Source organism: Oryctolagus cuniculus, chromosome 13, assembly GCF_964237555.1.
Source record: "Oryctolagus cuniculus chromosome 13, mOryCun1.1, whole genome shotgun sequence".
Taxonomy (NCBI): Eukaryota; Metazoa; Chordata; class Mammalia; order Lagomorpha; family Leporidae; genus Oryctolagus; species Oryctolagus cuniculus.
The window spans coordinates 74,613,457-74,757,635 of NC_091444.1; the positions used below are offsets into that span (position 1 = coordinate 74,613,457).

The 144,179-nt window shown below is 40.7% G+C and overlaps 3 long non-coding RNA genes across 5 annotated transcripts in view; 1 reads left to right on the forward strand and 2 right to left on the reverse strand.

Annotated features, from left to right (window-relative positions):
* Positions 1 to 21,415: 21,415 nt before the first annotated feature.
* On the reverse strand, positions 21,416 to 55,670 carry LOC127483582 (uncharacterized). The gene is made up of 3 exons (XR_007910007.2): positions 55,631 to 55,670; positions 50,305 to 50,407; positions 21,416 to 21,588 (listed from the first exon to the last, which is right to left on the reverse strand). It is a non-coding gene; the product is annotated as an uncharacterized lncRNA (long non-coding RNA).
* On the forward strand, positions 49,504 to 96,795 carry LOC127483581 (uncharacterized). Of its 2 annotated transcripts, XR_007910006.1 has the most exons (5): positions 49,504 to 49,612; positions 79,833 to 79,887; positions 82,250 to 82,581; positions 85,566 to 85,712; positions 95,237 to 96,795. It is a non-coding gene; the product is annotated as an uncharacterized lncRNA (long non-coding RNA). The 2 variants fall into 2 exon arrangements; XR_007910005.1 differs by lacking the exon at positions 95,237 to 96,795 and having other exon boundaries at positions 85,566 to 90,979.
* Positions 96,796 to 132,190: 35,395 nt separating this feature from the next.
* Positions 132,191 to 144,179, reverse strand: part of LOC127483583 (uncharacterized) — a 12,611-nt gene continuing 622 nt past the window's right edge. Inside the window, exons 2-3 of one of the 2 annotated variants that reach the window (XR_007910011.2) lie at positions 143,015 to 143,154; positions 132,191 to 133,367 (exon numbers count right to left, since the gene is read on the reverse strand). This is a non-coding gene — a long non-coding RNA (uncharacterized lncRNA). Of the gene's footprint in view, positions 133,368 to 143,014; positions 143,158 to 144,179 lie in introns of both variants that reach the window. The other variant, XR_007910008.2, reaches the window with a different exon arrangement.

A 144,179-nucleotide genomic window follows, 5' to 3' on the forward strand; every position in this document is an offset into this window, starting at 1 on the left:
GGATCCTCTAAGTACAGAATCATATCGTCTGCAAAGAGGGATAGTTTGACTTCTTCCTTCTTGATTTGTATTCCTTTGATTTCTTTTTCTTGTCTGATGGCTCTGGCTAAAACTTCCAGAACTATGTTAAATAGCAGTGGTGAGAGTGGGCATCCCTGCCTGGTGCCAGATTTCAGTGGAAATGCTTCCAACTTTTCCCCATTCAATAGGATGCTGGCTGTGGGTTTTTTATAAATTGCTTTGATTATATTGAGGAATGTTCCTTCTATACCCAATTTGCTTAGAGTTTTCATCATGAAAGGGTGTTGAATTTTATCAAATGCTTTCTCTGCATCAATTGAGATAATCATATGGTTTTTCTTCTGCAGTCTGTTAATGTGGTGAATCACATTGATTGATTTGCGAATGTTGAACCATCCCTGCATACCAGGGATGAATCCCACTTGGTCTGGGTGGATGATTTTCCTGATGTGTTGTTGTATTCTATTGGCCAGAATTTTATTGAGGATTTTTGCGTCTATGTTCATCAGGGATATTGGTCTGTAATTTTCTTTCAGTGCTGCATCTTTCTCTGGCTTAGGGATTAAGGTGATGCTGGCTTCATAGAAAGAATTTGGGAGGATTCCCTCTTTTTCGATTGTTCTGAATAGTTTGAGAAGAAATGGGATTAGTTCTTCTTTAAATGTCTGGTAGAATTCAGCAGTGAATCCATCTGGTCCTGGGCTTTTCTTTGTTGGGAGGGCCTTTATTACTGTTTCAATTTCTGTTTCAGTTATGGGTCTATTTAGGTTTTCGATGTCTTCATGGTTCAATTTTGGTAGATTGCATGTGTCCAGGAATCTATCCATTTCTGATAGGTTTTCCTGTTTGCTGGCATACAGGTCCTTGTAGTAATTTCTGATGATTCTTTTTATTTCTGTGGTGTCTGTTGTTACGTTTCCTTTTTCATCTCTGATTTTATTGATTTGGGTCTTTTCTCTTCTTTTTTTAGTTAGTTGGGCCAATGGGGTGTCAATTTTGTTTATTTTTTCAAAAAACCAGCTTCTCGCTTGGCTGATTTTTTGTAATGTTTTTTTGGATTCAATCCTGTTAATTTCTTCTCTGGTTTTAATTATTTCTCTTCTCCTACTAGATTTGGGTTTGGTTTGCTGCAGTTTTTCTAGGTCCTTGAGGTGCGCTGAAAGCTCATTTATTTGGTACCTTTCCAATTTCTTGGTATAGGCACCTATTGCTATAAATTTGCCTCTCAATACTGCTTTTGCTGTATCCCATAAGTTTTGATATGTTGTGTTGTTGTCTTCATTTACTTCCAGAAAGTTTTTGATTTCTCTTTTGATTTCTTGAATGACCCAATGTTCATTCAGGAGCATGTTGTTCAGTCTCCATGTGTTTGCATACTTTCTGGGGTTTCCTGAGTTGCTAATTTCCAGCTTCATCCCGCTGTGGTCTGAGAAGCTGCATGGTATGATTCTAATTCTTTTAAATTTGCTGAGACTTGCTTTATGGCCTAGTATGTGGTCAATCCTAGAGAAGGTTCCATGCGCTGCTGAGAAGAATGTGAAGTCTGTAGATGTAGGGTTGAAAGTTCTGTAGATATCTGTTAGATCCATTTGGGCAATAGTGTCAATTAAATCTGCTGTTTCCTTGTTGATCTTCTGTCCGGATGATCTGTCTATTTCTGAGAGTGGAGTATTGAAGTCCCCCAGTACTATTGTATTGGAATCTAAATCTCCCTTTAAGTCCCTTAACATATCTTTTAAATAGACCGGTGCCCTGTAATTAGGTGCATATACATTTATAATAGTTACATCTTCCTGTTGAATTGAACCCTTAATCATTATATAGTGTCCCTCTTTGTCTCTCTTAACAGTTTTTGTATTAAAGTTTATTTTGTCTGATATTAATATGGCTACACCTGCTTTTTTTTGGTTTCTGTTGGCATGGAATATCTTTTTCCAACCTTTCACTTTCAGTCTGCATGCCTCTTTGTTAGAGAGATGTGTTTCTTGTAGGCAACAAATAGTTGGGTTGTGTTCTGTGAGCCAGTCAGCTAAACGGTGTCTTTTAACTGAAGAATTCAGACCATTAATGTTCAATGTGACTATTGATACGTAGTGACTTTGCCCTGCCATTTTCCCGGAAATATTTTCTAGTATATGCTTTGAGCTTCCCATGCTCTTTTACTGGTAGGTGTTCTTTCTTTCCCTTCTTTCATATTGATGGCCGTGTTTCTGTGTTTCTGAGTGTAGCACATCTTTAAGTATATTTTGTAGGGCCGGACGAGTGGCCACAAAGTCTTTCAATTTCTGTTTGCTATGAAAGGTCTTTATTTCACCTTCATTCACAAATGAGAGCTTGGCAGGATATAATATTCTGGGCTGGCAATTTTTCTCTCTTAGCACCTGTGCTATGTCTCGCCATTCCCTCCTAGCTTGTAGGGTTTCTGATGAGAAGTCAGCTGTGAGTCTGATTGGAGATCCTCTGAGAGTAATCTGACGTTTCTCTCTTGCACATTTTAGGATCTTTTCTTTATGTTTCACTGTGGTAAGTTTAATTACCACGTGTCGTGGTGAGGATCTCTTTTGGTCATGTTTATTGGGGGTTCTATGAGCTTCCTGTACTAGGATATCTCTGTCCTTCTCCAAACCTGGAAAGTTCTCTGCTAGTATCTCACTAAAAAGGCCTTCCAATCCTTTCTCTCTCTCCATGCCTTCAGGAACTCCTAGAACTCGAATGTTGGTTTTTTTAATAGTATCCTGTAGATTCCCAACAATATTTTTTAGGTTTCTAATTTCCTCTTCTTTTCTTTGGTTTGACTGTATGTTTTCCTGTGCTCTATCTTCTAAGTCCGATATTCTCTCTTCTGCTTCACCCATTCTGTTTTTAAGGCTTTCTAATGTGTTTGTCATTTGATCTATTGAGCTCTTCATTTCATTTTGATTTCTCTTCACTATAACACTTTCCTGTTCTACTAGTTTCTGAGTTTCATTTTGACTCTTCCTTAAAATTTCGTTTTCACGAGAGAGATTTTCAATCTTGTCCATTAAGGATTTCTGTAGTTCAAGGATTTGCTTTTGAAAACTTCTAAATGTTCTTATCATAAATTTTTTGAAATCCGTATCTTGCATTTCTTCTATCTCATCATCTTCATACTCTTGGCTTAGGGTGTTTTGCTTATTTGGAGGCATCATAGTGTCATCGTTGATCTTGCTCCCTCTATTTCTGTGTTTGTTACTCGGCATAGTTAATTCTTCTTGCGTCACTGTGCGTTTTTTTTTTTTTTTTTTTTTATACTGTGTCCGTGTTAAGTGGACTGCCTGCTGTTGGAGGAGCCTTGGAGGCTTGAGATGGGTGCGGCCTGAGAGCTCTGCCTGGTTCTTCCAGGTTAAGGGTGTGCAAAGGTGACACCCTCAGGTTATGCGTGGTAAATCTCTCTCTTTTTATTTATTTATTTATTTTATTTATTCAGGGGGTAAGTAACACCGCAGGGCACGGCTGTGCAGAATTGATGGTATTTAGCTTCCAGTCTTTGGCTCCGCTGGACTCCCACTGGGTTGCCTAGGCTACTGAATTGTAGTGACTCAGTTCCTTAGCTCTCCCCCATTGATATGTAAATCCAGAGAGCAGGCCTGCTCTTTGTCTCTTGGGAATTCTTCTAGCCTCCCAGTCTTGTAACCTTTGCTAGGTTAGGGGGAAGAGAAACCCCGAAGCTTTTTTTTCCTTCTTTCCGGTAGTGAGTTTGCTGCACTTTCTGGCCCCCCTCTAGATTCTGACCCCCGTTTCCCCACCAATGTCTCGGGTTATTGAGCTCACCTCCCCTTCCAGCGCCGATGTGTGGACTCGGAGCCCTGAGCGTCCCAAGTCTCCCCGCTGTTGTCTGTGTGGCATGCACTCCCCTTGGAGCACTGGGGCTTCTGCGGCTCGGTCCCACGACTTGTCTTCCGCGCGGTGGGCGACCTTGTTCTCCCAGTAGGTCCTCCGATTCACGATTCCCGTGCAATTTTTTCCTGGTTCTTTTTTCTGCGGCTACCGTAACTCCCCTTTTATTAAACTAAATTTTCCCGGACTATCGGTGCGCGCCCTCACTATTCCGCCATCTTGGCTCCGCCCCCCAATTGTGTATGGATCTTAATTTTTAAATATGTCCTTAATTACCCTTCTTTGTGTTGCTTTGAAAAAGATTTTTTAGTACCAAGACCTAATGAATAGTCCCCTGAGTATTTGAGCTATGGAGGATTTACAAGTATTGCATAGATATACCTTGTTTCTCTCTCTCTCTCTCTCTCTCTCTCACACACACACGCACACACACACACTCACACTCATACACATACCAGACACACACACACATTCTCTCTATCGTTGTCTAATGATTGCCTTCAAGAAAATCTCCTACCCATAAGCCAGTGGCATTGTGTAAGATAGAACTCAAATGTTCATCAACAGAGCTGTGTTGCCTCCAGAATTCCTATTTTTTAAAAGATAGTCTTTGTGATGATGTGCAGATTCAGTAAGTGATATCTGGAAAATGTGAGATAGCCTCCTCAAAACAGCCCTTTGGAATAAACTGGTTTTTTTTTTCCAGCTACGAAAATCCAAATGATGTTGTGACTTAAACTTAAATTGAGAAGGGCGCTTTTGTACTTGATCCAAGTAGGGCTGTTAACCTGAAAGTTTGAGTTGCTGAATAAGATGATTTGGTCTAGAAAGGTTGAACAATTGAAATAGAATGGAAGCCACATGTTAGCTTTAACGTTTTAAATTGGTGGCTAGTGTTATGAAGCAGTGGGTTAAGCTGCTGACTACAATGCCAGCATTCCATATGAGCACCAGCCCCAGTTCTGGCTGCTCTATTTCCAATCCAGCTACTTGCTAATGTGCCTGGCAAAGCAGTAGAAAATATCCAAGTGCTTGGGCCCCTGCAACCCACATGTGAGACCTGGATGGAGTCTCAGGCTCCTGGCTTTGGGCTGGTCCAGCCATAGCCATTGCACCCATCTGGGGAAAAATCAGAAGATGGAAGATCTTTTCTCTCTCTCTCTCTCTCTCTCTCCCTGTGTGTGTGTGTATGTGTGTGTGTGTATCTGTCTCTTCCTCTCTCTGTAACTCTGACTCTCAAATAAATATATAAATTTTTTAAAAATATTTTCTACTAGCCACACTTAAGAATAAAAAAGAAATAAGTAGTATTAGTTTTAATAATATTTTATTTAATATAACGTATCTATGCCTTTATCATTTCCACGTGCACTAAGCAAAAGTATTGAGCTATCTGACCTGTAAACTCCATGAACTCTTACAACACATGTCAAATTAGACTAGTCACATTTCAAGTGTTCAATAGTCACCTGAGGCTGATAGACACTATATTGGGCAGCCCAGGTGTACAGTTTATCTTGCTATCCTTGTAAGTAGCAGCAAAGAAAAACATTCTCAGGGCCAGCACTGTGGCACAGCAAGCTAAGCCATTGGCTGTAGTGCCTGCATCACATATGGATGCCAGTTCAAGTCCTGGCTCTGCTTCCAATCCCTACTATGGCCTGGGAAAGCTGTAGAAGATGGCCCAAGTCCTAGGGCCCCTGCAGTTCTATGGGAAACCCACAAGAAGTTCCTGGCTCCTGGATTTGGATCAGCCCAGCTCTGGCTATTGTGACCATTTGAGGAGTGAACCAGCAGATGGAAGATCTCTCTGTCCCTCTCTCTACTTCTACCTCTCTGTAATTCTGACTTTCAAATAAATAAAATAAATCTTAAAAAAAAAAAAAAAAACAGAAAGCATTCTCCTAAGTAAGACTCATGCTATTTAATTTGTCAACAGTTCCCATCACAAAGAGATTCCTAGGCTTACATCAATCAGAGAGCAGCTTCAATAGCAAATCAAAGAGAAAACGAATTCTAATCTCAGTTTTGTTCTAATAATAAGATTTAATCTAACTTGTTAGGCAAAATACTTAGCTGAAATCATAGCCAATAAGTCACTAGTTCCATCCTTTTCTCCCCTCTCCAGCAAGCAAAACGACAGTAGCAAAATCTCTTCATGGTCTCATAACCATGACCTTGATGTCTCCATTGTGTCATGGAGATGCATGTCAAAAAGTTGAATGGCAGCCACACAGGAGTAGCAGGGAAGAGTGCAGCATGATTCAGCAAGCTCAGATCCCAAGAGCAGAGACTAAAAACACCTGCTGTGAACCAACACAGAAATCTAAGTGGGAAGGTTGATTGGATTCATTGTACTTAGCATGTCTACTTTCCATACTTTCTTCTCACACAGAAGCATCACTCCCAAAATGCATCTCTGTATGCAGTACAATACTCTTGGAGGCAAAAAATACTTCCTGATTTCATGCGCCACAGCAAGAAGATTGATAAGCCTGGAATTTTACCCAAAGCAGAGCAACTACAAATGTTCTTCTTTTTCATGTGTAAATATTTGAATCCTGTTGGAAACATGCTGTGCTACAAGCCGGACTAACACCTTACCATCAGCAGCCCACAGGTTAGGTACAAATTGTTAAAAAAAAAAAAAAAAAAAAAAAACAGGACCAAAGCAGCCAGTTCATTAGGTTATGGACATAAGATCTTGTCAAGGGAAAAAAAAAAAAAAGGTATTCTGTGCTCCTAAGCCAGGAGATAAAGGAAAAATTAAAAATAAAGGTGTTTGGAGGTTGCAATTCAACATAGATTCATGGAATGTACAGTGTTCATGTAAGTGTGTGGTTCTATCTGATTTGAGTTAATGTAGTAGCCATGTAATGCATCTTCATTCATTTCTAAATGTATAAGAAAAAGGAAAGAGGTGCAAGAAGAAATATTTGCCAATTGAAATAAAAATTTAGGGAGTTAATTAAAATGATACATAGAATTTGGTTTGTTCTTTTTTTTCTTTTCTTTTGACAGGCAGAGTGGACAGTGAGAGAGAGAGACAGAGAGAAAGGTCTTCCTTTGCCGTTGGTTCACTCTCCAATGGCCGCCGCGGCCGGCGCGCTGTGGCCAGAGCACCGCGCTGATCTGTAGGCAGGAGCCAGGTACTTCTCCTGGTCTCCCATGGGGTTCAGGGCCCAAGTACTTGGGCCATCCTCCACTGCACTCCCTGGCCACAGCAGAGAGCTGGCCTGGAAGAGGGGCAACCGGGACAGAATCCGGAAATTCACATTTCCATATACATGAAACTAAATATGAGGTGTAAAAATATACAGCTTACGATAGTGTTAATAACATGAAATCTACCAAAATGAATTTGACAAAATGTGTGAAAATTCTCACTGGAAACTTAAAGTAACTGTTGAGAAAAATTAAAGACCTAAATACATAGAGGGACATATCAGAAAACTGTAAAAAAGTCAACTCTTTTGTTGAATTCTAATCAAATCACACAGAGAGTCAAGGAGAGACAGAGAAAGGATGGAGACAGAGAAAGATTGTAAATAAATTATAAAAATAAAGGAAAAATCAAGAAAGAATTATTTGAAGAAGGAACAGATGAAAGGACTTGCTCTAATTAACATCACGGTATGCTTATAAAGTGCAATTAAGATAGCCCAGTATTGTTACAAGGAGGTACAAATTGACTAGAATAGAGAACTCTTGTCTTTGACAATGTTAAACTACAATGCAGTGGAGGAAAAGGAATTTTTTTTTTTTTTTTTTTGATAGGCAGAGTGGACAGTGAGAGAGAGAGAGACAGAGAGAAAGGTCTTCCTTTGCCGTTGGTTCACCCTCCAGTGGCGGCTGGCGCGCTGCGGCCACTGATCTGATGGCAGGAGCCAGGTACTTCTCCTGGTCTCCCATGGGGTTCAGGGCCCAAGCACTTGGGCCATCCTCCACTGCACTCCCTGGCCACAGCAGAGAGCTGGCCTGGAAGAGGGGCAATGGGGACAGAATCCGGCGCCCCGACCAGGACTAGAACCTGGTGTGCCGGTGCCGCAAGGCAGAGGATTAGCCTAGTGAGCCGCGGCGCCGGCCAGAATTTGATTTGTTCTTGCTCCTTCATGCACTCTTATTGTCCTTGAAATATGGACCATTAGGTACTCTGCTAATGCCAGTTCCTCAAATAGTAATACAACTTGTTTCTCACTTATTTGATGAAGTGGGGGAAATGTGGACTCAGATTTTAATATTAAAAAGTAATTCTAATGAATCTATACTTTCATAAACAATAGATGTAACATATCATGTTTAATTGGAATCTTGGGTGATTTTAATTATCCCTTTCATCCTAAATGCAAGAGATGGAAACAAAAGCCAACTTGCTTAAGAAAAGATGTCTTGAAGAGTTCAACCTCAGAATCAAGACATTGGTTTTATAACAGACAGTTTCTGGATTAGAAATGTATTTTCTGGAAAACAGAATTAAAATTATGATTGTCCAAAATATAATAGCAGCAAATACATGAAGAGCACATGTGTTGGGGGTCTCAAGCCCGATGCTAGCCCCTGACCAGCAGCAGCAGCACAAGCATTCCCCCAACAAAGGCGAACGGGAAAGGTAAAGTCGACGGGTCAAGAGCACAGCACAAGCACCCGTGAGTTCTGTCGAAGCAGGAATTGCTTTATTGAAGAAGTGTGCAGGCTTATAAAGCTTACAAAAGACATGCACAGTAGGGGAGCCAATCAGTGAAAAGGTCATGCAGGCGTGGATGGATCATGCACAGGGGCATCTTAAGCAAAGTATAGGGATCACACACTGTCCACGTGTCTGGAACTAAAGCGGCCCTATCCTTGCCAGTGGTCTGATCGTAGGTAGCTTAACCGCAGCAGCCGCAGACACGCCCCTGGAACATCCACCAGGCACCATATCGTAATGGAGATTTTAGGCAATGCCCAACACACATGCATCCAGCATCTCATTCTAGGTGCTTGCTTTATAATAGCTCTACTTCTCCCAACAGCTCTCTCCTATAGATACCATTTTGCTTTTGCTTTTGCTTTTTTAGGCTAGGAAACTTAGGCACAAAAATGTTAAATAGCTTGTTCAAGGTCATCCAGTTTGTAATCTGGAGCTAGGATTCCAAATGCAGGCCAACTAGAACCAGAGGATGACCCTCAACTGCCTTTGTGCTCTGTGCTCCTCACACTCATAGGTGGACCGAATAGCATTTCTACAAAGTCCTGAGGTTCAGAGTCATATTTGATATGCCCCAGATTTCTACTGTGGAGTCCCCCCTTCTAATAAGCCATGTCCAAAGAGGATATCATTAAGTGTAAATACTCACAAATGCATCAAACCCATTACAGTAGCACAAAACATTTGCAACTTATTTTGTGACTTTTTTTTTTTTTTTTTTTTTTTTTTTTTGCTAAAAAGGTTAGAATACCAAGGAAATGGAATCCAGGACAGATGCATTTATCTGATCAGGAGACCAGAGTCAGAAAAAATGGAATCAGAAAAGGATAAATAAGAATAATAAGAAAAGCAGGTAAAAAAAAATAAGGATAATACTGTTGTCCGTACAGGTGAACACTGCCAAAGGTGAACTCTATTCAAAGCCCAGCAAAGCCTTAAAAACTGAGACTCAAGACCAGCATTGTGGCATAGTGGACTAAGCCTCTGCCTGTGGCGACAGCATCCCATATGGACAACAGTTCTAGTCCCGGCTGCTCCTCTTCCAATCTAGCTCTCTGCTATGGTCTGGGAAAGGAGTAAAAGATGGCTCAAGTCCTTGGGCCCCTGCAACCACGTGGGAGACCTAGAAGAAGCACTAGGCTCCTGACTTTGGATCAGCACAGCTCCTGCTATTGTGGCCATCTGGGGAATGAACCACCAGATAGAAGACCTCTCTCTCCCTCTCTCTCTCCCTCCCTCTCTCTGTCTATAACTCTACCTCACAACTAAATAAATAAATCTTTAAGAAAAAAAACTGAGACCCAATGAAGATTAAGCCAAAGAATGGAGGATAAATGTTCATCTAAGCATCCCACTTGCATATTGCACAAATTTTTATTCAAGAGATATGATAATATTAGTCATCCAGACATAATTAACTTCATAGGAATTAGGCTCTGTTCTAAACGTTTTGCTTAATTTCATTGAATGCTCACATAAAATCATACAAAAGGAGGAATGATTGTTCTCATGTTAAGGAAGAAAACACTGGAGTACTTAATTTTTATCATATCCTAAATTCTATAGGATATGCAAGACATTTTTTCTTAAGGTGAAGCTTAGTAGATTCAGCTAAAAATAATGGAAAAACTTTAAGAGATTATTAAGGGGGCTAGCACTGTGGAGTAGTGGGTAAAGCCTCCACCTGAAGCGCTGGCATCCCATATGGATGCCAGTTCAAGTCCCAGATGCTCCACTTCCAATCTAGCTCTCTACTATGGCCTGGGAAAGCAGTGGAAGATGGCCCAAGTGCTTGGGCTCCTGCACCCACATGGGAGATCCAGAAGAAGCTCCTGGCTCCCAGCTTCAGTTCAGTGCAGCTCTGGCCATTGTGACTATCTGGGGGGTGAACCAGCAGGTGGAAGACCTCTCTCTACTCTCTACCTCTCTTTCTCTCTGCCTCTGCCTCTCTGTAACCCTGCCTTTCAAATAAATAAACAAATCTTGAGAGAGAGAGAGAGAGAGAGAGAGAGAGAGAGAGAGATAAAGATTATTAAGGTCCCCAATCTCTCTTCCACATCCCCCTGAGATTTGATCCCTTTCCAAAAGAGCCAATAACCTGCCATTTTTGATTATAACATTATTTTTAAAATAAAGAATCCTAATATCAGACAGTTTTATAGCCCATAGACGGGTGTAGGAATTTTAAAGTGTTATGTCTTTCTGCTCTGCACTTTGTATTTTTCCATCCCTAAAAACTGAATATAAGAATGCATTTAGAAATTTATACTTTGAAATCGAGTGTCAGAGTTAATTACAACTAAACACCCTGAAACTGATTCATGTGAATGATCACAGAACCTAACTCAGAGATGGGCGGCCCCTTAGGCACTGAGGGACTGGGGTCATCTTGGAGTTCTTCCGAAAATAAGAGTTCTCCTGAGGAGAAAAGAACTTCGCTTTTAAGTTTAGCTCTTATGGAAATTAACTTTGAGTCCCCTGGAAAAATACTACTATTTCATCAAGGGATTAATTTTTTATAGTCCCATGTGTTGAGCCATTACTTCAATGATTCTTCATCATTTTGTTACACACTTCGTAGAGAAACTCGCACAATCTAAGAAAGATCACCTCCAAAAAATACCCATACACCAAATTTCATCCAACCACAGGAATTTCATAGATGCACTGAAGCCTATTAATACATGCTGTGCCCTCTGCCAGAGTTCATATACACAGATTAAAAGCAGCCAAGGTCAATGCAAAGGTTAAGAGATACGAGATGTCAGGGGCAATGTATCTTTGAAACATCTAAATTCACGTACTAAGGGCATTCCCAGCTCTTAGCTGGATGTCGGATTATATCATAAGGAACATGAAAAACCTCACAGAACAAAAGAGGTGAATTATCTTTCATGCATTTCACCATTGACCCCTTCTTTATTTTGCAATGATGTGTCCTTTTGCGGTGAGTCTCTCTCAGGAATATAGACACGAGAATGAATCATGTTCACCTGTATCATAAGGGGAAAAGGATGTTGCTAATTAAGAGCAGGGCAATTCAAACTTCTTCTGAGCCCTGGGGAGGAATACCCAGGTGTGCTGAGACAGATATGCTTCGAAATAGAAAAGAGATGCTCTACAGTCAAGCACACAGCACTATGCCTTCTTTCGTGAGTTGATTTTCCCACTGGGTGACATCCTTGCAATTTCCGTTACCCAACCAATGATATAGCTAAGTAGATGAAGCTGAAAGCTGGGTCAGATAAAAAAAAAAAAAAAGAATGTTTAATCTAACAAAAGCAGCCTCAGTCTTTGCCGCAAAGGGAAGCTGATTTAACAGGCAGGAGCAGATTAAATAGGAAGCTGAAACAGGGAGAAAAATCATATTAAACCATTAAAAAATGAAGATAGAAGAATGTCACAATGCCAATTATTTGGGGAAAAAGCACAACATTAACATAGGACATTCAACAATAAGATGTATGATATCTGTTTTAGATGTACAAAAATAGGTCTTTTGTTCTCAGTATATATTTTAAATTAAATGCTATTGTCTAATTAATAGACTGTAACTTTATGCATTAAAGAAAAGTATAAAGTCATATGACTATTTTAAGCTACAAAGTTACTTCTGAATCTCAGAAACAGGAACAGACAATGCATCTAAAGCATGGAATATAAACCACCTATATTGGAATTATCTGGGGGATTTTTAAAATTCAGATTCTGAGGCCCTACTGATCTGTTAAATCAAAAGCTTTAAGGGTAAAGTTAATAATATTCATTTAACAATACTCTAGGTAATCAACTTTCTAAAATATGAAAACTAACTTGTATCTTCACATGGAAGTTTCCAGAAAACACCATTGTAAGAAAGTGACTTTCCCCTCTCCCTGCCATTGCAACGGAATGAGCTGCTCGTTCATTCATTCATTCTTCCTCCTAACTCAAGTACTGTTTGAGAGAACCCACAGCATTCCATTCTTTGCCCTGTTGACAGCCCCAAATCTTTGCTATAGGGCAGGAGAAAAAGGGAGGAGAGGGAAGTCACTCTTCATTCTCTCTCCCCTTTTATCTCCCCTTTGCTACTTCCTCTTATTTAGATGTTCCTCTTCCATCCACTTCATCCCAGTTCTCACATTCCCAATGAGTAACACTATCCTATCTCCAATTATCAAAAACTTGGTTAGATGATTCTGAAATAAAAGAAATTTTACTTCTGTCTTTTTTATGTTCATCTCTCATCCAAACTATCTCTCTTTTGCCTACTAGGTCTACGTGAAAAAAAAAAAAACAATAAGAAGAGATGGGGAAGGGTTGTGGAAATGCATTAAAAAATTCCTTTCTGGCTCATGATTATTAAGGCTATAGTCAAATTTCCAAAGGAAGGAAAGGAACAAGATGTAAAAAAAAAAAAAAAAAAAAAAAAATAGAAGTGAAACAAGAAGTTTGATTCTTACACCACTCCAAAATAAGAGGTGGCCAGAGAATCCAAGCTAAACCAAGAATGGCCATTCCGGGCTTCTGTTGGTAAAAGCCCCCTCACTTGCACCCCCACCTTCCAATTTCTCGCTTCATAGCCCCTCAATTCCTGCTAATCAAATTGCACTATCACCAGACTCCAAGCTTCAGCAGCAAGTTGACTTAGAAGAACTTGGAGGCCATCCAACTCATTGCTCAGTGGGGAGTAGCAAACCAGGAGTGGGAAGAAGCCTTCTGCTAGGGTAGAAATATTCTACTATCACAAGAGGTGCCCAGGCCTTTCGCCATAGGGATTCCTCTTCAAGATTCTAGAATTCCACTAGTAGAATGTGACAGACCAGAATCTATATGAATTGCAAAGTCTTTTGTTAGTGTGAGTTATAACCATCATTTATTCATTCACTGACTTAGGTTATATTCATGAAATAAAAATGTTTCCTGAATAATCATACCACTCAATCAGTGGCAATTTGTGTAGATTCAGCTGCCTCTAAATTTAGAGGTCAAAAGTTGGCTAATACTAAAAATTGGTGGGCTTTGGATCCTAAAAGATCTTGGCTTAATTCAGACTCTACCATCTACTCACTGCATGATTTGGAACAATTATGTAGTCTCACTAAGCTCAAGTTTATGCTTCTGTAAAATGAGGATAATACCTATCTTGTGAGTATTTAATCAATGCATATTGATTGAATTCTTACATAGACTGGGCATTAGTGGTATACAGTCCATCTCCTTAAACCATTCTTTTGAGGAAGACTTATAGGTAAACAGCTTCCATGAGTTTGTGCTGTTTTCAGGGGACTGGGTGGGGGTTGGGGTGAATAAATTAGAGCTGTACAAATGTCTGGGAGTAAGAGCAACTTTGTTCTTGGGAGCAAGAACTGTTCAGAGAAGACTTTGCAGAGGTTGCAGAGGTGATGGCTTCTAGGATGACGCCTAGAGAAGCCAGTGTTAGGAATGAGGGTCGGTGTCAGGAAGCGCTTGCCATCACACAGGGGAGGTCAAGTCCTGTGGCATGCCAGAACACAGTTGAAGATCTGGGAGCAGTCAGCCTGGAGACGAGAGGGTGGAAAGAAAAATGTGAGGTGAGTGGCAGGTGAAAGGAAGAGATTTAACTCCAGAGAGTGGAACGGAGAGAAGCAATCAGATAAGAATGGACATTTCCAGTACTGGCTGAGTTAGGTTCATGTCATAGAGTCATGAGAAGCAATGGAATGGGGTTAACCAGATCTGTGGTTCAGAAAGTGAAGACTAGCTATAACATATAGTATTGCCCCTTATCAGCTTCCAATAACTGATAGCAGGTATTATTTATCAACACATTTTCCTTCTGCTGATTGGAATAATACATTCATTTAGCTTGGATTTTTTCATGTAACTTTTTCCTTACTGAGAGACACTGTGTTGTTTAATGTGTCACAAATTATTTTTTGGCCTTTGACTCATCAACAGAAACCGTGAGAGCAATTTTTAAAAATACAGCAATTTAACACGTGAAGGGCAGCTCGTTTGTTGCTCCAAACACATCCATGGTTTGTGACAACTGTGGCTTCCGGCTCCTTGTAAGTCTATCAGTGTGAGAGCCCCCTGCCATTTCAGATTGATATTTTAAATACTTGACTGTGTTCAGTAGTACAGAGCACAGTTGATTGATCACCCTCATTACTCATTATTGTAAACTCAACTTGTCACCTTCCTTCTGTCAATAGGAGTAAACCTGAGGCACAAGCCCCACGCAGAACAAACCCACACAGACCTAACTCCAAGTGGAAACTGAAGGTCTCAAAATTCCTCAGTTCTTTTCTTGTCTTGTGATGCTGGGCAACCTTGCTGTCATGTCAATAAGATAATTGCTTTAGGCTGTCACTTTCAGGAGCATATTTTAATAGTCTTATTTTAAACCTGTTCATTTTATCTATTCCTTCCTTCATTCATTCATTCATTTTGTTTATTTGAAAAGCAGAGAGACAGAGACAAACCCAAAGATTGCCCATCTGCTGATCCACTCTTCAGATCCCTGCAACATTCAGAGCTGGGCCAGGCTGGAACCAGGAGCCTGGAATTCAAGTTGGGCATCCTGTGCAGGTGGCAGGTCCCAACAACTTGTGCTTCAACTGCAGCCTCCCAGGGTGTGTATTAGCTGGAATTGGGAGTAGAGCCAAGACTCGAACCAACGCATTCCTCTATAGGGTGCAAGTATCCCAAGTGGCATCTTAACCACTATGCCAACACCTGCTTCACTTTTTGGAATTTTGAGATTTAACTGAATTCTATAGACCAGGGCACTGTTTATAGTACACATAGGAGAGAAATGTGATGAGGTAATTTATTTTCTCTGATAAGGTTCCCAAGACATGGACCTGCATAATTGAACACCTTGAGTCTTTGGAAAATGTTTTAGAATCACTAGTTAGCTTGGAAACATTAGTCATATTTTACTAATAACCGCCCCAAGAGAGACATATACTCTGATCCATATGTGAGTCATTGACCATGTCTGGCAGACACACAAGAGTCAACCATGTATCCCACCTATTTCCTTATGAATCACTCTGCAATGAAGTAATTATTGGTGTGCAAAAACCACAACACTCTAACCTCCCACCTATTATTATTAAACTTATTCTGACAACTCTGCCTCTGTTTTAAAATCCATCATGCTCTAAAACTAACAATAATGTTATTTTGAAAGTTCTCATTTTTTGATTTTTTTTTGTTTCTTTTTCTTTTTTTGTTCACTTTACTTTGGTCACATTAATTCATATTCATTCTGCAAATGTGTATCAAGTACTTTGTAAATATTTAACACTGTGATAGGTACTATGGATGTGGTAAATGTATGTTATTTTTTGAATGAAAAAAGATATCCATACACAGCAAAAATATTCAAAAAGAGATGTAAAAAAGACTTATAGGGTTATCTTTAAGTTTGATTAGCTCTCTAGTTATTTTATAGTTTGCTGGGCTCATTATTAGTGTGCAGTAGTACTACTACTAATGATAGTAAGGGTACTGTGACCATTACTGAAATAATGGTAACATTTATTGAAAGTTTTTTATGCTTTACATATATTGTATTGTTTAATCCTTCCAACATATCTATCAAATTGTAGTATTAGCCACAATTTACAGAGGATGAAAGTATGATATGAACAGATTAAATAACTTGTTAAACATCATGTATTTCAAAAGTGGTAGAGCCACTGGCTCCCTGTTCTGTTCTCCTAAGCATTATACAATAAACACAAAGATGAATAAAATACATATTCTTGACCTCAAGAAAAATGAAATTCTAGCTGTGGATATATAAAACCATACACACATAAAATACTGACTACTATTATGAAATAATAAAGTAATGTCAAAAAGCAGGCACCGTGTGAATAGTATAAAATAACTCAATAATGGACATAATTTCACAAATTGGAAAATTCCAGAAATCTGCATGGGTTTGGAGAGCTTAAGTTGGTCCACAAGGGTAGAAAATGACCCTGCTGACAATGGGTGTAAGAGTGCGTGGATATGAGAACTTAAATGAAAAGTTTGGGAAGAGGGAGTCAGCTAGTTTGACTGCAGAGGAGTGAGTTCAGGCAGTAAGATCTAGGTCAGTTTGTAAAAGATCTTTAATGTCAGGGCATTTGCCATTAGCCAATGGGAAGATTAAATGGACACATGAAGAGGTTTTCTAATGTCATTGAAAGAATAGGTCTTGGCCAGCGCAGCGGCTCACTAAGCTAATCCTCCACCTGCAGCGCAGGCACTCCGGGTTCTAGTCCCGGTCAGAGCACCGGATTCTGTCCCAGTTGCTCCTCTTCCAGTCCAGCTCTCTGCTGTCGCCCAGGAAGGCAGTGGAGGATGGCCCAAGTCCTTGGGCCCTGCACCCACATGGGAGACCAGGAGGAAGCACCTGGCTCCTGGCTTCAGATCAGTGCAGCACACCAGCCGTAGCGGCCATTTGGGAGGTGAACCAATGGAAGGAAGACCTTTCTCTCTGTCTCTCTCTCTTACTGTCTAACTCTGCCTGGCAAAAAAAAAAAAAAAAGAAAGAAAAGAAAGAACAAGTCTTTAAGTATGGGAAGGAAATAGACCTTATCTCATATGCCTAATGATTTCAGGCAAATGACTTAATTTTGCTACATTTTAATATTAAAATCAAAATATTAACCTGTGAATGAGAAGGTCACTTGTGTGCGGCATATAGCACTGTGCTTAGTGCATAGCAGCTCATCAATAAATGGCCCCATCTTTATCTTAGTTCCAGTGCATTTTTCACAACACTGACCCCATTGTTTAAAACATTTTTGATCTTTCACTTATAATTTCCTTCAAGCAGAGATTGTGTACTCACTGCAAAAGTAAATCTGCTTTTTGTTTTTTTTTAAATATGAAACTGATTTTTTTTTCTACTCCACATGAACTTGAAAAGTCATTCATAATCCAGTCTAACGTGAGCATTTCAGTGTGTTTTCTTTCATTTGGTTTTCAATGTGTCTGGTGTTATTAGCTGTGTTTTATATATATATATATATATACACATATATACATATATATAGTCTTATATATAATTATATACATTCTTTCCATTATATATATAAAATTATTGCCATTATATATATAATTCTTGCCATTAATTTTTAATTTTTCTGTTAATTATGTTAACTACAAGTACTATTACAGAGATTGACAATGTACTTTAACAGATTCTATTACAAATGGTTTTGAGCTATTTCCAAACATCAAATTTCACCAAAACACATTAGATACTTTTCAGGGCCAGTGTCATGGCACAGTGGATTAAGCTGCTACCTGTGACACCAGAATTCCACATCCAAGAGCCAGTTAGAGTCCTGGCTGTTCTATTTCTGATCCAGCTCCCTGCCAATGCACGTGTAAACGTAGCAGAAGATCAAGCTAATATCTGGGCCATTGCCACCCATGGGGGAAACCCAAATGGAGTTCCAGGCTCATGGCTTCAGCCTGGCCCAACCCTATCCGTTGCAGCCATTTGGGGAATGGACAGGTAGATGGAAGATCTCTTTCTCTCTCTACTTCTCCTTCACTCTCTGCCACTCTGCCTTTCAAATACATTTTTAAAAATCTTATTTTTAAAAAAAGTTGGATATTTTCCATACTAAGAAAGAAAAGCACAAAAATTCTTAAGACCAAGGTTCTGTTCTGTTGTTCAGAGGGATATTCTAGACTAGAAAGGTACAGTCCTTGCCTTCACCCTCAAGGCTTCCTAGGGCAGAAAAAGGAAGGTTGCAAGTAGTCTAAAACGATGAGCTCCGCATTTCAGAACATTGTCCAAAGCCATTCTTGCCCCGTTGGCTGTCTTATAGAGTGTCTCAAAATTGTCTTAACTGCAGGCTTCATAGGCAAATATATGTACAGTACTCAGTGGAATAGGTTAAAAGCCTGCTCCCTGTCTTACAGTCACTCTTCCTGAATGTGCAGTAAGAAAACAAGTGCACATTCCTATTCCACTTTGCCTGTCATTTCTGGCCACTCAGTGAACATTTTGTAACCCGTGGAAGAAAGGGAGGCTTTGAAAACAGGCCTGAGTTCTTTTCTCAGTGATATACAATGTTGACAGAAATACACTCCAGAGGAATTTAATGTAGCCTTTCTGGGTTCCTGGCACAGCTTCTTTAGTGCATCAGTAAGTGAAAAATGAGCAGGGGAAACTCCTGACAGTAGAAGAGGATCGAGGAGAGCCCCAGCCTCAGAGCCCGGGATTAGATTCTACTGTACAAACAGAGAAATGTCTCTGAACTCCTCACCTTTGAAAGGTAAACACGGAGAAGGAAATACTCCTCCCACGTGCTTTGAAGCGTTCACCTTGTAAAAGGAAAAAGGACTTCTTTCAGGAGTCTGTCATGCCGAGAAAAGAGGAAGCTCTTTGAAGTCCAGGCTAATTTTGGGTCACCACGAAAGTAACTGTGCTGATAATCTCCAAGCAACCTTGACCTGTAGACCTAAAGCGGCAGAACCACAGCCAGCTTATTTCTTGGTCAGTGTGAACAAAAACAAAAATAAATGTCTCCAGGAAAGCTACAAAAACCACAACCACCAAGAGGCAGGCTCTTTCTCCATCTTTCTCAACTACCAGGGAAGCCATCCACAGCAGAGAGGACATTAAACAAAGACACTTTTCCCATATGAGAATAAACTTGTAAGATAGAAAACATATACATTTGGGAACTTTAGAGGTACATATGATATAGTGTTTCTTTCCTTTTGATTGAGTTCTCACCACCACTAGCCAAGAGCTGAATTCCCCTCTGATTTAAATTGAAATAACAAATTAAATAGCTTATTGAAGTCTACCCGGACAACTGCAAAATTCCCAGGAGGATGGGCCATTTGGAATGTCTTATTGATTCTCCTATTGTTCAAATAGTTCACCAGACCAAAGCCCAATAGCTTACGCAGCCAATTTAATCCTGATAACATCGCTCCAGCAGAGATTACAGACCGCAAAAAGTTACTTTCATCATTCTTCTACATGACTGCAGTGACGTGAAGGGTGACTTGGGCCATTCTGATGGCCTTATATATGGGTCTAGGTGAACTTTGAAATAGAAGTTTGACAGGAATGGAAAAGTTTAGCATTTTTATTTCATTATACATAGTTATAAAAATGCTGCTCTTGATAGCAAAGCTATGTTTTACTGCGACAAAGAAGGTATGCTTGTGACTTCTTCGTTTGCTTCTAAACGTCCATGGCATAGCCTGTTGGCTTGGCAGGTGCAGCACTAACAAGGACGTGTTTGCCACATGGGTCAGACAGACTGACTACACCTTTAATCACAGTGAGGAGTTTCTCAACGTAGCAGGAGCTTAAACAATTTTGAGCAAACAGAATTGAACGCAAGCATAATTTATTCAGCATTTCATGAAAGCTTAGGACATAAAACTCACAGTCCATTGCATCACCTTGTTTTTGAAAAATCATAAACACTGTATGTAAGTAATGCAATCAAACATGTGATATGCTGCCTCACACTTGAGAATCTCAAAGAAAAATTCTCAAAATTTTAATCTTCAGTGTTCAGTAGGGATTCAAATTATGAAGGGGCACCTAGCTTCCTTACATCTTAAATCTCAGGAGAATATTCTAAATCTACACAATATAGATATATGAACAATAAAGAAAACATCAGGGGCCGGCGCTGTGGCACAGCAGGTTAAAGCCCTGGCCTGAAGCACCAGCATCCCATATGGGTGCTGGTTCTAGTCCCGGCTGCTCCTTTTCTGATCCAGCTCTCTGCTATGGCCTGGGAAAGCAGTGGAAGATGGCCGAGTGCTTGGGCCCCTGTACCCATGTGGGAGACCCAGAAAAAGCTTCTGACTCCTGGCTTTGCATCTGCCTAGCTCCTGCTGTTGTGGCCATCTGGGGAGTGAACCAGTGGATGGAAGACCTTTCTCTCTGTCTCTATCTCTCTCTGTAACTCTGTTTTTCAAATAAATAAAATAAATCTTAAAAAAAAAAAGAAATAAAATACCTGTAGATAGAAGATAAATATCCTATAAACACACTCTGTCTAGAGATGTGATTCAGGTTGTAGAATAGAATATTCCAGAAAAAAAAATGAGCAAATTGAACATTTTATTTTATACTCTATGTCAGACACCTAATCTCTGCCCTGGTGGAAGTTATAGGTAAGGAGTTCAGATAAAAATGTGAATGTAAATTCACAAAGGTTTACAAAAGGTAAGTTAGAAAAACTCTGTGGATATTTTCTGAGCCTTTGAGAATGACAGAGGGACTTAATTATGAGACTGAAATATGGACACCGAGGGAGATAGAATATGAGCCAACTGGAACAACACATTAGTCCCATAAGACATTCTTACTAGTCTTTTTTTATCTCTTAAATCCAATTTTATTCCTGCAGTTGTGAATTCGAAATCTCTGTTTCTCACATTTTAGAGTGTTTTATCTCATTTGAGCCCCTGAACATCTTTGAGGGGAAGGTATTTTTACCCACATCTACAAATGAGGGAACTGGATCTATAAAAGTTCCGTAGTCTTCTCATAATAAAATAACTAATAATTACCAGAACTGGAACTTAAGCCCAGTTAAAATCTCAATCTGTCAATTCTGTCTTATGTCACACTAGGCACTGTTCAGGCATTCCCCAAATGACAAATAGATCATATTCCCGTACTTTGTTTTGAAATCTGAATTTAATCCCTACAGAAACAATGTTCTAAATGGCAGTTAAATTCCTGTCTAGTTCAGGAAAGACAATTTAACCCATAATGTAAATGAATCATTGTAGACTTGTTCGACAGAATTCTGGGATCTGGAAACAAGAGACTTGTGATGACAGCTCTTCAAACTACTAGAGGTATTTGCATTTTTACAAAAGGTGCTTAGTGTGCCAGAATGAAGCTATAATTGGTGAAATTGAGTGTAATATTTCAGGAGGAAGTGGAAAACAGCCAGTGAGGGGAGAAGAGAATTTAGGCAACAAGTCAGGCTTACCTAGAAATCTCTGAGGTTACTTTCACCTAAGATACTCCTTATTTCAAAGCTTCTTCTCTGCTTCTACAAGAAAAGGGCCATTGTGAAAATTATGACATACATAGCAAATTATACAGCATATATGTATAGAATTCAATGATTATCATAACTGGAAACCAATGAGGTACCTCAATATTCAGGAACTAAGACATCTCCCTATAACCCCATCACCACCACCATTCACTCAAAAACCCTGCTGACCCTACAAGGGAACCATCCTTCTGTCCATCTTATGATGGTCACTCTCTTTCTCGTCTTTATAACTCTCCTCCGTATGCATACGTCCCTAAATGCTCTACTAACGTTATGTCTGTTCTTTAAACTTTGTGTAACTAGGATCACACAGTTAGCATTCTTTAGTCTGGCTCCTTTTACTAATTGTTATATTAGTGACATTCAACTATATTTTTGAACAAAACATAGACTCAATTGCTTTCATTGCAATATAAATCCTACTACTGTCAGTGGTTTGGTTGGGAGTTATATTCAGTTTTTACCATGAAAAAATAATCCTGAAATGAACATCCTTATTAACTACAGTTGCATATTTTTATTGGGTACACACCAAGAAACAAAATTGCAGATCATAGTGTATGGTAAAATGCTTTCCAAACTGGTTGAACCAAATATACTCCCACAAATGAAATATTACAATTTCTATGTTCTATCTTTGGCAACACTGGGTAGTTGATTCTTTCATTTTAGCCATTTTGATGAATAAGTAGTGCTATTGTGGTCTTAATCAACCAATGAAATTGAAAACAATTTATAATTTTATTTTTTAAAGATTTATTTATTTTTTCAAAAGGCAGAGTCTCAGAGAGACAGAGGCAGAAAGAGAGAGAGAGGTCTTCCATCTGATGGTCCACTCCCCAAAGGGCCACACCAGCTGGAGCTGTACTAATCTGAAGCCAGGAGCCTGGAGCCTCCTCTGGGTCTCCCACGTGGGTGCAGTGGTTCAAGGACTCAGGCCATGTTCTACTCCTCTCCTAAGGAGCCGGATTGGAAGTGGAGCAGCTAGAATTCAAACTAGTGCCCATATGGGTTGCTGGCAATGCAGGTGATGATCTTATCCACTACACTACAGTGCTGATCGCAGGCTTTTAATTTTCATTGCCAAATTGGATACTGTCATTTTAAAAGTGTCAGTTAAAATCTTTCAACCATTTAGCTATTGTCTTATATGAGGATATTTCAATAATTTCTTGGAAAAATAAAATTAAAAGATGAGTTTATTTTTTACACAAAGCTTTATGAGGAACCATTAAACTACTTGAGGAAAATGTAAAGGAAATATTCCAAGACATTGGCATGCCATGACTTTTTGATAAAACTCCAAAATCACAGGCAATAAAAGCAAAAGTAGGCAAAGAGAATTTTATCAAATTAAGAAGCTCTGCACAGAAAAACAAATTATACAGTGAAGAGACAACTCACACAATGGGAGAAATTATTTGCAATGTGTGTATCTGATAAAGGATTAATATCCGTGACATATAAGGAGCTGAAGAAATTCAACAGCAATAAAGCAAGCGATTCAGCTGAGAAATGGACAAAGGATCTGAATAGACACTTTTCAGAAGAAAAACAAATGGTCGAGAAACACATGAAAAAATCTCGGTTGCACTAGCTCTGAGGAAAATTCCAACAAAAATTACAGTAAGTTATCATCTCACTCCAGTGAGAATGGCTCTTTATTATCCAAATGTCATAAAACAAAATAACAAATGATGGTGGGGATGTGGAGAAAAAAAAAAACCTAGTATACTGTTGGTAAGAATGCAAATTAGTACATCCATTATGGAAAGCGGTCTAGAAAATTCTCAGAAAACTAAAAATATATAAACCATACGACCCAGCTATCTCACTTCTAGAAATTTATCTAAAACAAGTTAGTATATGAAAGAGATTCCTGCATTCTCATGTTTATGCGGCCCAATTCACAATAGCAAAGATGTAGAGTCAACGGCATCAACCTAGATGTCTATCAGCTGATGACTGGATAAAGAAAATTAGGTATATATCCACAATGAAATATTACTCAGCCACATAAAGGAATGAAATCCTGACATTTGCAACCAAATGGATGCAACTGGAGATCATTATGCTAAATGAAATAAGCCAGACACACAAAGACAACTTCTGCATGCTGTCATATGTGGAACTTACATCTATGATACAAAAATGTGTAGTTTCTGGGGCCAGCTTTTCGGCACAGTGGATTAAGGCACCATCTACAATGCCAGCAGCCTGGCTGCTCCACTTCCAGGCCAGCTCCCTGTTAATGTTTGGGCCCCTGCCACCCACGTGGGAGACCTAGAAGGAGTTCCAGGCTCCTGGCTTTGGTCTGGCCCAGCCCTGGCCTTTGTGTCCATAAACCAGTGGGTCTTTCTGTCCATCTTTCTTTCTTTCTCTCTCTCTCTCTCTCTCTCTCTTTGTCACTTTGTAATTCTGCCTTTCTAATAAATAAATAAATCTTTAAACAAAATAAGTCTGAATGACTATTATTTGACATATATTTATAAATGTCCTCACTGGACTGCAACCATCACACAATAATATATCCCTTTTTCCTCATTTTATGATACTTATCATGAATCCCATATCATGTGATATTCATATCACTTTCAAGAAAAATAGCATTATGTGTATATATAGTATTTACATATGATGTGGACATGGCAAAATGTTAAAAATGATTAAATCTTACAAAAAGCAAGTTTTAAATTTAAAAAAATTTTTGAAACCTACATATAGTTTGTTCACAATATAAATTTTCCATGGAAATTTGAAGAACACCATATTCCTTTCATGCACTTTGATTGGAATCATTGCTTATCAAATATTTGAAAATTATATTGCTACAGAATCTTTCTTTACTCTGTGAATTGCATTTTTACTTTCTTACATCTTTTGATGAAAAGTCCTTAAATTCAATGTTTCATCTAAATATGTAATCTTTTCCTTTGTGGTACTAAGTCTTATATAGCTTAGAATAGCTTTATATCAGGGTCAGCGCTGTGGCTCACTTGGTTAATCCTCCGCCTGCGGTGCCAGCATCCCATATGGTTGCCAGGTTCTAGTCCCGGTTGCTCCTCTTCCTGTCCAGTTCTCTGCTGTGGCCCAGGAGGGCAGTGGAGGGTGGCCCAAGTGCTTGGGTGCCTGCACTCATGAGGGAGACCAGGAAACAGCTCCTGGCTTTGGATTGGCACAGCATGCCAGCTGTAGCAGCCATTTTGGGGGTGAACCAAGAGAAGAAAGACCTCTCTCACTGTCTAACTCTGCCTGTCTAAAAAAAAAAAAAAAAAAAAAAAGAATAGCTTTATATCTCATGTAAATATGTTGTTATATGGTCTCTCAGTTCTTTTAGCTTAGTGCAACTCACTTGCAACAGTTTTTTCTTATGATGAAAGACAGAATTCAAATACAATTTTCTTTTACCATAAGTTATCCAATTGACCAAGTGCAATGTATTTTAAAAAAATTCCAGCCAGGCTAATCCTCTGCCTTGCGGCACCGGCACACCAGGTTCTAGTCCTGGTCGGGGTGCCGGATTCTGTCCCCATTGCCCCTCTTCCAGGCCAGCTCTCTGCTGTGGCCAGGGAGTGCAGTGGAGGATGGCCCAAGTGCTTGGGCCCTGAACCCCATGGGAGACCAGGAGAAGTACCTGGCTCCTGCCATCAGATCAGTGGCCGTAGAGCACCAGCCGCGGCGGCCACTGGAGGGTGAACCAACGGCAAAGGAAGACCTTTCTCTCTGTCTCTCTCTCTCTCACTGTCCACTCTGCCTATCAAAAAAAAAAAAAAAATTCCTTTTCCTCCACTGCGTTGTAGTTCAACATTGTCAAAGACAAGAGTTCTCTATTCTAGTCAATTTGTACCTCCTTGTAACAATACTGGGCTATCTTAATTGCACTTTATAAGCATATTGTGATATTAATTAGAGCAAGTCCTTTCATCTGTTCCTTCTTCAAATAATTCTTTCTTGATTTTTCCTTTATTTTTATAATTTATTTACAATCTTTCTCTGTCTCCATCCTTTCTCTGTCTCTCCTTGACTCTCTGTGTGATTTGATTAGAATTCAACAAAAGAGTTGACTTCTTTACAGTTTTCTGATATGTCCCTCTATGTATTTAGGTCTTTAATTTTTCTCAACAGTTACTCTAAGTTTCCAGTGAGAATTTTCACACATTTTGTCAAATTCATTTTGGTAGATTTCATGTTATTAACACTATCGTAAGCTGTATATTTTTACACCTCATATTTAGTTTCATGTATATGGAAATGTGAATTGATTTGAACAGTTTTACTAAGGTATAATTCACATACCATAAAGACACACACGCTTAAAATGTACAATTTGATAAGTATTGGCATATGTATACACCCAAGAGATTGCCACACAATCAAGCGAATGAACATTTCCATCACTCCCTAAAGTTTCCTTGTGCCCTTTTGTAACCCTCCTGACATTTCTCAGCAACCTCTGGCCCTTAGTCAAGCGCTGATTTGCTTTTTGAATGGTAGACTCATTTGCATTTTGTAGAATTCTATTACTAATGGAGACATACAGTATGTACTTTTTTAGTCTGGCCTCTCCCACTCAGTTATAATTATTTTGAGATTAATCCATGTGGCACATATGGTAAAGATCATTCATTTTGTGTTGAAAGGTGTTTCATTGTATGGCTGTATCACAATTTCTTTATCCATTATCTGCCAAAGGCAATTGAGTTGTTTCTAGTTTGGAGGTATTATAATGTGTGTACAAGTCTTTGTATGGACATATGCTTTCATTTTTCATAAGTGGCATGACTGGAGAATATGATAGTTTTAAGAAAACACCAAGCTGGTTTTTGGATACTAGTATCACTTTATTTTCCCCAAAATAGCACAAGAGATCCTGTTACTTCAGTTTCATACCAGTCTTCATTTCAGCCACTCTAGTTGATCTAATAGATGTAGTTACATCCCACTGGAGTTTCAACTTTTAGTACTCTAATAATTAATGGTGTGAAGCATCATTTCATTGTTTAATTCTTATCTGTACATCTTCTTTGATGAAATATCTGGTCATGTCGTGTGCCCATTTGCTTTCTTTTGCCCATTCCTCCTTTTCTAGTTCTTTATATAATCTACATACTAGATTAACAGATATATGTTTTGAAAAACATATATCATTTTTCCAATTAATACTTTCTTATTTGCTTTCTAGTGTCTCCCAAAGAGAAAGGTTAGTTTATGTGGAATACAATGTATGATTGCTATGAATCTTGCTTTTGTAGCTAATCCTGGTGTTATATTTAAGAAATGTAAATCTAATTCTAGGTGATATGGACTGAATTGTATCCCCCACAAAATTCAATGTTGAAGCCCTAATTCCTAATGGAACTGTATTTGGAATTAATTAAGGTTAAATGAGGTTATAAGGATAGTGCCCTCTTTCAATAGATGAGTGTTTTTATGAAAACACTCTCTCTGTTTCTCTTTCTTCCCCTCACTATTTGGGGCACAGCGAGGAGTTGGCTGTCCACAGGACATAAAAAGCCTTTATCGGACATCAAATTGGTTGACACCTTGATTTTAGACTTCATGACCTCCAGAACTGTGAGAAATCAGCACCTGTCGGTTAAGCCATCCAATCTGTATTTTGCTATAGCAATCCAATCAGACACATAAACTAGGGAACAGAAATGTTGCTGTATTTTTTCTTTTATAATTTTCAGCATTTTATTTTTGCTTTAATGCTAAACATTCAGGGGTATGATCCATTCTGAGTTAACTTTCAGATGTGATGCAAGATATAAATCAAAATTCATTTACATATAGATTTTCAATCATTCTAGTACCCTTTATTCCAAAGATTAATTTTTTTCAACTAAATGCACTTAGCAAAGTTGTGAAAAATCCACTGTGACATAGTAAGTTAAGCAGTTACTTCAGATGTCCATTCCCTATATTGAAGTCACAGCTACCTGCGCTGCTGATCCAGCTTCCTATTAATGCACCTTAGAGGCAGAGAATTTTGGTCTAAGCCCTTGGGTTCCTACCACCAACCTGGGCCAAATGGATGGAGTTCTTGGCTCCTGGATTCTGTCTGTCTCAGCCCCAACTGTTACATACATTTAGGAGTGAACCAGCAGAAAAAGATGTCTCTCTCTCTCCCTCTCCCTCCCTCCCTCTCTCCCTCTCTCCTTCTCTCTTTTTTTCCCTCCCTCCCACTCTCCCTCCCTCTCTGCCTCTCCCTCTCTCATTCTTCCCTTCAAATAAATAAGTCTTTTTTAGAAATCAATTGTCTGTGTCCTGGATTGGCATTTCTGAATTGATCTATTTCTGTATTTTATGCTAACCCCACTCTGTCATGACCACAGCTGCATAGTAAGTCTTGAAATTACATATTTTTAGTCCTTCGACTTAATTCATCTTTTTGTATTTTGACCATCCTAGCATTTCCTGATACAGCTTAAAATCAGTTTGACAATTTCTGCCCTACAAAAACCTTTGGTACTGATAGCATTAGGAGAGAATCTAGGATGGCTGAGTAGTGACTGTCCCCTGCCACGGGGAACCTGAACAACAAAGGAAAGACCACATTCCCGGGAGACTGAATGAAGTAAAACTTCGGTAAACAAGTGCCAAGAGCTCTACACAACACAGACTCTAGAATCCAGCAGAAAGGAACAAAGCATAGCACCGCTCCCACCTGGCTCCCTGACTGGGGAATGCCATCTTGCTAGAAAACAGTAAGCAGAGAGCTCCATTGCCACCACCATCGCCACAGAGGGCCAGCCCTAACTACAGGAGAACTCTGCAGTTCTCACTGGCTTCCATTTCAATCTAGAAAACTGACTAGGGGGATGAGAAACTGCCTTCTTCCCCAAATAGAGCCAATATCACCTCCCTCCGCCCCTATAGTCTCAGATCCAAGCTGCTCGAGTACCATCAAAGTGCCAGCAAGCAGCCCCATTGCTATGGGAGCTGAGAGAGAGAGAGAGAGAGAGAGAGAGAGAGAGAGAGCACTTCCCAGGAGAGATAGAAGGGCTCTCTGCATCCCTCAGCTGTGCACAAGTCCCATCCGCAGGCTCACTCTCTGTGCATGACCTGGGGAAGTTCCCCTCTGCTTCTTGGGGCTTGGTGCCAGGGGACCTGAACTGAGGAAGTCCCCTTCTTCATGTTTGAGTACGGAGTGCTGGGTGACCACAATGCAAACCCCATTTTACCCTTGTATGCCATGTGGGAACTGGAGGCAGTCCTTTCTGTGTCCTACAGCTCTGAGACTTTGGCTGTTGGCACTACAATCCCTGGAGTAACTCTCACTCACCAGTGGGACCTGGAAGGCCCAGTATACGTTCCTCCAACTCAGGCTGGCCTTTCCAGTCCACAAGCCCCAAGACAACTGATTCAACCTGTGAGACCTGGTAGGGACTTCATTGCCTCCTGCAGCACTCAGTTCAGTAGGTCCCAGGGACACCTGTGCTCCCCCATGTGACCTAAGGAAAGCCCTTATCTGCTTTTCTATGTTCCGAACCTGCACCTGTCTGTGCACAATCTCCAGTATAACATGTGATCACTACGTGGGACCTGGGCAGCAAAACCTCTGAGTCCTACAGCTCTGGTCCTATGACTGTTGGGTCTGTAATCACCTAAGTTTTCCCTCTGAGACCGGCAGAGGATCCTGTCTGCAAGTCCAGATCCATGCCTGCCAGTACACAACTCCCAGCATGACATGCGTGTGAAATGTGATACCTGGGTAAGCTCTCCACTGCATCCTGCAGCTTTGAGACTATAAATGTTGGTTGTATACAACCCGGAAACACATGCACTTGCCCTGTGGGAAATGAAGAAGGCTCTGTCTCCATGTCACTGCTGCAGGTCACTGCACCATCCCCAATTTATAGCTATGCTTTTCCTGTGGGACTTTGACAAAGTATTCCTTCCATCCTGCAACTCCAGAACTGTATCAGTATTGTATGCCTCAGAGTCGCTGGAACCCTCTATTGGAACTCAATGAAGATATAACCTGCTTTCCATTGCTCCAGGCTCACACCTGCCAGTGCACAATTCCCAGCATAACTTTTATTCAGCCTGTAGGACTGGGGCAAGATTCCCGTCACACCCTTCAGTGATAAGATTGGGACATTTGGTGCTATCAGCCCCAGCATCACCCAAACCCATGCAGTGGTACCAGAGTAATGTCCCATTCAATTCACATAGTTCCAAGGCCACACGTCTTGGTACCAAACCTCCCCCCGCCCAGATCATTCATTTTTGCCTGGTAGGAAGACGGGCAGCCCTGTCTGCATCACATAGCATTAGAAACATGGCTATAGCCATCACAAATCATAGTGTGATTGACACCTAACTCTCTGGAGCCTGCAGGCACATACTTTGGAAGCTCATATCCACTTCAAAGTCATCATACTATCTCTATGAACTCCTGCAGAGTGTACAACTCTGGCACTCATAGACACTACTGACATTAATTGCAATGGAAGAAATCACACAGAGATTATACTTGAGTTCACTTAGAACCAAAGCCAAAGCAAGTACCATTACATGGCATTTCATCTAAAGGAAAAAAGTCTTTTCCAACAAAAGCTACTCCATAAAGAAAAAGAACTTTCATGCCACATGTGCAGATTCAGAATAGGGACACTGGGTACATGAAAAAGCCAGGGTGATGACACCTCTAAAACAACATAATAGTTCTCCATAAATAGAACCTGATTTGAAAAAATATGAAATGCTTGAAAAAGAATTTAAAATAAGGGCCAGCATTGAAACATAGCAGATCAAGCCTCAGCCTGTGACACCAGCACCCCATATGGAAACTGGTTCATGTTCCAGCTACTCTACTTCCAATCCAGCTCCCTGTTAATGGCCTGGGAAGGCAACAGACAATGGCCCCAAAATTTGGACCCTTGCACTCATATCAGAGACCTGGATGAAGATTCTGTCTCCTGGCTTTGGTCTGGCCCAGCCTTGACTATTGCCGCCATTCGGGTAGTGAACCAGCAAATACAAGAAATCTCTCCTCCCCTCTCCTCTCCTCTCCTCTCCTCTCCTCTCCTCTCCTCTCCTCTTCTCTCCTCTCTTCTCCTCTCCTCTCTTCATCTCCCCTCCCGTTCCCTCTCCTCTCTGTAACTCTGCTTTCAAATAAATAAATAAATCTTTTTTAAAAAAATTCTAAATAATTATCTCAAGGAAATGATGAAATACAATAGAATAAAGGTAGACAAGTCAAATAAATGAGGAAAACAATGCATTACATGAAAGAGAAATTAAAAAAGAAAAATCATTTAAAAGTCAGGAATTTTGGACCTGAAAACTTCAATCAATGAAATAAAAAATACAACTGAGGTTTCAAAAACAAAATAGACAAAGCAGAAGAAAGAATTTCTGATTTTGAGAATAAAACTTTTGAAACATATAATATATAAAGCAATCAGTAAGTTATCAAGAAAATGGTAGTGTTTTATCTCTCAATATTAACATTAACTATAAGTGTATTAAATTCTCAATCAAAAAATATATGTTGAAGGGGCTGGTGCAGTGGCATAATAGGTAAGTCTCCTCCTGAGGTACCAGAATCTAATATGGGCACCAGTTCATGTCCCAGCTGCTCCTCTTCCTCTCTGCCAATGACCTGAAAAGGTAGCAGCAGATATCCAGGGTGCTTGAGCCCCTGCTATCCATGTGGGAGACCTGGAAGAAGCTCCTGGCTCCTGGCTTTAGATCTGCCCAGCTCCAGTCATTGCAGCTATTTGGGGAGCGAACCAGCAGAATGAAGACCTTTCTCTCTGATTCTCTTTCTCTCTGTCTGTAACTCTGCCTCTCAAATAAATAAATGGTTGACAAATGTATAAAAAATCACAAGACCCAACTGTACGCTGCCTGTAAGAAACTCATTTCACAGGTGAAGATACACATAGACTGAAAGTGAAGTGTTGGAAAAAGATATACCACAAAACAGAAACAAATAAATGAGCAGAAGTAGGTGTATTCATATCAAATAGATTTTGAATAAGAAACTCTAAAGGGATACAAACAAGAACATAAAATATTGATAAGAGACTGTATACAAAAAGCTATTACAATCATAAATATATATATCCAACACAGGACCATCCAAGTATATAAAATAAATATTATTAGACCTAGAGAAAAAGAACTAGACTCCAACACTCCAATTAAGAGCAAAGGGCTTTATCACCCCACTGTCATCAATGAACAGAATATCCATTCAGAAAATCAACAAATATACATCAAAGTTGAATTATATTATAGAGCAAATGAGCCTAACAGATATTTACAGAATATTTCATCTAATAGCTATGAGTACATTATTGCCAGCACATGGAAGATTTCTTAGTCAACAAATCAAGTCTCAGTAAATATTTAAAAGTTGAAATCACACCATGTGTCTCCTCAGAACAAAGAGGAATAAAATGAGAAATCACCAGAACAATAGAAAATCTAAAAATACATGGAAATTAAACAACATACTCCTGATTGACCAATAGATCTTTGAATAAATTAAAAAGAACATAAAAAATTCCTTGAAGCAATTTAAAATGAAATACAACATTTCAAAATTTGTGGAATATAGAAAAAGGATAATTAATGGGTAAGTTTATAGTAATAAGTTAATATATTTTAAAACAGAAAGCTTTTATTTAAAGAATCTAATGATACAAATCATGGACTTAGAAAAAAGGAAGAAACCAAACCCCAAATTAGCAAGATTCTAGCGATAATAAGGGTCAGAGAAGAAAGAAATGAAATTAAAACTAAAAAGAAATACATAAGATCAACAAAATGAAAAGCTGGTTTTTTGAAAAAATAAAACAGACAAACCTTTAGACATACTAACAAAGAAAAAAAGAGAAAAACAAAAAAAAGTGATTGAAAAGAAGACATTACAACTTATACCACAGAAATACAACAGATATTAAAAAACTGTTATGAACAACAGTATAATAACAAACTGAAAAACCTTGAAGAAATGAATAAATTTCTGGATTCATATACCTATCAATATTAAATCAAGAAGACATAGTTAATCTATATAAGCATATATAATATAAATAATAAGTAACAAGACTGAAACAGTAATTGAAAGTTTCCCATCTAAGAAAAGTCCAGGACTTAATGCCTTTACAATTGAATACTAAAAAAAATTTAAAGAGGAACTAGTTCCAATACTTCTGAAACTATTCCGAAATATCAAAAAGTATAAAATTGCCAAACTCTTTTTATGAGACCAGCATTACTCTGACACCAGAACCAAAGACAGAGCACATAAAGAGAACTTCAGACCAATAGCCTCAGTGAACACAATGGCATACCATTCAGCCATAAAAAATGAATGGAATCCTGTCACTTACAGCAACATGGATGAAAGGGAACATCATGTTGAGTGCAATAAGCCAGACACAGAAAGACAGTTACCACACATTCTCCCTTATGTGTGAGAGCTAAAAAGACACAATCTATACCCAGACTGATGATTGGAGGCTGAGAGGAGTGAGGTGAATAGAGAGAGTTTAGATAACAAGTACTAAATCTGAGTTGGATCAAGGAATAAGTTCTTAGTGTTAAACAGCATAGAAGGAGGGCTATCGTTCACAATAGCCTAGTATATAATACACAAACAAATAGAAAAAAAGAAGCTCAAACTCCAATCATCAAAGTCGGGAAAATATCATTTACTCTGTTGTGATCAGTGGACATAGTATACAGGTGTGAAAATTTCATACTGTAGTCCATAAACATGTATAATTACTGTTCATAAAACTTTTATGTAAAAATAAGACTGATAAGGTTAGCAAAGATTTGTAAAAGATAACATTAAATTCATAGGTACATTGGAATAAATTAATATTCTATCATTATTTATAAAATATATAGTGTATCTATTTGTATCTTCTTCAATTTCTTTCAGCTACACCTACAATTTTCAGTAACCTTAACTATTTCATATTTGTGTGTTATTCTAACACTCGTTCAACTTGTAACCTATCATTGCCAGCATATAGTATTATAACTGCTTTTTGTGTACTGATCTTAAATTCCGCAACCTGGCTAAATTTGCCATTCACTTCTCTTTTTAAATTTTTATTTCTTTGAGAGACAGAGTAAAATATTCCATCCTCTGGTTTACTTCCCAAATCCCATTAACAGAGACAGGAATTCAATGCGAGTCTCTCATTGGGGCAGGGGGAAACAGAGACCCAACTACTTGATCATCACCTGTTTTCTCCTAGGGTGAACATTAGCAGGAAGCTGGAATTGGAAGCTGTGCCAGGACTCAGATCTCAGCACTCTGATATAGGATGCAGACAACCCATGCAGAAGTTTAACCACTGCACCAAGCACTCACCCTTCACCAATTATTTCTAATCATTTTTGATAAGCATTATCTTCCACATAGATGATCATGTTGTCTGCAAATAAACATAATTTTAGCTCTTTCTTTTCTATCTGAATGCCTTTCTCTTTGCCTGTCTATTGCACTGCCAGAACCACCAGTGCAATGCTGAAGTACAGGGACAGGGGTGGAAGACTTTCCTTGCTCTTAATCTTTAGGGGAAAATACCACTAAGCATGATATGATATGATTTATGCTATATTATTATGTATAATTTGTATTTTTAAAGATGAAGACTTCCTAACTAAAAAATTCAATGTGTTTAGTAGATAAAGGCATATGCTGATGCTATCTCTTTCCTAGAGAGATTTGGTAATTTGTCTTTCAAGGGTTTGTCTCTTTTATCTAAGTTGTCAAAGTTAGTGACAAGACTGTTCATTAGTTTCCCTTATTTTTCTTTTAATAAACGAGAACCCAAAGATACGTCATTTTTCTCATTCCTATTATTGGTAATTTGTGTTTTCTCTTTACTTCTTAATCAGCATGGATAGAGGTTTACACAAGTGTTAATCTTCTCTAAGAACCAGCTTTGGGTTTTGATTTTTCTGTTATTTTTCTATTTTTTTTTAGTATTTTTCATTGCTTTATTTACTTTGTATCTTGGGATACTTTGAATTTCGCTTTCCTTTCTTTTCTAGCTTTTTAACTTAGAGTGTAAGACCATCCATTTGTCATCTTTTCCCTGTTCTAATTTGGCGCTCTATGCTATAAATTTTGCTCTAACTTTTGCTTTAGTGGCATCTCATGAATGTTTATAGCTCGTGTTTTCATTTTATTCAATTCAAAGTTTCCTTTTATTCTCCTTTTTTGACTCATCTTATTTAGGAATTTATTATTTGATTTCCAAGTCCTTGAGAATTTCCCAAAGATCTTTCCATTGATTTCTAATCTAGCTTCATTGCATTCAGAGAGCATACTTGGAATGATTCTCATCCTTTTACACTTGTAATTTGTGTCACTCCCAGAACATGGTTTGTCTGGTCAGTGTGCCGCATTTCCTGGAAAGCAATTTGTATTTTGTTGTTTGATATCAACAAGGTAGATTCAAGATGTTTCTAACTGCATAATAGATCGGCTGACAGTATTTTTAAAACCTTCTATAATTCTACTGTTATTACACATTTTTTCTACCAATATCAAAATTTCTGACTATACTCATGAATATATGTCTCTCTTTGCAGATCTACTACTTTTTATAATTTGAAGCTTTGTCAGGAAGTGCAAAAATGTGGAGCCGGTGCTGTGTGAAGCAGCCATCATCCCATATGGGCGCCAGTTCGAGACCCGGCTGCTCCACTTCTGATCCAGCTCTCTGCTATGGCCTAGGAAAGCAGTAGAAGATGGCCCAAGTGCTTGGGCCCCTGCACCCATGTGGGAGACTTGGAAGAAGTTCCAACTCCTGACTTCGGATCGGCGCAGCTCCGGCTGTTGCGACCATCTGGGGAGTGAACTGGTGGATGGAAGACCTCTTTCTGCCTCTGCTCTCTCTCTGCCTCTTCTGTGTAACTCTGACTTTCAAATAAATAAATAAATAAATAAGTAAATCTTTGTTAAAAAGTGCAAAAATGTTTAAAATGTTATTCCTTCTTGATAATTTGACCTCCTTATCACCATTAAATGATTTGTTAAATATTTGCTCTTTTTTAATATTTATTTATTTATTTGAAAGGCACAGTGAGAGAGAAAGAGACTGAAACCTTTCATCCACTGGTGTACTCTTTTAATGGTTGCAAAAGCCAGAGCTGAGCCAGGCTGAAGTCAAGAGCCAGGAGCTCTACCTTGGTCTCCCACCGTGATGTAAGGTGCCAAAATACTTGGGCCATCACCTGTTTCACTCCCAGGCACCTTATCAGGAAATTGGATAGGAAGCAAAGAGCAGCTGACACTCAAACAAGCACTCCCTTTTCTATCACACACAGTAGACTGATTACATGTATATCATTGCTCCCACATTCACTTTTCTTAGGCTTTGTTCTTTGTGTTTATTTTTGAAGCTTCCTTTGCTATGTTATTAAGTTCATCTTGTTACACACTCTTTTACCCATCTTCTGGTAGTTACTTGAGATTTTACTATGTTTCAATGACCAAAAGTGAATGCCATTTTTGCAGTTCTTTCTAGGTAATTCGATGACCTTAAACCATTTTAACATCATCACTTCCCCAAGTTACATTGTTATGATGCATTACATTTCTAAATAAGTGTTAACACTCTTATGCTATTGCTATAATTTTGGTCACCTAATCTTGATTCTATTTTCACATTTGCTTCCTTTTTTCTCTCTGCCTCTTCCCTAATTTTTGACTCTTAAGCTAGAATATTTTCTACCTACTTAATCTTTAGTTTCCATTATCAACCGTCTATTGACAATAAATTCTCTGCATTTTGGTCTGTAAATGTTGTATTCTTGAATGATATTTTTGCCAGGTACAAAACTGTGGTTTTCAGTCATTTTTTTCCAGTACTTTAGGTGTATCATTCTAATCCCGTAATTTGTAGAAACATGGATGGAACTGGAGGGCATTAAGTTAAGTGAAATAAGGGGTTGGTGCTGTGGCATAATGGTAAGGCTGCTGCCTGCAGTGCTGGCATCCCATATGGGCACCGGTTACAGTCCCAGCTGCTCCATTTCCAATCCAGCTCTCTGCTGTGTCCTGGAAAAGCAGTGGGAGATGGCCCAAGTCCTTGGGACTATGCAGCCACATGGGAGACCTGGAAGAAGCTCCAGGCTCCTGGCTTCAGATCAGCCCAGCTCCAGCCATGGCGGCCATCTGGGGAGTGAACCAGTGGATAGAAGATCTGTTCCCCCCACCCCCGCCCCTCTGCCTCTGCCTCTCTGTAACTCTGTCTTTCAAATAATTAAATAAATCTTAAAAAAAAAAGTTAAGTGAAATAAGCCAGCCACATAAAGACTGATTTTATGCATATGTGAAATCTAAAAAAATGGATGCACAGAATTTAAAACTAAAAAGGTGGTTACTAGAGGCTAGAGAGGGTAGGGGTGCAGAGAGATGAGAAAGCTTGATTATTCAGTTCAAAGCTATAGTTAGACAAAAGAAAAAAGTTCTAGGGCTGGTATTGTGGCAAAGTGAACTAAGTTGCCCCTGCAATACCTGTATCCCATATTAAAGTGCCGGTTCAGGTTGAACCTGCTCACCTTCCAATCCAGCTCCCTGCTAATCTGCCTAGGAAAGTAACAGGGGGACGTGCATGGAACATCAGGCTAGTGGCTTCAACCTGGACCAGCCTTGGCAGTTGTGGCCATTTGCCATTTGAGGGCTAAGTCAGCAGCTGTAAGATATATAAGATTCTCTCTCTCTCTCTCTCTCTCTCTCTCTCTCTCCACGCTCCTCCTTTCTCCATATGGATGCTGATTCCAATCCCAGCTGCTCTGCTTCTGATTCAGCTCCCTGCTAATGCACCTGAGAAAGCAACAAAGGATGGCCCATGTCCTTGGACCCCTGTACCCATTCGGGAGACCCAGAAGAAGCTCCTGGCTCCTGGTTTCAACTTGGCCTAGCCCTGGTTGTTGTGGCTATTTGGGGAGTAAACCAGAGGATGGAAGACTTCTCTCTCTGACTCTGTCTCTCCCTCTCTGTAACTCTGCCTTTCAAATAAATAAATCTTAAAATAATAATAATAATATTAAGAAGAAGAAGATCTGGTGTTCTATTGCACAGTATGGTGACAATAAGTTGAGAAAGGATTTTTGAGTGTTTATCATACAAATGTTCTATGTTTGAGATAGACATGCTCACCCTGATTTGAACATTACACGATGTGTGTGCATGGTGAAATGTCATGGGAGTCTGTACTTATGTACAATTTTATGTATCAGCTGAAAATAAAAATAAAATCTTAAACATAAATTCATCATTCTATTGACTTCTGGTTTTGTTGTTGTTGTTTGATTTTAGAATTCAGTTGTCAGTCTAATGGTTATTCTTTTCTAAGTAGTTTACCTTTTCTCAGCCTCCAGCTTTCTTTTAATGTTCTACTTCAATGTGGTTTTCTTTTTAGTTATCATTCTTGGAGCGTAGGGCTTCTTGAATCACAGTATTGTTTGTCTTTTTAAATCTGTATCTTATTCACCATTTAACCCAAGTCTAATTTGCTATTAGAACCACATCTACACATTTTCAGTTACTTTACTTTAACTCAGAATTTTCATTTGAGTTCCTTTTATACTTCCCAGTTCTCTAATACAGTTCCAGATTATCCTTATCTCGTTGAACCTTTACAACAGAGCTCCCTTAGTGTCTATATTTGAGTATATTTGATCCAATCTCTGGATCTCCTGTAGGCATTTCTTTCTAATATTTCGGTAGGTCTTTCTTCATGTTGTCTAGCTTTCTCATGTTTAGATTATTCTGGAAATACTTTAACACAAAAGTCAGTGTTACCTTCCTACAGGCAGGATCTGTAGGTATGTTTGAGCCAACCTGGTACCTGGTCCCTGGAAGCACTAATGCTTCTGGAAATCTTTACTTGAAACTTATGGATCGAGATGGCACAAAGAGCTTCTCTGGTTGTTTGACCTACTCCTTTTCATCCATATGCCCAGGATGCAGCCCTGTTTAAGAGTGTGTTGCAGATGTCCATGGCTGGACACATCCTGCCTTTCGTAACCTGTTACCTTAGCCCTGAAAAATTGCCAAAAGTGTCAATCAGTCTCTCTATGTTTAGGAAGGAAGAGGAGAAAACAATGGGATTAATATAGTGAGGTTATTACCCTAACCCTCCAGCATCCCCAAGAGTCTCTCCCAGCCATTCATCTCTAATCTGTCAGCTCTCCATGATATACAAGTATCTCTTTAAAGGTATTTCTCCAGCCTAATTTTTCTTGGTAAGGGATTGGTTTGAGTTGTTTAATTTCTGAATATCAGAAGAGGAAGTAACCTTTTTCCATGCGCTTTCACTTTTATCAATTACCACCATGGCAGTAGGGGCTAAATATTGGCAAACTGAGTTTGTGGCTGGTAGACAACAACTGTTAGAAAAGAAGGGTCATTTATCATTTAAGCATATGTTGTTTGGATTCCACCCAAACAATTGAAGCCAGGTGCTTCTTACTTTATCCTTAATTTAGATAAAATAGATAAACCCAACCTCAAAGACAGCTCTCCAAACTCCCGGTAATTCTCCTTTGAGAGACTTATTTGGCTCTTACCTCAATTACTTATATTGCAGTTTAAGTGCTTTGTGTCTATTAAGTTTTCTCTCCTTGAGTAATTTGCAGGGTACTTTGGGGATGAGATTATATCCTGAAATGTTTTCTAGCTTCTGATATTTAAGGCCATCCATGTTATTAAAGTGATATATATACTCGATAAAATCCTAAGTGAATGACATTTGAACACCTCCACTGCACTCAAGAAAATGCTCAGATGTATTTGGTTGCCATTCAAGAATTTTGTCATTTGCGAATTCCATAATCTCCATTTCTCTCTCTCTCCACCGCCGCCCTTCCTGTGTCACTCTGTCTCTCATAATCCTGTTTCCCCAGAGACTAACACAGCAAGTCTCTGCCCTAATCTTGCTGCACTGCTGTGCTGTCTCCACTTCACCCTCACAGCCACACCTTTGTACCTTCCATTCCCCTGCCTGGTTGTCTCCCTCGGTCTCCTACTCTCCGCCCCACCAACTTCCTTGTCTTAAGTCTGCTAACCCTTACTCCACATTACACACTCATATTAGCCATCGCCTCCTCTGGGAGTCTTTCTGATGTACCTAAGGTTGGTATAACTACCTGTTCTAGGTGCTGTATCTTCCCCCATTGCTGTAATTTCAGTGTTGAATCATGATAATTTTTATTTGTATGTGTCCTATACCCAACTATTAGTTTCTAAAGAGACACATTGATCTATTTATTGTTTTCTCGTCTCAGTTTTGAATAAATGTTTAATAACTGGATAAATAGAGAGAAAGAGAGAGAGAGAGAAAGAGAGAAAGAATAGGCTAACATGATAGTCAATTTTGGAAAATTACTCAATGACAATGTGTAACAACATGAAAATGAATGCTTAAGAATATATTGTCAGACTTGATCAATTATAATAAAATCACGCACATTGGTGAAAACTGTTTAAAAAAAGAAAAAGAGATAAGAACAATGTCCATCTTTAAAAGAATGAAAAAAGAAATATCAGTCAGCCTAAAACACAGTGCCAGGGAAGTTACTAAGATAAATCATCAAAATGATCAATTTGCAATCACCCAGAAGAGCATAACAGACTGGGTAGTAACCAACATAGCTTTTAGAGGAACAAATCATGCCAGACCAATTTAATTTCCTTCTATGATGGAGTGACAGGCCTTGTAGATAAAAAGGATGCAATAGATGTAATCTCGCTAGACTTCTGTAAGCCTTTGATTCTGTCCTACCTGACATTCTCATCAACAAACTGAGGAGATCTAATCTAAACCACACAACTGTGCAGAGGATGCACAGCCCACTGGACAGAGGCATCCAGAAAGCAGCTGTCAATGGCTTTGCACTAACCTGGGACAGCATTCTTGTGGCGCCTAGGATCATTTTGCTATTTTACAGTCAAATAAAAGGTGAAAGTATAACCATAGGCATACATTCCAAAAAGGATATGTTTGCACAGGAACGGCGGTGAATATCTTTTTAGAGTCAGAAAAGTATTTCTGCGTGGAATTACTCGGCATAAAACGAATGGATCAGTCAGCAAACAAATACCCGAGAGTGACCTATTGTCTTACTCAAGAGATTGTTTTAATGAAAAGATTGCAGTTCTAGGCCTGTAAAATACCCTTTGAAGTATTAAAACATCACCCCACTGCCTGTACTGTTTTTCTGCCTGAAATTTCTGTTTATCAATACTCTGACATTCGCTTCTATCCTGTTTGTTGTGTGTCATGTTGATTTCCTGTTCCATCTTCTGCCACCATTTTCTCAGCTTCCTCCACTGTGCAGATGATCACCTCAGCCCTCTTCCTGCTCTTTTGCAACTCATCTGCCTTCACTCATAGCGTCTAACCCCCTGCTTTTGTCCATGTTTTCTTCCCCTGGCCCAAATCCTGAAGGTACTGCTAAGACCAGAGACAGGAAACTCAACATGCAAAAGAAGCTAGGAAGTAGCATTTAGAGATGAGGTCATCAGGGTTACCCATGATTTTTTTTTTAAGGACTAGTCAGTAGGTTTGTGTGTGAGACCTGGAAAGTGATGAATTATAGAGTGGGTTTGTTGGAATGGATGACTTAAAAGGATAAGCAGAACACTGAGTAATGTTAAGACCAGGTTTTTGGGATTTGGGAAAGAATTGTTCATCAGGAAAACAGCCCAAAGGTACAGTACAAGGGGTCAGACCAGCTCAGTAGTAGAAAAGTTGCTGAATTTGAAATCACAAGATCTGCCACATTTTAGTGCATTAACATTAGAAAAGTCATTCCAATTCTCCAAGTCTGATTGGTCCACTGTAAAATAGGGTGATTACCTAACCAAGCAACACCTGAGGGTCAAAAGAAACAGTATGTACGAAAGCCTAGTGTACCATCAAGCAGTACACAACAGTTAAATGATATTCATTACTATTATTAGAGAGAGATGACTGTCCTTTATGGGCCTCTGAAAGACTTTAGAGGAGCTGTACTGTGACGATTTTTATGCAAACTCCTGGCTAGAGATAAAGAGCACTCTGATCTGCTCTCTGGGGAAAGAATCTTAACTCTAAAATGGCCAATTAAATTACATGTGCCTTCTGGAAACAGAAAACTAACAGCTAAATGGAATTTCTGTTTGGTACAGAAGAGCAAGTTAGATTTTGTTTCAGATAACTTCATTTCTACGCCTGTTTTCTTCATAGAAACAATTAAGCTGGACTCAGAATAAGTATCTCAGGTAATGGTAGGCTACAGGAAGTAAAACAGAACACAGGTTTTATCAAGAAGTATAAGCCAAAAATACTTTAAAGTCCTCTTTTCTAGACATCTCATCAATATTTCAGATGACAGAAATTAGAAAAATAGCTAATTCTTTCATATCCTCCATTTTCTTTGTATATTTAGATTATTACAGATTATCATATCATAAGCTGACTGATTTGTGGATTACAAAGTTTCCTCACATATTTTACCTTCCTCAAGTCACATGGCCTCTGAAAAGCAAATAGTCCTCCGTAAAAGCTGTAAATATCACTCTCATGAAGCTGCTTGCAAATTCTAAAGGTTCAGTTGTAATAAATTTGATGCTTATATGTTCTTAATAATAAAAACACGAGAGTGTGCGGAAAAAAGTGATTTTCTGCCATTCAATGCGATGACTCAACAAGCCCGTTGCTGATGATGAAGTCTGAACAAAAGAGGTCTTGCGATGCTGACAACATGAGAAAAAGAGAGACTGAGGATGGGTGTAAACAAAGCCCATGCCCTGGAATTGTTAGCAAGGCATCAACCTGTTCTGGAGGAGAATATGCATTTCTGTAAAATATGGTGACGTTTTTCTGAAGTAGCTTTGAACTAGTCTGCTTGAGTCTAATTCACTTTCCGGAGCTGAACTCATGCGTTTCCATCATGGTCTATAAGAAAATGCCATTGTGCCATTTTACTTCAAGGTAAGTAGAGTTTGAAAAAGGCAAATGGCTTAAAGTAGAATGTGAATGGCTACACTTCGAATTTATTAACTATGGGTTATTGATAGTGGCAGTGTTCAAGGGGCAGAAATAAACGTAATGCTTGACTTAAACCTCAGATTAGTGCACTAAGAAATTTCATGGTAATTATCTGTTGGGTTTTCTTTTTTCATCACTTTATAGAAGAGAGAGAGAACTTGTGTTCCAGAAGAAAATGAGAGGAATAAGCAAATAAGATGAAGAAGTCCAGAGTTAATTGTCTCTGCTGCATTTTATACATACAAAAATGGGAGCAGAAAAATCTCAGCAAAGACAAGATATTTAAAACTTACCCTATATGGCTGAACATTGATACATTGCATAAAAAGTTTATTCTCCAGTGTCCAACCTCCAAATCCTGTGCATTCCACTCTAGCGCTATCTTGGAACATTGGCCACACTGAGGAAGTTCAAGAGCACATATGGACTGCACTTTAGGTCATTGTTTTTGCCCAAACTGAAGACAGAGACAGTGAATACAGAAAATGAGCATGGTGGGAGAGGCCAGAAAAACTCTGCTGTAAAAACCCAAGTGAACTTTACTAAAAAGAGGAGGAGTGTAAGAAAAGAATGCATCAAGGTCAGGTTGTAAACAGAAAGGAGGAAAAAGAAAAAGTCAGGCATGAGACTGCATACAGGAACTACTGAGAGACTGAAGACAAAAGATGAAATGTGGTATTTCATCCAAAATCAATGAGGTTGCAGAACTGAGGCAGGAATTACTTAATAAAACACAATTGTTCACAAGAATTTTTGCTCTGTGTCCTGCAGGATGCCCAGCCCCTTTCCATGCATGGCCTCATTTCATTCCCACTAGAATCCCATGTTAGCACAGCTGTGGTGGTAGAGTAAAAGAGGCACAGAGGCATCCAATAGCTATCCCTAAGGCACACAGCCACAATGCAGAAAGCCCTCACGAGGGGAAAAGGCTAAAATCTATCAAGTGCTACTATGTGCATTCATTGTTCTGAGCAGTTAACTGTTAGTACCTCACTCAGTGTTCAAACAAGTCCATGAGAAGACACTATTTTATCTATGAGGAAACTGACTTACAGAAAGATTGAATTGCCCACAGCACTCCACTGATAAATGGCTGAACCAAGATACAAACCCTTGCTAGAGAATCCAACTCCTTAAAATAGTTTTAACAATAATACCAACAAGACAGGTTCTTGTATAAGAATGAGTTTATGTACAATGTTTAGAACTGTGTTTATTATACCATAAACTTCTATTTTTTAAAAAAGCATTTTTTGCTTTATTTTAAAATATTCCAATAACATAGAAAATTAGAGATCAATCAGATTTAACAACTTTTTAACATTTTGCCATATTTGCTTCTTCTTATCTAAATACTGTGTGCAAACACACATACTATTTTTTAAAATAGGAGTGGATATAATAATATCACATCATGTGGAATTCATGAAAAGATCCTAAAATTAGGAAAGAAGGGTAGATTATTATGTATGGAGTATAACCAGGGAAGATGACCTTTATAATGCTCACAACATCTGTGTTCTACACAAGCTGGGCAGAGTTGAGAGGATTAAATTGGACATGTAAGTGGGCTTCCTTCTGATTTCATTCCTGCTGAGTTCAGTGTGGTTTAATGAAAAGAATGCCAGATTGGAAACTGGGTTCTTTTCCCAGCAAAAGGCATTTAATATTCAATATTTGTATTATACAAGCATTTAATATTTGTATTATTACTAATAATATACTCTACTACTTCTCAAAAGATAGAAAAGGAAGTCAATGGGGGAATAGAATGATCAATTTTCTGGGAAAAATTCATTTTAAAAAGGATAAACAATCTCTATTAAAATAGGGGATTTTCAAGGCTTCTCAACTTAAATTTGAGCATTAAAATTCTTTAATGCTCAAAGGAAATGCAGGCAGGATACTAGGGCATGAAATTAAAAGGCAACTAAAGCAAAAGTTGCCTGAGACAGAGGCAGTAGTTGGAAATCCAGCACAGTAGGTAAGCCAAAGAAAATCAACTTATCCAATTGTGTTTGTAGGGGGCTGTACGAAGGAAGGCTATATGGCATATTCCTGTGACTCCTCTCTTAATTGCTCACCACTGTTCTTATCTTATCCTCCAAGTTCCCAGAAAAGAGACACCAGCACGTTTTCATTGCTTCTCCACCAAATTATTAGCAAAGAGGGAATCTCAACTCAGGAAAACCTAGAGAACCAACAGGATGCCCTAATCAGCATGGGAGTGCCCACCATGCCTCCTGTACAAGTTCACTCTAATACAGGGTGAGCAAATCATTTATCTTTCCTTTTCAGTAATAAGCTCTGTATTCCTGGTCTGGACTTTTGCAGATTGAAGGGTGGTGGATTCCCTCAACCTAAGCACCAAAGAACAGAGAACTCCTGTTTGATCTCTTGACCTTGCTTTGTTGTCCAAGATGAGATTGTGTTGAAAGCAAAGACAGCTTCCTGGACTTGCAATCGCACCAGACCCCAAGCTCAAAAAGACTCTATGTTTGATTTAATGCTCTGCTGTCACTGTCTTGAAACTCTCAATAATTTAATCTTTGAACTGATGTTGTGTAAGTGACATCCAATGAGACAGTAGAGAACATGCATAAGCAGAGAAAAATACACAAAATATGTGATTCCTCCATTCCTTGTCACCCTACTCGAGTATTTGTGATGCCCGTGACCGTGATGCATGGAAAATCAAAGAGCCTCCAGAGAGAAAAAGCTAAGCACACTGGGTTGGCAGAATGTACTTGCAACAAGAAGTGAAATAAAGAAAAGTGAATTAGTTTTATGCAGTGTTTCCACAGTGCTGGTAAGAAAACTCATACACACACACACACACACACATGAGGTATAAAATATACTTTGTGTAATTTCATTAATTTCATTTACTAGTTAAATCCTCTTATATTTATATTGAAAATTAGCATGGTGTAATATAAAATGGATGGTAAAAATCCATGTTAAGAATTTATTTTTTTAATTTTTTTTTGACAGGCAGAGTGGACAGTGAGAGAGAGAGAGAGAGAGAGACAGAGAGAAAGGTCATCCTTTCCGTTGGTTCACCCCCCAAATGGCCGCTATGGCCAGCACACTGCGCCGATCTGAAGCCAGGAGCAGGGTGCTTCCTCCTGGTCTCCCATGCAGGTGCAGGGCCCAAGCACTTGGGCCATCCTCCACTGCCCTCCACAGCAGAGAGCTGGACTTGAAGAGAAGCAACCGGGACAGAATCTGGCACCCCAACCAGGACTAGAACCCAGGGTGCCGGTGCTGCAGGAGGAGGATTGGCCTAGTGAGCCACGGTGCTGGCCAAAAATTTATTTTTTTAAGATTTTCTTTGCATATAATGATATTAAACAGCAACTAAAAACTCCATGACCAGGTGCAGACACTTAGCATAACAGTTAAGATGTTCACACCGCACATTAGAAGACTTGGGTTCCATTCCTAGCTCCAGCTCCTGACTGCAGTTTCTTGACAATGCAGATGATGGGAGACAGTGGTGATGGCTCAGATAATTGGATTCCTGACCCTTCCAAGGACACCTGGATTGCATTCCCCACTCCTGGCTCCAGCCCCAGGCCAGCTCCAACTGTTGAGGAATGAACCAGGGATAAGACCTCTCCACCTCCCAAATAAATTTTTTTAAAGTAATTATATAATAAATACATCAGTATGTTTTATAAAAAAAATAAAATAAATCATGGCCAGTCAAAAGAGAGAGTGAATTTACTCAAACTTAACATTTTAGGACCTCTATCATCATGTTTCTTTTCTGCTTTTTTGAACAAGAAGCCCTGATTCTTTATTTTGTGCTGTGTGTGGATGTAGCTGGCTCTGGTTGACAGGTTTCATGTGCCTGAGAGCAAGGGTGCTTCTTGCTTTGAGTTTATCCCATTGTGTCCTGAGTCATTTCTCTGCCCCAGGAACTTCCGGAGTCTTTGAGAAGGCAGCATCAGTCATACTCCCATTGCTGTAGAGCCACTGGTTCCGTCATACCTGGTGCCTCTTTCCCTACCTCGCCCTCACCCCAGCTGGACTAAATCACCATTCTCTGTGTTCTCTGAGTCTTTAGTGTGCTCCACCAGAGCACTTCTCCGTTCACCTTGGCTCCATTCCCACATTCTCTCTTCCTCACTCTTGCATGATGCAGACAAGTCTCCCTGAACGTGGAGTGAAGCAGATGGCAGTAGCGCATGCATCAGGTGGCATCTCCTCTTCCCAATGTGCCTCGTACACTTCCCACTAGATACAAAATAAAATGCTTTCTCTCCTAGTCCCAAGTTGTAGAGAAGAGAATTGTTTCATTGTGTTTTCATTGTCTCCTTGAACTAAATACAAGGGCAAAGAATCTACCTAAGACTCATGCCCTAGAAACCAACAACAAATATCTTCTCCCTTTTAATGGCATTTTTCATCCATTATGGCACTGGTATCAGAGGAAAATGAAAGACATAAATGAGAGTACAGGGTTTTACAGATATGAATTTGATTTTTTATTTAGCTTCCAGCAAGGCCTCTAGTAATTATCTGAGCCTCCATTTCCTCATTTTATTAAACAGGTGTAATAATAGCATCCCCATCCCCAATAATGTTCTTGTGATATATACATGTTATTTCTATATTATCTGCCATACACTTTGCTGATCCACAATGCATAACTGATTTTATTATGGCTATTCTGACCTTCAAGGATTTTTTTTTTTTTTTGACAGGCAGAGTGGACAGTGAGAGAGAGAGACAGAGAGAAAGGTCTTCCTTTGTCGTTGGTTCACCCTCCAATGGCCGCTGCGGCCGGCGCACCGTGCTGATCCGATGGCAGGAGCCAGGTACTTATCCTGGTCTCCCATGGGGTGCAGGGCCCAAGCACTTGGGCCATCCTCCACTGCACTCCCTGGCCACAGCAGAGAGCTGGACTGTAAGAGGGGCAACCGGGACAGAATCCGGTGCCCCGACCGGGACTAGAACCCGGTGTGCCGGCGCCACAAGGCGGAGGATTAGCCTAGTGAGCCGCGGCGCCAGCCAAGGATTTTTATACTGTGTTTTTTAAGCTTCACATTGGTGCTATATCCTAGGAATATACAGTTTGGAGGAAACAAATACCAAAGATGACTGTCTAGCACCTTTCTCTGAATCTGAAACAAGGAGCTCAACAGGTGTAAGCACTATTAGTATACATTCCACTTCTCTTATTGGAAAGACCCCATGATGAATTTGACCCTGAAATAAATGAATAGCACAAACTATGATGAGAAGTAAGGTCTGGGCATTCTGGGCTGGAAGGAAAGGTAAGGAAACATGTATATGACTGTCTTCATAGTCATGATTATGTCCATCTGTGTACAAGTGTGGGTAACAGGTAAAGGGGTGACAGGAATATTTTGTATTGAGTGTTTGTTTGAATGCCTAAGTTCCTATTCTTTGTTGTTTGAATGAACCCGTCACTACTATTCCTTATCTAATGAATCTTGATAAATGTATATATGTGTCAATAGAAATTTGTGCATATATTTACTTAGACTCCATACACTGAATCTGAACGTATAGGCAGAGACTCTAATTCCTTTAAGGTATGTTTCCCTTCATTGAGCAGAATTAGAACTATCTGCTTGATTACATAATACATTAGTAAGCATCAACGCCCAATGGCACTCCTGATCTCATGATGGCCGGCTACTGAACTTCTCTTTGTTGAAAATCCCGGGTATCAGAGGAAGGCTATTTTAGGAAGGATGCCTCCTTCATCAATAATTGCTAACAAGTTACTTTGAAGGCAGAAGGATAAGTCAATGTTCCTGGACATAAGATTACCCATCTTTTATGTAGCATCAAAATAATTTTATTCAATTCAACTCACTGATAAAAGAGTCGACTTCTTAAACTCAATGTTTAGACTCATATTGCCAAACTGAGTGAAATTAATATTTAAAGCCATGGTGTGTGGGTAAGTGTGTGTGTGTGTGTGTGTGTGTGTTCAAATGATAGTGGGTGGTTGGGGCAGAAATGTGGTAATAAGCAGTTAATGTCAATGGCTTGTGACATTAATGGTTTCAAGAATTGGACAAAGAGGAGAAACTTTTCTCAGTTATATCCTTTATTACCAATCCTTTGCAGAAGAGCTTAGATTTTCTTTATAAATTATGAGCCCTCTTTTATGCTTTTTCTCTTCCTTAACTGTAAGTCTTTGCAAAAATATCCGAGACCTTTCTCAAAATGTTTCCAGGATCTGATTTTGCCCTTATTGGTCTATTCCTTACAAACACAAAGCAGCTCCTTCTTTTATTGGTCATTTGTTTGGCTTTATTTCTTAGACCTCTTCAGCATATCTCTAACAAGGACAGAGTATTCCTAAAGACTTTTTTTTTTGGCCATGAAAAGAAAAGCTTTTCTACAGACCCAGTTCTGTGTACACTCACTAGTCCGATAATGGAATGTTAGCAATGTTGCCTGAAGCAACCCAATACATGCAACAATATGTGTATTCATTGGAACATTAAATACTGAAACAGTTCTAGAGCACAAACCTTATGATCTGCTGATCAGAAACCCTTAGAATTTAGCTTCATCCCTCTTCATTCATTACTCTCTATTCCCTAAAAATGCATTATTATTGCACTTTTATGGCAAAGTTTATGACAATTATCACCCAAATCCATAATTAGCAAGTGGTAACAGATAGGCAGATAGATCTACTTATGGCGACATCTCTGACAGATTGACATCCCTCCCCTACTTACCTTCAAAAATCCCTGCAAGGCTTCTCACTTTAAATGTGACCAAGCTCAAACATAATATTGGCAAGCCTAGTCTCGTGTTTGTGGAGGGGGAGGGGGGCTATAAAAGCAACATGTTCACACAAGCATGGCAGAGCCTATGCATAAACCATTTGGTTTTGCAATTAAAAACAGGTTTGGCTTCCTCTGCATCAGTAAGACAACGTCAACGCAACATTCATCCTGAAAATTTTCCCTTGTGAATTCAAATGAACTGTGAGTCTTGGGGTTCTCTTTGTTTTCCTGTGCATGCCTTGAGAGAGAATTTCTGGAAGGGTTCAATGTGTTTCTTCCTTTGGGTAGTGCAGCTGATGCATGTGTGGAATCATTGCTACCAGATCGGTCTCCGTTGCACTTTCCATTCCATGTTCCTTGGTTATGTGGTTAGAATTTTGGATTCGTCCTATCAGGTTTTTACTGCAGGTAAATTAACCCTCCAAACCTGAACATTTGCCCTAAGAAACAATCACTCATTCTAAAGATCTGCTTGCCATGAACTCCGTAGAGGGGACGTGAGCTTCAAAGATACTAAAAAGCAAACACTTTCACTACCAGAAAGTACAGCAAGCGTATATACAATGGTGGCTAATTATATCTTTTGCTGTTGTTGTTCTTGAATTGAACTATTAGATCCTAAGATATTGGGAGAAATCTCTACCTTAAAGCTAAAATGCTTGCCTTCATTGTACAAAGATAAACTCATAAGAACACTATAAAAGCCAATCCTAGATGCAGTGGATTCATTAATTTTCTACAAGATAGATTTTGTTTCCATTTTCTTTTCTTTCTTTCTTTCTCTGTTCAGTTGGATGGGAAAAATTTTATTTTCCTTTATTTAGGTGTTTACTATAAAAATATCAGTTCAAAAGCTTTACCACATAAAAAAATACAGAAGATGAGATTCTTACCCATGAGACTAAACAGTGAGAGCCCAGGTTACTCTATGCATGACGAGATAAATAAAACAGAGCACCAACACCCAAGGTTCTTCCATGGACGTAAAGAAAAGTTCTGTGAAAAAAGAAGTTTAGTAAGAATGTCAACTTTTTAATAATGATGATAATAAACATTAATTATAGAGGATAGTAGGCTAAAAATAATCTCAGTGTAGTATACATGATCTAAAAGTTATCATAGGATAACTTTGCATTCGTTTAATTTATAAATGTATCACCAAGTTTCACTTTAAAAGTTTTAGTTTACTTCTGTTTCTTTGGAATTATCTTATCTTATAACATAACCATGAAAACTTATCCAATACAATAATTATTAACATACACATCAACTTTTTATTGCATCATTCTGAAATCCGTAATTTAAGATAAATATAAAACATTTTATAATGAAATAAAATGTACTAACTGCACAAAATAAATAAAAACATACTAGGATATACGATAATATGTGTAACAGCATTAAAAATTCAAATATCCATTAATTTATTTTTTATATATTTCACCCTTGAGTGAGAGTGTAGATATAGTCATGTATTGCTAAATTTCTCAGAAATACATGTTTTGCTTGCTTTGGATCTGTGAACTTAGCAACTAAGAAAAGAGAAACTAAATTTTTCTAAATATGAATTGTTATTTTTGTTTTAAGGAAATCAATTTTCTCAATTAACAGGTTGTTAATTATAAACAAATATTTTCCATTGCCAGTTAAGTCCATGTATTAGAGTTTTTGCATCAACTACAACCTCCCATTTGCTGGACTAAATGTTTTCTAAACTTCCACATAAACAGCGACATACGAAGTATTTCACACTTGATCTTAGCCAAAAAGCCGAGAAGAAGTAGTATTTCAAACTTAAGCGAACTAAAGTAGTAATCAATTCAGCTTCTATCACAAAAGAACACATTTTTTGAAATTGTAAACATAAAATAAATGAGAGTATATATGATAATGAAAACAATTTAACAAATCACTATGTAATTTGAATCTCCCCTCCACTTATCAAAGCATCACTTATTGAAAATAATTTTCAATGTGCAAAGAATATTGTTGATTAATTTAAACAATGACATCTGTGCTTTTTATAAGCTTATAAATTTCACTAGGGAAGCTACTTTATAATGGAATATTCTTTATTAATTCAGTGTTAATAGCTCCATTTCCTAACTGTTATGGATCTGAAGTGTCATAAAAGAAAGGAAGGAATAGAGGGAGTTATTATGTCTTTAAATTTAAGTTTTCCAATGCCCAATAAGTGACATGATTAAGTGATTAAAGAAGGTTATTGACTTGGAGAGAGGTTAAATAATGATGCTTAGTTTTTGTGAAACCTCAAATAGGTCAAATGTAAAAAATTGCTTCTATGAGGAAGTTAAAGAATCAGTAAGTTATTAGTAAAAATTCTTAGATCTTAATCATCAGTTTATATTTCAGTAAATGAAGCACCTTCTGTGTAAAGAAAAGACAAGCTGGGTTATTATATCATTACACTAATTTCTCATAGGACTTAACTGAAAAATCTTACTGTGGAGTTTATTCCTAGCAACTAGAATTACATAGTCATTTTCAAAAGTGTTTGTTGTTGTTTAGTTTTGTCTTTAAGTAACACATGCACTCTTATAAGTTGGAGAATTTGCTTTCCCAAGTATTACCATAAATCACATTTCTGAACAGGCTTGCTTTATGGAAACAAAATGAAATTAGCACACCTGCATATTGGAACCACATCAGTTACCGTGTTTATGTAACACCAAACATGAAAAAGCAGGCAAGTCCTTTCTTTTGCTCCCTGTGGTTTACAGCGAGGAATCAAGTTTAAAAGTGAAATCGGTCTCTGTTCTTTGCATTTTTGCTCACACATAGCCCATAAAAACATGGCTGAAAGTATAGACCCACTCCATAAGTGTGTTGTAGAAGCCGCTAGTAAAAATGATTTTAAAATGTTTGGAAACTGCCAGGCTCTGAGAAAATGCTTATTAAAGGCTAATAAAATTGTGAAAATGGAGAAGAAAACATACAGTAAACTTTTCTGTGTGCCTTGAGAAAGTCGGTTTAATCTCTAGCCACGTGGGTTTGGCTGTGGTAAACTCATGCCAGACAAACAAGCTTGGCAATTATTTCACAATGGACTGGAAGGGAGAGTCAAAAACAGAAGTTCCATATTCACTACGTTGCTCAAGAAGACAGAGTCATTTTACCCCCCTTAGCCACTGTCTTACAGAATTCCACAAGTGGCTGAAAATTCTGCAACCCAGTCTAATCGCCCAGTGTCCACATTTTCAATATAAACCAAGAATGAGTTATGTTCAGATCACATCTAAAACAGTCATTGTATCTTTTTCTGCCAGATATCTGGAATAAGAGGCAAGTGAGAGAATCACAATAACAACTAGTCTTGGATGGTTTCACCAACAAGCGTTAGAAGAATCAAAGGCTTTAATGGTTCATGGTGCCGTAGATGGGTTTGCTTCTTAAAAGCTATGATTTTCAGTGATGGAAGTAAGAGAAGAGTTGTGCTTTTCAATTTTATGACATCTGTGTACAATGTTTAGTTTTTTGAGAAAAACTTATTTTACTCTATTTCAATTAGTTGGGTAATTCTGCATGATTGGCAAACTTCTGTTGATCTTTATTCATTAACACTTTTTTCCAATCTGCTTGATCTGAAGAACCTCCTGAATACTGCTCTAGACCTCAGAAGTCAAAAATCGCTAAAGGAGGGACAAATATTTGGTCTCACAATTAATTTTACCGATTAAGGCACCCACTTCCCATATCAGAGTCCTTGGGTTTGTCTCCTGGCACCAGATTCCAACTTCCTGCCAATGTGGATGTTGGGAGGCAAGGGAGATGGCTCAAGTTGTTGGATCCCTGTCATTCATAAGGGAGATCTGGATTGAATTTCTAGCTCCTGACTCTGGCCCAGGGACCTTCCAGCAGATGGAAGAGCTCTCTCTCTCTCTCTCTCACTCTCTCTCTCGTTCTCTCTCTCTCTCTCTCTTCCTCTCTAATAAATAAACATTTTAAAAGTCTCTAAAGGAGATCCTGAACATATGCATTTTAAAGCACTGTATTATTTCAGAAATAATACCACAGAAGATGCTTATGATTATGAGAATCTTGGAAATCCAACTTAGTTTGAGAATTCCAACTTAATTTGAACATATTCAATATTGAAAAAACAAAACTCCTAGGAACAGAGAGAGTAATCTATGTTATGGCCCCAAGAAGCCTGGTATTGGCTTTCCCCGGAGACTCTCTGAGATCCATTATATAGATTCTGACATAGCTCAATCACCAGTAGTTGTTGTCAAAATTGAACACACAGCCGCAGCTCACTAGGCTAATCCTCTGCCTGCGGCGCCAGCACCCCGGGTTCTAGTCCCGGTCAGGGCACCAGATTCTGTCCTGGTTGCTCCTCTTCCAGTCCAGCTCTCTACTGTGGCCCGGAAGGGCGGTGGAGGATGGCCCAAGTGCTTGGGCCCTGCACCTACATGGGAGACCAGGGGGTTGAAGTAACGGAAGGAAGACCTTTCTCTCTGTCTCTGTCTCTCACTGTCTAATTCTGCCTGTCAAAAAATAAAAAATAAATTAAAAAAAAATGAACACACACAAGTAGATGTACGCAAATATTTTTAAACACTGTCTCAAAAGCTTTAGAATTCAATGTACCTGTACATCGAGCTTAAGCAAAATGTGTATTCATGTAGAACAGCTTTCCAAGATTGCAACTTATAAAGGTAAAAGCTTGTAACATGTTAAGTTACTCTGAGTAAGATGGATTAGCACAGAGTCACAAAAGTATTGCGTTTTTATGGATTAATATTCCTGTACTGAAAATAACACACATTATAAAACCAGGAGATTCTGATTAATATAGCTATGAAAATTATTTTTCACTGTTAAAAAAAGATTTGCTTATTCAGTTAGTTGAAAGGCAGAGCAACAGAGAGAGAGGGATATACAGAGAGAGAGATCTTCCATCTTCTGGTTCACTCCCCAAATGACCACAAGAGTCAGAGCTGGGCCAGGCTGAAGCCACGAGCCAGGAATTCCATCCCGGTATCCCACATGGGTATAGCACGTGGGAGACATGGGCCCAGGCACTTGGGTCATCTTCTACTGTTTTCCTAAGTGCAGTAGAAGGAATCTGGATCAGAAGCAGAGTAGCCAGGACTGAAACAGACACTTGGATATGGGATTCCCATGTTGCAAGCAGCAGCTTAAACTGCTTATTTCACTTTTTGATTGAGAAAACTGTACCTAACTATATCACACACCACAATGATTAATAACTGACTTTTCTTTAAAAGAAACATATTTATGTAGGTTTCATCTGCACTACTACTTAATAAATAATTTTTATAAAAGAAAACATCAACAAAATGGATGCAACTGGAAACTATTAAGCTTAGTGAAATAAACCAGTCCCAAAAAAATAAATACCATGCATTTTCCTTGATCTATGGTAACTAATAGCATACCTAAAAAGTAATGTATTGGAGTGAAAGTGACATTTTGAGATTCAATGATTGTTTATAGTCCTTGTCTCGACTATTAAAGAACATTGCTTTCTGCTTCATATTATTTGTTGAACTCTTTACTTGGTGTAGGGTTAATCTTATGAGATTAAAGTAAACAAAATAGATCTTATAAAAATTAAGTGGGGGAGTGTGACCAGGAGGGAGGGTAGGGTGGGAAGTATCACTGTGTTTCTGACTCTATATATAGGAAATACATGCAATTTGTATATCTTAAATAATTTTTTAAAAAGTAAATAAAAAAACAGTTCAAGTAGGTTCGTTCACACAAACTGCTATTTAAGTTCCTCTAACCTAATGCCTCAAACGTCACTCCCCATTCCCCATCCCCACCAAAGATACAATAAATTGAAATAGTGAGGTGTAGATAAGTATATTTTCATCTTAACATGGAATTATTGTTCTAAATCTTTTGCTTAGAGAACAATTCTGGGTAAATTATTCATCATAGAAATGCTTTATGTGAAAAAGATAGTAATATTACATAAATTGACAGCTTCCTATCTCCTTACTATAAACAAAGCAACCAAGGCTCAGGAAGCTGTGAGGAATTTTCAAATAAGTGAGGCTAGTCAATATCCCAGAAAGACCCAGTAGCAATTAGGAAGAGAGCAGTAATTATTGTAATTATTAGTTTTATCTGTATACCCAATTAAATAGTTGTCATTTCCATAAAACTTCACAAGGGAAAAACTATTATGGATAATTTAAAGCAAAAGAAACAAAATGAAATTTTCACCTCCAGATACGTTGGTATCTTTGACTGCAGTGGCAATCTGTGCAAGAGATCCTTGCTTGCCCTTTTACTTAGCTTAAATGCCCCCAAGGGTATCCTAATAGCTATATGATATGTTTGCTTTGGAATCAGATACCTAGAACTGTTAGCAGTTGACCTAAAAACTCAGTGATAAATTCAACCTTGCCTGTTTGCTCTTTTGTAACCTGGATGTTATAATTGAACATTCCCATTCAAAGGTTGTCTTTAAAGTTAAAAGCAAGAGTCTAGAAAACTGTTCAAATAATATTCACAGGTTGAAGTCAAGGGTAATATCCTAACTTTCCAAATGAAAGGAGAAGTGGCTGTCTCTCCTTTTTTTTTTTTTTAACTTTTTCTATTTTTTTTTTTATTTTCCCCTCTGACGTTACAAACACAAAGTTTCACCTCCAAGCTATGTCAGCTTATTTCTTGTTTCCCTGGGTTTGGTGGCAAAAGAGTGGGAAACAAGACCAGCCAACAATCCTGGGAGATTTTCTTCATCTACTTTTATCTTCCTATCTTCACCAATACCATGCCCAAGTGTGCATAAGGCACTGTTGTGCATGAAATGAGAATTTACAGATGAGAGCATACTTTCTCCCAGACTCACAAATAAAACAATTGTGAAATTGCATCAATCGGTTCTGTTTGTGGCCCATCACATCCCTAGCTCAAGGAGAAGCTTAAATTAAAAAGAGACCCTAGCATCTCTTCCCCCTTTTATTTGCAAAAGAAATATCCAGTCACTAGCAACCATATAGCTCCTCCAGAAGAGGAATCCAAACTCAGGTGAGTTTGACCTGAGATAGAGGGTCAACACGGACCATCAAAAGGCAACAAGTACCTGTTGCAAACCTCTATTGTAGGTATGAGACTGCCACAGGGATATAGATCAGCATAAGATACAATCTAGCTTCCAAGGAATTTATTATCTTCATGAGTAAATGAGATTTAAACATGAGAAACAACCTTTGCCAAAAGGAAAAAAGAATGACACAAAAGAAGTATACAACTTAAGCAACAACTTAGCAATAGATACATCTTAACAGGATTTCTGAGAAAACGGTCCCAGACACTTTGAGATGACTCGTATGGAAGTAAGTCATGGATTTCGAGCAGTTCAAGATCTCAGGGTATTTGTAGGTGGAACAATGATTATTTCTGATGTAGGAATGTGCCCTAGCATCTCATTACTTCTGACTCCCCTTAACTGATTTAAAATATTCTGTGGCCGGCCGGCGCCGTGGCTCAATAGGCTAATCCTCCGCCTGCGGCGCTGGCACCCCAGGTTCTAGTCCTGGTCTGGGCGCAGGATTCTGTCCCGGTTGCTCCTCTTCCAGGCCAGCTCTCTGCTGTGGCCTGGGAGTGCAGTGGAGGATGGCCCAAGTCCTTGGGCCCTGCACCCACATGGGAGACCAGAAGCACTTGGCTCCGAGCTTCGGATCAGCAAGGTGCACCGGCCGCAGCGCGCTGGCTTCAGTGGCCATTGTGGGGTGAACCAACGGAAAAGGAAGACCTTTCTCTCTGTCTCTCTCTGTCTCTCTCTCTCACTGTCCACTCTGCCTGTCAAAAAAAAATTCTGTGGCCAAAGAAAAGCTGAGAGGTGAGATCCTCATCATAGAAGAAGAGCAATAGGACAAACATTGAAAAGTGTTTTCACTTTGTTAGGCTTTTTATTTTGTTTGGTTTCCCTGTAAGAATGTTTGGTGTTGGATTTGCTGACTTCTGTGGGAAGAATGAGGCAGGATCTTTCAGAAATCTCTGAACATGCTGAATAATTATGCTCTGTTTTTCTTTATAGACCATTCCAATATTACAGTAATGGTAGTTCCAACAAGTCAGTACAGATTTATAAAAACAAAGTTAATGAAGAAGTGAAGACTGCATTCAACTTGTCATTCTAAGTTTCTTTGTTATGTGTCGTCATTTTAGTCCAAAGTTTCTTTATAATTCTATATGTATTACTTGCATTGGCAATGTGTCCTGACAATGCATCCGCCATATATTTCTCACAATCCAGCACTGATAAGAATGTCTTTAAACCTTAGGGCAGAAGGAAAACTACAATTTTTGTAGCTGCCTGCAATGAGTGGGTCACCAAGGTCCTTGTCAGGGCTGTCACAGAAATAGAGCTGACTTCCCACAATGACCAAAGAGGGACGGGGTGGAGGGGATGCAAAGAAGGAGGGAAGAAGAAAAGGGGAAAAGAGATGGGAAAGAGAAGGAAGGAAAGGAGGGAGTGAGGATGGGAGAGAGGAGGTAAAAAGAAAGAAGAAACAAAAAAGAGCAGTGAGCCTGTATTGTTTCAGAGCTCTGTCTTGGCTTGTCACAGAGATATTTCACTTGACTGAAATAATAGTGCAATAAAGTCATAACATCAGTTACCTCAACAACAAGCCTGCCACCCACACAACCCTGCCATTCAAATATCTTGCTTGTTGTTCTCCTTACCTTATTATGATCAGCCTCTTAGTCAAGTCTCAGTTTGACTAACCTATTGCCATAGGCTACTGGTTGGTCAACTTTCATCCTATTTTACAAAGGTAATGAAATGGACCTGGACACTCCTGTTGACTCCACTGCTGTCACAGGTTCAACCAGATCATCGAGCTAAGCAGCTATGTCGGAGATTGAGGGGCTTTTAAGGACTAATAGCTCCTTCTCTATAGTCCATTCTCTTATAAAGAGATGCGTTCTCAATAGGAGCTCAGCTTGCATTCCAATAAGACATGTATGAAAGCGTGTGTTTTTTCCTTCTTCTCATTTACATTTGGATGAGGGACATTCCAGTTGCTTATGAGGAAATGAAGAACCAAAACTGTGAACAAAGATCAAAAATTACAGCAACTGATCTAGTATGTTGCTTACCATGTGCCAAGCAATGTTCTGAAAACATTCCCCATGCTGACTCATTTAATCATCATTACAGTTCCATGAGGGGGATGCTATAATTATCCTATTTTATAGACTAGAACATTAAGGCACAGAAAAGTTAATTGATTTGCCCAAGGTCACAGAGCTGAAAAGCAGCACAGTCAGAATTGATATCCAGGCAGTTTGTTTAACCCCTACACATCACTGAAAACATAAAAGAGCACACCTTAATGATGTTCTGTTACCATCAGCACATTTGCAAAAACTGATCATGTAAAAAGCATTAAATACACAAGAGCCAGGGTTATGGGGAAGAGGTGGGGAGTGGAGTTGAGGAACAAGTTCCCAAAATCCACATTAAATTTTGAGAATCTGAATCCATGTGTCAAATTTTCCATGTCTGAAGCATCTTTTGAAAAACAATGTTTCATATCTAAGAAGGATTGAGTCTCAGTTTCCTCACTCATATATAAACCTTTACTTTACAGAGTTATTGAGAGGATTAAGATGATGAACGCAAAGCTCATGGCATAGAGTTTAATGTATAGGAAATGATCAATGAATGTTAGCTCCTATTTATAATCATTATTGGATTTTCTCCATGTTCCTCACTATCTGATTTATCTTGTATTTATGTGTTTCCTCTCACTTCACGAAGTAAATAAATGTTTCCATTCACCCACCAAAACAAACCACAGTGCTATGCAATGACACCTTGAACCAAACTAATTGGGAGATAGCAAATACATAAGCTAGTACTCCCTAGACTTAATAATCAGGTTTCAAAGGATGCACTTCACATATGATGGTGAAAGTTATTTTAGAAAGATCTGTTAGAGCAGATATACAGATGGAAACTTGGATAGATACACTGGCTGAAAGAAGAATGATACAGCCAGGTAGTTGTAATTAGATAAGGTGCATCCAAATACATTTATGAGTCAGTAATTGAACTCCACGCTAGGGGAATCAGCAGAGCAAATTTCCACAGGGTTTTTTCCCTGTAGCCTGGTTTTCTTCCCATCCTCTCTCCTACCTTCAGAAAAGAATAGCAGATAATCAAAACATGTAAGGTACATGGTTCCCAGATTTGCAAAGAAAGAGGCCAGGACTGAGACAACCGCTCATGTGTGCAGGTGTTTGTCCCATTGTTCTGACCAGAACATCCCCACTCTGCCTGTGAAATGAAGTTGGAGTTCCACTGTCAGTGGTCGCAGACCAGAGGCCTTAAGTTTCAGAGACAATCAGAGAAGGTGATTCACAGACTATGATGTATGAAAAATCAGAGCAATTACAATGCAAAACACAAATGAGTACACATAGTTTAATTCATACTTCTGAATTTGCCACTAAAATCTCCCACAGCTGAGATGGAGAACACGTCTGTTTAATAGTCCATGACCAACAAAGGTATAAATAGTACAGTGGACATACGCATGTCTGTGATTGTCTTTATATATATATTGTGTGTGTGTCCATCTACATGTGTCTGTGGGTCTGTCTGTATGTTTGTCATTTTGTGAGTTGTTTCCATGTATATTTATGTGTGTGCTATACTACATGGATCTCTATGTATTTGTCTATATTTGTATGCTGGTGCATATTTTTGTGTGTGATCATATATCTATGCATGTCGCTGTGGGCCTGTGAAGAGTTATGCAGAAATAAATGCAAATGCATTCCAGAGCACAGTGTTTCTGTTTAAGTTGCCAGCCCCCAAAACACATTTGAACACATGAATCCTGTGTACATCCTAAACTTGAAAAATAAATGTTTTACAATATCTACAAACTTTTAACACCAGTAAAGGAATTGTAAAAAAAAAAATGCCTGAGACTGATATCAGATATTCATTTGACAAAATATAAACATGCAGAGTTCCAAACTTAAATATAACTTTATCAAAAGCAGCAATGATCCTGTGCAGTAAAATTTCTGATCTATTTTTTTAGAGACAGAAAGATAGAAATGGATCTTCCATCCACTGGTTCACTCCCCAGATGGCCACAACAGCCAGGGCTGAGCCAAGCTGATGCCAGGAGTCAGGGGCTTCCTCTGGGTCTCCCACATGGGTGACAGGGGCCCAAACATTCAGGCAATCCTCCACCACTTTCCCAGGCCATCAGCAGGGAGCTGGATCAGAAGTAGAGCAGCTAGGATGTGAACCTATGCTCATATGAGATGCTGACATCACAGGCAGCTGCTTTTCCCATTACACGGCAACAGTTGCTGATCTATTAATGAAAGCTGCTAAAAATATTTGAACAATGATTCACTGCTGCCGATTTTTAAAAAAAATAGTCGTTATTTTTCATGGCACTTTCAGGTTCACAGCAAAATAGAGTAGAAGGTAGAGAGATTCCTCACATACGGTTTTCCCCACAGATGCACAGCATTCCCCATTAATATCCCCAACCAGAGTGGTTCATGTGTTATAATTAATGAACATCCATGAAGACATCTTCTCCCGGAGTCCACAGTTGACAGTAAGTTGACTCTATAGATGTAGACAAATGTAATGACATGAATCCACAATTATAGTATCACACAGGGTACATTCAGTGCCTAAAGTCTTCTGAGCTCTGTTTATTCATTCCTCTCTCTCCTCTAACTCCTGGCAACCATCTATTTTTTTTTACTGTCCCCATAGTTTTGCCTTTTCCAGAATGTCATATAATTGGAATCTGTATGTGGCTTTTTCAGACTTTTTTTTCACTGTTTAAAGTGAAGTAAGTTTCTTCTTGTCTTTTCATGACTTGATATCTTATTTCCTTTTAGCACCCAGTAATATTCTATTATCTATATGTACCACAGTTTGTCAGTTCTATGACATCTTGGTTTAGTAGTTATGAAAGAAAGAATTCCTGTGAACATCCACTTGTAAGTTTTTCTGTAGACATGTTTTCTTTTTAATTTATTTGACAAGTAGAGCTATAGACAGTGAGAGAGAAAGACAGAGAGAAAGGCCTTCCTTCTGTTGATTCACTCCCTAAATGGCCACTACAGCCGGCGCTGTGCTGATCCGAAGCCAGGAGCCAGGTGCTTCCTCCTGGTCTCCCATGCGGGTGCAGGGGCCCAAGCACTTGGGCCATCTTCCACTGCCCTCCCAGGCCACAGCAGAGAGTTGGACTGGAAGAGGAGCAACTGGGACTAGAACCTGGTGCCCGTATTGGATGCCGGCACCGCAGGTGGAGGACTAACCAAGTGAGCCATGGTGCTGGCCCCTTGTTTTCAATTCATTTAGTGAATACCAAGGCTTGAGGTTGCTGGATTATATGATAAGAGTATATTTAGTAAGAAGTTTCTAACTGTCTTCCAAAGTGGTCATACCAGTTCCCACTCCCAAAAGCAACGAATGAAAGTATTGTCTACATCCTCACTAGCATTTGAGATTGTACCATTTTGGATTTGACCATTCTAATAGGTATATAGTGGTTCCTCACTGTTGTCTTAATTTTTTGATTTTTTTTTTTTGAAGGACAGAGAGAAGGAAAAATAGGGAGAGAGCTCCCACCTGACTGATTGTTCATTCACCAAAGGCCTGCAATGTCTTGGACTGGGATAGGCATGAAACCAGGAGGCAAGAACTCAATGCAGGTTTGCCACAGAAGTGATAGGAACCCAGTTACTCGAGCATTGACACTGCCTCCTGGGGTGTACATTAACAGGAAGCTAGAATCAGCAGCTGGAGATGGGTGTTGAACCTAGTTACACGGAAGGGGGGCAGGACTGTCTTAAATGCTGGGCTAAATGCATACCCCTCATGATAGCTCTCATTGCATTTCCTTAATAATGTAGGATGTGAACGGTTTTCTCATATGTTTATTTTCCCCCTGTATGTCTGCTTTGGTAATATGTATATTCAGGCCTTTAGCCCATGCCATTTACTTTTACAAGAAACATTTTTTAGAAATTTATTTATTTATTGAAAAGTCAGATAACAGAAAGGAAGAGAGACAGGAGAGAGGGATCTTCTATCTGCTGGTTCACCCACAAGGTGGCCACAGTGGCCAGGGCTAAGCCAGACCACGTGAATCCAGGAGCTTCATCCAGGTCTCTTACATGGGAGGCAGGGGCCCAAACACTTGGATCATCTTGTGCTGCTTGTCCCAGGCTATTTGCTGGGGGCTGGATCAGAAACAGAGCATCTGGGATAGGAACCAGCACCCATATGGGATGCTAGTGTCTCAGGCAGCAGCTTTACCTGCTACACGACAACAGCATCCCCAGAAAAACATTTGTTTGACACAGAAAGTCTGTGGCTAATGAGGACAACTCCTGTAGACAGCTTCATAGTTGGGAAACACCCTGATACAAATGCTACGTTTACTTATTGGAATTTGGTATAAGTAAGGTGAGCGAATTCTAATCACAAAGCATTGAAAAGAATGGAATGTCTTAATTGGCTGATGATAAACTTCTGACCAGGCATATCCTCTTTAAAATATTTGAACTGGGGCCAGTGCTGTGGCTCAGCGAGTTAAACCGCTGTCTGCAGCGCTGGCATCCCATAAGGGAGCTCGTCTTGACTGCCCCACTTCCCAGCCAGCTCTCCCCATTGTGGCCATTTGGGGAATGAGCCAGCAGATGGAAGATATCTCTCTCTCCTCCACCCTCCCCCACCTCTCCCTCTCACTGTGTAACACTGGCTTTCAAAAAAATATAAACAAAGCTTTAAAAATAAATAAAAATTAAAATATTTGTAGTTAATAGCTTGCTTAAAACTTTTGCACACCAGTTTTTGTCTCTTACTGTGAAACTGATAGGAAGGTTTCTCCATTTATTTTTCTTCTAAAATCTTTGCCAATCATTAAATTCAGGATAGTTCTGCAAAAGAACAGAATATTAAACACCCCATATCTCTCTCTTAGGCCTACACCACTAGTATTAAAAACTGTTATAGGAGTGGCACTGTGGCACAGTGAGTTAAGTCTCCACCTGCAGCACCCGTATCCCATGTGGGCGCCGGTTCTAGTCCCGGCTGCTCTAGTCCAATCCAGCTCTCTCCTGTGGCCTGGGAAAGCAGTACAAGATGGCCCAGGCACTTGGGCCCCTGTACCCACATGGGAAACCCAGAAGAAGCTCCTGGCTCCTGGCTTTGGATAGGTACAGCTCCAGCCATTGCAGCCATTTGGAGAGTGAACCATCAGATGAAAGGCCTTTCTCACTGTCTCTCCCTCTCACTGTCTATAACTCTACCTCTAAAATAAATAAATAAATAAATAAATAAATAAATAAATAAATAAATTGTTACAAGGTGGTGTAAAGAGAATGAGAGAAAAAGAGGTGATTTGAAAAACAACTTTAGGGGCCGGTGCTGTGGCTCACTTGGCTAATCCTCCGCCTGTGGTGCCGACACCCCAGGTTCTAGTCCTAATTGGGGTGCTGGATTCTGTCTCAGTTGCTCCTCTTCCAATCCAGCTCTCTGCTGTGGCCCAGGAGGGCAGTGGAGGATGGCCCAGGTCCTTGGGCCCTGCACCCACATGGGAGACCAGGAGGAAGCACCTGGCTCCTGGCTTCGGATCTGCGCGGCATGCCAGCCGTAGCGGCCATTTTGGGGGAGAACCAATGGAAAAGGAAGACCTTTCTCTCTGTCTCTCTGTCTTTCTCTCTGTCTAACTCTGCCTGTCAAAAAAAAAAGAAAGAAAAACAGCTTTAAGAAAAGTTTATAAGGCAGCCTGACTCTGGTGTGTGTGTGTGTGTGTGTGTGTGTGTGTGTGTATGTTATCACGGTAGATTTAGACATCAGGACACAGTCTACAATTCTTGGGCTAATATTCAGATGGCCTGAACCCTCATCTTCACCCTTCACTGATTCTCTGGTTGGCTAACCACAGGGTTGCCAGGGTCCAATTTGGCCAAGTGGTGTTGATCTGAATCCTCTCTCAACCACTTTAAGAGCTGTGTAACTTGCACAAGTTACTTAACCTTCTTGTACCTCGGTTTTCTCATCTGTAAAACAAGGATGATAATGGTCTTTAGTTCACACAGCTGTGGTAGGGGCAAATGAGATGATGTATACAAAGTATTATTCCAATCATCATAAGTACTCAGTAAATATTAGCCTTTGTTATTAGGTCTGAGTCACAGTTTGCTCAGGTACAACACAAGGTGGTCAGACCAGATGATGTAATGAAGTCTTTCAGTCAACCTCCTAGAAAACTACAGTATGGAGTGAAGCTACAAAGCCAACTTCCAAAAATCTCTGTGGCTACAAAGAGCCCTCATCTGATTTTGCTTACCAAAGCTCACCCATCACAGTGTCAGTCTTATGGATTCCTTTTACATGCAATTCTAACAACTGAGTTTATCTGATTTCTCACAATACAGCAAACTAGATGTCCAAGTTAGGAAAAACAAAGAATGCTGGGAGAAAACCACCTGTGAGAAAGATTGCAAACGGGATGACATTAGCAAAAGGGACAGTAAACAACGGCTCTTATGGAATAAAGTACACATGCACAACCATGACTCCAACTCATTAAAAACTGTTGAGTTACATTTAATAAATTGCTCAAGGCTATGACCAATTTTAGAACTATTGCTTTCAAAAAAACCTTAGCATTTTATAGGCTTAGAGATGATCAGTTTTCTGATCTTTTTCCTTATGGACAAAATAGCACTGGCTATTGTTTAAGCCTCTCCCCAGATGTACTGGCCCTCCTTATCTCTCCTGTCTGGGCCTCTCTTGCACCATGCTCACCATGTGCAGAATAATTTTTGTTTTCAAAAGGGAAGTCACTATAGGGCTAGAGAATAACAAGTCATGTAGCCAACATGGTGGCAAAGCTTTCCTGTTCAAATATAAGATTGACTCCAAAATTCTGACATACTCACTTTTAAACCCAATAATTCTGATCACTTTCCTCCAGGCTCCCATCACCCGGCTCCTTTTCCATTCAAGAAGGAAACAGATTCCAGAATTAGGACTCAAAGAGACCTAGAATAAGGCATGAATCCTGCCTCAGCCACTTACAAGTTGTGCACCTTTGAGCAAGACATTGTAACTTCTTTATACATCACCTTGCCATCTTTAACATGTGAATGACAATGTTTCATTTTTCAGGGCTGTTGAAGACAGAAAATGGGATCATGGGAATAGAACAGGGCAGCACAGAGAAAGTGATCGTGATGTCCCATTAGCAATTCCTGCTGCCTATTTTAATTGTATCTAGGGCTTTGGTAGGTCTTCCCAACCACAGCTCATCATATCACATAGGATTTGCGATAGATGAAATATAGCTTTTGCAACAGACAGACCCAGACTGACAGTCTCTTTCCATCATTTACTCAGACGCATGATTTTGGCTGCCAGGACTCAGCTTCTGCCTTTGTATGTGTTAGGAACACTACCACTTCCTGCAAGAGCTGCAGGAGGATCTAGACAGAAGCATATTTAAAGAGTCTTTCTCATAAGAGTAGACATTTACCACTGAGAACGGCTTTTATTGAGTCTGTAGTCTTCATAACAGTCTTACATACATTTTCCTATTTTATTCTTAGAGGACCACTCACTGTAAGGTAGGTAGGGAAGGCATTGTTATGCCTCTTTGAAAAGAAGAGGGGCCGGTGCTGTGACACAGTGGGTTAACGCCCTGGCCTGAAGCACCAGCATCCCATATGGGCGCCCAGTTCGAGACCCAGCTGCTCCACTTCCAATCCAGCTCTCTGTTATGGCCTGAGAAAGCAGTAGAAGATGGCTCAAGTCCTTGGGCTCCTGCACCCACATGGGAAACCCGGAAGACGCTCCTGGCTCCTGGCTTTGGATCTGCGCAGCTCCAGCCGTTGTGGCCATCTGGGGAGTGAACCAGCGGATGGAAGACCTCTCTCTCTCTCTCTCTCTCTCTGGTTCGCTCTCTCTCTCTCTCTCTCTCTGCCTCTGCCTCTCCTCTCTCTGTGTAACTCTTACTTTCAAACAAATAAATAAATCATAAAAAAAAAGAAGAAAGCAAGTGATAGCAAGTGGAGAGCAAAATAAGCAACCACTCCTTTCTTCATACTCTCCCAGCACTATTAGAATACTTAAAATACAGCCGGTAATAGGAAACCCCATCACAAACTGACTTCAATCACAAGCAAATCTATCCTGGTTCACATAACTGCACACCCACTATGTGGAAGCACAGCTCCAGGCTCAGGGTGATCAGCACAATAATTGCCAACAAAGACTTTTCTTTCTATCCCTTCTCCTACAAGCATCATTTTTTAAAAAGTTATCTATTATTTGAAAGGCAAAGTGACAGAGAGGGAAAGATCTTGCATCTGCTGGTTCACTCCCCAAATGACCACAGCAGCTGAGCAGGGATAGGCTGAAGCCAGGATCCAGGAACTCCATTTGGGTCTCCCATTTTCATCTTAATGTCATTTGCTTTCGTGGTTATCAGTGGCAGGAGATCTACAAATTCTCTTGTGAGTATCCAACAGGACAAAGAGAGAATGCTGTACCACACCCATTGAGTGGAAGTCCCCCCCACCACTTTGTTCTCTTGGGTGTTCTTGTGTCATAAACTATCACTGGCCCAATCATAGGAAACAAAGACAAGTCTACTTTTATTGCCTATGAGTAAGCATGATCTGCCCTTGCAGTAGGGAATAGTGCTCCTTAATCATCTGGGGAAGGGTGGAGAGGGCATAACCAATTAGGTTATTTATGAAGGAGCCCAGGGGAATAGGTGTCGGGTGGGGAACCAACAGTGTCCACTGTGTGGAGCAATAGTAAAATGCACTACTTAATTACTAAAATACCATTTCCATTTTTAATTTACTTGCATTCTCCTTTCACATGATCATTGAAATAAAAATTATGACTACAGTAAGCAAAGATTCCTGTAGGTTATCTTTTTCTTCATAGTTCCATTATCTTTAAACCAAGCATCAACATCCTTCACATTTTTGCATGAAATATGACCAAAGTGATGGGCATTCATATAAAGCCAAGTTTTACTTTGAGAAATCAATTTGGAATATGGGCAGGTTTGATTTTACTAAAAAGAAGAAAGAATTTAAAGTGAAATAAACAGCGATAGAAAAAAATATACATGGGGGCCACAATATGCAGCAGAGGATGGACCCCTACTACGACCCCTACTATGAGAGAGTTCCAGGTTCCCGCCTTCAGTCTGGCCCAGCCCCAGCCACCAAAGCTATTTGGGGAGTGAACCAGCAGAATTAAGATCTTTTTCTCCCTCTCTGTTACAATGCCTTTTAAATAAATGAGATAATTTTTTGAATTAAAAGAAAAAGAAAATGTGTAAAATAAAATTAAGAGCATGAATCATGGGGGTGGGGTGGAAAGTAAAGCTAGAAAGTGGGAGAAGTGCTGGTTTTGACCTACCTCTGCCATTGTATGTGTCATGGCTAACTCATTTCAAAATTGAACTGAGGCTGCAGACTAGCATGAGATATGATTTGCTTTGTCTTGTTTTATTAGCACCTAGGGTCTTGTTGTGTCTGAAATAACTACAGCTGGAAGCATAGTAACAGTGCTTACACACCAACCACCAGATTCAAGTATACCCAGTGGTGTATGGCAAAAATATGTTTAGAAGTTATCTCAAACTAATAAGCATCCATCATATTTCCAGGTATCAGGAAATGAATGTCTTCATCAGAATTACTGTTTGCCATCTACAAATGAAAAGTTGTGCAATTCAAGTCCACATATTTTTATTACCTTGATAGGAGAAGAAAATAGATGGTAAAAAGAAGAAAACTATAGGGACAATCCCCCAAATTTGCTACTCTGCAGAATTTAATTTCATTTCATGTTGGAAGAGAATGAAATCCATCCTTCTGAAGAGTCCACATATAGGCCAGCGCCATGGCTCACTTGGTTAATCCTCTGCCTATGGTGCTGGCATCCCATATGGGCGCCGGGTTCTAGTCCCAGTTGCTCCTCTTCCTGTCCAGCTCTCTGCTATGGCCCGGGAGGGCAGTGGGGGATGGCCCAAGTGCTTGGGCCCCTGCACCCGCTTGGGAGACCAGGAGGAGGCACCTGGCTCCTGGCTTCGGATCGGTGCAGCGCCGGCCTTGGCGGCCATTTCGGGAGTGAACCAATGGAAGGAAGACCTTTCTCTCTGTCTCTCTCTCACTGTCTATAATTCTACCTGAAAAAACACAAAAGAGTCCACATATGTTCCAGAACTGGAAATTACTTTCCTGGAATCAGAAGGTTTAGCCTTTTGTATTTAAGGATGCCTCTTGAACTCTGCTTACTCACAACATTATAGCTGATCAATTTCACCAAGTGATAGTGAAACCATTGATTCCTTGAGACACACAGAGCTCCTATGAGCCAGTGAAATGCGCTTACTGTTGCATGTCTCAGAGTCTATGCTGGTACAGATACTATATTTTCCTTTCCACTGCTCAGAACTCTTTCATCCTGATTAGAAGTTTTTGGCACACTTTGAACATTACATAATCATATGTAAGTACAGAAGCTTTTAGCTTCTTGTCACTGTTCATACTAAGCCATCTCCTATGTTGTAATATCAATGATATCTCCAAGAGATTATCCGAAGTTGTCTACTGGCTATATAATTTGTCTGACATTAATAGAGACTGAAGCTATCAGTAAACATACAGTATTTTTGTCATCTTCTCATGATAGTGGTTTTGATAAGATTTAAAGTAGCCTAGCTTAGCTTCCTTAAGTACTCAAATGTGTGTATGTGTGTTTTAAATAAGTGACTGTAGATGCCAGGTATGATCATCTTCTGTGACTAAATGCCAAAAAATTTCTACACTCTCTGACTTTGTCAGCTTTTGACATTTGCTTTTCCTTGTTGGAAAAAGTTGCCTTTTTCAACGTGTTAGTCCTCGATCCTGTGGGTGTAACGAAAGCTAACCTCAAGGAAATTCTCAGGAAAGCCCCAAAATGAGTATGAAAGGTATGTCTTCACTCTCAGATAAGATACTTCTCAGAGTGCCTCAGCAAATTGCTTTTTGAAAACCTTAGTGATTGAATAGAAACTTACAATTGTTTAAAATTTTAATACTTAAAAGTAGTTAACCTCTGATAGAGCCAAAAAGTTTTGCCAAACTGATTAGGAACCTGAAGAAAAAGATATCAAGATTTAATAAATTCATCAGTGCCCTGAAATTTCAGACATCTTCCACTAAACTACCCATCTCATTTGTTAAATGATCCTTATAAAATAATTTAAGTTAAAAAACACAGTGACCTTCTTAGGGTTGATATTTCAAAGCCCTACAATATCATGTCACTTTAGAGAATTTTCAACATGGCATCATTATATAAATAATCTATTTCATCCAAGTTAGTCTACTCACTGCCAAGCATGTTTTGACCTTTCCTTTTTAAAAAAAAGATAATTATTATTTTAAAACCTTTTTTTTTTAATTTTTTTTTATTTTTTTTTTTATTTTTGACAGGCAGAGTGGACAGTGAGAGAGAGAGACAGAGAGAAAGGTCTTCCTTTGCCGTTGGTTCACCCTCCAATGGCCGCCACTGCAGCCGGCGCACCACGCTGATCCGATGGCAGGAGCCAGGATCCAGGTGCTTTTCCTGGTCTCCCATGGGGTGCAGGGCCCAAGCACCTGGGCCATCCTCCACTGCACTCCCTGGCCATAGCAGAGAGCTGGCCTGGAAGAGGGGCAACCGGGACAGAATCCGGCGCCCCGACCAGGACTAGAACCCGGTGTGCCGGCGCCGCAAGGTGGAGGATTAGCCTATTGAGCCACAGCGCCGGCCCGATAATTATTATTTTAAAAAGATATAATTATTTTTCATTTTCTTGGAAAGGCTGAATGAGAGAGAGAGAAATAGAGATCTTCCACCCATTGGCTAACTTCTCAAATGCCCTGCAACTCAACCCAGGTCTCCCATGATGGTAGTGGGAAAACAACTGGTTGAGTTGTCACCTGCTGCGTCCCAAGGTGTACGTCATCAGGAAACTGCTTTCTGAAGCAGAGCAGAGACTCTAATTTAAGCATGCTAATATGAGATGAGAGTTCTGAGTGACATCTTAACCACTTTACTTAAGATTTTCCCTTATCTTTGCCTTTTTCACCTCTGTGACCTGGCTTTAAGTGATTTTGTTTCTCTCTGTTCATCTTGTATGCTGAGGTCAAGCCATGCTTTCTCCTTGGAGTTTTTGCAGATGGCTTCCTCTCTGAATCCCAAGAGTATGGGTGTCCACTCCAATGTTATAAATCTCTTGGATTATTGTTACCACTTTGTATCTCTGTTCAATTTTTAATTGGCTATACCTTTATATTTTATATGCCTCAAGGAGTTTTTCAGTTCCCAAAGATATTATATATTTGTCTTTATCTCCCTCCAATGTCTTGCACAATGCCTTGCACATGATCGATATCTAATAATTTCTCTAACCTGAATAGTTAAGGTGACATCTACTTAAATCATTTAATCTGAATTCAAAGATAAAGTGTTAGACTGCTATGGACTAGCTGTAAAAATTCTCATCAGGTCTGCGGCCAGATGCCGCAAGTAGGTTTCCAAATCCTCAACTTACTAGATAGTGACATATCTTGAACAAGTCATTTCACCTACTTTAGCTTCTGTTTTCTCAACTGTAAAATTGAAATCATAATAATGACTCTTATCTACTTCACTAGATTACGGTGAGAGTCAAATGATGTAATGTCTTTGAAAGTGTTTGTACAAAGTTAAGTACCTTCCAAGTATAAATGATCATAGTCTGCAAAAGAAAACACTACTTGTCGAAACCCCATGTAAAATGTAGCAAAGAACTCCTACAATTATCAACACTGGTTGTAGTTTTAAAGTATGTTACAATCAGTTTTAAATAGTGATATGAATCATATTGCTCACCCTACCTAACAGATGAAATTTTAAAGTTACCTAGAAGTAAAATAGTTGAAGTAAAATTAATGACCTCACCAATATAAGATGCCTTTCCTAATCTAGTTGGTAGCTTTGAGTCTAATAGCTCTACTGCTTCTTTCCAAACTTTTCTTTAAGTACCATTAAAGTTTTGATTCTTAGAATATAACTACAAAGCTAGCCGGCGCCGTGGCTCAATAGGCTAATCCTCCACCTTGCGGCGCCGGCACACCGGGTTCTAGTCCTGGTCGGGGCGCCGGATTCTGTCCCGGTTGCCCCTCTTCCAGGCCAGCTCTCTGCTATGGCCAGGGAGTGCAGTGGAGGATGGCCCAGGTGCTTGGGCCCTGCACCCCATGGGAGACCAGGAAAAGCACCTGGATCCTGGCTCCTGGCTCCTGCCATCGGATCAGCGCGGTGCGCCGGCTGCAGCGGCGGCCATTGGAGGGTGAACCAACGGCAAAGGAAGACCTTTCTCTCTCTGTCTCTCTCTCTCACTGTCCACTCTGCCTGTCAAAAAAAAAAAAAAAAAAGAATATAACTACAAAGCAACACACTAAAAATATCAGTCTCTTCTCTGTGTAGTTTCAGGAACTCTACATTAGCATAAATAATACCCTTGATCCCATAGCGTGGCTCTACATTTCTTCACAATCTTTCCTTATTCTTCTTGTCATATTTTTAAGTCCATGTCTCTTTTTTCATAAGCTCAGATGTTTGTTATTTCCTCATTACTAACTTCCTATGAGACAGCTCCATTTGGAAGTCCCACAGAATTTTGAATTTGAGAGAATCAGAACTTATCTCATCTTCCTCTCACCCCTCCCATCCTGAACCTTGCAACTGTTTCTGCATTTTCTATCTCAGAATATGCACAATCATCAACGCAGAGGACAAAGCCAGAAACCTAGGTGTCATCTTTAGCCTCATTCCTCCTCAATCCTTACTAATGCCTGCTAATAATGCCTCCTTTCCTTCTAAACAATTCATACCCATGTCTGTGTCTCCATGGTGGGGAACTCAGTTCAGCCCATTGATTGCATGGAGTATTCAGACAGTCTGAACTTATGCTTCCTACCTTCTGTGTGTCTCCATCCAACCCATTGCCCATCCTGTAACCAGAGTAATCCCTTTAAGAGTGTAAACCCAATTTTCTCAGTCCTCAACTTACAGTCTTTCATTGGCTCTCCATTTTCCTCTACAAGAGAGATAGGAAATAACAATGGATCCAAATTCCCCCATATGACAGCCCGGACCTCCACACTCACATCACCCACTCCTTCTTTCAAGCCTTAACTTAGATGTCAATGCCCCTGGACTAATTTTCCAATAACTCACTTCCAAAAATGTTCTGGTAGACACCTGCACTTAGCACAAATGAACACGCTCTGACTCTCTTTTAATTAATTGCCTTCTGTTTACCTATGTGCCCAATAGCTTTGAAACTGGACTACTTTTTTACCAACTTGCTGTCGCTCCCCCTCTTCGTGGAGGAGCAACACAGGACCCTGCGCTGTTCTTTCGTCTGCTCGGCCCTCCCCGGGTTTGCTGCTGGTTCTTCCCGGGTTGGCTACCGTCCCTTCCACCTCCGTGGAAGGGCGGTTCCCCCTGCCATGTTCCCCACTTCCGCAGGGGAGCGGCACACCGCCAGCCGGCTCTTCTCGGGGGCTGCACAGGTGTTCCTTCAGCTAGATGTTCCCCATAGATGTTCCTGGTGCATGCCGTCTCTCTCCTCCTTTATAGTCCTCCTCCGCCAATCCCAACTCGGCTGCCCACACGCCGAGTACGCTGCTCTCCAATCAGGAGCAAGTCCTACAGTTAATTGGTTGAACTGGAGGCAGCTGTGCGGAAGCTGTTTACTTCTCTCCCAGCGCCATATTGTGGGAGAGCAGATGCATAGAATAAGTCTTAATTCCAGTAACTCAGTCCAGTCCGGGCTGCTCCCCACAACTTGCCACAATCATTCTTGCTCTCAGATTTCCATCTATGATATTTTACACAGCATGTCACCCTCAATAAATAAAACAGATAACTGTTCTTACTTCTCTGTACATGCTTTCTTTCATCCTAAAATATTCTGCCTCTTTTGTTCTGTTATCATGAGTCATATTCATCTCAGAAAATCTCTTTTTTTTTTTTTTTTTTTTTGGAAAGGCAGAGTTAGACAGTGGGAGAGAGAGACAGAGAGAAAGGTCTTCCTTCTGTTGGTTCACACCCCAAATGGCTGCTATGGCCAGACTTATGCTGATCCAAAGCGAGGAGCCAGGTGCTTCCTCCTGGTCTCCCATGGGGTGCAGGGCCCAAGCCCCTTGGCCATCCTCCACTGCCTTCCCAGGCCACAATAGAGAGCTGGACTGGAAGAGGAGCAACCGGGACAGAATCCGGGGCCCCAACAGGGACTAGAACCCAGGGTGCCGGCACCAAGGGCGGAGGATTAGCCTAGTGAGCCGTGGCACCAGCCCCAGGAAATTTCTTAATCAGTCTTCTCTGGTCAGTCTTCACTTGCATCCCTTTTGAAGGTGTGTTTTAAAATGTGTGTGACATATATGTTCTTGGAATGCTGCAGATAAATCCTGTAAAGGTGAGACGTGTATATAATGTCTCCTAACATCAACTTTAAGCTCCACGGATATGCAACCCACTTCTTAATGCTTCAGTAATGCCAATCTCCTACTTTCCCTGGTTGTCAGATGGATGATACTCATTAAAAGCTATGTAGGGTGCACCATCATCTCTTATGGTTTCCACATCCCAAATTTCTGTGAATCATGGGTCATCATGCATCTGTCTCCCTCCACTCTCACATAACACTAATACTCCAAACAAACAAGGACACTTCCAAAAGTTTAAGGGAAAATGAAATTAAATAGAACTTTATTTTTTCTGCAAATAAACATTTACACATTCATACATCATTTTTTCATAACACACATTTCCATGACTTTTCTGAAAACCCTCCCATGCATGGTTTTCAAAATTCTGTACACCTAAATAAGTTTATCTCTTAATTTCATGTCCCATGACCTTTTGGAAGTACCCTTGTATTTCCCTCTAGCAAAGAACTAGAGTGTTTACCGACAAGAAAACAAAATGAATGTGACTTCCTGAGAGCCAACCAGGATTTGAAGACCAAAGATGTACTTCCTCCAAAATCTAGGACTCCTTTTATGTTAGACAAGCCATTTCCAATACTATTTTTCTCTTCTTTGGAAGAAGGACTCTAAGATTCCTAGACAATGGTGGATCAGAAAAGTAACAGTCACTGAAAGAAATGATTGATCTGACCATCAACCCTTGAGAGTCAAATTTAACTTATTATAATAAAGAAAAATCTCTTTAATAAGCTTGAAATCTAAGTTTGTTGTTGTTGCTGTTATTTTAAAGATTTATTGATTTGATTTGAAAGGCAAAGTTACAAAGAGAGAAAGAGAGAGAGAGAGAGAGAGGTGGGAGAAAAAGAGAGTGAGCAATCCTCCATCTGCTAGTTCACTCCCCAACTGGTCACAGTGGCTTGGGTTGGACCAGGATGAAGCTGGGAGCCATTGGCTTCTTCCAGGGCTTCCAAGAGGGTGCAGGGACTCAAGAACGTGAGCCATCTTCTGATGCTTTCCCAGACTCATTAGCAGGGAGCCAAATGAGAAGCGGAGCAGCTGGGACTCATCTGGGAGCTGGCATTATAAGGGGGCTTACCCTGCTGAGCCACGGTGCTGGCTGGGAAACGTGTTAGAAAAAAAGGGTGACAGAAAGCCTAGAGCCAGAGCACCAGCAATTTTAGTTTCACTTTCACATAACCTCTGCCTCTGTGTGAATTTTCCCAGGTAATGCCATGCTGATGTCTCCTACATAGAAGGAATTTGAGTTGGCAAATACAGAATAAGCTGGCATAGTCTCCCAAAAATGTGGAAGACAAGGAATCTGACAGAAAAATAAATATTCAGCCAAGCATGAAATGATTCAAGGAAAACACAATACATCTACCCTTATTGCCCTCTTTGTTTATTTTTGGATTTAAAAAGCTATATTTAATTCTTTCATTCAAACTGTTTGGCAAAAAAAATCCAATGATTAAATGAAAACATATATATATGAAAGAGAGAGAGAGTGAGAGAGAGAGAGAGCCAGCCATAAAGGAGGTTGACCTAAAAAGTCTAAAAAGTTGATTCTCTTCTATTGCTTCAGCCACCATATCAGATGATGTGGTTTGTCTTCCAAATGTTCTTTTGTTCCAGCCTCACTATCTACATAGTATCAGAATGATCACTAACTAACTACCACGCCACAAAAAAAACATTTTTTTATTACATTAGTGATACTATCTCAGTAATAATGCAGCCCGGTAAAAATATGTGTGTGTTTGTGCCTAATTTGGAGAAATCACTTTTTAAGATACATTCTTTAAATTGCAAGCAAATTAATTTTCTTTTTTTTTTTTTTTTTTTTTTTGACAGGCAGAGTTAGACAGTGAGAAAGAGAGACAGAGAGAAAGGTCTTCCTTTTCCTTTGGTTCACCTCCCCAATGGCCGCTACGGCTGGCGTGCTGCACTGATCTGAAGCCAGGAGCCAGGTGCCTCCTCCTGGTCTCCTATGTGGGCGCAGGGCCCAAGCACCTGGGCCATCCTCCACTGAACTCCCGGGCCACAGCAGAGAGCTGGACTGGAAGAGGGACAACCGGGACAGAATCCGGCGCTCCAACTTGGATTAGAATCCGGGGTGCCGGCGCCACAGGAGGAGGATTAGCCTAGTGAGCCGCTGTGCTGGCCTGAATTTTCTAATTTAGAAAGTTAATAGAACTTTACAAATCCTAAATCACTTTAATCTCCCTTATTTCATATATTTGTGTGTTATCACGGTCATGTTATTCTCATGTATAGCCTACCCAGTATTCGCTTATGCTGTAATGTTGGAGTTAGCTTACATAGTTCCTGATTTGGGAGGGTGTGAGTAGTTTAAATGAAGAGGCCCTTACACATGCTTCTCCAGTGGGTGTCTTCACTCAGATCTGCCTTTGTATACACACGTAACAACTGAACGAATAGCACTGGGACCAGAAAATATATATAGCCTTTGTGACATTAACCCAGGTTGTGGCCAGCAAAACTATAGGACTATACATCCCCTGAACCTAGCCTTCAGTGATTTTTGAAGCTATGTTCTTTTGCTAGGTTAATTGGCATGTGAAAATACTGGATGTTCACATGGTTCTCAATGATTTTACTATTGATGAGACAGTTTATCGTTCACTGGGCTCCTTCACTGCTTTATTCTCTCTTTTTTTATTTACTTATTTATTTGAAAGGCAGAGTTACAAAGAGAGAGAGAGGCAAAGGCAGAGAGAGGTCCTCCATCTGCTGGCTCACTCCCCAGATGGCTGCAACTGGTGGGGCTGGGTTGATCTGAAGCCAGGAGCCAGGAGCTTCTTCCGGGTCTCCCATGCAGCTGCAGGGACCTGATGACTTGGGCCATCTAATCTTGCTTTCCCAGGCCATAGCAGAGAGCTGGATTAGAAGTGGAGCAGCCAGGACTCGAACCAGCACTCACATGGGATGTTAGCGACTTTACCGGCTATGCCACTGCACCAACCTCTGCTTTATTCTTATGATGGAAATCTATGGGCCGCAGTTGTGCAACAAGTGCTGTGCCAAGATCACAGGATACCATCAGTACCCCCATGGGTACAATGAGGGGATGAAAGCAGCAAAAGAAAACCACAGACAAAAATCAGTGCTGTCCATACCATTGAATACTCTATAGGAATAAGATGGAACAAACCATTGTAACTTTAACAGCATTAAAGAACTTCAAAAGCACGAGGCTAAGTGAAGAAAGTAGACTCCAAAGTCAATAACTGTATGACTCCATGTATATGACATTTTGGAAAAGGCAAAGCTAAATTAACAGAAAGCACGTCAGTGGTTGCCAGGAACTGGCAGAGGGGAAGAATTCTGACTAGGAAGGGCTGGTGTTAGAAGCATTCTTTATCTTTATGCTATGTTGTCAAAATGCATAGATGTATATACCTCTAGAAAGGATCGATTTTATTAAATCTAATTGCTTTCTCAACACACCTGACTTTAAAGAGGATCGATTTTATTAAATCTAATTGCTTTCTCAACACACCTGACTTTAAAGAGTAAAAGTAAGGCCAGGTATTTAGCCCAGCAATTAAAACGCCCGTGTCTCACATCAGAGTGCCTAGGCTGAGTCCTCACCTCCAGCTCCGGATTCCAGCCCTGACTCCGGATTCTAGCTTCCTGCTAATGCAGACCCTCAGTGATGGTGGTGATGGCTCAAGCAATTGAGTTTTAGCCAACTTCCTACAAGATCTAGTTTGAATTTCTGGCTCCCAGCTTTGGCCTTGTCCCAACACTGATTGGCAGATATTTAGGGAAAGAAGCAGTGGAGAGGATCTCTTTTTGTGTGTATCTATTAATCTCTGTATTTGTGTTTCTTCACCTGTCAAATAAATAAATACTTTTAAGTGATAAGTGTAACAATTGAGGCTATTTGTTCATGGAAGTGCTACAGTCAAGCCACTGGAATTTGTATTTCTTTCACACCTCTTATTCACTGTCTGACCATACACAGTTAACCCTTCTGTACCTCAATTTTCTGATCTTTAAAATGAATGTAACAGTGCCTTCTTCATGACACTCTTAGGGCAGATAATCAGTGCAATGTGTCTGGTATATCATAGCTCAATAGGATTCATTTCCTTTTGTTCCAGTGCTACAGTGAAGCAGTATACAATATACAATGGAAAGTTGGCAAATGGCCAAAAGAACAATGAAAAAAGAAAGAATACAAATGTCCATGAATCATAGAAAGAGAATTTTGACCTATCTAAAAACAGAGGAAGAAGTATTAAATATAAACAGCACTTTTGTTTATACAATAAGCAGAATTTTCCTTCTTTCTCTTTTTTGCTTTCTTTCTCTTTTTTCTTCCTTACTTCCTTTCTTTCTCTGTCTGCCTTTCTTTCCTTTTTTCTTTCTTTTCATTCTTCCCTTTTGACGAATGAGAAGCACAGTGGAGACAGATCTAATCTAAACAAGCATCTAAACAAGCACTGTGATCATTGTCTGTTACTGGTAGACACGGAAATAGACCAACGTTTTAAAAGTGAACTTGGTGCAGGTACCAAGGGCAAGAAAGTATTACAATTACGGTCATTTAACTTTTCAAAATTTGTCCAAAAATGTGTTAGAAAAGCTTCAAAGAATTTATGTCTGAGGACAATCCTCATGATACATAAAGAGATAAAAAATTGGCAACTCCCCAAACACTAGGGGAAGGTTAAACAAATTTTGATATGCATGCATACTGGTATGCAACTCTGTGTGTGTTTGGTGTGTGTGTGTGTTTATGTGTGTTTGTGTGTGTGTGTGTTTTGAAATTAATAAATGGACATTGGATGGTAGACAACCAAAACAAAAACTTTTTGGAAGGGTCAGGATCTACCTACTGAAAAAATAATAGACATTTCTCAGGTGGTAAAATGGGGTCTTACACTCCAAGCAGAGGAATGCTATGCTCAGGGAGGCCAAGAGACTAAGGACACCTATGGTGGCCTCCAAAAGCCATAAATCTCAGCATGCTTCGAGTTTCCAAGAAGAAGTGATAAGACACAAAGAAAACACTAGCCAGCACCAGGCTGTAAAAGATTCTATACATCATATTCATAAGTCTGGGCTCTTTTTTAAGGAAAAAGATTTATTTGTTGATTTGAAAGACCTATAGAGAGAGAGATGGAGGGGAAGGAGAGAGATCTTCATCCACTGGTTCACTCCCCAAATGGCCTCAAGGCCAGGGATGGTCTAGGCCAAAACCAGGAGCCAGGAGTTTCGTTGGGATCTCCCACATGGGTGGCAGGGGCTCCAACCTATGGGCCAGCTTCTGCTGCCTTCTCACAGGCCTTTAACAAGAAGCTGGGCCAGAAATGGAGCAGCAGGACTCCAATGGGCACCAATATGAGATCCCAGCCTCTCTGACAAGTGGTTTTACCTGCTAAGCAACAACACCACCCCCTAGACTCTTGGATGTAATAACAACCCATTAAAGCTTTTTTTAAGACAAGGCTTCACATATTGTTTTACTTTAGAAAGATACTTTCAGCAGGTAGGACCATTCCTCTTTCCTTTTACGGGCATGTACCCAATGTGATTAGATATAGAAAGATTAGTTTAAAAACTTAATAGTTTTGGGATCTCTCCCAAGGTCAGTACCCTAAGTAGGTGGATATGCGCACAACGAGATGCCAGTGATGTAAAACATCCCATTTCAGATTCACAGATGTTTGTAGAATGCATTATTTTCGTATAAAGGTAACTGTATTATTGCCCACGTCTTAGATGACTTTTTCCCAAAGGTGTGTTTCCCCAGCTTTGATCTGCCATCCCAGCCTTCTGGGCTATCATGTCCCACCTGCAGAAAGTACTTTTGCCTCTGGTATTTTTGATATTTTTCTTTTTGAATTCTTGATAGATTAATCAGCTAGAACCTGTGCCAGGTGGGACTACAAGCAAGCAATCGGGTTCAGGTGAGCCTTTCCCCTCTATTTTTCAATCTCTGAATCATCATTTTGTAGAATGGCAGTCACTACTTCCAAACAGTAATCAAGGCTTGGGGTGGCTACACCCTGGGCAAAAGACAGTCTCCTTGGCCAAACTTTTATCAGAAGGCGTTGCAGAAACTCATTAAGTCACTTGAGTCAAAGATCCGGGTGAATCATTCTAAACCTCCACCCAGTTCAACTTTTCCCTCTGGTGGCAATTAATTATATTTTACCTTTTCCCACTCCTACCTCCACCAACACACAATCACATGTTCCACGAGGACACACACTCAGAGTTTCAAGCTCATACAAGGTTCATTTGCTTGGTATTCACAGAAAGGAGATAAGAAAGAAAATGTCTATAACTTTTCTTTTGAGCTGACAGTAGGAGGGAAAACCCAGCACCTAGTCCTCAAAGTCAGGCAGTGTGGTTTTAAACTGCATATGCTGACTCCACATGTTATCTGCTTCAGAAGAAGAATGGAAGTCCATGGCCAGCGCTGCGGCTCACTAGGCCAATCCTCTGCCTGCGGTGCCAGCACCCCAGGTTCTAGTCCCGGTCAGGGCGCCGGATTCTGTCCCGGTGCTCCTCTTCCAGTCCAGCTCTCTGCTGTGGCCCGGGAGTCCAGTGGAGGATGGCCCAAGTGCTTGGGCCCTGCACCCACATGAGAGACCAGGGGAAGCACCTGGCTCCTGGCTCTGGATCAGCGTGGTGCGCCGGCCGAAGCGGCCATTGGGGGTGGGGGTGGTGGTGAACCAACGGAAAAGGAAGACCTGTCTCTCTGTCTCTCTCTCTCACTGTCCACTCTGCCTGTCCAAAAAAAAAAAAAAAAAAAAGAATGGAAGGTGAGTGTTGTACATGAAATTGTTCAAGTAATAGTATGCTACCTTATTAGTTATTCAAATAATTTACCTAGCTTGCATTATTAGATGCAGTAGGAGTATAGAATCTGAGAATGGATGCAGTCCTCATAACAGGTGCAAGGGCTCTGCAGTTAATGAGACTGGGTTGGAATACCTGCCCCTCTGGCACAGCTATGCATGCACAAGTTTGCCTGTCTCACAGAGCCATGATTCCATCTATTGGGATAGCATCTATCTTCAAGGACTGCTCTGGGATTTACTGTAATAATATATTCAGTGCCAAGCAAGTTATTTCCTTGGGAAGTAATAATTGGCAACAATAATAAACAGCCCAGTAACACTTCTCATTCCAAAAACTGTATCAGAATTAACTATCTTAGTTAACCCTCTCAACAAGCTTATGAAAAAATACAATGAAGAGACTTAGAGTCAGGGTAACTGAGACACAGAAAGGTGAGTTTACTAATTTAAGATCAGAAAGATATGAATTGAAAAAACTGAATCTAAAACCCAAATTCATGTATTAACCCACAATACCTTTGGATACAATCCCCTTTCTTCTTAAAAATTAAGGAGAGTCAAATTGACAATCTCCAAAATTCAAAGTCATATTGAAGGTTTGTAATTGAATCAGAAGCCAGGACCTGTAAAACTAAGTCTGAAGATTCCACTCAAGTGCCATTTCCCTGAAAACAAAACAAAGATAAACAAAATGAAAGGTAGAATAATGCACCTAATAAATACATGTGGTAGATTTTTGTAATAATGAACTCAAATATTTCACTACGACTTTGTGATCCTGAGTTATCTATTGCAGTGATTAGTTTATAATAGACAATTTTGAAATAGTCATAACAGGTCCTGTTATGGTTTGAATATGAGTTGGCTCCCAAATTCATGAAGATTTGAAACCAGAAAGTCATAAATTAGTGACATTTAGAGGGTGAAAACTTAATCCAACTAGGTAGACAGGAGTGGGGAACATCCAGCCCGTGGACCATATAAGACCATATAAGTTCTGGCCCTGCCAAGGCAACTGTAGGTGGGACGCAAAATTCAATAAATCTATAGCAGGCTAATTTTTAATTTAATAATTTTGTATGGTCCATGCATGATGCTATAAATATTCAAATGGCCCTCTGCAGATAAAAGGTTCACTCTTGTGTATGGAGATGAGACTTTTGTAAAGCAGATAGGGTGGAGTTCCCATGATTGAATCCTCATGGCTTTATAAGGAGAGGGAAAGAGGGAGAGGGAGAGATGTGCTCCTGCCATGATGTGATGACGTCCAAGGCAGCCTCACCAAAGCCTCTTATGATGAATAGACTCTGAACCTCCAGAATTGTGAGCCAAAACAAATGTCTTTTCTTTATAGAGTAGACCACCTCAGGTATTTTGTTATAGTAACCAAAAGCTAACAAGTGCAGATTCTTACCCTGCTTAAGGGTCAGACCCATAACACTCTGAAATATCCTGTCCCCAGGTCTCTAAGGAGGAGGAAATCAACTCCCACTCTATTCATGCCGTGTTGACATTGTAATTGGAATTGGCCTCAGGAACACTCTCAGGGAAGCAACGCTGGATCTTGGTCCAACTCTCTCTACTCGTCCCCTCCACCTCTCTCACTCCTAGCTGCACCACCCCACTCCATCACACTGCGGAGATAATGGATCCCCGAAGGCAGAATGGCAGTCAATGGAATTGGCATGGCCTTGCTGATGACTGAGCCCTGTAAAGCCACCTCATGGAAACAGCTGCCTGTTCCACTTACTCATAAGGCAGCCCATTTCCTTCAGTCTTATTAATAGCTCTAAGGTAAGCCTTCTAAGCCTGCTAGCCTTTAGGGATCAAGAACACATTTACCAAGTCATGGTTCAATTTCCAAGTTAACAGGGTGTTTCCCACAACCACCCAAATAGTTACACTGGCCACAGGAGCTCAAAGCCAATAACAATATGGATAGCGCCAGCTGTATTTGAGGAGATGGGCACTGGACTTGTTATCTGTGCTTTGCCTTCTGATAAGGGAAGAGGCAATGTAGGTCAGGAAGAAACTCACCCACCTTAATTAAAATAATCAGCAATGTAGCTACAACGTGCAAACAAAAGCGATTAACACCTATGACAGGAAAAACTTAGCATCATAACGACAATAATAGCTGACATTTGTTGGGGTACTAACCATGTGTCCTAAACTCCTTGAATGAATTTTTTCAATTAATATCCTTCCTGCCTTCCTCTGAGGAGGTAGATTCTGTTATCACCATTTTACAGATTGGGAAAACTGAGGTGTGGAAAGATCAAACTTACCTAGCAAGTGAGGGAGACAGAATACAAACTCAGCAGTCTGATTTCTAAGACCTTATTCTTAACTATTTCATTATGAATCATCAAAAGCAGGACTTGCTAAAGTTTTTTCTATAAAGAGCCAGAGAGTAAATATTTAAGGCTTTGCCTGTCATGTATTTCCTATCACAACTATTCATGTTCCTCATTGTAGGCCGAAAGCAGTTATAGACAATAATCAAATTAGTAGTTTGCTGGTTCCAATAAAATATTATTAAGTGCACAAAAGTTTTAATTCCATACCATTTCACCTATTCACATGTATCTTTGGTTTTTGCCCCAACCATTTAAAAATATACAAGTATATGAAAATGACTGGCATACAAAGTAGGCCCATAGGCCATAATTTGCTGGTCTTTGTTCGAAAATATTGAGATAAATTTAAAAGAAAGACAGCTGGAGAAAAATATGAATCATGTGGTTTTTCTGCCATTTTCTCATTGTATTTATTTCTATCTGAAAATTATTATGCACCTTCCTCTTTCTGGCATCTGAAGTGACACAGTCCAACTCCAAAATATAGTTCATATCTCCATATTCAACAAGCTGCGTAGCTTCAGGCAATTTAATGAGTTTTAAGCCAGTGCTTCCTTGTTGTAATCAAGTAGTTATCTGACAGGTTGGTGGTTATAATCATTAAATTAAATAATACATGTTAAGCTCCCTGGCACATTGTAAAGTCTTAATAAATATTAACTTTAACTAGTTGTACTATTACTATTTTTTTTATGTGACAGGTAGAGATATAGACAGTGAGAGAGAGAGAGACAGAGAGAAAGGTCTTCCTTCCATTGGTCCACTCCCCAAATGGCCGCTACTGCTGGCGCTGTGCCGATCCAAAGCCAAGAGCCAGGTGCTTCTCCTGGTCTCCCACACAGGTGCGGGGGCCCAAGCACTTGGGCCATCCTCCACTGCCCTCCCAAGGCCATAGCAGAGAGCTGGACTGGAAGAGGAGCAACTGGGACTAGAACCTGGTGCCATATGGGATGCCAGCGCCACAGGCAGAGTATTAACCAAGTGAGTCATGGTGCCGGCCCCCACTATTACTATTTTTAATATTACTACTTTTTTACGTTTTTTTTTTAAAGTTTATTTATTTGAGAGGCAAAGTTGCAGAGAGAGGGAAAGAGAGAGAGATAGGTCCTCCATTTGCTGATTCACTCCCCAGATGGCCGCAATTACCAGAGCTGCACCGAGCCAAAGCCAGGAGCCAGAAGCTCCTTCCGAGTCTTCCACGAGAGTGCAGGGGCCCAAGAACTTGGGCCATCTTCTACTGCTTTCCCAGGCCATAGCAGAGAACTGGACCGGAAGTGGAGCAGCCAGGACTCGAACCGGCGCCCATATGGGATGCCAGTGCCCTAGGCAGAGGCTTTAGCCGACACATAGCGCCAGCCCCTGCTACTATTATCAACATCCTCATCATCCCAAATAAGAAGATCAAAACAGCACAGCCCTAATAGTTCACCTTAGCAATGCTATAATGGTGAATTCTCTACCTAGAAGGTGAAAGAAGAAGTCCTTTAAACCTCATTTCCACACTCTCCTATCATACCCCAAACATAGCCCCACAGGAAAAAAAAAAATTTCACCTCACTCTACATACTCAACATTCTAGGAAAAAACAGAAATCTATTGTGCATGGCACCAACCAGTGTTCCTTGTCTCCAGCCTACTTGCTATAGTGTGGATATGATATGCATTTTCCCCTCAAGAGTTCATGTGTTGAAATGTAGTCCTCATTTTGAGAGCATTAAAAGAGTGGAAATTTAATCCAACTATCATATTTAGAGGTGGGACCTTTGAAAAAGTGATGAGGATTATTTAAAGTCATCAGCATGATGCCTCCATGCTACTAAGAAGAAGGAGAGAGACCAAGGGATACAGGCACACACACGCATACGCACACATATGCTTATGCTCCCTGCCTTACCGTACGATGCCCTGCACTTCCCTAGGACTCAGAAGACCATCACCAGATGAGGCCCCTTGCCCTTCAACCAGAACTATGAACCAAAATAAACCTCTTTTCCTTGTCAGTACCCAGCCTCAGCTGCTTCATTATAGTAATGAAAAACAGGCTCACAGACCACTCTTCTGCAAGAATCAGCTATATTCTAATCTAGAACAGCTACCAATATTTCACTCCCCCATCTTGAGCTTATTTTATGCTTATTTGCAATGTTTGTGGGTCACAGTAAGAAAAAGATTTAAAAAAAAAAAAACCTCATACCAAACGCCCTATGATTTAGAACAACCACATTTTTATCTTATTTAATCAAGCCCCATGTGTGTAGAATGCCTCTTTGTGTTGGTGGTCTACAGACTTATGGAGCATCAACCACCTTGTGTCATCACTGTTAGCTTCCTTCTCTAATAGTCATTGAAAATTTACTGTGTCTCTGGCATTGTTCAGTTCTCTAATCATTTCTGTTATGGCCGTGTTTGCTGCTACAGATGAAATGTACAAATAAGATGCTGATGAAGACAGCAAAAGTACCGCTATTGCTGTGTGCCCCAAGGAAAAACATGACTCTGCCAGAAGTCATGAAGTTGCCGTATTATCTCAAGTCTTTGGCTGTTTGCTTCTCAAAGGACTTGTGGGTAGGTAGCTTCAGTAAAGTTCATCATTTATCGGCCTGCAAATCAGCTGAGCATGACTTGGTTATCTGATCCTCTATTTCAGAGGACAGATGGGTTACGTTCTCAGAAGGGCATGACAATTCATCAGGAAGAGGAGTGAGCGATGGTTCCCAGAAAAATGCTTTACTGTCATCTTGAGGTTTCCCTATCACTGGTACCAAATGTTAGCCCCGGTGGTCTTGAATAGCAAGAAGAACCTTAGCCCATTTGTGAGAAAGAAATAGGCTCCTCATAATTTTTGAAAGTGTGTTGCCACAGCCCAGATGGTTTTAACAATTAAATACCTCAATTGGAAATGTTTGGATCAAGTCCAGATTATTCAGTAGACAATAGCAGACCAATGCCCATTTTCCTTGCAGAGTAGACCCTGTCATTTCAAATATTTTCTCTGTATTTTTCAGTGGTTTATTGTGTAAGAATTTACCCTGCTTCCCAAACTGGTTAGTAAATGTGGGACCAGTCTGTCAATCAAATATTCATTTAATTTTTTCCTAGAACCACAAAATTATTCCATGAAGAGCTAATGATGAACTTAGTGGCCCAAATAATCTCTTGATCTGGTTGTAAAATTAGGCACATTAATAAATATACAGAGAGATCGCTGGACACACAATTCAATCACATTTTTTCCCAGGAGATCAATCTTAGACAAAAATATACAGTAGAGTTTACCTCTGACACAGCCCCACTCCTAAATTTCTGGCATTATGATTCCATTCTCGCCCCTCTCCTCAGAGCTGCTACTTCCTTAAGAGTGATTTCATGCTTGCAGATTCCCCTCAGCACAAATCAGATAATACTGGAAGATATTACTCTCTCTTCCAGGACAATCTGATACTTTATTTAAAAAAAAAATAGTAATGCTTGACACAAGCAATACAAATCTAATAGCAGCATCTCACATGTTTGTAACAAGACAGTGGAGATACATTTTCTTAATAGGACTCTCTTTTAAGGGATTTCCCACCTCACGCCAATAGCCTCTGACTTTCTCTACCTATGTGCAGAACACCACTGAGTCCAAAGAGACATAGTAACTACTGAAAGTAAAGCTTTCTGGAATGGTCAAGGAATTAACAAGCAACTCAAATGCAATTCATCATCTCCTACCAAAAAAAAAAAAAAATACAAGCAGTTTATGTGCACCAATCTCTTCTCTCTCTCTCTCTCTCTTTTTTTATTTTATTTTTTTTTATTTTTTGACAGGCAGAGTGGACAGTGAGAGAGAGAGACAGAGAGAAAGGTCTTCCTTTACTGTTGGTTCACCCTCCAATGGCCACCGCGGCCAGCACGCTGCGGCCGGCACACCACGCTGATCCGATGGCAGGAGCCAGGAGCCAGGTGCTTTTCCTGGTCTCCCATGGGGTGCAGGGCCCAAGCACCTGGGCCATCCTCCACTGCACTCCCTGGCCACAGCAGAGGGCTGGCCTGGAAGAGGGGCAACCGGGACAGAATCCGGCACCCCGACAGGGACTAGAACCCGGTGTGCCGGCGCCGCTAGGCGGAGGATTAGCCTAGTGAGCCGCGGTGCCGGCCTCTCTCTCTCACTCTCTCTCTCCTTGTCTCTCCCTGTCTCCCTCTCTCTCTCTCTCTCACACACACACACACACACACAGAGGTTTTATGAAACAACAATTGGAATAGAGAATACTGATGTGTAAAGGCAGCAAACGGCGCATGATATCTTACTTGTTCAGGAACAGCCTCGTTACTTATTTCATTATGAAGAACAGTGCCTAGAGAACGGCTAGCATACAGTAGTCATCAATCAATGTTTGTTCACTGACTGAAAAGTGAGTAGTATCCCCAGCACTTGGAAGCAGTCTCAAGATGTATTCACTGCTCTGGGTGCCCAGTGGGACCCCAGTCTAAGGAAATTCTCATTCATGAGGTTTAGGTGATGGGAGGTCCGGGGTGGTAGCAATGATTTCTCCTATATGTAGTTTCAGAAATCATGTCCACCTTTGCTTCTGCGACTGAAGAAAAAAAAAGGCTTAAAAAAGGACCACCCTCACCAAGAAAAATGAAAACTCACATCCATGCAAAAACTTGCACACAAATGGTTATAGCGACTTGGTGTTCACCAAAAACTGTAACCCCATTGTCCTCATATTCAGACAAAATGAACTGAGTGTAGTACTCACATATGATGGGTGAATGCTTAGCAATAAAACATATGCTAAGACGTGCAATCACATGGGTGAACTCAACAGCATTTTGCTAAGAGAAAGCAGCCAAACATGAAAGACGGCCCAATATATGATGACGTTTATGTGACATTCTTGCTCTGGCAAAACTACAGGACAGACGTACCTGTGATTGTGGGCAGAATGAGGGATGATGCAAAGTGGCAGGGGGAAATCGGTGGGCACGATGCACTTGTTCTCAGCTGTGTGGTGCTTCCTCATTTGTATACATCGACGAAAATTCAAGCACCCAAAGGAGTGAATTATAATTTTACCTTCATTTTTTAAATGAAAGGAAGAGGGTAACACTCTCTGAAGCTCAGGAAGGGACATAGATAATCTTACAGGTATTTGGGGTTTGGTCCTGTTAAAATCTATCTTCTGTATGCTTAGGGCCATGGGTGGAGGGGTTAAATTCGGCACCAGCAAAGGCAGCATCTTCTATGAGAAAAGACTTCTGTTTGGAGGCAGGATGAAAGAGTTGTGAATGTAATATTCTAAGGACTTCTGGGTCTCCTAACATGCTAATCCACCGCGATTATACCTTTTACCTGGCAAGAGTGTTGTAAGGATAAATTAGCCAATGTTTGCAAAGAACTTGGAAGACAAAAGCCCCACACGAGTCTTTGAGCACTGCAGTTCGCATTAAGACTGGACTTAAGGTGAAAGCATCTCAAAGCTGGAAGCTGGGCAGGTTTTTCTCCGTGTCGTTGATTTCTCAAGTGGCTCCCACACAGCTTTGTGTTTAGGGCTGAAGTGTGAGCAGCTTTAAGGACAAAAGGCAACGAACAAATGCTCTGAAAAAACAATGGCCAAGTGGCACCTTGGCCGACAGGATGTTCCAAATCCAAGAACCAGTGTGGGAAAACCAGCTGCTTGTCGACACATCTCACCTTATAGAGTAGATGTATTTCGCAAAGTGCGGTGCATACAAAGACGTAGGCTAAAGTTTATTTGGAGAAATAAAAGCATCGCTTTATAAGCAACCACGTGTGAATGAGCACGCTGTTCTGAATTTATAAATTAGATTTTCTTACAGAGGACTGGCAAGGGCAACAGCTACAGATCGATGCACCCAAACTTCAGCATTGACCTCTGTTCCTTTGGTAATAAAAAGCAAGCATGGCTATATGCAGTCTACACACCCTCCTACCAGGCCTGTTGTTACCTCTCTCTCTCTCTCTCTCTCTCTCTCTCTCTCTTTCCCTCCCTCCCTCTCTCTGGTGAAAAGCCAAGGAGTTGGAGGGAAAAGAAGGTGAACAAGAGAGTTTTGGCAAGGTATCCAGTGGGATGTCCTGGCCTTGAATCACTCGGAGACTTTGCATAGGAGAGTACTAGAAGTGCTGCAAGTTAAACTACACAACCATCCATTTGATGAGGAAAGTTCAGCACAAGAAATGTCCTCACTTTTTTTGTCCCCCACATAATGAACAAAATCATTGAAAGCCTGAAAGCGTGCACACTTCTGATGGGTAATACCACATGATGGAAATTTTTACTGGGTCAAACATTATGCGACCTGAATATTGGTCCCAATTCTGCTGTAAACTAGCTGTGGAGGACATTGAGCAAGGCACATGGTCCCGCTGGAACTCAGTTTCTTCATCTTTGAAACTGGAGTGTTGCATGAGATAATGTCTAAGATCTGTTCCAGTTCTAATGTCCACATTCTATTGTTCTCCTATAAGGCTTCAACAGCTGAATTAAAGCCAAGATTTTCCTTCCCGTTCCCTAATTTGTAGAGCACGCTCACAGGAAGCAATACCATTGGTGAGATTGCATTTATTTATTCCTTCATTCTTATATAGAGTGTGAAACTCAGATTGAACCTAAACCACACCCATCATTTAATAACATGCCTTGGTGGACTTAGAAAAATAATAAAATAGCTAGAAAGAAAAAGGCAGTTTGCATGATGACTGGGGAGACTCCTGCTGGTCAATGCTTCGTTGGAGAGAACAGAACCATCAGGCAAATACACACTATCCAATTACAAAGCGTTAATTTTAGAGGGACAAGTGATTCTGACAGTGTTTTCTGCTTGATACTTGGATTCACCTGCCAACACTCCTGTAAGACTCGTAGTCAATCTACGAAACAGGACACCTCCCGTAGAAAGAAGCCTTCCATAGCATTGACATTTAAGCCCTTTGAGAACACAAGTAGATCTGCAAGGGTAAATAAATAGCAACATTTCTGGGCTGCACTGATTGCCAGGAAGCCATATTTCCATAACAACATATATGGCAGAACCCAGCCACAGTACATGGCAGGAGTGCCAGGGACTTAACAAGCAAACTGTGTCCAGTCTGGAGACAGACTGAGACTAAACTAAAGTTGGAGACTCCCCTGACTCCAAGGGAAGGGCTGTAGATGAGTTATGCTATCAGCACAAGTGAAATGCCTAATTGGAGAAAAGGAAGAGAAGATGGCGGGTCATTGGGATAAAAAGGAGGGGAAGGGGGCAGCTCAACAAAACTCGGATTGTTGAAATGATTTTTTGTTCACAGTATTGTCATAATGCATTTTATTTACCCAGAGGAAATAATAGAGAAGGAACATCAATTATCAATCAAAAAATCCACCAATTATCAATCCATCGATTGTCCTCCATCAATTATCAATCAAATCCAAACAAACACTGTGTGAGTGTTTAAGAGACTTTTACAACTGTTCTCTCCCTCTCCCTCTCCCCCTCTATCTCCCCCCTTCCTCTCTGCCTCCTCTCCTCTCTTCTCCTCCCTTCCACCCCCATCATTCATCCCTCTCCATAGTCTCTATCCTTTTTCTGTAATATCACCTGAAAACATGAAATATGACTTCCCAAAGACTTTGTGGCATCTGAGTGGTCCAGGCTGTATCTGCCGCCCTTGCATTAGAGGTCATCTAGTTGCAGGAGATCTTCTGCCTGTCCTAGCACCTGGTGTCAAAGTGGAGCTCTAATTCTGTCAGCACTGCAGGCCTCCTCCACCAACCAGGTGTTACCAATCCTTCTCATTCATCCCTTCTGTACATTTGTATTAAACTTTTATTTTGAACAAATATTTTCAGTCCAACTATTGGTGAAAGGAATGCAAGACACAATGGGGTTTCCCTTGGATTTTGATCATGTTCCGTTCTATTGGTTTAGCTGTCTTTTATTGAGGCATTGGTATGTGCCAGGAATGGAGCTAGGTACTTGATATGCATTCATTCACCCAATCTGTACAACAAATCTTCAAAGCCTAGGGACTAAACACCCTGAATAGATAAGGAGACAGGCCCAGAAAGACTAAACGGAACCATAGTGAAAAGAAGACATGCATCGTTTGAACTCCAAGGCCTAGTATTTTTCTAGAAAAAATAGATGACAGCTTAGCTACTCTGACTGAAGCAGAGTATGGGCGGTCCAGAGACTGCACAGAATACCATCCCTCACAGCGTGGAGAACTCTGTAGAAGTTCTGCATTGGGAAACTATTGGACTAGAGCAGGTGTTTAGCCTAGCAGGTAAGAAGTCAGTCAAGATGCCTGCAGCCCACATCAGAGTGCCTGGGTCTGAGTCCCAGTGTTGGTTCCTGATTCTAGCTTCCTGTCCATGCTGATCCTGGGAGGCGGAAAGTGATGGCTCACGTTGGGTGCTTGCCACTCATGAGAGAGACTTGGCTTGGATTCCTGGCTCCCAGCTTCAGTCTACACAGCACTGGTTGTTAAATGAGCAGATAGGAGTTTCTCTCTCTCTCTCTCTCTCTCTCTCTCTCTCTCTCTCTCTTTCTCTCTCTCCCTCTCATAAATAAACATTTTTTTAAAAAAAGAAAACTACTGCATTACCATACTCCTTTAACACCCACATAAATCAAGTCTCCTTAAATACAAAGCAGCATCTTATTAAGTAACCTAATTTCCACAGTACGGAAATGCTCTATACCATGAACACGGAGTGTGCTCAGCAAAGACATTGCTCACGCTCCATGACTTTAGGACAGAACGGCTGTCATTCTTCGCGGAGTTTCCATGGCCATCAGGTTTGATCACTGCTGCCCACAGGGGTGAGCAAGTTCTCTGTAATGTAAGACTTCAGGACGTACTTCCTAGAAATAGGCTTGACAGAGCCAGAGATTTCCAGGAGGCCATTCTCTATGGGAATTTTTGTGACATCTCTGACAAACAGAATTCAGGAATAAAAAAGGCGTGTCGGGTTAGTGGAGCACATGACTACTGTCAGAGAAAGGCAGGACGGCATCAGAAAAGTAGCTATCAGGGTAGGAGGCGTAGGAGGGGTTTTACTCTAGAGGCTTCTGATGTTGGGGAAAGTGGTGCGAATCAAACACAGGGTGAGTAAGGCAGGCATTGGGCTTCAGGCAGCACAATCTACTGCCAGGTGCTGCAAGAGGACTCTCAATGCACTCATTTTTACTACTCTTAGGTAACAAGTTGTTACTTTTTTAGTTTTTCCTCATCTTAAGTCATTGGCTGTAATCTAGGTACTGTTGGAGGCTTAATGTTAGAATATAATCATCTAGGGCCAGCGCCGTGGCTCACTTGGCTAGTCCTCTGCCTGCGGCACTGGCACCCCGAGTTCTAGTATCGGTTGAGATGCCGGATTCTGTCCCGGTTGCTCCTCTTCCAGTCCAGCTCTCTGCTGTGGCCCGGGAAGGCAGTGGAGGATGGCCCAAGTGCTTACTTAGGTCCCTGCACCCGCATGGGAGACCAGGAGAAGCACCCGGCTCCTGGATTCGGCGGCACAGCACCGGCAGTAGGGGCCATTAGGGGAGTGAACCAACGGAAGGAAGACCTTTCTCTCTGTGTCTCTCCCACTGGCTATAACTCTCTCTCTCTGTCTCTCTCTCTCTCACTGTCTAACACTGCCTGTCAGAAAAAAAAAAAAAAAAAAGAAAGAAAGAATATAATGATCTGGGGGGCCGGTGCTGTGGCACAGCGGGTTATAACCCTGGTCTGGCATCCCATATGGGCACGAGTTCGAGTACCGGCTGCTACACTTCCAATCCAGCTCTCTGCTGTGGCCTGGGAAAGCAGTGGAAGATGGATCAAGTCCTTGGGCCCCTGCACCCAAGTGGGTGACCTGGAAGAAGCTCCTGGCTCCTGCCCTCTCTGTAACTCTGCCTTTCAAATCAATCAATCAATCCTTTTTTTTAAAAAAAAAAAAAGGGGGGGGAATATAATCATCTGGGATAGGGGTTGTAAACTACAGCCAATTGGCCAAATCCAAGCCACTTCATGTCATTTTAAACTAAGTTGTGGGGCCGGTGCTGTGGCGAAGTGAGTTAATCCCTGGTCTATGGTGCTGGCATCTCATATGGGCGCCAATTCAAGACCCGGCTGTTCCACTTCCGATCCAGCTCTCTGCTGTGGCCTGGAAAAGCAGTGGAAAATGGCCCAAGTGCTTGGGCCCCTGCACCCACGTGGGAGACCCAGAAGAAGCTGCAGGCTCCTGGCTTCGGATCAACATAGCTCTGGCCATTGCAGCCAGTTGGGGAGTGAACCAGTGGGTGGAGGACCTCTCTCTCTCTCTCTCTCTCTCTCTCTGCCTCTCCTCTCTCTGTGCAACTCTTACTTTCAAATAAATAAATAATTCTTAAAAAATAAACTAAGTTGTCTTGAATAAAAGAAGGGGGAGTGGGGGAACAAATTAAGTTGTACTAAAATGTAGTCATGTCCAATCGTTTGCATATTGACTATAATTACTGCATGCTACGGTGGCAAAGTTGTGACAGAGACGGTAAGGCCTGCAGAGTCTAAAACGTCGATAGTTGGTCCTTGAAAGAATGTTTGCCTACTGCTCATCCAGGGCATCTCATTCCTATCTGTGTTTCACCAAAACTTAAGTTTTAAAAAATTGTTCTATCACTATGAGAGCCCTTGTCCTGACTGTTGATGTACAACTTAATACTTTATCCCTTTTAGTATTTTTTTGTTCTACTTAATATTATTGGTTGAATTCTGTAATTAATACGCAGTTTTTCTTAGGTGTTTAAATTTAACTGAAAAGTGATCCCTGTTAAATATAAGAATGGGAATAAGAGAGGGAAGAGATGTACAATTTGGGACATGCTCAAGCTGACTTGCCCCAAATGGTAGAGTTAGAAACATACCAGGGGATTCCAATTCAATCCCATCAAGGTGGCATGTACCAATGCCATCTCACTAGTCCAAGTGATCAATTTCATTTCACAATTGATCATAATGATAGGACTAAGAGTCAAAGGGATCACACAAACAAGACTAGTGTCTGCAAATACTAACTGATAGAATTAAAAAGGGAGAGAATGATTCAACATGGGAAGCAGGATACACAGCAGACCCATAGAATGGCAGATGTCCTAAACAGCACTCTGGCCTCAGAATCAGCCCTTTAGGCATTCGGATCTGGCTGAAGAGCCCATGAGAGTATTTCAGGCATGGAAAGCCAAGACACTCTGGCAAAAATAAATATATAAAGAGGACTTAAATGAAAGATCTCTGCGCGCGAGATCCCAGAGGAAAGAACAGGCCATCAAAGAAGGAGGTACCTTTCTCTGAAGGGAGGAGAGAACTTCCACTTTGACTATGACCTTGTCTAAGTAAGATCAGAGTCAGCGAACACAAAAGCCTTCCATAGCCTTGGCAACTCATGACAAGAGCCTAGGGAGATTACTGACGCCATAAATAAGAGTGTCAATTTGTTAAGTCAGCAACAGGATTCACTGTGCACTTACTCCTCATGTAGGATCTCTGTCCTTAATGTGCTGTTCAGTGTGAATTAATGGTATAACTAGTACTCAAACAGTATTTTACACTTTATGTTCTGTGTGGGTGCAAACTGATGAAATATTTACTTAATATAAACTAAATCGATCTTCTGTATATAAAGATAATTGAAAATGAATCTTGATGCAAATGCAATGGGAGAGGGGTCGGGAGATGGGAGGGTTGCGGGTGGAAGGGAAGTTATGGGTGGGGAGCCATTGTAATCCATAAGCTATACTTTGGAAATTTATATTTATTAAATAAAAGTTTAAAAAGTCATTAAAATCTGTTAGAAATTGAAAAAATTGATAAAATATAAAAATATGTCATGATAATAAAAATCAACAAAAAAATTGTTCTATCAGCATTTTCAACCTTATTTCTCTTTCTTATCTCCAAACTCTCATGTATATTTATTTGTCATATTTCCCAGCAGACCCAATTCCCAAGCACTATAGAAATAACACCAGCTCTTAGATCCCATGCATTCAGCCTGAATGATTGAGCCCCTTTATATTTCTTCTTCTGTCTTTTTGTCTTTCTGTTTTTGTGATATTGTTCATTCTCTTCTAAGGCTTCTCAGTTCAAAGGAATAGTCTAAAGGAGCCCAGCGATTCCCATGACTCCTGAGACTCCGCGGTGCTATCCGTGAACTTGTGATCCACCCTGCAGAGCCCATCTTCCTGCATGTTGGGAGAGCCTGATGGGATAAGGTCAGCACGAGGCTGGCACCACATTACAAAGCTCCTATTTCAATGTGTCCAATATGGCAAGGCTTTAACAGAATAAATAAAAGTCGAATCTCAATGAAGTGCTTTCAATGACATCCCTTGGAAGCCTCTTTGTGTAGAAAGAAAAAAAAATAATAAAAAAGGCCAGGATAAGACTGTTCCTTTAAGGTAGTACCTGCAATGTACACTTTTCTTTTTTCCAATATTCACAATTAAGCCCCCTCCAAATAGCTTGCACACTGAAGTTTATAACCTCAGCCTACACAAGTCCAGTGCAAAAAGATCTACAGCCTGCAGGCAGAGCAAGGAAGCTCTTTAAAGATGAATCATTTTCATAAATGAGTGCAGAGGGAGGTTAGGCCAGGGGACAGGGAAGGTTACGTGTGTGCCTGAGATAAGGCCTCATCCATCCTCCTCTTACTGTCAGGTCTTGATGGGTGAACATTGCCTTGAGCGCCCATAAAACATGTTGTTTGCAGAAAACTTGCAGGTGGTTCATAAAAAAGTCCAAACTGTTACTGTGAAATTTATCTCCCACTGTGGGATCTGTTTATAATAGAAACGAAGGATCTCAAATAGAAATTAAGTATCTCAGCCTGACTTATATTGGCTGGGAGGATTGAAAAATTCAACCTGCTTCCCAATCGTTGTACTAAACACGTCAAAGTATTTGTATTGATGACATCTTGACAAGATACGAGTATGTTCAAAAGAAAAATCACGTCCATTGCGTGTGCAGTCCTTATCCCTGAGGTGAGAATAGGCGAGGTGAAACTTTATGGGGAGAATTTAATCAGACAACTGAACCCTTCATCACATTTTATTTCTGAAGAGTGCCAAGGATCTGTAATTTACAATTTTTCCATCTGTATGGTCAAAGTGAAAAGGACATCGCTATTTTTCTTGTTGTTAGGAGATGTCTATTATCTTGAAGCCAAAAAGATGCAGGCAGTGGTAATGTTGGCCATAATTTGAGTTATCTCCATATAGAAATGGAAGAGAAATGCTAAGACAATTCATGTAGATAATTCAGACCCTAAAACCTCTGGTACTTGAAATTAAGAGATAAGTGAAGGAGAAGTGCTAAATTTTGTTTGTGTTTGTTTTTCCAGAATTGCATTTATAATTGGCACAATTTATCACATCACATGAGCACATACTTGTATGGTGGTTTTAGGTTACTGAAAATAGTTGAGGTCATAAATTTCAGATTGATGAACTTAGCACATTGATATGGAAAAATATTATGTGGAGAACAATTTATACAACCCAAGCATGTTATAACTAGAGGGGACCTTGGATAGTACACAGCCCAGAATGTCAGTCCCAATCACAGATAAGGAGTGAAAACTTGCCCCATAAAAAAAAAATTCACTAGAAATCCCTCTACTTTCACAGTAGCTATGATCCAAGTCTTCATCCCACCCTCAATGCTATGGTTTTAAAATTTGGTTCCTGAACTCATGCAGAAGTTTAAACCCCAAAGTCAGAAGCTAATGGAACTAAGAGGATGAAAGCTTAATCCAATTATGGTTGCTACAGGTGTGGCTTTTGGAAAAGGATTGGACTGGGTTGGGTCATTAGGGTGTAGCTCCCATGATTAAATCCTCCTGGCTTTGCAAGCGATCACATATACATGGACTGGTGGCACCTGCTGTCTCTTGCCCTGTGATGCTCTATACCAACTCAGAACTCTGCCAGTAAGAATGACATCATCAGGGGCCAACACTGTGGGGCAGCAGGTGAAGCTGTCACTTGTAATGCCAACATTCCATATCAGAGGGCTTCTTTGCATCCTGGTCGCTCTGCTTGCTGCTAATGTGCCTGGAAAGGCAATGGAATATGGCTCATGTACTTGGGCTCCTACCACACATGTGGGGGACCCAGATGGAGTTCCAGGTTCCTGGCTTCAGCCTGACCCAGACCCAGCTATTGCAGCCATTTGGAGAGTGAACCAACAGATGAATTATCAATCTATCTATCAATCACTCTATCTTTCAAGTAAATAAATGATTTTGTTTAAAAAAGTCATCATCAGGGGTCCAAGCAATGGGTCTGACCTGATCTTGAATGTGAACCCCCAAAAATATAGGCTAAATAAACCTCTTTCCATTGTAAAGTTTATTGTCTTGGATGCCCCACTATAGTAATGGAAAGCTGACTCTTGCACACAAGCTTACCCAAACCTCTCCCCCTGGCTTCTCACCAGGGTGGAGACACAGGCCCGGACTATAAAGTGCCTGAAGTGTCCTACTTCTAATCCCACACGAACAGGTGAGATATGAGTGCCATAAGGAGCGACCTAAGGAAATAGCAAGAAACCATAGACGTCTCACCCCAGTATCTCCTCAGTCCTCCTGTCTACTTCTCCTTGCCTCGGATCGCACATCCTGGCTGTTGCAAGAATCGTCGTGACCTCCTTCACGTGAGGCCCTCTTTCCTCTAACCAAATGTAGTCAATGCCTCCTGCTCTCCTATAAAATTGGCACTTTCCAAGTTCTGCTTGCATCTCTCCCTGTAAAAAAAAAAAAAAAAAAAAAAAAAAAAAACAGCTAAGTTCTGAAAATCCTAGAACTTAATGTTGCCCATTTGTTGATAGTGCTAAGTCAAAATGAGTTTGACAACCCTGGTGGAAAGTGTTATCCAAAAAGAATGAATTTATAATGATGGCGATGCAGGCATTGTGGCAACTAAAAGAAGAGCATATTTGGAAATCAAGCTATGGACTGAATACTTATGTTCCTTCAAAATTCAAATATAGAAGCCCTATTCCCCCTAAAAGGATTTTATCAGGAGGTGGGTATTTAGGTAATGAAATCAGTATTTTCATAAACAGAGATACCAGAGACTTTGCCCCCTCTTTTCTCACTTTCTCTGCCGTATGAGAGTCCAATGAGAAGTCTGCCATCTACAAAACAAGAAATGGATGCTTAACAGACTCTGGACATATCAGCACCTGATGTGGGACTCCCTAAACCTCCAAAACTGTGCAAAATAAACATTTGAGGTTTTTTGATAAAGATTTATTTATTTATTTGAAAGAGTTACACAGAGAGAAGGAGAGGCCGAGAGAGAGAGAGAAAGAGAGAGTCTTCCATCTGCTGGTTCACTCCCCAGATGGACACAAAGGCCAGAGCTATACTGATCCGAAGCCAGAAGCCAGAAGCTTCTTCCAGGTCTCCCAAGTGGGTGCAGGACTTGGGCCATATTCTACAACTTTCCCAGGCCATCACAGAGAGCTGGATTGGAAGTGGAGCAACTTGGACTCAAACCACCACCCATATGGGATGCTGGCACTACAGGCAGCAGCTTTACCCACTATGCCACAGTGCCAACCCCAACATTTGTTTTTTTTGTTGTTGTTGTTTTTGGGTTTTTTTTTTTTTTTTTTGACAGGCAGAGTGGACAGTGAGAGAGAGAGACAGAGAGAAAGGTCTTCCTTTGCCGTTGGTTCACCCTCCAATGGCCGCCGCGACCAGCGAGCTGCGGCCAGCGCACCGCGCTGATCCAATGGCAGGAGCCAGGTACTTATCCTGGTCTCCCATGGGGTGCAGGGCCCAAGCACTTGGGCCATCCTCCACTGCACTCCCTGGCCACAGCAGAGAGCTGGCCTGGAAGAGGGGCAACAGGGACAGAATCTGGCACCCCGACCGGGACTAGAACCTGGGGTGCCGAATCCACCCAGTCTATGGTAGACTGTATCTGAACTAAGACAGGGGCTACACAATACTTTAAATAATCAGTCATATATTTTTATATATTTTTTGCCAGTTCTTGCCTTGCATTTCAGATATTGAAAATAAGTATCAGCCAACTGATTGGAATATTAGGTTGGAGATACCTAACAAATATCATAAGCCTAAAGATATTTAATCAATAGTCTCTTTTTAGAAATTTTATTTAAGGTATAGAAGTTTCATGTATTTAATATACACAGATTTAGGAACATAGCAATACTTTCCATCCTACCCTCCCTCTTGTCCATGCTCCAACCCTCCTTCCTCCTCCCTCTCCCATTCCCACCCTTACTTTATACAAAGTCCTATTTTCAGTTTACTTTTATGACTCATATGATTTACCCCAATAAGCAAAGAGTTCAACAAATAGTATAAAGAAAATAAATTGTTCTTCATTAGTGTCTTAAGATGACAGTTTGGATATCAGTTGTATACATTGTTGAACCATAGATATTTTCAAAATAGAAATGATTTCATCTGTCTTCCAGTGTTCAATACTGCTTCTAGCAAGATTCTAGCATAACTCAGCCTATTTTAATGTCACTGAGTCACTCTCCTAACCCCCAAAGATCTCAGTGAAAAGATTCCCCTCAATCTCTTTCTCATTGCAACATTTAATATCATTTAATCTCTCATTTAATATCCCATTTTAGTGTTTCAGTGCCATGGAATGCTTTCCAGTCCAAGGCCCTCCCAGGACTAGGCTTTAATAGTTGCGAACATCCCCCCCACCCCCACCCCCAACAACAAAAAAAACTTAGACTCACTCATCTAGTAAACAAATAGATCTTGAGCACTCCAACATGCAAATAGCATATTAAGTAGTAGATATATTTTACATAGCCTGCAACCACGCAAATCAAGAAAGCAAACGTATGAATAGTTTTATAAGTCATGGTGTATAATATTATCAATAGTTAAGACATATAATGTGGGGCCAGCACTTGGCACAACAGGGTAAAGCCCTGGCCTGCAGCACTAGCATCCCATAAGAGCACCGGTTCAAGTCCCTGCTGGTGCACCTAGGAGAGCAACAGAGGATGGCCCTGCACCCATGTGGAAGAGCTGGAAGAAGCTCCTGACTCCTGGCTTCAGATCTGCTCAGCTCTGGCTATAGAGGCCAATTGGAGAGTGAACCAGCAGATGAAAGACCTCTCTCTCTACCTCTCTGTAACTCTTTCAGATAAGTAAATTTAAAAAAAAATCTTTAAAAAAAACTTATATAGTGCTTACTACCACAACTAAAAGTACTATGCTAAGAACATTACTTAAAATAACTAATTTATTCCCACAATACTGTACAGTGTTATTATTTTTGTTTTGCAATGAGAAAAATAAGACCTAGGCAACATTAATCGTCCTAGGCCATTTACCTAGAAAATGGCAGAGCTGGGAGTTCATTTGTTGAATGAAATTTGAAGACGTTGAAAAAGGCACCCCTTTATAACCTTTATGTAAAAAGAAGAATCAATCTACTCTCCATTCAACGTGCCAAGCAAATGTTTCCATTTGTTATCAAATCATCTTGGTTTTAACTTAATGTTTGAAATGATAGTTTTCAACGAATAAGGCTATAAAATAGACTAAACTGGAGTATAGTATCACTGTACCAATCATGTTGGTGTTTTGCCAATTGAAATTTGGTGTTGAATTGCTAATACTGCAGTCTTCATCCACCCAAAAGGAAATCATCAAAATGGAAAAAAGTTTCAGAGTCAGCACTGTGGCATAGCGGATAAAGCCGCCACCTGCAGTGCCAACATCCCATATGGGTGCCGATTCGAGTCCTGGCTGCTCCATTTCCAATCCAGCTCTCTGGTATGGCCTGGGAAAGCAGTGGAGGACGGACCAAGCCCTATAACAGGGACCTATAACAGGGAGCTCAATCTGTACTGGAGCCCATACGGAATGTCCGTCTCGCAGGTGACAGCTTTACTTCCTATGCTACAACACCGGCCCCAAGAATAGGTTTCTAATGTTCTCACCTTTAAAAAAAAAAAGGTAAATAAGTGAGGTGGTGGGTATGATAGATATGTGAGTCTGATTGAATCTTTCTACAATATATACAAAAGTAAAAACCTTGCACGGTCCCTCATAATTCAACACAATGATTATTTGCCAATTAGGAAGGCAGGATGGTATAAGGTAAAAAGTGGGAGGGGAGGGACCATGGAAACATAAAACCCTCAATTTTGAGAGGGTCACATTAAGATTTCTGGGAAAGAGGTTTTTGACTTAACACCTCAAAGGAGAGAAATATAATGCACATTATATCAAAGCCTAGCAAAGCAAAGAGAACATTTAATATATAGGAAGTTGTTGGATTTAACAAAAAATGTATGCTCTTTAAGATCTTTAAATTCTTATTCAAAGGCACTTGAATCTCATTTTCTTAGAGGGAAGCATTCATTAAGAGTTTTGAACACATTGGCCGGTGCCACAGCTCAATAGGCTAATCCTCTGCTTTGCGGCGCCGGCACACCGGGTTCTAGTCCTGGTCAGGCACCAGATTCTGTCCCAGTTGCCCCTCTTCCAGGCCAGCTCTCTGCTGTGGCCCAGGAGTGCAGTGGAGGATGGCCCAGGTCCTTGGGCCCTGCACCCGCATAGGAGACCAGGAGAAGCACCTGACTCCTGGCTTCTGATCAGCGCAGTGCGCCAGCCACAGCACTCTGGCCGCAGCGGCCATTGGAGGGTGAACCAACAGAAAAGGAAGACCTTTCTCTCTGTCTCTCTCTCTCTCACTGTCCACTCTGCCTGTAAAAAAAAAAAAAAAAAAAAAAAAAAAAAAAAAAAAAAGAGTTTTGAACACAGAGAAGACAGACATCTAAGTTTTTGGTTTAGTATGATCAGTTCATTTCAAGACAGCTCTCAGCATATCCAACAAGGGACATAATCAGTGCATGTATGATGACATGTTGGGTGCACAGGAGGTCAGAAGGAGAGACTATTAGAGCAGTTCAAGTGATTTTAAAAATATTTTGTAAAGTTATTTCTATGAAGAAGACAAGCAGAGCAAGAGAAAGGAGGTGGGGGGAGTGGACAGTGCTCCTATCTGCTGCTACACTCTCCAAACGCCTGCAATGGCTGGGGAACCAAAGCCAGAATCTGGGAACACAATCAGGCCCCCTACACAGACAGCTGGAACCTAAGTACTCCAGCCATCACTGCTGCCTCCCACAATGCACATTATCAAGAAGCTGCAGTTAAGAGCCAAGGTCAGATATTGAACCCAAGCACTGTTATGCAGGAAGCAAGCACCCTAACCAGCACTTAACTGCTGGGCCAAATGATCGCACCCCAAGTGATATCTGTGTTAGAGCCCAAGCTAGAAAGCAGAAATGCATAGGAGTGACAGACGAGAAAGATTTTGTAGACATACAGTTGACATGATTTGACATCAAAAATTGGGATAATGGAGAGGAATAGGAGAGAATATAATAAGGATAGCAGTGGTAATATAAAAAGATGCAATGTATTAGATTTATGATATGTAATTACTCAAAGCATGCCCCTTTGGGAAACATTGATTTGAACCCTCTTCAGCCACAATTTGCACAAATACTATCTGAAACAAAGAAACTTACAATACAATGAGACAGCAGAGACAAACATGTCAGGACATGTGTTGCCAGCGATATGTACAGGTCAGTATTAAAACTGTATATGAAGGATAATAATTTGTGGATGAGCTAAAGGAAAATTCTGCAGAACTGCTGGCTTCTTATTTAGAAGAATCAGGCCGCTTTAATAAATGGCAATCAGTCTCTTGGTGGAGAAAAAAGGAAAATAACAAAAACATTGTAAGGCAATTGGATAATGAGACTTAATGGTATACTCTAGGAGAGGCTGGAGGAATATAATTTCAAAAAAACATAATCCAGCCAACATTTAAAAATGGCAACCAAATTTTCCTCTCACCTAAAGCAATCACAAACCTGGAGAAAGGACCTGAAATAATAGTCTATAACTACGTCCATCAAGCAAGAAAGGATGGCTGTCCTTGAAGTGAGGAGCAAACAAAATGAACCTTACAACAAGCTCTTGGGGGCCGGTGCTGCGGCTCACTAGGCTAATCCTCCGCCTTGCGGCGCCGGCACACCGGGTTCTAGTCCCAGTCGGGGCGCTGGATTCTGTCTCGGTTGCCCCTCTTCCAGGCCAGCTCTCTGCTGTGGCCCAGGAGTGCAGTGGAGGATGGCCCAGGTGCTTGGGCCCTGCACCCCATGGGAGACCAGGATAAGTACCTGGCTCCTGCCATCGGATCAGCGCGGTGCGCCGGCCGCAGTGCGCCGGCCGTGACGGCCATTGGAGGGTGAACCAACGGCAAAGGAAGACCTTTCTCTCTGTCTCTCTCTCTCACTGTCCACTCTGCCTGTCAAAAAAAGGCGGGGGGGGGGGGGGGAGACCAAGCTCTTGGGAGAGTTTGCAGACCCCAGTGTGGGGAGGAACAACTGAGAGACAGCATGGCAATTCCATGTGTGGTGGCTCCAGGGGAACCAAAATGTTTCAAGAACAAAGTTTCAGAGAGGAGAGAGGTGGACACAGAGAGAATACCAGAGACCTGTAGAGAGTCCTCCTCTAGTCTTCAACTCAGTTCTGATCAGCTTATGCACATAAAGTCAGGGAAAGAACACCAAAGGGATTGGAAAGCCAGAGTGCCCGACCCTCACACCAGGCTGGGCTAGTACCAGTTCCCAAGAGCCAGGCTGGAAAGTTTCAATATTCACAAGGCATTGAGTCGAGTACACAAACAAGTCTTTCCTTTGTGATGAAGAGTAATTAGCCCTGGGCTGAGCACTGCCCTGATCAATCTAACAAATTCTAAAAGCAAGACCCCAAAGGATCAAATGGTTTCTGAGAAACACAACCACATTACAGAACAAAGTTTAAGAAGACCAATAGGAGCACCCACAGTACTAAGGGAGACAAATTTCATTACGGCATCCAATCAGAAGGAACCAGCTATGCAAAGAAAACAGAAGATACCCAGCAACTAGACCCAGAACAGACACAGATATTAGAACTATCTAACAAAGCCATTAAAACCATTACTACAAATAAGATTGCAGAATTGAGAGAGTCACTGATTGCAACAGATCACAACCAATTAGGAGACATAAGGCCTTTCTGAAGTAAATTATCTGGGGGGAAGTCAAAGGTATTTTCATATCAAAATTGACATTCAAGGGTCCAGCCTTGTGATCCAGTGAGTTAAGTTACTGCTGTAGTGCTGGCTGTCTTATCAGAGCACGAGTTCAAGTCCTGGCTCCTCCACTTCCAACCCAGCTCCCTGTTAATACACTTGGAAAACAGTGGAAGATGGTCCAAGTACTTGGGCCTCTGCCACTCATATGGGAGACCCACATGGAGTTCCTGGCTCCAGGCTTCAGCATGGCTCATCTCTGCCTGTTGCAGCTATGTGGGGAGTGAACCACCAAATGGAAGATTTCTCTGTGTCTCTCTCCCTCTCTCTCTCTGTCACTTATCATTCTGCCTCTCAAATAAACAGATATATCTAAAAAAAAAAAAAAAAAAAAAAAAAAAAAAAAAAAAAAAAAAAAAAAAAAAAACAGAAAGAGAGAAATGACATTCAAGACATGCCCAAAGGCTGAGATACAGGAAGACTATTTAGTTAAAAGGCTTAGCAGCAGGCCTGGTATATCTCCCAACCCCTGAGAAGTTCTGAGCAGGATGGAGGATGGAGAGGTTAGGATGGACTGAAAAGGAAGAACAGAGAGCTGGTTGTGCCACTGCGATAACAGACCAGGTGTTTGTTAATAAAGAACTGAGCTAGTATGGAAGCAGCAGAAGCTGGAAGATGCAAGAAGAGACATCACAGAAGCAATGTGTCAGGGAAAAAAAGCAGCAGGATTTCTGGAGAGCTGGAAGGCCTCGGGCTGTAAACCATTTAGGCTCTTTTAGAGTTTCCTCTTATTATCCATGAACTCCAGACTGGAGTTAGCAGTCTGGGTCTATTCATGCCAGCATGTCCCATAAAGATATAAAAAGGTGATACACAAGTTCACAAATAGACACATACACAGATATAAAGATACACAGATAGACTGATACCATGTACATCAACTCATAGATCCAGGTAGTATGTATAATTGGAAGGATACCTGTTTGTTATTCCAGAACTCAAATGTGCAATACAAGGAGGGAGAGAATGTTCCAAACTTTGGCTCCAGATAGTTCTCAAAACTGGGTGAGAGGTCAGAGAGTGAGTGGGAAGAACAAGAGTTCTCACTTTTTCCAAACCAGTTCTTTTATTTCTCCACTACCTCACACTACCAGCCCAACAGGATTGCCTGTTGATTGAACATAATGCACTCCTACTGCTTCCCCAAATGCCCTGAGTCCATTTATGTGCACACGGTTTTAGGTTCTCTTTCTAAACACACACAAACAGCAATGAGTGACATTGCATTTGTTGAATCAACCATACTAGGCTTTAAGCCTATGTGAAGTTCCAGATATTTCAAAACCTCAGGCTCAGGCCACTAAACTAGCCCTGAGGCTTTTATGAGAGCTATAATCCTCAGCTGAGTACAAGCAACAACATCTTGATGGGTTGCCATCCGAGGTGGTGGCAGTGTGCACATTTCATGAAGGCTGATCGCAATTTAAGTCACCAGCTTCTGTATTATGCAACTCTTGAATTACTAGGTAGCTGGGTTGGGTTTGTTAGCTAATGCTATATGATAACACAGTAATAACAATTAACTCCATCACACTCAAAAGGAAGTACCATAAGTATCCCGCACTGTGGCTTAGAAAGCAGAGGTAATTATAGCTCTAACCTATAATTTCATGGTTTGTCTATCTCTATAAGCATGCCACTTGATAGTGACAAAGGAGAAGTCCTGCAACTTTCATTGACAAACCAGGGAAAAGGGCAAAACACTGAAGGAATTTACCCATAAAATTCTGAATTTTTACTTAAAGCTCAAAAGCTGAGATCTTATCTATCCTAGTTTTAACCAGAGAGATAAAAGGTTTAGAAAGGAAGAAAAATAATGCAATAGGCCATTGTAGCTCATCTATGAATAAAATTCTTTGTTCTCCCCATTTGGTTTCAAATTGAGTGTGCAGCGGTCTGTTTAGTGATTCCTGTGGAGGAAGGCAGAGAATTGCCCTGTGTACAAGTGGCCTCTGGCTCATGGCATCTGGCTATCTGCCCAAACAACTCTTCCTCCCCTGTTCCACAATTCACACACAGTGATGAAAGACCTGGACTCTTGAGCTAAACCCTGGGTTGAATTCTGCCTATTTTCCAGACACATCAATTTAGATAAATTACTTGCCCCATCAACCTCAAGCTTTTCATCTGTAAATTGGGACTAATAATTCATTTGGACTATTATTGAGATAGTCTGGAAGAATGTTTTGCAAACTCTAAATACTGAAAACAAAATCATTTTACCATATTTTTTTTACCTGACATACTCTAAGAAAAGGCAATATGTGAAATAAGAAAGACTAAAATGCATGTAATTAGAAGTTTGTGAAATAAAAACTAGTATTCAATACTTCCTAAACCATCATATTTTATTTTTAATTTTGCATTCTTTCTTTATTAATACAAAGACAACAGATTTCATGTACTTCATAGATACAAATCTTCCCTTCTCCTTCTTTTCTTTTGTTCCTTTTAAATTTTTGCGATAACATACTTTCAATTTACTTTATAATCACAGGCTTAATGGTCCTCTAAATAAGGAATTCTATAGATAAAAAGTAGAAAGACTACCTTAGGAATATAGACAAGGCTTATAAGTAACACTCAAATCACAAGACGTCACTCATGTCCAGTAAGAGGAATTTTTTTGTACTCTATAAGCCATCATGTTTTTAAAATGTGCTATTATTCTTTCTAAGGTAACACTGTTGCATTTGGATGAAAATGCATAGTCTATTAAGCAAGGCCACATGAAGAAATAGTTTCATAGCTATGTGTGAAAATATTAGGCAGTCAACCATGGTTACTGCCTAGATGATGAAACAAAATGTGCCTGAACTGAAACAAAAACACCTCTAGCTTTGTGTTCTAGAATAACCTTTCATGTCCCAGGAGAGAAAGTCAAGTAGGGTTCTCTCACTGGCCATAAAATTTCTGCCTATCAGATTGGAATGTTTATAATCAGGTGTGGAATATTTTACAAGTGTCATTTCCTGTTATAAAGAGACAAAGCCATCTAGGTCTTGAGGCCCATTTTCTCCAAAATCAGACCAAAAAAGAAGATTTTCCGTTTATGAAAGAGGTCGTGAAATAAAAGCTGTCAATGAAGAACACAATGAGATATCTGGGGTTAAGACTCTTCAAAAATCCTCTTAGGGCCCTGCTAATGGTACCAGTGTCTGCTCAACCCTGACTCTAAACTTAACCTCTCTCACTCCCAAGCCAGCTTGGATGCAAACCAGCTCCACTTTAGGCGTATCTACATAAGAAACTGGTTTGTCATTCCCAGGCATAGTGAAGCCCTTTTAATAAACTAGGTCAGGATGGTATCCTCATCAGTTAGTGATGTGAATAGTACAAATAAAAGCTTCCATGACATCTCATCAGAACATTTTCTTTTCTCTTCTCTTAAACCATTATTCCCTAAAAGACCAAATTTCCCCAACCTGTCAGTCATTACCACTACAAGCTGCCCAAGTGCATTTGAAAGCCATCTAGTAGCTAATTTGCCAAGACAGATTTAAAAGAAATGAGACAGCTTATGGTTGTGGTCTGTCTGGCTTCTTCCACACAAAGAATTCCAAAGCACACAGAGATTCCCTTTGATGATGGTGGACTATTGCCTAAACATTGATTACCTCTTTTTCCTATCATTCATTTTTTCTCCCTCTCTGCACATGGCTACCACCAGTTTCAGATTTCTTTCTTAGCCCTACCGCTTAAAGTTATCTACTCAACACACTGGCAAAAGGAGTTATTTCTAGGTCAGAGCTAAGAGAAGGAAAAAAAAAAAAAACCACTCATAGATATTAACTAAGTTGAGTGATTTTTTCTTATCTACTCAAAGACTTACATGCCTTTTATGCCAATGAACTGCGGCATATACACCAGAACATGAACTAATTCATCATAATGTGAAAAAAAAAGAGCTATACAAATGTAAGATATTTGAGAAATATGTGGCATGTATCATTTGGAACTAAAAAGATGCTAGAACAATTTTATCCAGCCTACTTCACATAGAGCAAGTGCACGGTGATTACAGTGTAAGGAAGAAATACAGATGTTCGACTCTGGCCTATGGATAAATGCTGAATTGATGATTACCTATCAATGATCATGGACAAATTACTTGATTTCTCAGGGCCTCAACTTCTTATTTGTGAAATGGGATAAGGGATAGAATTGCCTACCTCACAGAACTGTCAGAAGTAATAATGAACTAAATTGACATAAAATGTTCAGCTATCTGTGACATGTAATAAACCATCAATAAACAGTAGCTATTATTATTATTATTATTATTAGACTATTTCTTTGTATTCTGGGACCATCAAAAGCAGAAGTTTTTATCTCATCACAGGTAAAACAGAAATAGTAATAATAATATTAAGCATGTATATAATAGTAACCATGTACCATGCATCATTCTATTAAAAATTGATGCGCAGAGAGGTAAAGAAATTCGTCCAAGGTCACAAGAGCTAATAAGAGATGAATCTGGATTTGATTCCAGTCAGTGCGACTACAGGGTCTGTGCTGATAGAAATTACATTCTAAATACATTCTGATTATAGGAACCCATTATAATTGTAGCCCCTCTGTTATTAAAAGGGGGGGGGGGCAAATAAACTTGGATAAGAGGAGTGGATCCCAAGCTGACCAGAAATGCAGGAGGCCATGGGAGTCAGGCTCTCAGTCATGACTCAGAGGAGACAGAACTGGAGAGACTTGTTTTGAATTCCAGACCATGCTGGGACCACAAAAAAAGGAAGTGCAGCTTTTCTCTAGAGCTCAACCAGCGACATGGCAGCCTGCTCTGTGGAACCTTCCCCTTTCTTCCCTATCCATCATCAGAGGGGAGTTCCCTATTCACTCCTCCAAATCTCTCCATTCTGTTCCCACAGTTCAATTCATCCAAAATCCAATATAAGATTTCCAAGAAAGGAACCAGCATGTGGTAGATTGGAGGTGATGTTGAAGTGGACCTGAAAGAGTGGGGCCCATGCCACTAGCAGGGCTCCTCTGATGTCCTTTGGTAGAAGCTATGGAGATAGGAACAGTCTGTTCCCACCTCAAAATAGACCTTGCCCATTGTTACCTTGCTGTCCCTTCTCCTCCTCATGATAGGAGGCAGAGGAATGCAGAGGTTGAATTCAGTCTTTGGAATGAATGAGCCTCCAAATGCAAATCTCGCCTCTGCCTTAAGTGCCATGTGAAATGGCACAAGAAACCTTAAAGCGTTTCTCATGTGTCCAATGTCTACAATAGCAGCTTCATAAATTTGAGTACTAAATGAAATAATATTTATAAAGAACCTTGAAATAAGTCTTAGCAGCATTCAGTAAATAATTATATATTTTTATTCCATATTTTATATTCAAGGCTCAAAAATCGTCACTAAAAGTACTTCTGTCATTTGAGTTTTGAGGCCACCAAACTCCTTGCCCTGTTTCTCTATAAATGTTCACTTTTTCTTTAAGAGCCCCAATAGCCAAAGCATCCAAGGGATCAGAAAGACCTCGGAACAGAGAGGAGACTAGGCAGAGGAAGCCCCTACATCAGAAGATATATGTGGTCAGCACCGCGGCTCACTAGGCTAATCCTCCACCTGCGGTGCTGGCACAGTGGGTTCTAGTCCCAGTCGGGGCACCAGATTCTGTCCCAGTTGCCCCTCTTCCAGGCCAGCTCTCTGCTGTGGCCTGGGAGTGCAGTGGAGGATGGCCCAAGTACTTGGGCCCTGCACCCCATGGGAGACCAGGAGAAGCACCTGGCTCCTGCCTTCGGATCAGCATGGTGCGCCGGCTGCAGCAGCCATTGGGGGGTGAACCAACGGAAAAGGAAGACCTTTCTCTCTGTCTCTCTCTCACACTATCCACTCTGCCTGTCAAAAAAAAAAAAAAAAAAAGAAGAAGAAGAAGAAGAAGAAGAAGAAATATGTGCTCCATGCAGCACATGTATTGTCCATATGACCTTTTTTCCTTGGTAACTTGATGTCCCCATGAATCGTGTTGACATGACACGCAGCCACAATACTTCATTTTCCTGCCTCCCTTGAACCAAGACATGCCTCATGTGCTAAGTATGACCAATGATACGAAAGGAAGGATGTTGTGGATTTGCAGGAAGCTGATGGTAGGTGAACGCTATTGACCCACCTAATTTTCTCATTCTCCAACCTACAATCTAGGCATCAGCTCATGTTCCAAAAACCACTTCAGGAAATGAAGGCTTCTTCAAGGAATGATTTCAAAACCAACAGGAATAGCCTGTGTACCTGAAATCTGTCTGTAGGGCCTCCATTCCAGCTCTGGACTACTCATGTCCATGGTTCCATTGTGTGAGACAGAAACAGCCTTTATCTAGTTCAAGTCCCTGCTCTTGCAGGGTATCCATGTCAGACTGATCCTATGTAGCTATTTTAGACAACATGGGGGAATCTGGAGGACATGATGCTAAGAAGTCAGACTCACAGAAGCAGGAGGTTAAAGGATAGTTACCAGAGGTGAGGAGGGCAAAGAAATGAGGAGTACACCAAAGGGTACAAGTCTGCAGCATGTGGGTGAGGAAGTGTGGTGAGCTAATATATAGCACTAGAACTACCGTAAATAATACTGTACAAGGGCCGGCACCGTGGCGCACTAGGTTAATCCTCTGCCTGTGGCACCGGCATCCCATATGGGTGCTGGTTCTAGTCCCAGCTGCTCCTCTTCCAGTCCAGCTCTCTGCTGTGGCCCGGGAAAGCAGTCGAGGATGGCCCAGGTTCTTGGGCCCTGCACCCACATGGAAGACCAGGAAGTTCCTGGCTCTTTGCTTCAGATCGGCACAGCTCCGGCAGTTGTGGTCATTTGGGGGGGTGAACCAACGGAAGGAAGACCTCACTCTGTCTCTCTCTCTCACTAGCTGTAACTCTGCCTGTCAAATAAATAAATAAAATCTTTAAAAAAATAATATTGTACAGAAAAGTGGCTAACAGAATAGCTCTTAGGTGCTCCTACCACACAAAACTGGTAACTAGGGAAGTTGTTAGATCATTTGCTTGATTATAGCAATCATTTCACTATGTATGTTTATCAAAATGGCAAGTTGCTTTTTTTTTTTTTGACAGGCAGAGTGGACAGTGAGAGAGACAGAGAGAAAGGTCTTCCTTTTCTGTTGGTTCACCCCCCCAGTGGCCGCTACAGCCAGCGCATTGCACCAAGCCGAAGCCAGGAGCCAGGTGCTTCTCCTGGTCTCCCATGCGGGTGCAGGGCCCAAGGACCTGGGCCATCCTCCACTGCACTCCCAGGCCACAGCAGAGAGCTGGCCTGGAAGAGGGGCAACTGGGACAGAATCCGGCGCCCCGACCAGGACTAGAACCCCATGTGCCAGCGCCTCAGGCGGAGGATTAGCCTATTGAGCCGTGGTGCCAGCCAAAATGGCAAGCTGTACACTTGAATATATATAATTTAAAAATGGACTGTATATATAATGCTAACTGTTGCAAAGAATACTATTCTCAATGAATGTCAAATAATTAAAATCTTGGAGATGTTGCATTCATCAAAAGACAATGGGTAAAGGGAAAGGGCAAAATAAAAGATGGAAGGATATCTAGAAGGCAATCAGAAATCATCTTACTAAGACTTATTTTAAGGTTCTTTGTAAATACTACTTCATTTAATACTCAAACTTATAAAGCTGCTGTTGTAAACATTGGAAAGAAAAACTGCATTCCATAGAAGATTTGTAGTTTGTCCAGTGTTGTTAGCTTACAGGAAAATTGTTATGGTTCAGTACTCCACACTTAGATCCCCATCTGATTCACAAAACTTTTGAGCAATGCTGGGTAGACAACCTGAACATTCTGTCTGAGGACTGCTTATTTTTGTTTGCTTTTGTTTTTTGGTATGTGCATCATAATCCTTACCTTACAGAGATAATACAAGAACTATTTAAGACATCACCAGAAATATTGTGCTATTATTATACTATTAAATATTGTATGGCATTAAATATCATACATTTTCTTGAGCCCTTTGTCAACCAATTATTTTTAACCATGAATACCACCACTCCAAGCTTTAATCTGAAGTTGAATATAGAGTTCGATCTCCGACACGAATTCCCAAAGAAACAACCAGAAGGAGAAGTCAAAGACGGCCAATGCAGTCAGCTTATCTAAATGCAGGCAGCTTATCCAAGCTTATTTGACAGAGAATAAATAAATAGCTATAATATCCTTACTTAGTTCCCAAACCATTCAGCTTCTTTGGGGCTCTGTTTTGTCATTAACAAAATGTTGCTTCCTCCCCCCACCCAAAGTAAAATTTAGAAGACTTTAATTAATTATTTCAATAAATACTTATTAGGTACCTATTACATTCCAGGCACTATTCTAGGTTTTCAAAATACAAAAGTAAATAAAAAAAATAATTTCTGCGCTTTTTGAGCTTCTATTGGCATCAGAGAGACAGGAAAGATAATTTGAGTTAACTTTATTAAGCTTTTGCTTTTCCACAGCAACCCTACTTCACGATTGTGCAATAGAAACCAAATGGTCGCCATAGTGCTTCGCCGGATGCTGTGTTAGGTTTTGTCAACAGAGGGCGCTAGAGGGAGATGTCACGAGTCCGGGAGGAAGATGGAACCTGCTCCTCCAGTCGCTCGGAGTCCGCTAAGGGTGGGATCCTTGAAAGGAATGGTGGATTGCACACAGAGCAGGTGAACCCAACTTGCGGTTTTCCCGTGCTACAGGACCCAGCCTCATTCCCACCAACCCCGATAGACCCCACCCTATCCCCAAACTAGCAGGATTCCCCCTCCTCCGAAGCCTTCATTTCAGCTCAGGGAGTCCTGACACCAGGCTTCTAAATTTTAATAATCCCTGTCTTTTTCTGTTGTTCTCCCCAACCGGTATTAGTTTGTCCAGGTTGCCAAACCAAACCACAGGCTGGGTGGCTTAAGCAAGAGAAGTGTATTGTCTCACAGTTCTGGAGGCGGGAATTACAAGATCAAGGTGTCTGCAGGGTTGGCCTCTTGTACAGCCTCTCTCCTTGGCTTATAGGTCTTTTCTTCCCCCTCTTCATGTTGTCTTCTCTCTGTGTGCCTCCATTTCCTAATCTTCTCTTCTTATAAGGATATCAGTCATATTGGATTAGGGTCCATCCGTAGGATCTCATGTAACTTAATATCTCTCTAAAGGTTCTATCTCCAAATACGATCTCCTTTCTGAGATACTAGAGCTTAGGCTTTCAACGTATGGAATTGGGGGAGCACAAACTCGGCTCCTAACACCAGCAGCCTTAGCTGTTCCGTGTAATACCACCTGCAGTGCCAATCTCAATTGCCTTTTGTTCCATTTCCAGCTATCTGATTATTTGGTAAAGATTCTTTTTCTATTAAATTCTCTCTGTTGATTTAATTATGTGGTTTCTGGCTCTTGCATGGACCCTGTCTGATGCTGTATGACAGATGGTGATAGTATTGTAAAGAACAACAACAACAAAAAAGGATAGAAGGCAGAGAAAAGGGATAGAAAGTGAGGAAGGGAGAGTGGGTTTCTACTAACATAGGCTGGGCTGCAAAGGCATCACCAAGAAGGTAACATTTGAACAAAAACCTAGAGGAGGCGAGGAGCAAGCCATTGCTTTTTTTTGTGGCAAGAAGAATGTCAGGCACTAAATGCTCATTGAACACTGTGCAATAAAGCACTGTACAATAATCCTTGCTCTGATAGGTTATCTTTCCATGCATACATATCAGGGGCTGCCGGAGAAAGCTGGGAAGTATTGAGCAATAATCACATTAAAATAAAAATTATCAAGCATCTGCGGGATGGCAAATGTTCATCTAACTCAGCCTTCACATTCTATAGACCTCGACCCAGAGAGATGAATTCACTTGACCAGGTTCCCACAGGGGATTGACAATGAAGCTTGGACTCCAGTCTCCTGATACCTACAGTTCAGCGGTCTTTTGACAGCACCACTGTTTGCTTCAACAGCAACAACTGGGACAAGTCTTAAGTTCACTGACGGCAGATAACCAGGGATCTATCTACCAAGAATGCCAAAATCTCAGGCAGGTGTACACATCCTTATTACTCTGTCACATCATTGGAAGACACTCTAAGGAATCTTTGTCACACGCACATAAAAGAATGGTCAATAGTGAAAGCCTTAGTAAAGAAGTAAGAGCAATACTAGTGTATGCTGTCCATTACACTTTAGGTTTGCTTGGATCATATTGCAAGATACAAGCCCTTGGAGCTTCTTCCAGCTCTAAATCTCATCTCAGTTCTTTTCTCTCCTCTCCAAACTTGCCCAAGATTGGCCCCTGCAGAGGTGGCATTTTGCCCTTTGGGATGGTAACATCTTCCATGTTACTTCATTCTCATTAGGCCACAGGAATGCCCAGGGCAGAATTGCTAGCTTGGAGAAACCAAATCCCTGGCAACAAACAGAAATCTGGTGATGAGGTTAAGGCACAAAGAAAGGCCATGGCATAACTTATTCTTTTAACAGTTTTCAGATTATCATCTTGCAGGGCTCTCAATGCTATATATTTATCATCATATCATAAAGGCAAAGTCTTTTCTTTCTAAAGAAAATTATACTATTCATATGTTTATTAGCTCTTCCTTGGGCCCAGGAGCACAGTGTGGCCATTGCACATCACCTCCTGACAGTGGGCTTACATAATTACCTTGTGGGAAAAAAAAAAAAAAAAAGCAATACACCTAAATGTCTGATTCCTGCTGACTTGCCTTCCTAAGTCATAGGCTTCAGGGTGTGTTCATCCTAAATAAGAACTCATACATATAAGATTTTTTCTTTATTTACTTTAATGAGTCATTTCATTACAAACATCATTAGCATCATCAATAAATATTTATTGGTGTTTACATACATACAAGGCACTGAGGCAGGTCAGGTCAATTAAAGATATTAAATTCATGGTTACTACCATTAAGATGATTTGTCTGCTCAAAGTAGTAGAAACATAAAAGACTTCAATAATTTTCTGGTTCATTTTGAAATTGATGCTTCAAGTATTTGGGTACCTGCAACCAACCTGGGGCACCTGGATTGAGTTCCAGACTTACTGGCTTCAACTTTGTCTAGCCCAAGCTGTTATGGGCATTTGGGAAGTGAACCAGCAGATAGAAGATCTCTCTCTCTCTCTCTCTCTCTCTCTCTCTTTCTTCCCTTTAAAATAAAAATAAATAAATGACTTTTAAAGTAATTTTCATCTATGAGACTATTTAGCCCTTTCACTCTTATTAAAAAAAAGAAATTGGAGACTTTGAAGGCAGGATAATTGATTACTCAACCTTACCCAGGTGAGGAGGAATATGGGTTTAAAAATAAATTTAATAATCATAAAGACACACAATGAGTGTGATGTTGACTGGGAAAGTTTTAACTACACAGTGTCATTTCAATTAAATAAGCTTAACTTTGCATTAAAGATTATTTCCATAGAGAGATGTCATCATATATGCTACGCACAATATTAGTTTAAATTTGACTGTCACTTAAAATACACTTCAATAGAACTCATCGCTTTTGGGAGGTGGGATTGAGGTAGACTGAAAGATATGGAGAAAATACGTCTTTTCTGTGGTACTTCTTTATCCACCACAAAGATTGAATAATTTTATTTAAAAAAATTTTAGGTGGATGAATTCAAAGTGAGCATCAAAATGAAACTCAGCATACAGAGAAGCTCAGAACTTGGCCTAAGCGTATAGCAAAACAGAGGGACCCAAAAGACTGACCAAAGCCTACACAATATCCCACAAAGAATTTATACTTGACAAACAAACTACCAAACAAATTCCAACATCTAGAATTCACCATGGACTCAGGAAAGTATCATAGAAGAAAGTCCCAACAACAAGTAGATCTGAATGCCAAAAGAACAGAGAAGAACAAGAAAAGGAGCCACAGTGGATTCCCCCAGCAAAACAAAGCCCCCTCAGGGAGTTGGGTCACGTGTGATCGAACTATCAAGAGACCACAAAATTGATCTCAGAATTGATATTTCTAAGCATTTCCCTGTGTGTGCTTATAGCATTTAAACTTGGCGGATCCACTGGTAATTCAGCCAAAAATCTTCTCTGAGATAAATCACAAGTAGTATTTACATTTGGTCGTTGGCATAATTTTGCCTTTTTTTGCTTGGTTTACTTGCTGTGTTTTTGGTGTGCTTTTTGTTTCTGTTTCGTTTTGGTTTGCGCTTGATTTGGGCAATATTGTGATCATCGCGTGGATAATACGGACAACAATTCAGGAAAGACCAGCTGTAGCAGTTTGGGATGATTGGAAATCCTTCAGGAAGGAGGTGAGACTTGAGCTGGGCTCAGGATTTGAGACTGCTTTTATTTCACTGCCAATGGAAGGCAAAGCAAGTGAAAGTTTGGCATCCTGCCCCATTCCCTAAACTAAAGCGATTCTTTTTTTTTTTCCTAACCCACTGCCATGGGAGCTTCCGTCAAAGAGTTAGCTACATTTATCCAGAAAACTCATACTCGTGCTTATTTGTTGCTTTGCATGTAATTTGTATTCCCCTAAACATTAATTGTTGGATAGTAAACATAGTTTCACCCACAGTGCTTTAGAGCACACATAAAATTCACACCTTTTATGTAAACACGGTGTTCTGTAGCCATGGGAAAACGTCCAGCCCAAGCTGCCAGCACGTCGCATGGTTCAGTCCATCTCGTTAACTTTCTCTCTGACCTGACACCGCCCTTGAACCGACAGATGTCCCTGCATCCATGAAAAGAGGCAACCTAGCAATCGGCCGTGCTTTGTATCTCAATTTGCTGAAATAGATATCACTGCTGGTAGCAGAGACACACAGTAAATGGCTGGAAAACAGGGTTACTTTTCACAGCTTGTAAAATGCCAGCGCCGTGGCCCTGCTTTCTGCTCATTAAGCAGCCACCCTGGAATCCGCCCCGCCCTCCCACGCGGACCCTCCTACTCTCCCAGCTACCCTCCAAGGGAGCCTAGTGGTCACCTGAAGCCACCTGCCACTGTTGCCTCTTGGGTCTTGTCTCCCAGGGTGCTCTCTGCCCTGCACGGCTCATTTGGTACTCCTATGATTCTTCTCAGCCCTTTCCTGAAGCATAATAGCAACCTCCCCTCCTCCCCGTTCCTACTTGTACCTGCAAGTGTGACACTGCAGGTGTTTATCTCCTCAGAGGTTACCAAAGTCAGTGCAAAGCAGGGCGGTTCCCCTAGCAACAAAAATTAATATGCATGAGAGTTTCCAGGCTAGAGCAATGTTTCTTTCCAATTATATTTACTCATTTTCGTGAGGTGTGTGTGAATTGAATGCCCTGAGTTTCATGATAAACTGTCCCCGTGCCGCTCAGTTTCAAAATGCGATTTGTGATTGGAGCATGCGAAAAGACACTATGTTAAATAAAAATTAGTCTTAATATTCGATGCCTCTGTTCCCAAAGCAGGAAACTCATTGCTGCGCAGTTTTCGTTTACCGTAATACATCTCTGCTTTGAAAACTGTGATAGCAGAAAAGTGTGTAAAGGAGAAGGAAACCGCGCTTCAAAATGTCAAACAACATCTGTTTCCCATTTCTGAGAATTACAGAGCTTTCTCCCGCCCTTTAACCCTGTAGCCCACATTGTATCTGTCCCTTCATAGTTTATGGGCGTTATCTTCTGAAGCCTTTCAGTAAATGAAACCTGATATAGAAAGTGAATCTCTCCTTTAGGTTCTCACTAAGGATTAGGGATGAGATTTATTAGAACAACACTGCTCAAGCTGTGATACTTTAAGGTTGTGTCAACACTGCAATCATAAGCCCGTGCTTCCAAGGGTGTGTGCACTGTCTGTTAAAATAATAATAATAATAATAATTCTCTAGCTGCAAATTTGGAAAGTGAGGTTGTGAGTGGAGCATCTATGTCTGGCTTATTTAAATGTTTAAAAGAGGCTTGCAATACACCTTCCTAGGGGTAAGAAATTTATATCCTGGGCTTTGTAGTTTGTCCTTCAAAACTAAACCCCACAACCTAAGCAAAAAAGGAATGCTGGGATTATAAGTTAGATAACTAGATCCAAAACCCTATATATGATTAATCTAGGAAATTGCAAAATGGGTCAATACTTTAATATGTATTTGTAAATTTTTATTTACAATAATTGTACATATTTATTGGGTGACACTGTGACATTTTGATGCATGTGTGTAATTGTATTGAGCAAATCAGAGAAACCAACATTTCCCCTTCTTTTTTTTTTTTAAAGATTTATTTATTTATTTGAAAGTCAGAGTTACACAGAGAGAGACGAGAGGCAGAGAGAGAGAGAGGTCTTCCATCCGATGGTTCATTCCCCACAACGGCTGGAGCTGCACCGATCCGAAGCCAGGAGCGAGGAGCTTCTTCCAGGTCTCCGATGTGGGTGCAGGAGCCCAAGGACTTCTGCCATCTTCTACTGCTTTCCCAGGCCACAGCAGAGAGCTGGATTGGAAGTGGAGTAGCCGGGTCTCGAACCGGTGCCCACATGGGATGCCGACGCTTCAGGCTAGGGTGTTAACGCGCTGCACCACAGTGTCGGCCCCAACATTTCCCCTTCTTTAACACAACTTTATGATGGGGGCTTGGAGGGTTCTTCCTTTTGCTTTTTCATACAAAATATGCCAGCTTTTTCTGTGAACTGTAGTTTTCCCATTATGCTGCATAACACCAGGAACATTTTTTTTTAAGATTTATTTTATGTATTTGAAAGACAGAGTTACATAGAGAGGTAGAGCCAGAGAGACAGAGACAGAGGTCCTCCATCTTCTGGTTCACTCCTCAAATGGCCTCAATGGCCAGAGCTGAGCAGATCCGAAGCCAGGAGCCAGGAGATTCTTCCAGGTCTCCCATGCAGGTACAGGGGCCCAAGCACTTGGGCCATCTTCCACTGCTGTCCCAGACCATAGCAGAGAGCTGGATCAGAAGTGGAGCAGCGGGGACTTGAACCGATGTCCATATGGGATGCCAGTGCTGCAGGCCAGGGCTTTAACCCCCTGCTCCACAGCACCAGCCCCAACACTAGGAATTATTCCTTTGATCCAATCCTGATTTAGTATCCATTATGCAAATACCTTGTGTCTCCCATGCCACTCTCTCAGCTTCTAGTGATCACCATTTGGCATTCAGAATGAGGGGTTTTTCTGTTTGATTGTTTGTTTAATTGTTTTTAGTTTCCACATATGAATGAAGATGTGTAGCATTTGTCTCTCTATGTCTAGCTTATTTCACTTAACATGGTGTTCTCCAATTCCATCCTTCTTGCTGCAAATGACTGGATTTCATTCTTTGTAGCTAACTAATATTCCCTGGGGTACATATACCACATTTGCTTTGTACATTCATCTGACGATGTACACCTTGATTGATCCCATGCCTTAACTATTGTGAACAGTGCTTCAATAAACACGTTGGACAGGTATCACTTTGATAAAATCATTTCATATCTTTTGGATACAGACCAGGAGTAGGGTTGCTGGATCATGTGGCAGTTATATTTCTAGTTTTATAAGAAATCTCTCCACTGTTTCCCATAGTGACTAAACTAATTTACATTTCCACCAACAATTTACAAGAGTTCCCCTTTTTCCACATCCTCCCCAACATTTGTTACTTTCTGTCTGAGGTTATCACTTCTGCGGTTTTGATTTGCATTTTCCCAATATAGAGCATTCTTAAATATCTTTGTTGGCCATTCGTATTTCTTCTTTTGAGAAGTGTCTGCTCACATCGCTTGCCTATTCCTTAACTAGATTGTTTGGAGCTGTTTTGTTTTGTTTTGTTCGCCATTGAATTTTTTGAGTTGCTGATATATTCTGAGTGTTAATCCTTTGTCAGATAAGTAGCTAGCAAATGTTTTTCCCCATCTGTTGGATGTCTCTTCATTTTATTGATTGTTGCCTTCACTGTACAGAAGCTTCTCATTTTTAAGTAATCCTACTTGTCTAGAACTGCTTTTGTTGCCTGCAATTTGGAGTCTTAGCCAAAAAAAAAAAAAAAATCATTGCCTACGACAATGTCTTGAAGTGCTTTCGCCATGTTTTCTTCTAGCAGTCTCATAGTTTCACAGCTTACGTTTAGGTATTTAACCCATCTTGAGTTGATTTTTGTATATGGTGAGAGGTGGAACTTTAATAAAAAATGAAATTTGATATGTATTTTGAGAGCAATGCAGAAGCTACTTCCTCACATACAGCATTATTCTTTCAACTAGAACTGCAGCTCAACCAGTCAAGTGTGGAATCTTCTAAACGATCTCTAACAATCTCTCCTGCCATTCAGACAAACAATGGCTGAGAGGGCTGACCAAAAAAAGCATTGGAGGATCAGGGTCAGCCAACAATAAAGCTACGAATGTACTTCAAAAGGTTCATGGGAAAAAGGGAATTCAAAGATAAATTGATTTTGGTGTCAAAAAACATGTTGAAATCCATGAACCCTTTTCACATGACACATATGTTCCATGGACCTGTTAAAGCTCCCTTTATTTGCGTTTATCTTGTCTGCCCTTCTCCTTATGTAAATCTTACCTTCCTTCTCCCTTTGCACAGTGTCACCTGCATCCCCTTCCTCATCCGTAACCGTGACCATGACTCTAAGATGGTCTTTCTATGGTCCCCGCCAGTTGACATCATCCTTCAATCAAAACTCACCTCTCTCACACGTGATTGGTCCAGACTGCCTATCTGGTATAGAATCCACTAGGCCCTCACTGCCTTCCCAACAGCTGCTAAGTCTTGCCTGCCTTGAAGACGTTTGTGTCTGTTAAAGCTGATGGAAACTGTGGCATCTCTACAGGTGCAAGGAGGAAGTGTTTTTAAAGGTCTTAAGAATATTCTTGAGAGAACATCACAGAGGAACAGTGTGCCTCTCCAGCAACGAGGAGGTTTAAACAATTTCTCACTGGCTCTGCACTACAAAGTCAGTCATCAAATGTAAGCTGCATGAGGGCAGTGCTTTGTTGTTCTGTTCCTAAAAATGTATGGATCCTCAATAAATACCCAGAAAATGAAGAAATTAACAAATTCATGGACACATCAAACATCTCTTTATCAATTCTCAAAACCTTAATCGTAAGTGACTTATAAACGGTTACCTCAAGGGACCAGTGCTGTGATGTTATAGATAAAGCCGCTGCCTGCAGTGCTGATATCCCATGTGGGCACCGGTTTAAGTCCCAGCTGCTCCACTTCCAGTCCAGTTCTATGGCCTGGGAAACAGTAGAAGCATAGGAGACCTGGAACAAGTCCCTGCCTTGTGGCTTTGAATCGGCCCAGCTCTGGCCACTGTGGCCATCTAGAGAGTGAACCAGCAGATGGAAGACCTTTCTCTCTCTCTCTCTCTCTCTCTCTCTCTCTCTCTCTCTGCCTTTCTGTAACTCTGCCTTTCAAGTAAATAAATAAATCTTAAAAAAAAAAAAAGAAAAAGCATGTTACCTCAATGTAAAAAACAAATCTAAGATGGTAAAGAGACAAATATCTATATGTTGACATCTGGAGTGATGTGATACAGAAGAGAATTTCATAAGAAATAAGCAAGTAAGAGAAATACCCAAGAGATATATCTGTTCTCTCTTTTTTAAAATGTTTATTTTATTTATTTGAAAGGAAGAATTGAGAGAGAGAGAGAGAGAGAATCTTCCACCCACTGGTTCAACCTCCAAATGGCCACAATAGCTGGGGCTGCACCAGGCTGAAGCCAGGAGGCAGGGGCTTCTTCCAGGTCTCTGGTGTGAATCTTCTGCTGCTTTCCCAGGCCATAAGCAGGGAGCTGGATCAGAAGTCCAGCAGCCAGGACTCGAACTGGCACCCATATGGGATGCTGGTGTCATAGGCAATGACTTAACCTGCTATGCCACAGCGCTGGCCCCTGTTCTTTTATCCAACTCTTAAATACCACTCAGACTTTTACTAGGCACAATTTGAAAATGAATGAGAATTTAACTTTTCTGTCTCACTTAGCATCTCCTAATTCTCAAATATGTAAATATCTCAAAACAAATCAGTGATTTTTTTAAAAAAAAGATTTGCTATTTATTTGAAAGAGGTAAAGAGAGAGAGACAGGGATGGAGGGAGAGAGAGAAAGAAAGAGAGAAAGAGGTGAGAGAGCAATCTTCTATCCACTGGTTCACTTCACAGATGGCCACAACAGCAAGGCAGAAGTCAGGAGCCAGAAGCTTCCTCCAGGTTTCTCACATGGATAACAGGAACCCAAAGACTTGGGCCATCTTCTGCTTTTCCCAGGCACATTATCAGGGAGCTGGATCAGAAGTGGAGCAGTGGAGACATGAACCAGACCCCATACGGGAGGCCAGCATTGCAGGCGGCAGCTTTATCAGCCACACCACAATGGTAGCCTCAGAAATCAGTATTTTTAAAATATATAGTGGTGTTCCCAGTTCAGCCAACTAAATGACAAGTGCTTTGAAGACAACAAGATACAAGCTCTCTTTTTTTTAATGCCAACAAAGATCCTGAACAGGGGGATGCACATTTAATAAAAGTGTGCTGGGTTTGGAATCCTTCTTAAGAATCAAGCTCTCAGGGCTGGCACTGTGGCATAATGGGCGGCTGGAAAGCAGTGGAAGATGACCCAAATGCTTGGGCCCCTGCACCCACGTGGGAGACCCAGAAGAAGCTCCTGGCTCCTGGCTCCTGGCTTCGGATTGGCACAGCTCCAGCCGTTGCGATCATTTGGGGAGTGAACCAGCAGATGGAAGAAATCTCTCCCTGTCTTTCTTTCTGTCTATCTGTAAGTCTACCTGTCAAATAAATAATAAAAATCTTAAAAGAAACAAATAAAAAGAATTGGGACTCTCTCTACCCTTCTTCTCTAGTAAACAAGTTTCTAAACTGCAGATACACATTCCAGGTCTTCCTTGATTTTCTTCTACTCTCTCGTCCTCTGCCAAGGTTCAGAAAAAGTGAGAAAATGAAATAAAAAAAGATTAAAAGAGAGAGAGTAAGATCTTCTAGATATTCTGCTGATAAATGACAGAACTTTGAGGAAGTCTCATGGATTACTTACTCCTATGTATTTTCTCATTTTTATACACTAAGCTAATAGTATTGTTATGAAGAAAACCGTCTGTTCATTTGCTAATAAAGTTTGATGCCACTGTCAGCTGGTCACATAACCCCTCTTGGTCTGTCCCTTTTCTCCCTTGTCCCTCTAAACAGCTAGACCAGATGGGCTCAAAAAGTATAGAGGGCTCCAGCACCCAGCTCCTTGCAGCTATTTCTTTTTTCTTTTTCTTTCTTTCTTTATTTTTTTTTTTTTTTTTTTTTTTGACAGGCAGAGTGGACAGTGAGAGAGAGAGGCAGAGAGAAAGGTCTTCCTTTACTGTTGGTTCACCCCCCCAATGGCCGCTGCGGCTGGCGCACCGCGCTGATCCAAAGCCAGGAGCCAGGTGCTTTTCCTGGTCTCCCATGGGGTGCAGGGCTCAAGCACTTGGGCCATCCTCCACTGCACTCCCTGGCCACAGCAGAGAGCTGGCCTGGAGGAGGGGCAACCGGGACAGAATCCAGCGCCTAGACCAGGACTAGAACCTGGGGTGCTGGCGCCGCAGGCGGAGGATTAGCCTATCGAGCCGCTGCTCCGGCCCTTGCAGCTATTTCTAAACAGCCTTTCCTGAGAATTAAAATTGCATTCCAATTTCTCACAAGCCCTCTCATTCTATTTCAATTCGCCTGCAGAGTTCTGGTGCTTTCCATGGAAAGCAAGGATGTTCATCTCTTGGAAGTTGTCCTCTTCTGGCCCCTTGCAAATAGGGAGATCCTGCATACGGTAAAAAAAAAAAAAAAAAAAAATGCATTGTGCTTCTAAGTGTTTATGTCCTTAGCCTTAATAGCAGTTTCTTCACAAGAAAAAGAGAAAATATCTCCATGCACTGGCACAATCACAGTCTGATTTCTTTCCAGCAACTAACAACGACAACGACAACAACAAAAGCGAGGGCTTTTTTTTCTGTTTGTTTAATTAAATTCTTTCAAGCCGTGTGGAGCAAATACTGCTGGGTAGATCTTGTAAGAAGAGATAATTAAAACACAAACAAACTAGTTCTTTCATTTGGAATAGCAGCCACTGCACATGCTCAGGACAGCTAGCCCCACAAAATCCCAAAGGATTCTTAGTATGCAAACCGAGTCGGCTTTAGAAACAGGTTCAGAGGCTTGTTAGAGAGCTCTAAACCCCTCCACACTGGGAATCAGGCAGGATATCTCGGGAAAGTCAGACTTTTCCTGAGACACCGCCAACGAGCTGGGCAAATGAAATGATGCCTTTGGCAACAGGCTCTTGACAGACTAACAGGGCTCAGAAAAAGAGCTTTCTCACTCTGCAGTCTTGGGCTAAAGCAAGACAACCAGGTATCTTAGACCTCTCAAAGGAGAATGAAAGGGAAAGAGGGAGAGAAAAACATTTTCATAGTTTAAATATGTTTTCCCCAAAATGCTAGTAGATCCTGTTTTCAGATTCCACATGTTGAGAGTGATGCATAAATCCCACCACACTATCTATGATGTTTTCAGCGGACTGTCAGTATAGCTGACAGCCTTATTAAATGCAGTAAAATATACTGACCTTGTGGGTTCTTTGGGATAGGTCTGAGGTAACATAGCATTGGGAGTGAGATACACCAAAATCTGAATCCCGCCTTGCTTGTGGGGGCTTGGCAATGCCACCGCCATTTCTGAGCATCAATCTTCTCATCTTAAAAATGAGGACAAGGGCAGCTGGCCTTGGAGCAGGTGTTTATCACGCCACATCTGTGAGGTCCATTGCACCTGACCTCAGCACAGCTGTGATACATGTACATAGGTGTCCCAGCTTGGCACAAGCCTTGGTGTTTGCAGCTTTTCTGCCCGTTGGCTTTCTCCAAAGACTTTGGAAGCCACTCAGTTCATGCAACAGCACAGTCTAAAAATTCACACGGAATTAATGTCCCCACCCTGCTCCCTTCCCAGGGCAAACCAATAGGGGACAGGATTTGCCAGATCAATGCCCTGCCTCCCAGCTCTCCTGCAGGACAAGCCTGAAGCAACTTCACACTGTCTTTCTCTTGTTGCTGTCCCACTCTCTAATCCTGCACTTCCAAGTCCGGGAGTCAATTCCCAAACGAACCACCAGCTTACAAGTCTTGTTTCAGGTTCTGCTTGTGACATCTCCAAACTAAAGTGCTTCTTGTATGTTTCTCCATATTTCTCACATGGGTTACATAAAATAACACATAGAAAGATTGCTCTATAAAATCTCAATAAATGGGGAGATGTTGGTTACAAATATTAAAATATTTTAGCTATTATTTGCATTTAAGGCCATGCTGAAAACATTGACATCATACCATTATTTCATGTATTTTTCCAATTACAAATATTTCTTCTAGGTTTATAATAAAAGTTTTCAGGGCACCAAGAATGTATGTGACATATTTTTAGCAGATGAAATTACTCACATTCTATCAGGCCTCTGTTACTGTATTCTTCTGTGTTCTCTCCCTAGAAAAGTTTCCAAGGCTTCACCCACCAGCTAATCCTACTTATCCTTCAATTTTCAGTTTATTTATCTATTTATTGATTCATTCATCCAGTGTAGTTTCTTGAGCATTGTTGCTAAGTATGCACCAGACACTTCCACCTCAAAAATACAAAGACTCAACCTGGACTTCATCTCTTTCTTAGGAATCATCCTTTGCTTCCCTTTACAGCCAATCTTCTTAAAACAGTCATCCATAAATTTACCCAAACAAAATGAAATCAGCACATGAAAGTTATCTGGACCCTCATGTTCATTGCAGCTCCGTTCACAGTAGCTAAGATATGGAATCAACCCAGATGTCCATCAACTGATGACTGGATAAAGAAATAATGGTGGCCGGCGCCATGGCTCAATAGGCTAATCCTCCGCCTTGCGGCGCTGGCACACCGGGTTCTAGTCCCGATCAGGGTGCCGGATTCTGTCCCGGTTGCCCCTCTTCCAGGCCAGCTCTCTGCTGTGGCCAGGGAGTGCAGTGGAGGATGGCCCAAGTGCTTGGGCCCTGCACCCCATGGGAGACCAGGAGAAGCACCTGGCTCCTGCCTTCAGATCAGCGCGGTGCGCCGGCTGCAGTGCACCAGCCGTGGCGGCCATTGGAGGGTGAACCAACGGCAAAAGGAAGACCTTTCTCTCTATCTCTCTCTCTCACTATCCACTCTGCCTGAAAAAAAAAGAGAGAGAGAGAGAGAGAGAGAGAGAGAGAGAGAGAGAGAAAGAAAGAAAGAAAGAAAGAAAGAAAGAAAGAAAGAAAAGAAATAATGATGTATATACACTATGGAATAATACTCAGCAGTAAAAATAAAAATGAAATCCTTTCTTTTGCAACAAAATGGATGTAATTGCAAACCATTATACTTAGTGAAATAACCCAGTCCCAAAAGTCAGATACCGTATATTTTCCCTGATCTGTAGTAACTAATAGAGTGCACCTAAAATGTATTGTACTGGAGTGAAATTGGCTCTTTGAGATATGATAATCATTTATAGCCCCAGTCTTGACTAATGTTTTTCTTCGTAGTATCTGTTAAACTCTTTATAGCATAAGGTTAATCTTATGAGTATCAAGTAAACTAAAAATAATAGTTGTAAAAATTAGAGTTGGAATAGGATAGGGAGGAGGAAGAAGGCTGGGAGCATGGACAGGAGAGAGGGTAGGGTGGGAAGTATCAGTATGTTCCTAAATCTGCATATAGGAAATATATGAGGTTTGTATTCCTTAAATAAAATTTTAAAAAATAGCTGTCCTTATAAACTGTCTTTACTGGCTCATCTTCCACTGCACAGTAACTGAGCATCTCACAGGGCTCATGGATTGCATGCATATTAATAAATTTCAGTGGACAGCCATCTTTATTTTACTTGGCTTCTCAGTAGCAGTTCATGCTCTTGGCCACTCATTTTTAATTTGGAAGATAATTTACATCCAAGGCAGCCAACAGCAATTGGGCACTACATCTCCAAATTCAGTTGCTCAGTGGACAATATTTCCTTGGGAGGATGTATCAGTTCCCATGGTTTTGAAATCCTCTTACATGCCAATGACTCTCAACTCAGCCTCCACTTCAGACCTTGTGAAGTCAAAGACTTACTTGGCAGCTCCACTGGATATCTTGTAGAGGTTTCGAGTTTCAATGGGCTAGAACTGAACTCCTGCTCTTCGTGCCCACTCTGCTTGTCTTCATCTGAATTAGTAGCAACTCAATTCATCCATTGCCTCTTGCCACAAACCTAGGAGTCCTTCCTGACACCTATTACATTTGTACTTGTTCATCCAATTCATTACCAACTCCTGAAAACTCTGCCTCCAAAATACATTTTTAAAAGATTTATTTATTTATTTGAAAGTCGGAATTGCAGACAGGTGGTAGGGGGAGAGAGAAATCTTCCATCTGCTGGTTCACTAGCCAAATGACAGCAATGGCCAGGACTGGGACAGGCCAAAACCAGGAGCCCAGAGCTTTTTCCTTGTCTCCCATGTGGGTGCAGAGGTCCAAGAACTTGGGCCACCTCCCGAGCTGGATTGGAAGTGGAACAGATGAGAATCGAACTAGCACCCATATGGGATGCCAGTACTGCAGGCCATGGCTTAACTTGCTGCACCACAGCACTGGCCTCCTAAAAATACATTTCTAACTTAGTCTCTTTCTCCACTGCTACCGTACTACACTGATCCACCGTCATTCTTTCCTAAGCTCTTACAGTAGTTTCAGAATTGTCTTCTTGCCTCCATTCTTGATGACAATTAATTCATTTTCCACACAGGAACCAGAGTCAACTTTTAAAGTATAATTTTATGATGTTGCTTTTTTAAGCAGAAAACTAGAATAGCAAGGCCTGCATTCCAACATAGCTGGTTAAGCCACCACTTAACATCCCATATGGACACTGCTTTAAGTCCTAGCTGTTCCACTTCTGATCCAACTCCCTGCTAATGCATCTAAGAAAGCAGCAGCATATGGTCCAAGTGCTTGGGCCCTGCACCCATATAGGAGACCTGGGTAAAACTCCTGGTTCCAGCTCTGGTCTGACCCAGCCCTGACCATTGCTGCCATTTGAGGAGTGAACCAGCAGATGGAAATTTCTGTCTATATATGTATACATCTCCTTCTCTCTGTAACTCTGCCTTTCAAATAAATAAAAGAAAAAAGAAAAGAAAACTATCTGAAAAAAAACTCAAAATTAATTTTCAACATGGCCCCAGGCTCACTTGGAGTCACTATTCTTCAATGACTATTCTTGTGAACTGATCTAAGCCAAGATTTTTGTGTGCTATCATCATGTTCCATAGGGTAAACAACAGGAAGCATTGAATTTCTTTGAGGTGAGTAACTTCAGCTGCTACCCACAGCCTTACTACTAGACTAAAATGAAAATCGAAATCAAAGGCCACGACTGGCTATAAATATGGTCGTTTATTGCATCATTCTCATTAGTAAAGTATCAGTTCACTAATATGGACAAAACAAAATAGCACAAACGAGATGGCTTAAACAACAGAAATTTATTTTCTCACATTTCAGGAAGTTTAAGGTCTAAGATCAAGGTGTCAGCAGGATTGGCTTCATTCTGAGATCTTCTCTCTCTCCTCAGCTTGCCAATGGCTACCCTCCTTCCAGGACTTTACTAGGGTACCCCACTATCTGTGTATTGTCTGTGTCCTCTTTGCCTTTCACAAGGACACCAATGACACTGGCTACTTGGATATGACCTAATTTTACATGAATTATCTGTTTTTAATGCCCTATCTTCAAAGACAGACGTATTTTGAGATATGGAATATTGGAGTTTCAACATATGAATTTCAGTCTCAGGGAACATAATTTAACCCATTATAGCAAGCAGAAGAGAATGTACATCGTATCATGTAAGGTCCTACCTCTCTATCCTTTTAGGTACTTTAACTCATTGCTTAAAAGATCGATCAAGGCTGACACAGCAACATTTCAGAGGCAGCATTCTGCTATCCTTGTGGTTGGACCAGACAACCAGAAATTCTCGTAACAAATGGATCCGCCAGGAATGATTCAAGCCCTGGAGAGCATCCCCAAGGACAGTCTCAGTTTTGTTGGATTCTGTAATCTGTTCATGGAAGTGTGAAGAGCATCTAAAATATTTTGCCAAATCCACATAACTTTAATTTCACCAGTGAGCCCATTTCTAACATTCATCATACTAACTAAAATGCTATTCATTTCCCTATAAAACCCAGCCCTGGTGTTTACTTAGCTTAAGTTGTAAAGCCCAGACCCTGACTAAGATACTGATGACAGAAGTATACCATATTGGCTGCCCTTTCAGCATAGCCTCTCTGATGTAATTCTAGCTAACCAGCCTTAGAATGTGAAGTTTTAATTGGAGCAACCGACAGCCCCTGGAGCTAGGGTTTTAACTAACCATTACATTCTCAAAGCACCATTTACACACAAACTATCTCAGAACGCCACCATGTAACAGCACAACCATTCTCTCAGTCCTGAATTTTACCAACCTGTGCCATTTTGACCACCTCATCTTCAGCCTGGTACACTCTGCCCTCTGCTCCCCACACACTAACTTCTGCCCACCCCTCTGCCCCCAGCCCAAATATCCAAGAGTCAGGGATAGCACTCTCCACCTCTCAGACATGTTAATTTCCTTGTTGTCCCTTTTCATAGCCCCCCATGCTTTTCCTCAGAGTGTGTGGGGGAATTTCCATTAATGAATAGTTTGTTAATTGTCAGTTGTCCGTGAAGATCCAGGAGAGCAGAAACAGTATCTGTTTTGCTCATCTCTGTAATCCTAGTGATTAACATTTATTCTCTTAGTCATCTATATTTAAGAACAATAGATATTCTTTGAGTACCTATTATGGGCTGAAAGTGAAAAGACATGTCCATGCCTTCATGCAGCTCACCATGTAGTAGAGGTGATTCTTTTATATATATATATAACTATATATATATATATTCTTTTTATGTAGAGTTACAGACAGAGAGAGGTCTTCCATCCACTGGTTCACATCCCAAAGGGCCACAATAGCCGGAGCTGCGCCGATCCAGAGCCAGGAGCCAGGAGCTTCTCCCGGGTCCCCCACATGGATGCAGGGGCCCAAGCACTTGGGCCATCTTCCATTGCTTTTGCATGTGCATTAGCAGGGAGCTGGACTGGGAGAGGAGGAGCCAGGACTCAAACCTGCGCTCATATGGATGCAGGTGCCGCAGGCAGAGGCTTAGCCCACTACGCCAAAGTGATGGCCCCTGTAGAGATGATTCTTGAATGCAGTATGAAAACTGCCTCTGGCCTCAGCCCAAAGGGCAGCCAGTTCCTCTCCCCCGAGCTCCCGTATCCAGATAGTATCAGTCACATTGCACAGTGCTTAATGGCTTGCCTCTCTCCTCTACTGGACTTTATGTTTGAAAGCAGAGAGTTTTGGGGCTGGCGCTATGGCACTGGAGGTTAATACTCTGCCTGCGGTGCTGGCATCCCATACCGGCACCAGTTCTAGTCTTGGCTGCTCCTCTTCCAATCCAGCTCTTTGCTATGGCCTGGGAAAGCAGTAGAAGATGGCTCAAGTCCTTGGGCCCCTGCTCCTGCATGGGAGACTGGGAAATAGCACCTGGCTCCTTCCGGGCTTTAGATTGGCGTAGTTCTGGCCGTTGCGGCCATTTGGGGAGTGAACCAACGGAAGGAAGATCTTTCTCTCTGTCTCTCCCTCTCACTGTCTGTAACTCTACTTCTCAAATAAATTAAAATAAATCTTAAAAAAAAAAAAAGCAGAGACTTCTTTTTTTTAGTTTGTTTCTTTATCCTCAAAATTGCCCTTTAATGTTAGATAAATTAGCCAGGATTTTTTGAAAAAAAAAAACCCAAAGTCAGACTTATACTGGAATAGCTGGAGTATCTGCTCAATTAAATAAGCTCAACAGGAAATTCTGAGTTTGGGAATGAGATGAGTCACAATTCTTTTATTCCCTCGTTATTGACTTCTTTTCACATTTCCACCAGAAGTGTCCATTCACAAACTCGCAGCGCGGACAAGGAGAAGAAAGAAATGCATTTCAGTGAACCATGACCCCAACATTTGCAAAAGACTTCCAAAAGTACCTGTTTCCATTGGCAAAGGCATCCTGATAGGCCCTGAATGAAAAAATTCCAACTCCAACATACCTAACTTTGACTGGAAATAACAATTGTCTTTTAACAAATAGATGGTATTGAAACTATTATTCTAGCCAGTGCCACGGCTCACTTGGCTAATCCTCCGCCTTCGGCGCTGGCACCCCGGGTTCTAATCCCGATTGGGCACCGAATTCTGTCCCGGTTGCTCCTCTTCCAGTCCAGCTCTCTGCTGTGGCCAGGGAGTGCAGTGGAGGATGGTCTAAGTGCTTGGGCCCTGCACCCCATGGGAGACCAGGAGAAGCACCTGGCTCCTGGATTCGGATGGGCGCAGCGTGCTGGCCATAGCGACCATTTGGGAGGTGAACCAATGGAAGGAAGACCTTTCTCTCTCTCTCTCACTGTCTAACTCTGCCTGTCCAAAAAAAAAAAAAAAAAAAAAAAAAAGAAGAAGAAGAAGCTAATATTCTTGGCTTTTTTGGAATAATTGGCACCAGGCCTTGAAAACACAACCTATTTCCCGCTTCAACCCTCTATCAAAATAGAATTACAAATTGTTGGGGAAATATTTACTATAATATCTATATTTTTCTGAACCCCTAGTCATAAAATATAATCTGGCAATGGGATTTCATTCCTTGGGTTAGTTTTACTATAATCCTTTGCAATTTCATTAATTTTATTATGATTATTTTTAAGTTGCAATTTTCTAGACCTTGAGACTCTTTAAGGAAAAAATGAGATTGAACATTTAAAGTAAAATTTTAAAAGGAAAATAAGGAACCTAATAGTCATTACTACGCTAAACTGCTAAATGCATCCCTCACCATCATTTTTTGTACCATCATAAATTCTGCAAATGCTTTTATTTTCATTTAAGGCTGGCCTAGCAAATAGGCCTGGAGTGGTTTTAGGGAGAGGCAGCTCACCCAGCTGTCAAAACTTACCTCTCAGTTCATTTCTTAATGCCAGAAATTATAACATTAAAAATTCATGCCTTTGGTTTAGGGCTCGGTTCCCTAATAAGATGCAAATATTCCTGGGAAAGACCACGCTTAAAATAGTGACGGCCATTTCCACCCAACTCGTGTTCCAACATTTAAATAGAGAAAAGAAAGAGTATGGCTTTGGGTCCTTCTGTGAGTGAAAGGTCTAGAAACATTCTCTGGAGCTTCTAAATACCAGCACATTTCTGCCTGACTCTGCCCTGGACAGAGATTTGGAACACTAGGAGTTGAGCTGTGCAAAGCAGTCTTGCTAGACCTGCATGTGTCGAAGAGAAAGAAAATCCACAAGAAAATCTTCCTCGAGACACTTCGTGAAGTTTCTCTCTCATTACTTACCCGATTAGAATAAACAGCTGATAATCTCCAAGTAAACTGCTTCTGATGTCTTTCGTTTAATACTAAGCTGCTATATTTAGCATTACTAGATAAATAAATTCGTTCCTGGCTAACACTGGAATTAAAGAACCCAGAAGGGCTTTCGGAAATTCCCCTAGGTAATTGATACTTTTAACTGAGTCAGTCCTGAATTAAGTACGTGATGATGAGATGTAAAACCTAGGGGCCAACCATCTATGGCTTGTGATTGCCTCAGAAAATCAACGCATCAAATATCCTATTCAAACTGCATCTTGAGGCATGAAGAAGAAAGCTGAGCATCAATTCACTAAGATGATTAGGGAAGGAGTTACCTGTGATGTCATTAAATTCCTTTCCCTCCACCGCTCTAAGGTGGGAATGTAGCTGTCCTGCTTTTCTGATCAACGTGCCTTTTCCTTCCCTGAGAGACAGGCACTGTGAATGCTGCACACTCCGCTAAACGAGCTCAACAGCCAGCCCTCTCCAGCCAAGGCCAAGTCTCCAGCCGAAGGCTTCCCGTGGCACAGCTGTCTTGCCTGATGGTCAAACAAGGAATTGGTCAGACTGAGAGCAAAGTAGACATTCCACAAGTATCAGAAATCATAGCACACGATCACTCAAAAATCACATCTACACTCTCAGTCCCTACTGAGTGTGAAATAATGACTGTGGTGATGTCCCATAGTAAGATGAAAAGCTTTAAAATTGCTCCTCTCAAAACAGATCAGTTATTTATACGAAAACGCCAGACATCATTGAGGAAGCCATATTCAAAAAAAAAAAAAAAAAAACCTACTTCACTTTAATTTAATCAACTAGGCTCAGTTAATATTTTTCTGCTTCATGAAACCCTTGATCAAGACCAAGCCTATTACTTAAGCAAATAGCATGTCCTTGGGAATAGAAAAGTTAATATGCACATTAATATTGTTGATACGCAGCAATCAGACTAAGCTTTCACAACTGTGGATGCATTAGATAAGATCAAAGTGACCCAATTTGACAATTTGCTCTCTTAATATCAGGAGAATAGCAGGTCTTAGTTCTCTCTTTGTCCACTAGACATTTTGAACATTTATTTAAACCAGTCACAAATTAGACCACTTAATTTGTCAGTCAACTATGATTTAACTACAGGAGAATAGAAATGATCTTAATGTCTTACAGAAACCATGAAGACTAATAAAATTTATAATTTCAATTTTTTCTGTACTTCATTAACAAGATTAAGGCACCAGCCCGCTTAGAAGTGACATCATAGGACTTTTAAATAGGGCTTTTCTGTTCCAAAAGAATATTATAAAACTCGCTCATCTCCAGAACCCAAGCCCGTTTCCCTACACCTTTCAGTCCACAAGTTCTACTTTCTAATACCCAAGGCATCCCTTTCCCATCTTCCTGCCACTGCTACTCATCCCTCCCTGAAGGTTCTATATGGCCTCTACCCTCTCCAATCATAATGAAAAATTTAATAATAGAGGACTATTTCATATCAAGTCTAAGGTATCTGTACCTTAATAAGCCACTTTTTCTAGAATCTTTGGAGTTTAAAACATCCTGGACCCATGTAACCACTTTCCACGAGGAATGGAGGAGAGAACAAAAATACACAGATACACAGATCTCCTACCATGGGACAGGCACTAATAGTGATGGGTTCTAATCCTCATAATAACCTGCTTTTAAAAAGATTTATTTTACTTATTTGAAAGAGTTACAAAGAGAAGAAGAGCCAGAGAGCAAGAGTTAGAGAGAGAGAGAGATGCCTTCCATCTGCTGGTTCACTCCCCAAATGACAGCAAAATGGCCAGGGCTGTGCCGACCCGAAGCCAGGAGCCAGGAGCTTCTTCCAGGTCTCCCATGTGAGTGCAGGGGCCCAAGGACTTGTGCCATCTTCTACTGCTTTCCCAGGCCACAGTTGAGAGCCGGATGGGAAGTGGAGCAGCCAGGACTTGGATCAGCACCTGTATGGGATGCCTGCACCGCAGGCCAGGGCTCTCACATGCTGCACCACCTCTCCAGCCCCCATAATGGCCTTGTGATGGTAAACACTAATTATTCCTTTTTTAATGATTAAAGAAATTCCCTTAGATTACTAGCTAAGAAATGTTAGTCTCAGGATTCTAACCCAGGGTTTCCTGCTGCTCCTCTAGTGTTTATGTGTCTGCCAGGCTTAACCCACATGAATGCCTAATGAGGGAACATTAACACGTGTCCATGAGGGATACTGTGGATAAATGATGGCCCTCAGGTTGCAGTCAGTAACCACACAGCAGTCTCTGCTTGTGGCTTCCATTTCTTTTCATTCTTTCTTGATCACGTTGTAGCTTCAATGCCTTTCCCATTCCGAACTAGACTTGTGCTTTCAAAATCAATTATTATTCAGTCAGACTTTCGAGTGGAAATCCTCTAAAGGCCTCAAGGCACTGTATAGGAAAATACTGCATAATGAAAAATAAACATTTGGGTTACCAGGAAGGGACAAATAAGAACCCTGTATTCTAACTTTTTTCTAGCCCTGGACAAAAGCAGGAAGTTTGACCAAGCTCTAAAGGGTTCTTTTTCTCTTTGTTCTAGCTACTCTACCTCTCACACTAAACATGAAACTTCTACGTGACATTTTCTTACAACCACTGCCTTCCTAAAATAAGGATATACTGCTGCCCCAACATCTACAAGATACAATTCCCACCCTTGTCGGTCTTCTCTACTCCTCCAAAATTATTTGAGACACCAAGGAAATGTTAAGTCATCCAGGGGAGGTGATTCACTTATCCAATTAGGGTAAGCAATGTGATACCTCTGATTATGCACACTGCCTTGTTGACTATCTTCAGCTCCATTGCAAGCCATACAAGAAAGGAGATTAAATCCAATAAACCCTGAAATGTTGCAAAGGCACCAAGAGGAGTTGACGGAAGAGAACAAGTGAGACTCTTCTAAGTCTTCTTCAGTTACCAGGTCTTATGGTTGAATTGTGCCCCCTCACTCAGAATGCAAATAAAAAGATATGTCATATATGTCAGAGTCCTAGCCCCTTCCTTTAGAAGACAGAGTTTTTACAAAAGTCATCAAGTTCAAATGTGGTTAGCGGAGCAGACCCTAATCTAATATGACTGGTGTTCTTAGAAAAAGAGAGGAAAACTCTCTTCCCAAAATGGGATACTAGGCACCCTGTCTTTTCTTTACACATCAGGCCCCGGGGGTGGTAAATAAATAATCACAAAGGTGAGGGCATGAAACAACAGGAATGTATTCTCTCAATTCAGTTCTCAAGAATGGAAGGAGGAAGTCAAGCTGGTGCAGGACCATATTCCCTGCAGAGTTCTCTGGGGTGAATCTCTTGTTTGCCCTTCCAATGTGCAGTGACTGCTAGTTCCTTGGCTTGTGGCTGCATCACTCCTCTCCATCACCACCATCACCCCCATTTTCACACTGCCTTCTTCTCTGTGTAGCTCTCTAGCTAATCTCCTTCAACCTCTCTCATAATGAAACAAGTGATTGCATTCAGAGCCAACTTGGATAATCTATGCTCATCTTTCTCAAGATGCTTAGTCATCTCTTGGCTTTATTACATGATATTCACTCCCTTTTTTATATTTATAAGTTCTGGGAATTAGGAAGTGAACAAACCTCTGGAACATCACTTTGCTCTTCCTAGTACAGGCCTTAACCACGGCCTCTGAGGTTACCTTTCTGAAGCCTACCTTTCAAAGCTACTCCGTGTAATCTTCATTTCAGCTGTAGTCCCAGACCTCATATCTAAGACTTGAAAGGTTAAAATTTTCATGTCAATTTGAGTTGACCTTCTTCTTCTTCCCTCTATTGATAACACTTAACCAATGTTTTCTTTATAAAAAGAAAAAAATACTGGTTCTTATCCTAAGATATAAGAGTAATAAAATAAGCCATGTTTTCTCTCCTCATTCATAGTCTTTCTCTTAATTCACCCCAGGTTCTATTCAGGTATATGAAAGAGCACATTAAAATGTCTTTATGAAATGCCTCAGTCTTAGAAAAGTTATGCAAGCTGTGAATTTTTCTACTTCGCTGCCAGGATCACAAAGAAGCTACATAAGGTGTATAATTTCTACATCCACATATACTGTAGGGTGTCAATGCTCAAATACCATTTTTCTCTAAGTACTTATTAATGTAAAAAAATTTTCTTTGTTTAACTGTTTCTTTGTTGGCCTCAACCATTCAAATCTCCTTCTCTCTAGATTCATACAGCACAGGGGAATAAATTGAAGGGCAATAAGAACTTCTAAAAATACTCTGGAAAAAAAATAGCAATAAGCCTAAGATTTAATTTACAGCTTTGCAAAAGGTAACATTTGATGGAGTGATAGAGTCTTGATCTAAGAGTTGAATAAAGGAGAATATCTGGGATTGAGTATAACTTAGGATTTGATACCCAGAAATGAATGTATATTATATGTATATTGTTTCTGGTCATTCAGAAAAGGTTTTTAATATTATACAGATCTATAAATGTATTTGGAAGCGTGATTCAAGAACAAGAATCGTTTACTGCGCTTCAAATAGAAAGATTGTGGAGAACAAGTGGCCCTCAATCCTAACTATACACAAAAATCTAAGAATTTTTTAGTTAATTCTTACTTAGTCAATTGAGAGGCAAAGAGACAAAGAGAAGAGATAAAAAGAGAGTTTTCCCATCTACTGGTTCACTTCTCAAACACCCCCAGTGACTGGGGCTCCTTCCCGGAGAACAAAAGTTAGGAGACAGGAACTCAATTCAGATCTCCAGTGTGGGTGGCAGGAACCCAATTACCTCAGCCACCACCATTGCCTCTCAGGATCCACTTTAGCAGGAAGCTGGGGTCAGACGCCTGAACTGGAAATGGAACCTATGCACTCTGAGGGGTGGGAAAGAAGCATCTTAACCAGTGTCTTACCCTGGAAACTAAACAATGACCCCTGAGAGCTTTTCTAAAATTAGCAGCTGGGCTAGATGTTGTGGCACAGTGGGTGAAGCTGCCACTTAGGACACACCCATATCCTTTATTGGAATGCCTGGTTCGAGTCCCTACTACTCCACTTCTGATCCAGGTTGCTGCTAGTGCACCCAGGAGGCAGCAGAGAGTCCCTGCCACCCATATAGAAAACAGAGATGGAGTTCTTGGCTCCTGGCTTGGCTTGGACCAATACTGGCTGGTGCCGGCATTTGGGGAATAAAGCAACAGGTAGAAGACCTCTTGGTCTCTCTCTCTCTCTCTCTCTCTCTCTCTCTCTCTCTCCCTCTCTCTCTCGCAATGCCTGGGCTCATGATTTCTGGGGTAAGGGTGTGGTTGTGTTTTTGGTGGTGTTGTTTACAGATTCCTCAGATGATTATAAACATAGAATCAAGATTGGAAACTCCATACTCATTTTACTGAAAATAGAAATCGAAACTAATAGTGAGGTGACTTGCTAACTTCTGCCTCTGTGTGTGATTAAAAACACAAAAAGAAGAGGCTATCAATAAGCAGAAAGAAATAGTGAGAAGATTATCAAGAGAGCAGGGGAGTCTGCAAACAGCAGAAGTCTTGGCTGGCTGCTCAGCTGGACTGAAAATGCAAATCCTACTGAACTCCTTCCTCACCTGGTTGTGTGGATCCCAAGGAACTGGCTTTAGACAAACAACAGATCTACAAACCTTCTAACTAGAAGTTTGAAGTTTGGAGGAGGCAGTGCAGAGGAACAAATTCTGAAATTCCAGGACTAGAAAATTAAGAAAAGTAAAGGAATCTCCACAGAAAGCAGTTTCATTATATTACCATTTTTGTGCTTATTTTGTTTATGTTTTAAAGCCTATTGCAATTTGTGTATACTTGATGACAGTAGGTGAATAGAACTAGTTAAAATTAGGTGGCAATTACTACAAATTTCCTGTCCATTTTCTGTATTTTAACTGCTATCTTTCCTACAAATTAAAAAAAAAAAAAACAATGATTTTATATTGATTAATGGCAATTTTGCTACATGAAATTTTTGCCTCTGATTTGAAAAATCACTTGGCTGCTACTACTTGATTAATATCAAAATAAACGGTAAAAATCTAGTTTCCTTCTCTTTTTCCAGTTTCCTGAGCTGGGCTGCTATTCTCACCAACTCTTATTCAAGGTTTTGATGTGCTAATTTGCTCATCAGTTACACACTAGCCTTCTTTGGCTTAATTAATAAATATTTTGTTTTGACAAAGGAAGGGGAGACACAAGTCTAATTCATGAATTTGATCATTGTGCGTCCCCCCACTGTGACCCTCACTTGAAATTGGTCTTGAGTCTTATCAGCCAGCTCCGTTTTATGCCTTGTCATTTGCATATCAAATATATCGTTGTAAGCAGACTTCTCCCAGCCATGGCCTGCAGTTACAGAGCCAGCTGCCCACTGGAGCTGCAGAAAAACATCTGTAAACCCGCAGTGATTACAGGAGAAGAATGGGGAGCAGAGGATTACCCGACACTCCTATTCAATCTCTCCTCCAGAAATCAAGATCTTGGAGGTGGCCTGTTTTCATTTACTTGATTTGTTTATTTACTTACCTTTTAACGTAAGCATTTACTCTTCCTCTGAAATTAGAGTGTCAGTTCAAGATGAGCCAATATTTAAACTTTGGAGTTTCTTCTCATCCGAATCTTAGGATACTCAACAGATCCTAATGATGACATGGCGTGAACGCATTATCTTTAAGAAGAATTATGGTACATTGGAACCAGGTGTCTGACTGTGCATAGGAACAGGCTGAGAGTGGCTAGCAACTGATTCAAATCAAATCCCATTTTATCTGTTTTTTGTTTGTTTGTTTGTTTTTAGCATATGGGAAGCTCAATGTACAAAACTCTGAGCATCACCGTCATTCTTTTCAACTCCTTCATATTTGACCTGCCTGCATTGTCCAATCTTTGTTATCGTTTATATGAAACCCTGTGTTAGATTATGTGGGTGTAACATTCAAATCTCTGGCCGGGTGAAGAATCTTTCAAAGATTTTAGAATTGTGTTCCAAAGTCGTTGTACCCAGATGACCCACTTATCTGAAGGGCACTTTAGAGATGTGATCTCTGGCACTTGAAAGCATGATAGCCAACCAACAGCCAGCCCTGAGGCAGATGTCTGGCTTTTAAGAACTCCACATGTAGCCTCTGAAGCAAGAGTAAGAGGAAAATAATGCTATCCTGGACCATATTAATTATGCACTTAGTAGTATCATTGTCTCCTTTAAAAAAAACCTAAACTATTACAACATAAAGACTCATATCAGTTCTATTCAATGTACTCTGTGAATTAGGAAGGAGCATTGGAAAAATAATACTGTGATCCTTTATCTTAAGCACTATTATCTAGAATATTATTACATGGTGTAATGGCAGGAGTGCACAATTTGGAGGCTGAAGGCCTGAGTCTTATCTAACTCTTCTACCAATTAATTGTATGCCATTTGAACAAGTCCCATTCCATGTACAGACATCCATTTTTCTATTTGTCATATGAGACACTTGGATACCAGGCTTACATATCTTTTATATATTTATGTTTTTTTTTTTTTTTTGAAAGGCAGAGTGACAGAGACAGAGACATAGAGAGAAAGATCATGCATTCACTGATTCACTCCCCCTAGAGCCTGGAACAGCCAGGTCTGGGCCAGCCCAAGCCAGGGACCAGGAACTTCATTCTGGTCTCCTACGTGGGTGACAGAGACCCAAGTACTTGAGCCATCATCTACTGCTTTCCCTAGCACATCAATAGGAAGCTGAGTTGGAAACAGAGCCATCAGGACTCTGATATAGGAATCAGCATCACTAGCAGTGGCCTCACCTGCTGCGCCACAATGTCAACCCTATGTACTTACGTATTGCACTGTGCATCGCAAAAGCACTACCAAGTATTCCTTTGAAAAGATTTATGTGGGCAAAGAATTTTTGAGACTCACCATATTGCATGCACACACACACACACACACACACACACACCATTCTGGGAGAAATAAAATAAACATGTGCATATCAAATGTCTCCTTGAGATATGCTAATATCATTCTACAACATACATCAATATAATTTTTTGGTGTTTTACAAACATACTTCACCAAGAATCCTATGTGAATTCAAACCCCAAGACAAGATTGCTCAAAGGGCCTTTGAACTATAATTGGCCCTGTCCACTATAGGGGTGTCCAGGATGCATATGGGTGATTGAGTGTGTAGTACTTAGAACTGGGATCCCAGAAGCCAGACAGCCTAGGTTCAGACCCATAGCTTCTCTACTCCCTAACTTCGTGATGCTAGTTGGGTAATTTAGCTTCTCTGCATGTTAGTTCCTTCATCTATAAACAACTGAGGTGGTAGTGTCATCTATGAGTATTTCGTAGAGTCATTTTGAGACTTGAAACAGTTACTATAACATGTTAAAATGCTTAGCAGATTACATAGTATCTTGTAAGTATTGCATGAGTATTACTATTGCAATTTTTAAAATCTTGATTAGATGCCACAGCCTAGGAAACGAAAGAGTGGATGAAGAAATTGTCATTAGTTCAGCATGCATTCTAGTCTCTACCAGCTGCTCTTCACTACAATCTTGTTGCATCTCCAGTAACACTAAGATGAAAATACGGTTTCTTCATCTTAAAAATGAGTCAAACAAAGTTCCAAGGTATTAAAGAAATATCCTGACTACCTAAATATTAAGGAGAAAAAAAATAAAATAAATCTTAAGCTCAGATACTCCTAACTTTAAAATTCAAGTCCTAGGAGCACACATTTGGCTTAGCAGCTACAAGACGTCATCCCATGTCAAAGTGCCTGGATGTGAGTCCCAGCTCTACTGTCAATACCAGCTCCCTGCTACAGGGCACTCTGGGAAGCAGCAGGTGTTGGTTCAAGTAATTGGGTCTTCTCTCTCTCTCTTGTTCTTTTTTTCTCCTCTCCATCATCCTACTTTTCAAATAAATAAATAATTCAAAAAAATAAATAAAAATTACATTTAAAAAAACCTTCAAGTCCCATCCTCTACATCATACCACCTTCAAGGGCACAAAGGACAAATCTTTTTTACCATTTTATAGATAAAGAAATGTTTAATAAAACCCAAAATATTTCTCAGGATCACATAGCAAGATTTAAATTAGAAAATCAAAAAAGGAAATATTTCTTAATTCTGATCTGGCTACAATTTTTGTAACTTTGATTACTTTGTCTTTTAAGTGCCCGCCGTACGCATTCCATCACATTTTAGCAGAGATTTTTACCTGACTCAGATTATGTTTTTTAGAGAAGTAAAGGTCTGAAGTAGCCATTTAAAGGTCAAATTAATTCTACTGCCTCCAGGAAGGATTGGATCAAAATAATTCTCAAACGATAATCCCTTACTGCATTCTACTTTTAAATATCCAGAGAAGAAAGTTCCTTGACTTTGATAGAGACATTCAAATATTGATGATGTATTTTATATCATCATATATAAGAACCTTTGAGACACTTATAAAAATAAAAACACCTTCGTCAAAAAAAGCAGGAAATATTGAATAAGAAGATGAATTGATTTTCCAGGACAGAGTATAGTAGTGGGCATTAAGAACTGAAATTCAGGACTGAGGACTTGGGAAAGTAATTTATTGGATATTAATCTTCCCTTTTAGCAGGCCAGGCACAACTTTACTTAGATATGTCTGCAGCATCGAAAGTTTTAAAATATGGGGTCAAAAATACATCCCTGCCACACATCCCATAGTGCCATTCTGCTTGGCTCATCTTATCACTAAAACTGTTTTTTTACAGCAATGTCAAAGATGATAGAGCTTAGAGAGATTTCCATTTTGCAAGTAAAAGAGGGCAGACAGGTGGTCCACAGCCTGTGGCGTGCTCAGATGGAGCAGCCAGCTGCCTGATTCTCATCGCTGGAACCTATCCTGGGATCACAGAGCATCCGATTGTGCAGACAACTTGCAAGGAAACGGGGAGATACTTGGGAGATTCCTCAGCACCTGGAATTCCCCGTTTGGGCTCAGTGACTGAGAGAAGGGAGTAGGGGGAGACACTCTGATCTGGCTGAGAAAACAATCTCTTTCTTGGGGAATTTGTAATGCTTAGAAATTCATGAAGTGGTTAACAGAGGACTTCTTTAACCTGCTCATACATGGCAGATTAACCGGGTTTCTGTCTGCATAACATCAATAATACCTTCAATGGGTTGGATTTGGAGAAGGGGTGCAGAATCACAAGGGTGTTCTCTGGAAGTTCTGTTTCATTGCCTTTCTTCACTTTCAGATGTATCCACAGGGAGGAGTGGGCTGTCCCCTTGCAACCGCACAATACAGCACCTACTGCAACAAGGAACATGTTTCAGACTAAGCTTGTACTGAGGATGCAATGGCTTGATACTTAGAGAATCACCATATATTGAGGGTTTTCTTTCTTCAGAACTAAGAGAAGCAAATGTTGATTTTTGGTTCCTAGGGGTCTAAGAAACTAACTTACCAAAAATGCAAAAAATAGTCAGGCACAGTGGCTCACTAAGCTAATCCTCCGCCTGCGGCGCCAGCACCCCCAGTTCTAGTCCCGGTTGGGGCACCGGATTCTGTCCCGGTTGCTCCTCTTCCAGGCCAGCTCTCTGCTGTGGCCCGGGAAGGCAGTGGAGGATGGCCCAAGTGCTTGGGCCTTGCACCTGCATGGGAGACCAGGAGAAGCACCTGGCTCCTGGCTTTGGATCAGCATAACTCCAGCCTCAGCGGCCATTTTGGGGGTGAACCAACAGACGGAAGACCTTTCTCTCTGGCTGGCTCTCTCTCTCGCTCTCTCTCTCTCTCTGTCTAACTCTGTCAAAAATTTTTTTAAAAATGAAAAAAATAAGTGGAAAATGCCTGCAGTGCTGAGAGATTTGTTGATACAAATGCAAAAGAATTCTTTTCCCTGGCACTTCCTGCCCTTCTACCCAAAGTTGTAACTAAAGACAATGCCCAGCAAAATGGTGGCTGCTGGGGGAACAGTCTAGAAGACCGACATTCAGAAATTGTGTTGACTTCCTGTATCATCCAAAATCATTCCAAAGTTCCCCCTCAAATGTGCCATTGAATGAGAGTGAAGAGAACTGGGGTTCCGCTTGTTTTCCTGGTGCTTATTTCTTACCAGTTTTACCTACAGTGTAAAATGGCCACGTCCATCATAAGAGAGAAATGTTCCCTATTTGAGCAAAAAAGCAGCTGATATTTACAAATTGCCAAATAGAAACACCCATTATGAATCTCTCACGAGCACTGCAGAGGAAGATGAGCCAAGAGCACTTACTACCATGACACTCTGCTGTAAGACGACCCAGTATTCTAGTGTGGTGCTCGTTCTCATAGTT